General features: G+C 45.0%; 1 protein-coding gene across 2 annotated transcripts; it reads left to right on the forward strand.

Moving 5' to 3' along the window:
- The first annotated feature begins 45,268 nt into the window (after window positions 1–45,268).
- Window positions 45,269–118,797, forward strand: Cracr2a (calcium release activated channel regulator 2A). Of its 2 annotated transcripts, XM_026407272.2 has the most exons (17): window positions 45,269–45,484; window positions 54,890–55,001; window positions 56,006–56,192; window positions 60,705–60,851; window positions 75,192–75,282; window positions 77,819–77,914; window positions 79,744–79,931; window positions 84,992–85,063; window positions 88,683–88,728; window positions 90,864–90,970; window positions 94,116–94,449; window positions 98,482–98,614; window positions 104,363–104,444; window positions 104,517–104,631; window positions 114,659–114,760; window positions 116,990–117,066; window positions 118,532–118,797. In XM_026407272.2, the coding sequence occupies exons 1-17, from the start codon at window positions 45,269–45,271 to the stop codon at window positions 118,617–118,619; spliced, it is 2,193 nt and encodes a 730-aa protein (XP_026263057.2). In that variant the 3' UTR covers window positions 118,620–118,797. The 2 variants fall into 2 exon arrangements, with proteins under 2 accessions (XP_026263057.2, XP_077655360.1); XM_077799234.1 differs by lacking the exon at window positions 114,659–114,760.
- The last annotated feature ends 17,631 nt before the right edge of the window (window positions 118,798–136,428 follow it).

A 136,428-nucleotide genomic window follows, 5' to 3' on the forward strand; every position in this document is an offset into this window, starting at 1 on the left:
GGGTCCTTCTCAGTGCCAGTCTTGAACTGAAGCTCCCCAGAAGGCAGGAATAGAATCCTAATTATCATCTGTGCTTACTGAGTCCCTACTTTATAAGCAAAGGATCCTGCAGGGGATCCAGTTTAAAAAGGGCAAGTATGGTCCCTGCTCTGGCGTGCATAGTCCTCTTGAAGTGATGTTCTTGTCTGCTTGAGCTGCCATAACAAACTGCAAGATTTTTCTCATCATGCTGGAGGCTGGAAGTCTAAGATTATGATGCCAAATTGTTTGGTTTCTGGAGGGCTCTCTCTTTGGCTTATAGACATTCACTTTCTTGCTATGTCCATACATGGTAGGGAGAAAGGGGGTAGGGCTAGGGAGAGCCTACTCACCCCCACTAGCATCTCCTCTTCCTCACCTTCATGACCTCATCTGATCCTAATCACCTCCTAAAGTCCCCATCTACAAATGCCATCACATTGGGAGTTAGTCTCTCAACATATAAATTTGGGGGTGGTGGACACAATTCAACCCATAGTGAGGGATGATCTAAAAAGACAACCAATGATGTTAGCATCTTTATGCAAGTGAGTGAAGCCTATTTCCTGTGGCTTTCCAGAGAGGTGGGATTGGAGCAGGACCTAGATGAATGGGTGGCCTTTGAAAAGGCAGAGAAGAAGCAGAAACTTTCAAGTAGGCCCTGGAAATAAACTGCAAGCTTTGTGGGCAAAGGTATGTTAGTGGACACTGGAAAGGCCTGCTTCCTGGAGGGTCCCCCATAGGGTTTCTGTGTCACCAACTCCTCTGGCCAGATTTCAGTAGAGCTACCCACCAGAGAGCTGCCTTGAGGACTTTTAATTTTGACAACTGGAGGCTGGGAAGGAGCCTGCTGGGGAATGCCACTGGACCTCTAGGGTCAGGGCAATTTCTGGAATGCAGAAGGCTGGGCAGCATTTGTAGCAGGGACAGCCCTTTGCCCCCTATGTATTTTGCTCTAGGTTGGCATGCCCTTCTGGGCACACGAGTGGGTCAGGGAGATCAGGGGGAAGGGGCATAAAGACCCAGGCCAGAGACACAGCTTCTGCTTTAGATAGGTTTTGTTTTCCTGCGGGAAGGAGGAGGTGATGACAAAACTGCCATTCCTATAATCCGGGCAGGAATGAAATTTTAGAAGCTTTCTTCCTGAGGCCAAGTTTTTGAGTAGATGGCATCGCTGCCCTCCCCAGATGAGCACCAGGTGGGATGGGTGAGGTTCTTGGGAGTTTCATATCAGGGGAGGAGTCACGGCCAGAAATTACTATCTGGGCTAGCCCATCAGGATAGCCCACTCGTCAGCATGTGGAACTCAAGATCTTTCTGCTTGTGGTGGCTTTTTGGCTTTTGAGTCTTCTGGGAGCTGGGGTTGACAAGGCATCCTCAATAAAGATCATGACTCATGCTTCTTCAGTGTGGTACCATGGTGCCTGTGTCCTCCCCACAGATTCCCATAGATAGGAGGTCATCCCACCTCTCCTTCATAGTATTTTTGCTTTAATGTGTTCGGTGGGCTAAGGTTTGGGATTTGGGGTTTTGTCTTTTATTCTATATTTTGCTTTTTTTATTGTGATAAAATGTACATAACATAAAATTTACCATTTTGACCCTTCCTAAATGGACAGTTCAGTGGCATTAAGTATATACACATTGTGAATTTTTCCATCATCCCAAACTGATAGGGTTGAGTTTAGTGCTGGCTGTAACAGGCTTCACGGTGAGCCTCTGCTTCGGCTTCCCTCTGCACTCTAGGCCTCGCCATCCCATGTCTTCTCCACTTCGGCAATCTTTCTGCTGCTATTGCTCATTACTTTCTGATTTATTTTATTTTATATTGCTTTGATTCAATCAAATGAGCTCCTGTGAGACTGCCTTTCTAGGGGCTGAGCACTTCGTCACTTTGGTTTTTATTTATTTATTTAATTATTTTTGGTACTGGGGATTGAACCCAGTGGCACTTTACCACTGAACCACGTTCCCAGTCCATTTTATTTTGTATTTTGAGACAGGGTCTTGATAAGGTATTAAAGTTGTCTTGAACTTGGGATGGTCCTGCCACAGCCTCCTGAGTCACTGGGGTGATAGGCAGGTACCATTGTGCCCGGCTGAGCACTTTGTATGGCACTTCATTTGTTTTCCTAAGAGTCCTTTAAGGTAGCTGTTGTCCCTGACTCTTTCCAGATGAAGAAACAGCATTATGAATGTGACAACACTCCCAGAACCATGTAATTTCAGGGCCGGGACTCAATTTGGGCTTTCTGATCTATCGACCTTCATCCACACTGGGGTGTCATTGTAGGGAACCATGCACAACTGCCCCTGTCTGGGAATATTAATTTATACTCCAGAATATTCTAGAATACTCAGGGATTGGCATATGTATCATGTGATCCACGTTCTATTAGGATTCTTAACAGGAGCCTTTAGCCAAAAAGAAATGCTTGAAAATAGCTTAATTATATACCATAGATAAATTGCTAATGCAATTTACCAAACTGCTAAATTAAGTTTTTCCACTAATTACACACGTATTATAAAAGTGTGAGTTTAGCTTTGACCATGTGTCCCTCCCCAGGCGGAGAGCTGGTGAGTCTTCTCCAGCAGGCGGGGGTTGGGCAACCAGCTTTATTCATGTTCTTAATCGTGGCTGACTGTGCTTTTCTGTCCCCTCTTGGTATTTTGCTCTACCTTGATTCTCTGTTTACCCAAGCACAAGCAATTTACTCCCAGGTTGTGGTTGTCCTGGCCACAATACTGCAAGTGTATTTCCTATTTCTCCAAAGTGTTCTTTCTAGCATCCATGCCTTCCATGATGTGTGTTATGGCACATTTCCTTATGTTTTGTCATCACCTTCTCCAGGGGCTGCGCTGGCTCCTGCTCTTTTCTGGTACTCAGATTTCTTGTGTTCCGCTTTGCTTAGGACATAGGGTTCTGACTTGTGGCAGATGTCTTAATTCTGGGAATGAAGCCAGTTGGGGAGGCAGCAAGACACCCAGTGGACTTTCACATGGGCCCTGTGCTTAATAATAAGGTAATGTATCAGGTGCCTTCCATGCACTGGGCGCTTATACTAATGGAGGTCTTTGCATCCCCATTTCATAGATGAGGAGCCAAGGTTCAGAGAGGTTATATCACGTATCTGGATTCACACATCCAGTCCTGATAGAGACACCTACATTCTGAACTCCTCCCCCAGGTAGTTGATCCCCTTGCACCAGACTGGCTCTTTACAGAGGATGGAACGCTAGGATTGAGGGGCCTGCTCCCTAACAGAGCTCTATTAACACACCTGCGAAATTAAGAGCAGGAATCTTCTAGCTCCATCCTGGGTGAACTCTTCCAGGCACAGCACATTCTGAAACACAGGGTAAGAGAGGTCATTAAAAAAAAAAAGCCTAATATAAAACTGCTTTTATAGGAATGCAATTTTAATACATTGAACCACAGCTTGAATCAGAAACAAAGACACACAAAAAGGAACTGATTAGTGAAATGATTGTTAATGAAAAAATGAAAATATTACTAGGCTTCCATTATGTAACCACACTTTACAAATGAAAGATATTTTTTTAACACAGAAGTCCTCTTTATTGGAATTGAAAATAGATGGAAAATGTCTACTTTGTACTGAACAGCAAATAGATTATAACACACACTGTGTCTCTATTTTCTGGCACTGTATTAAGTCAATGTGTTTTGTTGAATGTTAATGCCAAAAAAGCCAAACCAAAATGGAGTAATAGATACTTTTTGAGCACCCACTATGTACTGTGGATGGTACTGGAAGAAAAAGGACACAATGCTTTTTTTGACCAGAAAACCAAGTGCAAAGAGCATATACAACGATTGCACAGACAATCCACCGGGAGAAGTCAACTCAAACAGGAGATGAGAAGTCCAGGTAAATGGGCCTCCTAGGATGGGAGGGTTCAGCAGGTAGGTGGTGGCAAGAAGTCCTGGGAGGAATGTTCCATGCCAGTCTTTTGGCCCATCTTCATAAACAGTATCTGAATATCATTCTGCTTGAAAATTATACTCAGGAAGTCCCAATATGTGCCTTAACCCTACACTATTTCTAAGGCCCATCTCCCACTACTGCTACCTTTTACTGATTCTGTTACAATCAACAAGTGCTTACAGTCCTGTAAGAAGCCAGGATTCCAGGCTTCCCTTCATCTAGACAGGGCTTTGAGTGGGATCCAGCCCAACTGGCCCTACTTTGGTGCACACTCTGAATGGTTTCTAGAATCAGCATGGATTTAGGTGTGTGTTCTATGGACCATGTTCCATTAGGTTGGTGCTGTAAGGCTACCCTGTGGAAATAGAAAGAATCACCCTCTGCTTACACAGTGATCCACCGGGAGAAGTCAACCCAAACAGGAGATGAGAAGTCCAGATGGTAAGCCTTTGAGCAACAGGCATACTACTGTATCCTGTCAGGCCTGCTGCCTGGCTGATTTTCTATCCCATTACAGGGCCACTTACAACCCATCACACATCTTAGGCCTAGTAATGGTGGTCAGTCATGTCGTCCCTGCCGCAGCCTCAATTGCACATTCAACCTGAGCAACCACATGGACTCTGTGCAGCCTATGAAATCTGTGGGGCTGAGCTGTCCCAGAGGTGCTTTAGAAAGAGATGTTAACCATCACTGTGGCAGTCACAGCTGACTGTCTCACACACACCCACTCTATTGCTGATGGCACTTAGCTCATGAACTCCAGGCTGATTGACCTGATTTGTGTTCCTTAGGGTATGTTCTATTTTCTGGACTAAGACATAAATTGAGTGACTAAACCATGCCTCCTGCCCTCCTGCCCTGTCCTAACCTTAATGCAAATGCAATGTGATTCAAGTCCTGATGCAGTTGCCTTAGGACCTGGGTCCACAGAAGCTGGAAGCAGGGGGACAGATGAGTCAGGGGACTCAGGTAGAGGGGCTGTGCTTGCCAGCAGCATCAGGTGCCTGGTGAGAGGAGCACTGTTCAGGCTCAGCTGCACCACTTGCTCTCTGTGGGTCTCAGTTGCCTCTGCTATACAAGCTGCCCTTCATGTCTTAGGGGTGCTATGAAGACGGAATCAGACAGTGACAAGGTAAAAGACCTTAATAAAGACAAAGCCGCTTCACCAGGGGTTGCTTATTTTGTTTTGAAGTCATGTAATTTCCATTCATTCATGTGTGGCCTGTGTAAACCATCTGCTTCTTAGGTCATTAAAATAGATCCATTTAGTGTTAGCTCAGTCTTCAATGGCTTTAGTCAGTAGGGTGAACAGCACAGGGTATTGAGGATAGTCACTGCCCCATAGCTCAGAGCTCTCCAGCCTGCCAATTCAAGACTCTGAGGAAGAAGGGAAAGGGATCTAGGCTGACTGGGACCCTGGACTTTGTTTCCATTCCCAAAACAGCATGGAGAGGGCTGGGGATGTGGCTCAAGTGGTAGCACGCTCGCCTGGCATGCGTGCAGGCCCGGGTTCGATCCTCAGCACCACATACAAAGAAAGATGTGTCTGCTGAAAACTGAAAAATAAATATTAAAAAAGTCTCTCTCTCTCTCTCTCTCTCTCTCTCTCTCTCTCTCTCTCTCGCTAAAAAAAAAACAGCCTGCAAAGTGGAAAAATGAGGCTTTGTCATCTTCAGGAAACAGTAGTCCATGGTGTATCCTGATATTCAGAGCTTCTGTCCTCCCTTTGTAAATATTTGCCAATTGTGTGGAGGGTGGAGGCCACCATGGAGAAGAAAGGGAGGAGGGCAGGTGTCAGGGAGTGCATATTTATGGTCAGACACCGGATTACTTGGTATAGATTCTAGTCAACTCTCATCCACCCAGGGCCTGCCATGTGTAAAGCTCTGCACCACTGGAGAGCATTGTTACTGTTTTCCTCAGCCTAGAGGTGAGGAAACTGAGGCTTATAGTAGCTCACAATTTTCTCAAGGTCTCACAGCTAATAAGTGGAGAATCAGAATTCAAGTCCAGATACTTGGACTTGCAAGAGCCTACTCCCATAACTGGGCTAGTTGTAGCACCTGGTGATGAAGCATCAAATGCATGAAGTGGTTTGTAGTTTCCTCAGCAGCTCCCAGGTTTGTTTTTAAGTCTTTACAGCAAAGCAGTGAGGTCTTAGCAGGGGGTGTGATATACCTAGATATGCATACTAAATGAAATGATGGATCTGGAAACACTTAGTAAATGGGAAAATGCTCTACAAATAGGACGTAATTATTGTCTCTAATTTACAAGTGAGGAACATCAAATCAGAGAGGTTAAGTGGTATGCCCAAGGACACATGAGCAGCTAATGGCAGAGTCAGGACGCCAACCCAGGTCTTAGGAATTCAAGACCAGTGCTTTTTGTTTCCTTGACAACATCAAGGAAAGATTGGTTTGGGTTTTTCTGCTCCCCCCACAAATGGTTGCCAAGTGAAAATTAGGCAGACTCTAAAAAAGAGACTCTGCTAACTTTTCTTATTCACCTTTTATTGCTTTGGCTTTTCTCTCCCTTTTCAGACCTCCATGACACAGAAAGTAAAGTTGTGGATGGAGTTGGCAGGGGCTTCAACATGGGTCTGGGCATGGCAGACCCTGCGAGAGGGGTCATTAGTGTGACACCATCTCCTAGTTGGAAGGAGAGAGAGTTCTGGGGAAGGTTGCAGGGGAGAAGGATGGACAGAGATGCACTGTGGATGGGCCAGAGTGGATTTTATGGCCCCATAAAACAGACCACAAATTATTTGAAAGTATTGAGGTAAACTGGAATCCAGGGTATATCCCTGGGGGTTGTGTGTTCACATGCAGTATTTTTAAATAAATAAATCATAAATATTTTGTTTAAAGATCTTAGGGTCAATACTAGAAAGATGAAAAGAAAATAACCACTGAGCACCAGCTCTGTAGTGCAGATTCATATAAAATATGAATTGTCAAAATTTTATCTTAGAACTATATAGAGGAAGTCATTCTTTGTTGATAACCATATCTTATCTATTTGTTTATTTATTCATTTTCAAAGGGATAAGAAATGAACCTTTATTTTACACATTCAAGATGCAGAATCAATGCTGGGAGCATTTATGTATATTTGCTAATTTATTCCTCACAAAACTTTGCATAAGTAGCACTATTATGTGAATTTTTAAGATGAGGAAATTGAGTCTCTGAGAGATGAAGTAACTTGATTTGAGTTTCCTAGACGGTAAGAGATGGCAGCAAGATATACATCATTACGAGCTACATTATTTCTTCAACAACACACTGAGAAAATCCATTTTTGCTTTCTTTGTTCTTCATCCTTTCTTTGATCTCAGATCTTCTATCTGGGTTCTCTCCCTTCCTGTCTGTAATACATCTTTTATATGAGTATTTGCATGTGGGAAACTCCATTTTTGTTGTCATTGCTGTTGGCGACTAATGTCTTTGTCTCTTTTATTCTTGAAGTGTATGATTCTCAGATGACAGTTACTTTCTTTCGGCATGTTGGAGGTATTTTACTGCTGTCTTTTGGAATGTTCATTGCTAATGAGAAGTAAGCTGCCTAAATGGTAATCACATAAAAGCAATATCTTTTCTCTCTGCTGCCTTAAAATATTGTCTTTGGTGTTCTGCAGCTTCACTGAACTGTGTCTGGACGTGAATTTCTTTTTATTTATTCTTTTGGGGATCCTTGGATGTGGGTACTGGTGTTTTTCATCACTTTTAGAAAATTTATAACTGTGATCTGTTTAAATGGTCTCTCTTTCCTCCTTCTGGGACTCCAGACAGACATATTGTTAGGCTTTATTTTTTTCAGTAAATATATTTCTAATTGACATATAGTAATTGCATATATCTATTGGGTACAGTATGACATTTCAATACATGTAAACAATATGTGATGATCAGATCAGGGTAATTGGCATATCGTTCACCTCAGACATGCATCATTTCTTTGGGGGGAAACATTCAAAATCCTCTTAGCTAGCTATTGAAATGTTCACTTAGTTACTGAAACCTCCCAGTAGGCCCCAGCTCTTAGAGGTGCTACCACCTCCCAAAAGCACCACCCTGACAACCAAGCATTTAACACAGAGGCCTTTTGGGGGACATTTGGGGATCCAAACTATAGCACTAGCCATTTGCATGGACAGACTGTTTTTCATATCTCTTAATCTCTTTCATATTTTTCTGTGTCTTTGTCTTTCTGTGATGCATTTCTATTAATTTATTTTGACCTAGCTTTTAATTCACTGTTTCTTCCTCATACTGTCTGATATGCTAGTAAGTCTATTCAGAGTTTGTTTTTTCAATCTTCTTTTATAAATTTCTAAAAATTTTCTGTCCACTTTTCAAATCTTCCTGGCTATTTCTCATGATTTTTTGTTTCCTGCACATATCTTCAAGTTTATCTTTTATTTCTGTAAACACATTAGGGTCATTTGGATTGTTGGCACCTGGTTATTCTTGATGCGGAATTATCCCTAGCTCAACAATGCTTTCAGAAATATTGATTTTTAAAAATATTTTATACAAGACTCTGAGTGGGATGGCCCATCCAGGTACTTATCTTTCTGTAACGCTGGCAATAGAAGTACAGCATATGTATTTAAAACTGGAAAAATTATGAGAGGGAAATGTAGCCAAATGGAACCTGGCATTTAGGAACCTAGAATTGCTCAAACTGTGCTGAATGCCCTGAAGAGTGCATGGGTTTCTGATGAGAAACCACTCCTGGTGAGGCTTGCCCAGCCGGGGTGGATTCTGCTCAGCACCCACCCCATCAGGACACGATGCCAGAAGTGGCATGGCCAAACAAGAGGAAGAGACGTTCAGGAGGCCTGTTTAGAAGGAAGAATTGTATCTCTAAGGGATGAGAGGTACCTTGGGATAAGACTCAGTGGACCTGTCCTTTGATTGCTGATTTAAACCCTGTCAAAGTCAGTAGCATTTGACCTTGTTCTCTTGGAGTTCAGGGGACATGAGTTCTTTCATCCCAGTGGCCCTGGTGAATATTCAAGAATGAATATGGAGGGAACCACAGAGTCCAATCTGGCCTCAACCCTTTCCTTCTCCCCATTTACCACATCCAATCAGCCACCAGTTCTTGATTTTAACCTCTAGCTCTAGAATCTATTCACCTGCACCCACCTATATGCTGTATCTGCCCCAATCCACAATCCCACCATCTCGGACTAGAATAATTCTCTCACTAGCACCAATGTATCCACTCCCAATCTCTCCCCTCCCAAATTCTCCACACAAATAGTCAAGTCATCTTTTAATAATACAAATCAGAGAAAGTGTCTCCCAACCTTTTAAGTTTTAACTTCAGTGGCTTCCAGTGGCTTTTTGGGATTGAAGTTCCAAATCCCCACCCACAGGGCCCTCTTGTGTTGCCTCGTCTCCTTCCACTCTCTTCCATGTTAGACTTGTTCTGTCTACCCTGGTTTCCTTCCATTGGAAAAAAGCCCTTTCTACCTGAGGCTGTTTACACCTGCAGTTCCTTCTTCCCAACTGCTTCCCTTGCCTTACTCCTACTCACCTGTGGACCCAATTTCAATGTGCTCTCCCCTCTATCGTCTTCCATTAGTCTTGTTGCTCTGTGTTTCCTAGAGCAAGACCTTATATCTCGTCATCAGAGAGATTACCTCTGTTTTGATCCCATAGTTATTTTTTGAAATTTCTGTTCATTTTCTGTCTTCCACACTGGTAAGAATGAGATTCATGTGCATGCTGTTCATCACTATGTCCCCAGCACCAAGCCTGGCACGTGAGAGATTGGTCATCTAGAGAATAAATCTGGGAGTACGTATGGCTTTGGCTTGCATCCTTGCTCCTACTGAGTTCACCCATGACCTCTTTGCCAAGTCCAGTGTTTCTTCTAAATCTTAACAGCTGCAACACTTGAAACTGCTGTCAGTCCTTTGTTTCTTGGACCATTCTCCACTGTTCCTCATCTCCTGACTTTTGAGATGTTATTTTCTTTCTCTTCTTCTCTCTGAGGACTGATTCTCCTCAGATGACTTTCTCTGAGTGTTACCTAAATGTCAGTGTCTTACACAATTCTAGCCTTCTCTTCCCCCATCCCTGTACCCATTCTGTAAGTAGCTGTAATTACGTCTGTGGCATCAACCATCATATTTAAACTAGTGAATGCCAGACCTATGTGTCTATCTTGGATCCCTCACCTCCCCAGCATCGCCTTCTCTCACGCTGCCTCCTAAATACCTTCATCCGGATGTTTCATGGACATCTCAATCTTAACATTTCCCAAGTGGAGCTAGTTCTCTTCCTTGCCAAACTGGTTCTTCCTGCAGTGTTTCCAATCTGGCCAAGTAATTTCACCATCTACCTAACCTTTGAAGCCAGAAGCCATAGAGCCCTCCTAGACATTTCTGCAAGCTCAGTGATCCTTTTCACAATCTGGCCTTGAACTGGTCCCCATTCCTCCTCTCTGCACTGCCTCCACCTTAATGCAGCCCCTGCTATTGTTTGTCTGGATCGTCACATCAGCCTCTTCCTGGATTCCTTCTGTGCTCTTCCCCTTCCAATCCATTACTGGCACTAACGGCAGAGACCCTGTCCCAACAAACAAAGCTCAATCAGGCCACTGTCCAGCTTCATCCCCACCTTTGCCTTAAAGCCCACACAATAAAACCCATTCTCCTTAGGAGGAGAAGCAAGAGCCTCCCAACTGACCCTAGCTTCCCTCTGACTTTTGCCTCCTTTGTACCATTCATACCTTCTGAGTAGGTCAGACCTTCTCATCACATGTTTATGGCTTTCTCAAACATTAGCAGGCCACAGAATTATGAGGAAGGCTTTTTAAAGCATAACATATGGGATCTTATCCTCAGAGGACCTGACTCAGTGGATCTGAGATGAGGCCCAGGATTTGAATTGGTAACAAGTTCCCAGGGGCTGCTGCTACCACTTTTCTGGTGACCACTGTGAGAACTACTGGTGTAAACCAGTAACCATTATAAGCCCTGAGATGTATCACCTTGGCTGAAATCCTGCTTCTGCTACCACTTCCTGTATCACTCAACCTCTTCATACCTCAGTTTGCTTATCCATAAAATGGGGCTAATACTCAGAGCTGCCTCATAGGTTTTGAAGGAGGATTAATTATGTTAATACTTGGAAATCACTTAAAATGTTGCTTGGTGCTTTGTAACCAGGAACTGTTAGCTGCCACTGTTGTTTACTTACTTTTATCATTATTTCTATCCTTGGTTTAGAAGGTCTGTCTTCCTCACTCTCTTTTGCTTGCAAATTTCTGCAAGAACACATCTGTGTTCAGCGGGTCATTGTGCTAGCATTGTCCCAGCCTGGTCTCCCTGGTCCTTTGTGCTCAATGCAGAAAAGTGTGCGTCTGCATAACATTTGCCATCTTGAACTTGTCTATTTACCAAGGGGGTGTCTCGCCCACTGCATATTCCTCAAGTCTTCATTTTTATTGAGCTATAATTGACAAGTGAAATGGTATCAACTTAAAGTGTGCAAATGATGATTCAGTACATGCATATTTTATGAAAGAATTCCTACAATCAAGTTAGTGATCCCATCCACCACCTCATCTAGTTACCATGTGTCATGTATGGCAAGAACCTTGAAGATACTCTCCTGAGCAGATTTTAAGTATACGTGCAGTATGGTTAACCATAGTTGTCGTGCTGTGTGTGAGGTCCCCAGAACTTATTCATCTTGTAACTGAAGTACTCTGCCTTTTTTTTGGTGGGGTGTGGCGTGTGGTACTAGGGATTGAACTCAGGGGCACTCAGTCACTGAGCCACATCCCCAGCCCTATTTTATATTTTATTTAGAGACAGGGTCTCACTGAGTTGCTTAGCACCTCACTTTTGCTGAGGGTGGATTTTAACTTGTGATCCTCCTGCCTCAGCCTCCCAAGCCACTGGAATTATAGGTGTGCACCACTGTGCCTGGCTGATTCTCCACCATTTGACAACCTTCCCTCAGCTACCTGTCCCTCCTCCCAACCCCTGACAATCACCACTTTATTCTTTGTTTCTAAGACTTCAGCTTTTTATATTTCACATGTAAGATGAGACCACACAGTGTTTGTCTTTCTCTGACTTATTTTACTTGGCATAATGCCCTCAAGTTTCAGTCATGTTGTTGCAAATGGCAGTATTTCCTTCTTTTTATGGCTGAATGATACTTCATTATATATTCATTATACACACATATTCCTTACTGCAGTATATACAGTATAATATTATGTATGTGTGTGGGTGGGTATTTCACAATTTCTTTTTTTGTCTATGTTTTTTATTGGTGCTTTATAGTTGTACACAGTGGTGGGATTTCTCGTGTCACATATTCCTACATGCACACAATATAACAATATAATTTGGCCAGTGTCACTCCCCTGCACTTCCCCCCTTCTCCCCTCCTTCTACCTCCTGGTCACTTCCTCTAGTCTACTGATCTCCCTTTGATCTTCATGAGATCCCACCAACCCTCATCATGTTTCTTTTCCTTCGTCCTCTCTAGCTTCCACATATAAGAGAGAACCTATGACCCTTGTCCTTCTGAGTTGACTTACTTCTCTTAACAAAATGTCTCTAGTTCTATTTATTTTACTGCAAATGACATAATTTCATTTTTGTGACTGAATAAAACTCTCTGTGTGTGTGTGTGTGTGTGTATATATATATATATATATATATATATATATATATATATATACCACATTTTTCTTATAGATTCATCCGATGATTGACACCTAGGCTGGTTCCATAGTTTGGATATTGTGAGTTGTACTGTTATAAACATGGACATGCATGTATCACTGTAGCATGATGACTTTGATTCTTCAGGATAAACACTGAGGAGAGGTATAGTCGGATCATATGATGGTTCCATGCCTAGTCTTTTGAGGAGCCTCCATACTGATCTCCTTTAAGTTCATACTAATTTACACTCCCACCTACAGTGTAGAAGTGTTCTTTTTTCTCCACAGCCTCTCCAGAATTTATTATTGTCAAATTTCTTTTTTTGTTCACTGTCCGTGGACAGTGGACTTCAGTCATTACCATGTCTTGGTTGTTTTGAGTAATGCTGCAGTGACATGGCAACACAAAATGTCTTTGAGCTACTGATGTTGTTTCCCTTGGGTATATGCCCAGAAGTAGGATTGCTGGATCATGTGGTAGTTCTATTTTTATTTTTTTAGGAACCTCCCCACTATTTTCAAGGCTTCATTTTTGAATCCCTGGAGCCCAGCAAAGTGTCTGATACCTCAGAGGGGGTAAAAGTGTTTCTTAATTAATAGTATTGACATATGTTGTAGAATATAGTACTATATTGAAAATATGGTAAAATGGGTCTGGAGAAGAAACTGGGCACCCAGGAATGGTAGGGAGAAGAGACGGTGTGTGTGTGACATGAAGTTTGGATATGTTGTAGTCAGATCAGTGGGATTGTGACTCAGGCATATAGTCCATGACCTCAGGGACACCTGAATACACATCACTTAGGAAATCTTAGCTGTAGGTATCAAAAATCTCACTCAATAGGTTTAAATAATGATACTTATGAGAAGTCAGGGTTGTCTAATTCAGTAGTTCAGCAATGCTATCAAAGACCGGTTCTTTCTTTCTGCTCTGTCCTCAGGCTTCCCCCTCATAGTCACAATGTGGCTGCAGAAGTTCCAGACAGTATAACAACCAGCAGAGACAGAGTCAGGAAAGCATTTGCAGGAGCTCCCCCAGCAAGTCTCCTCTCATGTCTCATAATGGGACATCCCAACTTGTTCACTGGCAAGGGGCCTGCTTTTGTTTTGAATGGATGAGACTTCTGGTCTGGGGATAAGCTTACTACCCTGAGTGGTGAACTACATTAGAGTCCTGCTAGAAGGGAGGAAGGGATCAATGAATATTGCTCATCAGGCAGAGTGTCTACCTCAAAGTTCGATGCAGACCACAGGCTGAAAGTTGAGTGTCAAAGTCTTTTCTAGCTGGAGACTCCATAGTGAATTTCTCAAAGTCAAAGCAAAGAACCTTTTCCTCTGTTCTACCGGCAGGTCGTGCTTTGACCACAGCTGCCCTTGGGGAGGCTGGCACAGAGCCACAGCTAGATCCTCAGGCTGCTTGTCAAGGGTGGGGCAGCAGGACATGCCACTCTTCCTCCATGAGCCCAGCCAGGACCTCCACTGGGCACTTGGCACTGCTACGTCTTCCTAAGGAGAGAGATGGAGAAGCAACCCGAGGGAGCCAGACTCCAGAGCCCTGGGACCCAGACAGAGCTCCAGGAAGGTTCAGGCAAGTATTCTGTCTCTTCTCCCCTCAGATGTGTAGATGGACATGAGGTGAGACTGTGGTGAGACTCAGAGGTTGCTAGATGTGGGGTTTGCTGGGAGTAGCCACCTGCAAGAAGACTGAGCCAGACAAACAAATGTTCTGAAAGAGAATGAGGAAAATAATATCTCTTCTAGGGGTCTCTGATTTTTCTGTAGTACTGATCTCCTTTAAGGTCATACTAATTTACACTCCCACCTACAGTGTAGAAGTGTTCTTTTTTCTCCACAGCCTCTCCAGAATTTATTATTGTCAAATTTCTTTTTTTGTTCACTGTCCGTGGACAGTGGACTTCAGTCATTACCATGTCTTGGTTGTTTTGAGTAATGCTGCAGTGACATGGCAACACAAAATGTTTCCTTCTTTCAAAACCCTGTCAACCCTCCAAAGTGAACCCCAACACCACCCGGATCTCCTGTGTTTTGTTGTCAGATTCACTGAGAGCTGCAGAGTAGGCTCATGTCCTTCCAGGGTCTGCCTTTTTAACCAGGAAGAGAGAGCTGTTGAGAAATTGATGGGGAGACTCAGACCAAGGGCAGCAGATAATGAATGTGAATGAGAGTGGGTGTCTGCAGTGTGCAGGAGGCTTAGATTCCATGCCAGGAGCGGTGGTGACAGCTTCTAGAAATTGTCCAACAGCCTGGCATTCTAAAGAATGTCCTGCAGAACTGGGAAACCTGTTCTTCCACACACACATTTCAGGAGCAGTTAAAATGAGATGCAATTGAAGGTTGAACCCGGCTGGAGCACAGTGGGATGTAGTTCAGAGTGACATCTGTGGTATTCACTGGCAGGGCTGGGAAGGGGGGTGTAAGATGATGCTTATTTGTCTATTATGATAAGTGTTGTTACATTTTATGTGTCTTTCTTGAATCTTCAAGAAGACTTTCAATTCCTTTAGGGCAGCAATAGGATATTTTATTTATCTTATATTCTTCACAAGGTCAGTATTAAATTACTGTTTATCAGGTGATTTTTGGATATATTTCTATAAAATGAAACTTGATCATTCAAGGTCCTAGAAACTTGATCATCAAGGTCCTTGATCATTCATTCATTTGGGCAGAGTTGTCATCAATATCTGTTGAGCACATGCTAAGATGGAACACTCTCAGACACTTTTGCCATTTGAGCTGGACCAAGGTTGCTAACTGTTTCCTAGGGCTAACATAACAAAGTTTCACAACTATGTGATTTACAGCAGAAACGTATTGTCCCCCAGTTCTGGAGTCCAAGAGCACTGGGGGACAATACATTTTGCTTCCTCTCCTTGTTCAGGAGGCTTCTTTCCTGCCTCTTCGCAGCTGCTGGTGGTTTGTTGGCCATCCTTAGTGTTCTTTAACTTGCAAGCACATTGCTCTGGACTCTTCCTTCATTATCTCCGTGTGTGTCTCTCTTTGACATCTTATAAGAGCACAGTCTCATTGGATGAAGGGCCCAATCTACTCCAGGATGACCTCTGCTTAACAATTACATCTGTAACAACCCACTTTCCAAACAAAGTCACACTCTGAAATGCCAGGGTAAGCATTAGGTCTTCAAAATATCTTTCCTTGGAGGTCACAATTCAACCCATAACACTGCGTTGCTTGTTCCTAGTGACGAGGCTGAGGACTTGCATAGGTCTAGGAGTGGGTGTGAACAGTGTCCTGTGGTGCTGCCTGGCAGTGTCAGGGAGAAGGGTCAGGAGGAGCACATAACCTCTGTTTCTGGCATTCTCTAGAGAAGTGTGCTGCAGTGGGGTCCAGCTGTGCTCCAGGGGAGGAGCTTCACCTTCCTGTCACTCTCCATATCTTAGATCGAGTGGGGCAGACCGTTGACAGAGGGGAACAAACAGACCATCTGGGTTCCAGGCAGACTTAACTGTTGAGGAACATTGGGAAACTCTACCTGCCCTTCAGCCGGAGGCCTTAGAGCTCCCCAGATTCATGGAAACCTGAATTATTGGGCAGTTTACCCAAAGGGAGGTAGCAGGGCATCCCTTTCCCCTGGGAGCGGGGAGCTACTGGGCTCAGTTAGCTTATTGCCAGGCAATCCAGAGAGAGTCCCAGGTGCCAGATTTTGACAACCTGCTTGTTTCCAAACCTAGTAAAACTTGGACCCTATGTTGCCAACTGGTCTGCCTCTCTAGTTTGGGAGTCCATTGGCAGCCTGTAGATGTGTTTTGTTCACAGTGGCTGCTATGTGCAATGTCTTTATATTATTTTTTGTATAAGCAATACTTTCACAGTGCTTGAAAAATCAAATCACTGTAGAAAGATATTTAGTGAAATATTATCCTTGTCTCCATCTGTCCATTCTGCCCCTGCCCCAGTAACCCCTTTTTATTACTTTCTTATGTATAGGTTCAGGGCTTTTTTTTTTTTTTTTTGCAAATATGAGCCTATTCAAATACATAATATAATCCTTTTCTTTCTTACATAATTTTAGCATACTGTACACATTTTAAACAAAACCTTGTGCTTTTATTTCACTTAACTCATCTTGTTGGTTTTTTATTCCTCTATCAATCTTTCCAGAATTTCCTCATTCTTTCTTACAGAGCCACAGCATCCCATTGTATGGATGCATACAACTTCCTTAAACACAGATTGTTTTCTGTCATTCATTATTACAAATAATTCTGCAATGAATTTGCTTGCCATTTTGTACATGATATTTGAACATGCATAATATTTAAAAATTCTGAGTTATCTTTGAGTTATCAAAAAGCCTCTAAACATAGGTTCAATGACTGTGTGTTGACAGCTGTTTGGGAGGAGTAGCATCTTCCCTTTAGGTAGGACTTGCCTGCTCCCATCTGACATCTTCCCACCACCTCTCACTGTCTCTCGTGAAGCCCAAGGGTTGACTCCCATTTAGTGTCACAATTATGTTGTTTCTCTTACAGAGATTAAGAAGCAAGGGAAATCACTCTTATATTCAAGTTTCTTCAAAGTAGGAAGTGAGAGCCACGGAGTCTGTCTTTTCCAGCCCAGAGGGAAAGGGTGGATTTCCATGTGAATATGATTCTGCTTCATTTGCACCTGACTACTTGGCCCAAGTCAGTTACATGTTTGGACACTTTTGAGTTTGACCTGCCTTGTTAGATTCATGCCATTCCCTCATTGCAAAAGCAGAAGGGTAGGAACTCAGTTTTCTGGTTGCTTTAGCACTGAGCAGGTGCTTGAGATCAGCAATAAACAATGAACGAGACCATGAAAAGCATTGTTGTATTACACTTATGATCTCACCTGAAACCCATGAGGAGGTGGTATTACTATCCTCATTTTACAGATAAGGAAGCATCAGCAGAGTGAAGAACTTTCACCACTACCCTTAACTCATACATGGTAAGACTAGGATTGAAATGCATGCAGTTCTGGCTAAAACTTGGTGTTTAAGCCAATACATCATATTGCCTTTATAAAAAATATAGGTGTGGTTTGTAGTTACCTTTCATACCTTCTAAGTATGTCATCATTAATGTTGTGGTGATAATGGGCATGACTAGGATTAAAGCATCTCTGAAAACAGGTGACCTAGCCACATGACCCAGAGAAAGCATTTTTGTTCTGTCAAGGGTGACAGCTCACCCTTCATGGCCTTTCACATTTTCTCATTTGGATTATCTCTACCACCACCTTTTGCTCTTCAGTCCCCAAACACTTATTGAACAACCTCTGAAGGCACAATGTTGGGTTTGAGAGATAAGATGAATAAGCCATACGCTGGTGCTTGGAGCTTGGTTAGGATAGGACAACAGAAAGCTGCCACCAGGTAAGTGTAGTATTGGAGTGAGGTAGACATGGCAGGCTGGGTCCTGAGTGCAAAAAGACATAAATTTACCATGGAGTAACAAGGTGGGGGTTTCCAGCTGTCTTGGGTCTTCATCATTTTACTTTGCTTGATGAAGGAAGGAAATGAGGGCCCGGAAGTGGAGGTTGTAAGCTAAGGTATTGAGCCATCATTCTGCCCACAGCCCACTGTGACTGTGACAACATGATAATGACTGCAGCTCTGGAGGCTGTGAGCTCTTTGGAGACTGGCCCAGTCAGGGTTGAAAAGTGGGCTGAAGGAAACTGCCTTTCCCTTCTGCTCTCAGCTTTCTCATTCCTGGATATTCATCCAGCCTGTCAAGTGGTGGCCTCACTGTAGGACATTCACCCTCTTCCCCAGAGAAGAAATTCTAAACTCAGCCAACTGGGGTGGAGTGGGACCAGGAGAGCACCATTCACGGGTCACCATATTCCACTGAAAAAATTGCAGCTTAGCAAAAGGATTGGTCAGTCAGGGATTCTTTCATCATGCTTTCCTGGCTTTTTATTGTTTCTGCTTTTTCTTCGACTCTCTCAAGTTTGCATGTAAAACATATGTCATCTCTGTGGTTATCTTAGACTGACTGGGGTTTTGCTTTGTGTTTATTCTTCAACTGATTGTGGTGCAAACCACAGCAGCCAACAGGGAACCTGTCACTTCTCATTCAAATGCTACCTATTGGTCTTAGGGCAAATGGTGTTAGTAGTGACATTATACAAAATAAAGACATTGAAATTCAGTCCCTAGTGATTTCTGGAGCCCTATTGCTTGTGTCTCTGATGGATGAGTAATTAGGAACTAGTTGTTTACAGTTAAAAGGGAGAATTGGGAGTCCTTATGGAATTCAGATGTTTCTAGGCATTTCTAGGTCCATGTGCTTCCTTGTGCTGACAGCTGCATGGTGATAATATCCCCCATACCTTTCTTGACTTAGGAAACTAGTGACAGGAAAGGGAGCAAAAGATACAGCTGACACACCCTCTTGGGCCAGGCAAGGGAATGAGGTTGGCCTTGATCAATTTTCTCGATGAGGTCATTACTGCCCCCTAGAGGGGATTCGCAAATTTTCAGAGTTAAACCAGAAGCTCAGTAATTTAGGAAAGAGAAGTTTAAAAGGAGTAGAGACAAAGTCTTGAAATGTTGAAATGTTGAGATAGCTCTCCTACTTCATGCATTCTGTTTAGGTGGAGCATTCCAAACAGACATTAACCTGAAGAGGGCTCCAGTGTGGTATGTAGTGACTGTGAGAGCAGGAGACCACTGGCAAATTTGTAGCTTGGAGACTTTGTCTAACAGACATGGGACCGAATATGATTAACTTAGCAAAGGTAAATAAAATGTCACAATTTCAATGAACATTGTTATAAAATAGTTTATTCTCATAGTATATGTATGATTAAATTTGCAATAAAATAAGAAATCTCTTGCAAAAATTGAATATTACAATTATTTACAATTAAAGACCATGTTTTGGTGTTTAATATCTCACTTAGAGATCTACCAAACAACTTTTCAAAATTCATCCTCCTTTCTGCACTACCTATACTAAAATAATATTATTTCCAAGGGCTTTAAATTTTTTTCCCTAATGCTAAAGACTGAATTATGCTCAACAATGTGGATGGAATTTCCAGATTGGGGACATATTTGCCATGATACTTTGTCATTGGCCTATCCCATACCACATCATAATAAATTACATTTATATATAAGACTTAGCTTATTAGTTTAGAAGTAATATGCAACTTTTATTGTCTAACAACTTTTATTGTCTATACATTTGTAATTTGATTCACCTTGTTCTCTGTATCTCAGTTAAGGTTATTTTCTTCTTCCTGTTAATATAGACAGGAAAATAGCCTTGCTGTTTTTTATTCTTTCATTTAAAAAAATTCTGTTGCCTTCTTTCATCACTCACCTCTTTTATTCTCTTGTCCTTTTTCTATGGAGTCGCTTCTACTTGTCTTCTGTTAGGTTTAAACGTATCCATGGTAAGCAGATGTGTGCACTGACTACTTCATGGTGTGTTCCAATGCAGTCATGCGTGAGCACTTACATACTGACATATATATTATTATAAATCACATTCCTAGTTGGGGCTAAATAATGCACATGGATCAACTAACTTATCTAGGAACTTAATTTCAGTTGGTAAAGAGGATATTTCCAAACATGTTTTGCTACGGTGGGTCATCAATTAGATTGGTGGAACACTGCTGTTAAATGATCTTTTAAAGTCTTTAACATTCTGTGGAACATTTAAAAAGCAGTAGATTTACACAAAAACTTCTTTTTTAAAAAGTAGATTATAGTCCAAGGTCATAGGTCTGCCTTTCCATTGCTGATTCAGGTAACTGGCCACCATATTCATCCGCTCTCCACCTCTCTCTGACACCAGCAGCATCACCTTAAGGTGGTGGCCTTGTGAGTGTGAGCAAACCATCTGTTTCCCCCACCCGGAAAGGTCTGGTGATAGTGCTGATGTCATCAGGTGGATCTGCTGATGTCTTAGAAGTTAATACCTTCAGCATATCCCTAAATTAAGTCATGTTTCTTTCAGCAAACTTCTCCAGAGGGACCATCTGATCCCATTTTCAGACTACCAAGTTGAAGTAAGAACAGCCAACCCCAAAGCACACACAATGCCAACTGCATTTACTTGATAACCAGCCGGTTGTCTTGGGCAGGCGTCTCGCGGGACACTGATGATGAAGCACAGATCCATGCCCTACTTTCTGCAAACTTATGCAAGGGAAACTTTGCTTAACAATACCCACAAAGGCAGAGTCCTCCTTGGCTCTTCTGGCTGGCTCAGCAGGGGCTAAAAAAGTGCCGGAATGTCTGTACAGGAACTCATAATCACATCACTGGGTTTTGCATGTGCATTTCCCAGGGCCCATTTTGATCAGCCTGCTCAGGAAGGGTCAGTAAAATGAAAGCAGAGAGATCACCCCAAGGATGATATCACCTGAAAGGTAAAGAAGAAGCCATTAAATGTTGCCAGGCAGGAAACATCCAGGGGCTGCCCAGCACTGAACTGTGGGCACAGAGAGGGGCTTGGTTAAATGGACAGGGAAGAGGAAACAGGGCAGCTGCTGATGAAGTTATTCTTAGGTTTTGGTGGTCAGCTTTTGGGGGGATTTGATATTACCCATTGTCCTAGAAGTGAACAAAAAGCATAGGAACTTCTTCTTCTTTTTTTTTTTTTTTTCATTTTCTGGGAATAAACATCTTTAAGAAAGGAGGTCTCCTCTTTCCATGGATACTACCATATGACAGTGTTAGGTGGTGGCTACTGGTTGAGGGAGGTGCTTCAGAATGCTGGGCACAGGCCAGATGGAGTCATTGGTCCCCAAGAGAAGATTTGGGAGCTTCTGGACAGGACGCCCTGGTAGAATTCATTCTGGTCATCCTCCTGCCTCACGAAGCCCCATCACTCATCCTTCCCCAATATATTAGGAAGGCCTGGCATCTTGAACTGAGATGTGGGACTGGGGTTAGGGAGCAGGATAGAGGACTGTTGCTGGTGCTAGGCCTCACTGGGGAATTTAGTTGTCCCCTATGGAGGCCTTAATTTCCCTGCCCCAAGGGCAGAGGACCAGTGAAAATGTCTCAACTGAGCAAGGGAGTATTCTGAATACTGTACAAATAGTGTGTGGAGTACACAAACATATGAATGGTTTCAGAACTTCCACTGCTGACCTCCCCCTGTTTCATAGAAAACCCAAGAGGTTTTTCTAGATAGGTGGAGGGGTAGGTAAATGTGACATTAATGGATCTCCTGAACCATGGAGAGAAAAAGTGGCCTCTGGGTAAAACCAGGCCAGAAACCAGCCATATGCTGTTGACAGACATGGAATGCTACTTCACGCTCACACTCTTGAAAGATGCTGGGAATCTTACTGGGAACAAGACAGATAGGCCCTGGCCCAGAGGGCCCACAGTCTAGTAGAGAAAACAGATATTGACTACTAACACATGGAATTAATTATGATGGCCATAGAAATGTTAAGGAGGAACATGAAGCCCATGAGAATGTACAGTCACAGACCTAGACTGGAGGGTCTTAAAAGTCACCTTGTCCAGCCCAGTACATTTACAGATATGGGAAGGTGAGGAAGTTGACAGGGTATTGCCTAGTCAGTTCTCAAGATGGGTCTAGAAACCACTCTGACACCCGGTTCTGTTTTGATTGGGCCGGGGAATTGGTTTACATTTGTGATCAGGGCCAGCTTTATCAACATTGACTTTCGGTGGATAGGAGAAGGGAGGGTAACTGTTCACAGTTACCTGATGGGAGCTTCTTTCTACAAGTCCTGCATCTTGTAGGTTGGAGCTATTCTAAGTATAAAGGGAGAGTCCCTTTTGATGCCGTTTGTCCCTAGGTGGCCAGCAGAGATACTAGATGTGCTTGAGGCACAGCTAAGGAACTTATGGGCTCTCAGCTGCAGCACTGCCTGCCCAGCTTTCCCTCACTCTGTTCTCTGAATGGTCTAGGTTCCCACAGCCTCTCACTGGCCGGATCTTCTTACTTTTCTCTGTTTGACCCCAGCCTTCACACTGCCTTCAGCCTGACCTGGCCTCTGTAATTACTGTCTGCTGATAGGTAGTTTACTTGACCTTTCTGAGCATCATGTGTAAATGAATGTGGAGAATATCTCACAGGGTTTTAGGTCAGAGCCATTAAAACAGTTATGGCACCTAGCACAGTGCCTGGCACATATTCCCATATTAATGTCCTTGAAGTACATTAGGTAGTGAAATTCATGATGTCTCCTTATTACATACGAATAAAGAAGTAACCTTGTTAGAATTCAATTCATCCAAGATTTTGTTGACCATTTTATGCTAGTTCCTGTGCTGGGCACTGTGGTTCCATAATGGATGAACCATGATCCCTGACTTTGAGTTAAGAATTTAGTAGAACAGACATATTTACAACCAAATATAATGCAGTGTGATAAGTGGCCCGCTAGGAACAGACACAAGGAGCCATGGGAACACGGAGAGTGAAGAGCTAAGTCCCTTGCATGCCATTTGAGGCTGTCCTGCCCTCCCAGGCCTACCTCTCACTCTGTCCTTAGGCCAGTGCTCACATTCCCCCAAATACACGCTGCAGGACTTGGACTTGGACCTCCCCCCCGCTCCCTGTAGCCTGAGGCCATCGCTCACTGTTCCTTTTGCTTGGAATCCTCTTCCTCATCTTTTCACTGCCCAGTTCTTACTAACTACTCTGCCGGCCCATGTGCTTACCCCTAATTCCACAGTCTCCCCTTCACTCCCACTTCCCATGTTTTTATTGGTGCATTATAGTTGTACACAATGGTGGGATTCCTTGTTACATATTCATACATGCACACAATAGAACAATATAATTTGGTCAATATCATTCCCCAGTATTTTCCCCCTCCCTCCCCCTCCTTCTTCCCTGATGCCTTTTCCCTACTTTATTGATCTCCCTTCAGTTTTCATGAGACATCCCCCAGCCACCTCTCTGTTCCTGTTTCCTCTCTAGTTCCCACATGTTTGAGAAAGCATATGACTGTTGACTTTCTGATTTTTGCTATCTTACTTAACATAATGGTCTGAAGTTCCATCCATTTTCCTGCAAATGACACGATTTCATTCTTCCTTATGACTGAATAAAACTCTAAAAAGTATATATATCACATTTTCTTTATTCACTCATCCTTTGACTGGGTTCCGTAGTTGGGCTGTTGTGAATTGTACTGCTATAAACATGGGTATGCATGTATCACTGTAGTATGCTGACTTTAATTCTTTAGGATAAATACCAAGGTATAGCTGGGTCGTATTGTGGTTCCATTTCTATTCTTAACTCTGTAGTCTTAATCCATCACCCAAACCATTGTTCTTTACCATTTGTTCCAATTTTTCGAAACAAAATTTTATTGTAAAAGTAATAAATGTTTATTGTGAAATAAACCCAGAGAATATAGCTAACAGTAAAGAAGAAAATAAATATCACCCTAAGCTGAAAAACAAAGATAACCACTGCTAACACTCTCCCATATTTCCTCCTAGTCTTTTTACAATTGCACATGTGCGCATGTGCATGCGCACACACACCACACACACACACACACACACACACACAAAACACTCCTTATTGTCCTTTCTCATTCTACCTAATTATCAATTAGATAATAATCTCAATTAGATAATGATCTCAATTGTCATTAATCTCAATTAGATAATAATCTCAGACTGTAAGCTACTTGAGAGCAAGGATAATGTGGCCCTTGCTTTTTTATCTGTTATTAAACACAACATCTTGTACCAGGAGTCCCTCTGTCTCTGAGTCAAGACACTGGGTGAATTGGTTTGGCTTTGGAATTCAGCAGATTATTATTTGGAGGAAGCAGATTTGCTGATCCCATACTGGCTGCTTTTGGAGACTCACACACATTCTTTAAGCACCAGCAAGTGCTGGGCAGTCAACTCTCTGCTAGGAGTCTGGAGAAAGGGATCAAAAATTTGTAATGACTCAATAAGTCGCCGAGTCACAGGCAAGTGCTTAAGTGGGATCTGCATCCTACATCAGGCATGTTGAAAAATGGCTCTGCCTCAGTGACACAGTTGATTCTGGCAAATATTTCCTTATCCCCTGATCAGAAGTAGAGCGAACATTTTACCTAGGGCCAGTGGGTGAGATGTTCTTCCCCGAGGAGTCAATTTGGGCTCCAACATATTCTTTGCTTAGACATAAAATTCAAGAGGCTCTTGAGTTAGGATTGGAAATTCTTTTCCAAAAAACTCAATGTGGGGAGTCTGGGACCAAGTCAGTGGGGAATTTACTCAACAGCCACAGGTGAAAGCAGATCAGAGAACTCAAGAAAGAACAATTTGGGGAAATTAATAGAAGAAAATGCTAACACAGCGTCAGAATCCCTTCAAGACATGTGTGGAAACATGAGAGGCTCGTGGTATGCTAAGGAGCTCAGTGTAGGACATTCATCTGTATGGATGGCAACAGAGCTTTAAAAGCAGATATAAGGGAGACAGATCCACTTTCCACCTGAGATGTTTATTTGAATATGGCAGGATGCTTGTTATTTTAGATTTTTTTTTCTTGAAAGGGAGGGTAGTATCAGGCTGTTTCTAGAACTAAATATCTCTTAGGAAATTTCATTATGGGATCAAGGGAAGAGTCTGCAAGGTTTTGACTTCTGATGAAAAACATCAGAAATCAAGTTAAATCAAAGAGAACTCTAAGATAAACAATCACTTATATGTGTGATGCAAAGAAACCTCTGTCAGAGAGCACTTTTTGGAGCAAGAAAGAGAGGAAAGGAGAATTAGGAAGGATGTAGGGTTCAGCCTTTGCGATACCTTCTAGGACGGAGTTTCCTATGGCTCTACATCATTAAAAAGAGATGGACAGAAACTGTGGTTTTTACATGGGATACCAATGAGGACCTAAGAAGCCAAGACCCAAGAAAGCCAGGTGATATACACAAGATTAGATCAAAAAGGGGTAACCTGAGGGAATGTGATTTATTATTTTTTTAATTCTAAATATAGTTTTCTTTCTGTAACTCTATAGTGACTATGGGAGGTAATGGGATTCAGTAGCAAGAGCATAGGTTAAGATGTGTTCAATTTAAATTCTGACTGGGGACAAGTTCTTATTATCTTTACAGCCTGTTTCCTCATCTTTACATAATCAAACCGGCCCAGGAGTTGTCCCCATCTGCTCAAGTGTGACCCCTGGCTTCTTATAAGCTTGTCCCTGGGCCTCACACACTCACTGGATCACCCCTTCATTCAGAAATCATTCCAGGTGCTGGGTTGACAGCAGGGATCTGAACAAGTCTCTGCCTCCCTGGAGCTCACAGTCCCGACCAGCACTGTCAATGGAAAGGCAACCTGAGCCACATGTCCAGCTTTCAGTGTCCTAATAGCCAGATGAAGAAAGTAAAAAAGTGAGTTGAAATCAATCTTAACAACATGCAATTTAACCCACTATACCCAACACATCATCATTTTGGCATGATAATTTTTTATCATTAAAAATGAGTGAGATTTTTACATTCCTTTCTTTAGAACTCAGACTTTGAGACCTGGGATGTATTTTACTCTTGCATAACTGTTTGGACCGGCCCCATGTCAAATGCTCAATAGCCTCATGTGGCTTGTGACTACTGCATTGGACAATGAAATTCTAGGGATGAGGATTCAGGCCCCTGCTATCTATACCAGATGCAGGAAGCGCTTCGCTACAAGCCCTGCTGCTCAAGGGAGAGGCCTGCCTTCCCCACACAGGTGCCCTCTCCTGGGGCCTCAGCCCCACCCTGCTAGAGCTGGCTGATTTCATGCCAAAAGAGGGAGGATTCTATGCCACAGGTTCTGACCTAGGCTGTAGGTGCACTGTGCCTTGTCCTCTATCAGAAACAACAACATAATTAGCACATAGTTAGCACTTAGTATGGACCCCACTGTGCACTCAGCCCATCTTGAGCTGTGAATCTTGTAATCTTCACAGTGACTTTTACAAAGAGGTGCTGTTGTTATCCATGTTTAAGGAGAAAACAGGCTCAGAGAAGTTCAATTACTTGGTGAGGCTCACACAGGTAGTGAGTGAAAGCTTGAACCCAGAGCCATCTAAATCCAAAGTATTTTGTTCTTTTTTAAAATTTCATTAAATTATTTATTTATTCTAATCTGTTATATGTGATGGCAGAATGCAATTCATTTCATATTACACATATAAAGCAACGATTTTTCAAGTCACTGGTTGTATACATTTTCATATCATTCGTGTCTTCATACATGTTCTTAGGGTAATGATGTCTAACTCATTTCACTGTCTTTCCTACCCCCATGCCCCCTCCATTCCCCTCCCTCCCCATTGCCCTATCTAAAGTTCCTCCATTCCTTTCACGTTTCCCCATTTGTTCTTAACAGAGAGAAAACACAGACTTGGGTCCATCCATGGCAACATGGGAACTGAGCCCAAGCTCCTGAGTCTTCATCTAAGGCTCTCAGCGGCCTTTCAAAGGTCTCTGTACCAAGTGGGAATGCTTTGGAGACTAAAGTGCCATTGAGGATGACTGTCACATGGAAGGCTATATATGCGACATGTAGCATCTCCAGACCCAGCCCTCCAACAGCTGTCAGCCAGGATCTATAACAGCTGGCATGTTTTTATTACAATAAGATAGTACAGTCTTTGAAAGTCATATAATAATGTTTGTGTGTTACGAACTAAGACATTAACTCATAAATGATAGGCATAGATTACAAACATCTTTGTAGACTTTGTAGATGAAAGTTGGCTGTCATTCATGGTGTGATAATTATTGTTGTAATTGTTCATTAGATTATGTGCCAGGGAGCTCACATTAGCCCAGATTGCAGAGATAGCTCTGGCAAACTCCAATACCTTGAATTTTCTGTCCCCACTGGGCCCCAGCACCTGGAAGTTTTTGAGGTTTGCTTATAGAAATACTGCAATAAAAACCCAGCGTGTGAGCAAACTAACCAGCCAGGCATCGTCAGCACTAGTTGATTTGCCCAGTACTGTCAAGGGTCCTCATCAGTCTTGGGGTTCTAGCAGCACTCCTGGCAGAGAGACACCTAAAAACCTGTAGACAGGATGGAGGGACCCCAGCCCTCACCACCAACCAAGACCCAAGATGGGAGAGGGGCCAGAAATCCAGCCACCAGACTCAGGAAAGAGAAGCCAAAGACTGTGCTAAGCCTTCCCTGGTCTTGCTGAATGGGGTTACCATGAAGACCATCTGAATCCATTTCAGTCTCTTAGGCCCACTCTGAATCTCACCTCCCTCACAGAAATGGATCCTGACATTTCAGCTGCCTTCTCCCATCCTATCCACCCCAATGTCCTGTAGTATTGAAAGCTGTGTCTCTGCCTTATATTGTTATCGACATACTTTCTGTCTGGTTGTACCCTTTCTTTCCATTCCCAGCCTCCTGTAACCTCTCCCAGAGACCATGATGTGTGGACTTGGGACCTCTCTAATGATCTGGTTGGCAAGCCCCACCAAGTTCCAGAGAGAGCATAAGGGGGCTGTTTCATGATTGCAAGTGTATGCCATGTCTTTAGTTAACTTTTCATTTGGCTTTGCATATCTCTCCATCTAAAATAGACTACCTTTAAGAAATCAGGCAGGCTTTTGGTAATCAGTCTTCATTTTAGAGTATCTGTCTGACCTGTCTTGGTTCAATCAGTGACAATACATGGCTGGACCAAGTGAGGGGGTTGTGCCCCCATCCAAGTCAGCCTCCTTTGATGCTGGTCACTTGCATAATACCTCATAACTTTCTTTTATTGCAGTTACTCCAAGTACCCAGTACAGTGACTGGCAGGTGCTTAGTTCTGTATGAATCAGTTTGGCTTCTGGAGGAGAGGGCATGGTTGGAAGGAGGAAAGTTAGGACCTAGGGTGCTCAGCAGCTTTCTTGGGGCTTCATCTGTGAAGAGAAGTAAGGTCAGCTACAGACGAGCTGTGCAGTAATGGAAAACATAATGGCCTAGGAATCGGGGACCTGCAGATCATTTTCCTGTGCTAAGGTTTATTTTCTATGTGACCTTGAGAAAGTCTTGCAAGTTGAAGGAAATATGTTTGTGAAGTTGCTTCATAAACCTTAAAATGGCATAGTGAAATGTTATTCATCACCCCAAGATCTGCTCCCTGCCTACTAGTTCAAATGTATTTCTTCTTAATTTAGTTAGGGTATACCAATCATTGAAAAATGTTTTTCTCTCCTTATGGCAAACACAATAAATTGTAATAATAAAAAAGTTAGAAGATTCAGAAGAAAATAAAAATAATTTCTTAGGATTACCATCTAGAAATAATACTATTAACATCGTATGTTTGGCCAAAATAGTTTTTTTTTTTCCCTAAATAAGATCCGAGGAGTTGGCAGCTATGGGCAGGACAGGGCAGCAATCTCTTCCTGTCCTACTCCCCTGGCTTTGCTGTGGGCTCCTGCCTGGGAAACAACTAGAGGATGGAGCCTCCCCTCTGTGGCTGCTGCAGCATCCTAGTAGCAATGCCAGTGGGTCAGGGGACTGGAGTGGGTACCCCAGGGGGCTTAAAGAAGGGGTTATCTTCTGCAAGTACATTTCATTATCTGATAGTGTCTGGTGTTTATTGCCTATCTCTCTCCTATGATGTAAGCTCCATGAAGACAACATTTGCTAAACTTGCCTATTACTAATCTTTTGATACCCAAAAGAGGGTCTGCACGTCGTAAATATTCATTGAATAAACAAAAGAACACTCAAGCACTCTGTTACCTCATATAGAATGAGAAGTACTTGAAGAATATTCCTCAGATGGATTGTGTACATGAACTCCACCAAGGCTGTATTCAGTGGTTTTATATATATATATATTTGGTCTGTCAGATCTAGTGTGGGTTGAACTTTGGCCTTAGCATACAATGGGATAGATAATTCTAATGTCCTTTGCAATCACTATTGCTATCTCCAGTCTTTTCAAACATGCCTCTAGATCATGAGGCAAAGTATTCTGCAAAGTTCCTTTCCTAGTTCAGTCTTGAAACCCTCAAATTGCTCTAGTCAAGAAGGTTTGTCTTCTCCTTGAGCCAAAGCCTGTTCCTCCTCTGATGCTGTATTAGACTATTTCTGTTATTATAATACAATACGTGGTGCTGGGTACTTTATAAAGAAAAGAAGTTTATTAAGCTCACCAATTGGAGGCTGAAAGTCCAAACAGCATGCTATTGGCTCTGGCAAGGTTCCCCTGGCTAGGTCACATTAACAGAGATGGCATCATGGAGGGAGAACATGTGAAAATAAGAAATCACACGGCAAGACAGAAACCAGAGAGTGATTTAAGGTCAGGCTCCAGATTTTATAACAACTTGCTCTTGTGAGAACCAACTCAGGGTACCACAAGAATAGATTATTTTTGAAGGCGCTATCCCCAGTGACTTCCCAATAGACTCCACCTCTTAAGGTCCCACCACTTCTCAATATCTCCACACTGGGATCCAAGTTTCCAAAACATGAACCCTTGTGGGACAAACCACAACTAAATCATAGCAATCACTTTTAGCTTGCTCTCTTTGTGGGTCCCTTAGACTTTCTCATAACCCCACTGCATTTCTTTCTTTTGGAAGTGAGTCTGGCCACAATTCTACTCTCTGTCTTCAAAACTTCAGCGGTGCAAACAGCATCTATGGGATTGAATGCAAGAAAAAGAAAACTTGCTGAGAGGTGGTGCTCCTGGGAAGGGGTGATCAGTTTGTCCCTAGTCTACTTACTTCTCCTGCACAAGGCTCTGACCTCATCAGCCTAGACACAGGCTCCAGATTTGGGGTTGCTAAGCAGACTTACCAGTGCTACACCTGAGCCTTCTTATCTTTCTCTTCAAAGCCTGGAAGAGGAAGAGACAAGGCCTTTTTCTTCTGGGACATTGCAACCCTGCTAGGAGGGGTGTCAACCCTGCTAGGAGGGGTGTTTCTCACCAGTTTCCCCCAAATTTCCAGGAAGCCCCTTGCACCGTGGTCCCCAGTGGAAAACAAGATGTGACTCATCTCTTCTGTGTTTCCTAGGTGGAGTTCAAATCACCAGTAGCAAAAGCGCCTTCCAGAAGTGAAGAGATTACCAGTTCTCAGAGAGCAGGGAGCCACAGGTGAGTGAGGAAGGAGAGATAGACAGTCTGCAGCATTTTTGATCTGCCTCCAAAGGCCTCGCAATTCCAGGCCCTACATTCTGCCATTCTTGCTGCTTTAAATAACTGTTGTCCCTCAGCATCAGAAGGGAGTGGTTCTAGGACCCCTGCAGATAGCAAAATCTGCAGATACTCAAGTTGCTTATATAAAAATGGCATTGTATTTTCCTGTAACCTACTCACATCCTCATGTATACGTTAAATCACATCCAGAGAACTTATAATGCCTAAAACAATGCAAATGATATGTAAATAGTGGTTATGCTGTATTATTTAGGGAATAATGGGTTCAGTACAGACACGGTTTTTATTATTTTTAAGGTATTTTTCCGTTCTTGGTTTGTTCGGGCTGCTAAGGCAGAACCTGTGGCTATGCAGGCCACTCTGTTTGTGAGCTCAGACAGTGAGTTCTTAGATTTGAGAACTTGAATTCATCAGACTGAGTGGATGCTGGAACAAATGAAGACCATTGAGGCTGCTGGGTTAGAATGAATGTATTTTGCATGTGAGAAGGGCTTGAATTTGGGGGTACCTGGGGCAGAGTGCTATATGGACTGAATCATAATGGTATCCTCTAAAATGCATACATTGAAACCTAACCCCCAAGTTGGATAGTATTATGAAATGGGGCTTTTGAGAGGCAATTAGGTCATGAGGACTACCTTCATAAATTAGATTTGTACCTTCATAAAAGAGAACTAGGAAAACTCCCAAGTCCCCCTCTACCATGTGAGGACCCTGTGAGGTGTCAGCAGCTGGCCATTTGGAAAAGGTTCTGATGAGAACCATGCTGGCACCTGACCTCAGACTTCCAGCCTCCAGAACTGTGAGAAATACATTTCTGTTGTTTAAAGGCCACCCAAGCTTCCAACATGTGAACCTTCAGGGCACAGCTTAAATGTCATGTCAGCTTAAATGGACTAAGACATTAAGTCTGAGTAGGACTTAGCTCAGACAGACGGCCAGGGAATGCCAGATGAGTAGGCATATGTTTGAAAATGCCAAGGCACCAAAGAGTGGAGGGAAGAGGAAATGATTTGGAGGGAAGAGAATGTGGGAGGGGAGATGGGAGATGGCACTAAGGAGATAGTAGTTGTCCTGTGTGTTTAAGATACATCCTGAAAGTAACAATCAGGTCTGCATTTTAGGTGTTTCATGGGTTTATTTAATGGTTTCCTGGAAATTAGTGTGGTATTATGTATCTTTTAAAATATACATATAAATTGCCTATCTTAGTCTGCTTTGAATTGCTAAAGTAAAATATGCAAGGCTGGTTTCTTTACAAATGAAAGAGGAGAGAGGTTTGGTCACAGATCTGGAGGTCCAAGAGCAGGGTACAAGCATCAGTTTCTGATGAGGGCTTGTGGCTGATAGCATCACATGACAAGAACATGTGGGACCCACAGAGGTCACATGGTGGGAGAGGAAACAAGAGGGAGGGGCCGGGCTCCATTTTTTATTGAAACCTGCTCTTGGGGCAGCTAGTCTACTCTGTGAGACCCAAACCATCCCAAGGGGCCAGTGTTCATCCCTTCACCCCCCACTAGGTCCCACTCCTTGAAGGACCCACCACCTCTCAATGCTGTTGCTTTGGAGACCAAGCTTCTAGCATATGAACCTTTGGGGCACAAGCCACATCCAAATTATAGGGATACCCTGGGGATCAATGATATTCCACTTGGGACTAATAATGCCAATTACTCTGTAGTGCTTATTGTAACAGGTATTTTGGTAGGCTATACACATTATTTTTGTTTAATCCTCACAAAGATTCTGCAAGGTAAGACTTATTATTAGCCCCATGTGACCAATAAAGAAACAAAATTTAAAGAGTCAGGCAAATTAAAATTGAATTCATACTCTATTACTAATTAGCTATTTTTGTAGGAAAGATTTCTTAACTTTCTTAGGCAGCTTCCTAAAGTGATACTATAAAAATTAATAACAACAACAACAACAATAATAATGATGATGATGCAAACTAGATTTAAATTTTAAAACTCCTTTTTTTGGATTATCTACTCATTTGGATTATCTTGACCTTTATTTTTCTTAAATATTCAAGAGTAGCTTCAGATTCAAACATTTAAGTAAATGAGCCATAATTGAATGGTATGGAGAATCATTAGAAAGTGGCTTCATTTGGGGGTACCACTCCAAGAATCATTTGCTCTTGTAGTTTTCATTGTGTGCACACATGGCTCTAATCATGTCCCTCTGATAAGTAAGTTCACCAAAGAAATGAAAGTCTTAAACATGTGTCTTCCTTGGCCCTCCCTGGTTCAGTGCCTTTCACATGGCTGGGCAGAGTATAATAATTCATTTTTCCAGAAGCAGTTGGAACATCCTGCTTACAGAGCTAAGAGTTGAAGGCATAGGGCAGACACAGAAAACACACACACACACATATGTGTGTGTGTGTGTGTGTGTGTGTATGGAGAGCTGGAAAGAAAGATTTGTACCTAAGGGAATCTGTAAGAATATATTCCATATAAAATATCCAAAATGTTCTCATTAATGTGGAGTCAAGAGAGTTGTCTTAGGATGGATTTCCAGACATTGACTCAGAGAGGTGATTTAAGGAGGAAAAGTTCCCATGAGAACTCTGTAAGGGAGGATGAAGAAGTCAGACGGAGTGAGAGCTCAGGCAAAGTTTCAGAAAGTTCCAGCCTTTGTCTTGTCTTATTCTAGAGTGTAAAAAAACAACTCAGACTTTGTCCCCACTGAGGACAGGGGTACTGGGCTTTCATTGTTCCAAGTTGGATAGTATTATGAAATGGGGCTTTTGAGAGGCAATTAGGTCATTGGCTAAGAGCTATTTGGAAGGGTCAAGGAGCTTCTGGGTACTTCTTGCTCTGTCCTTTTGGACAAAGTGGTTTCAATAGCTTAAGGGTCCACCTTCTAAGAGTCGCAGGTGCTGGGAATGAGAAGCAAAACCACACAGACGCAGGGGGAGGATGCACAAATATTTGAGAACATTTGAAAGGAACATCAATAATGTCACCTTGATAATAGGTCTGAGCCTTAACTGTGTTCTGCTACACCACACTGATGTCAATGTCTTGAAAATCCATGACCTTATGTAGCTTGTTCATCCATAAAGCAGGGATTGTGTTACTTTACTTGCTTATATCACAGCACAATTGCAAAAACAAAACAAAGCAAGGCATGGTACATGCTTTGTCAACAAGGATAAGATGTTCAAAGTCAGGTGATGTTACTGGGCCTTTCTCTTCCAGGCCCAGAGCATGTATTAGCACTGGGTCTCTCCGGACTCCTGTCTTGCAGGCATCACCGCTGACAGCCTTTGAAAAGAGCTTGTTCATATTAGGAAGAAAGTGGACACTTTCTTAATGTTGATAAATTTTGCAGCAGTTTCTTTAATATATACCAGCTGCCTTGAAATACATCTAATTAACCACCAGATATCATGCTGTGACTGTGTCTGGCTTTGATGTGCTCATCAGCATCAGTAAGAAGTATTGGAAAGCTAATCATAATGGGACTTAGCTTTTATAAAATGCCTTTTATCTTCAAAGTGGTTTACAACCACTAATTATTAGAGGAATTAGGGTGAACAGCAACCATCTCACGGAGACCTCAAACCATTAGCAAGGGCCTTTAATGTATCTTATAATAGAGCAAGGGAAGTGTGAAGGGGGATGTTTAATAATAGTTATCCAGACCTGGAAGAGTTATTTTATAGAGGTAGGACAGCTGTTCCCTGTCTCCCTGGAGGCCAGAACAAGGAAATTGGACCTAATTTGAGGAGAAAGGATGCTGGGTGGAGCATTGCATAAGCTGCAGAGATGGCCTCTGTCAATGGTGCCTCCACACACCTGCCCCTTCATCCGGGATGGTGGGTCATGTCCATCTTCTTAGTGGCTTGGGCTGGGTAAGGTCACACCACAGAATCCATCCAGCTGGAGAGTCAGTGTTAGACTGAAGGGCCTCTTGATTATAGTTGCTTGGGTTTTTCCTCTTCAGTTACTTAGTTTTGTTAAATGTAACCAGGAGTGGAGGAAGGCAATTTGATTTCAATAATAGTTAATAATAATAATAATAATAATAAGGCTAATACTCACAAGGTACTATGCTGACTCTTCGTCTCACAGATGAAGAAAGTGGGGTTCAGAAAGCTCAGTAAAGCTGTCTGTATGCTCCTGACCCAAGCAGTCTAGCCTTAGAATCTGCATTCTTAACTATCGTAGTAGGGGAGATGTCCAAGAAGAGGTAGTGTTTGTCCAAAGTTTCCCCTTCCTTTACTATAAGTCCAAGAAGTAAATAACAGTTCCACAGAGAACAGGGAGGATCTAATTTCTGGACTGGTTGTTTCCTGTGCTGCATTCTTTAGTCTTGGGCAATGGGGTGAGGAAAGGGGCCCTGTGAAGAAGCAGGTCACCCTCTCCATTCTTCACTGAAGGGATCCTTATCTCTGCCTCATCTCCTGGTCCCATTAAGTATGGGAGAGCACAGGTGTGAATAAGTGGTAGGCCACCTGTGACACCTTAGGGTTTCATTAAAGCACATTTCCCCTGAGTTCTAAGATTGATTTAATAATGGGCCCTGCACTATAAGTTTAAGGCAGAAGAGGCCCAACATAAAAACGTATGGGGTCATGAAGTTATCTAGTATGGCCTTTGGAAACAGTACCAGGGATAGAGATCTTCTCATGATACTCTGTGCAGAAATAAGGTTTCTTTCTTGCTGAGAGCCAACTAATTCCTGGTAGGTTGATATTGGGTCTGGTGGGAATATTGATACCACAGAAATAGACAGATGCTACAAATCACGCCTTTCTCCCACCCCTACTCTGGATAATTGGTTGTTAAATATTTTAATGTCTTTTTCTAATACCAAGTGTGTGTACTATAATTTAATTCAATTCTGATGCCTTCCAGAGTTAGTGCAGACCCCAGAGGATAAGGGCTGAGTTCCATAAGACTGCACCTATGTCACATACTAGTCACAAGTCCCCAGGTTTCTGCACATACTTCTAACTAACCAATTATAAATATAGAGATTCTTATAATTCCCTCTTCACATTCAATAATTTGCTGGAATGGCTTATAGAACTAAGGAAAGTGGTTTACCTATTATTATTGGCTTATTATAAAGGATGCAATTAGGGAACAGCCCATGGATGAGATGCACAGGGCCAGGGAAGGCCCTATGGGGGTGCAACATGGAGCTTCCATGCCTTCTTTGGGTTCCAGGAAGCTCTCCAAATCCATCACTTAGGGACTTAAGTCATTCACCATTAGTGACTGGTCTCAAGCTCCAGGCCATCTCCCTTCCCCAGAGGTGAGGGGACAGTTCCAACCTCTAATCCAATTCTGCAGCTATCCATGGGTCCCACCAAGGGTCATAGCATTAGCTTAAACTCAAGGGTACTTGAAAGGGGCTGGTTATAAATAACCTTAGCATGCAGGAAATTCCAAAGATTTTGGAGCTCTGTGCCAGGAATCAGAAACAAAGATCAAATATGCATTTTTTGTTATACCACTGTCAGCCCTTCCTCTCAATGGTCAGTTAAGAAGTTCATGTGCATTTATTGAGCACTTGTTAAATGCAAGGTACCAAGCTGGGAATTGGTGGGATTTTTGTTCAGTTAAATAATCAAATATCAATTTTGTATTTACTGAAAGGTATTGAGATGGAGCCCCTCTGTCTTCAAGGATGAAATAAGACATATTCTGTACACTTGGAATCTCTAACCAACCTGACAAAGCAGTGTGTCTGAATACCTAATGCATGAAAGGGTCAGTAGGTGCTCAGAGAAATAGAGAGCCCAAGCAGTCCAGACTGGGTGGTCAGGGAAGATTTATGAGAGGAGGTAGACTTGGAATGGGGCCATGAAATTATCTACAGCTAGAGAGGACCTATGGTGTGTTCTTATAAGAGGAGAAGAAATAAAAAGTCTTTCCTTTGTTGAGTCTCCCAAAAAAAACAAATAGAACCCAATTATGCACCTGATCTTTTCTCTTCTCTTTAGTGGTAAGTTTGAGTCCCAGCTCTGCTTAATCATGACCCCGGACAGAACACTTAACCTATTGGATCCTGAGATTCTCATTAATAAGGCAGAAAAAACAGAGGATCAGTCCTGAGAGCCTCACTGTGTGACACTGAGTTAGTTAGGTAACCTCTCCAGGCGTCCATTTCCCCATCTATAAAATGCAGCACTCACTTCACAAGAGGACGGAGCAACTTAAAACATATAAAGAACCTAGAAATTATGCCTGTCACATAGTGAGCCACTGGGAAATGTCATCTCTTGTGATTATTTCTAAAACATTTCCAGAATTGGAAGTGAAATGAAATTGTCAAAGTGAATTTCTTTTTAAACTGCAAAGTGCGATTAGTATTGATATTACTTTGTGCCTTTCATTATTTCATTACCTCCCAAGGAGTCATCTCACTATCAGAATTTTGAACTGAAAAGGATAATTCTGGAAATGCCTTAGACGTAATCATAAGAGCTAACATTTCCCAACTGCTCACTCTGTTCCAGGTCTGGTTTCTAAGTGTTTTATGAGTTTCAAGCTGCTTTAGTCCTTTCATGGAGTGGATGCTGCCTTCTGAATTTTACAGATGGAGAAATTGAGGCCTGGAGAGGTTACCTAACTCACTCAGAGTCACACAGCTAGGAAGTGGTGGAGCCAGGATTTGGACCTAGGACCATTTGGCTCTTAGCACTTTGCTACATGACCTTTAAACAGCTCAAGCAGGGTGGTATTCCTTTTTCCATGGGAGAAAGAAGAGAAATGAAGTTCTCTGAGCTTCCTTTGTCTACCTTTCCTTACCTCACCCTCCATATTATCTCTCCCTAGCAAAAAAAAGTAGGGTTAGGGCCTATTCAATCTGCCATGGAGGTGGCCCAGAGCCTCTCCTTCCTTCATGCCCCTGTAGATGTTGTCAGTGCTCTACTCTTGTCACTGGGGCCTGGCCATGTCAGTGTCCTCTGGCAATTTCCATCTGAAATGTTTGTGACTGCCGGGGGGTTTCTCCAGAGCCATAACATGCAAGAATGCTAGAATGCGGTGGAATTAACCCCACTCAGGAGCAGCCTCACCCAATGGCTGATGGGGGTCAGTGTGTAAATACCTCAGCTCTTTGCTTCGTGGGTTGGATCAGTGATCTGTGTGCTCTGCACCAAATTGCAGAGTTCTCCAGAGGAATGAAGCTCCAATATTCCAGAGCCAGTTGTCTGGTAGCTGACTGGCTGTGGCACCTTTTCGTGACTACCTTCCTTCTTCATTCCACTTCCCACTCCCTGAACAGGATTTCCTGTCCCTTCCAACAAACCATTTCCATTCAAATCTTGGTGACAGGGTCATCCATGTGAAATAGGTTGAATTCCAACTCCTAAAAAGATATGTTGAATTCCCAACCTCTGTTACCTTAGCATACAGCCTTCTTTCAAAATAAGATCACTGAGGTCAGACACAGTGGTGCATTGCCTGTAATCCCAGGCTCAGGAGGCTAAGGCAAGAGGATCACAAGTTCAAAACCAGCCTCAGCAACTTAGCAAGGTCCTAAGCAACTCAGTGAGACCTTATTTCTAAGCAAAATTAAAAAATGGCTGTGGATGTGGCTCAGTGGTTAAGTGCCCCTGAGTTCAATCCCTGGTACCAAAAAAAAAAAAAAAAAAATAGGGTCATTGAAATTGTAGTCAGTCAAGTGAAGGTGAGATCATTAGTATGGGCCTTTAATCCAATATGGCGGGAGTCCTTGTAAGGGGGGATGATGATTTGAATAGAGGCTCATATCACCATCGAGATAGAGATTAGAATGATACTGCTGCAAGCCAGGGGAGGCCAAAAATGGATGACCAGCTCCAAAAGCTAGAAGGAGAAAGGATTTTACCCAGAGTCTCAAATGGAGCATCGCCTGGCTAATACCTTGATTTCCACATCTAGTCTCCAGGAAGATGAGAAAGTGAGTTTCTGTTGTTGAAAGAAACTGCCTTTATGGCTCTTTATGACAGCAGCCCTAGGAAAGGTAAACACCTCTCATTTGAGGCCTTGATTCTTCCTTAACGTTCCTTCCCAGGGAACCTACTACATGCTGAGCATCCTGCTTCCATTTATGTTAGAGCTGTGATGGAAACCCTTTGCTCATCAACTCTCCACCCCACCCCCACCCCCTGGCCCCGTAGTTTGGCAAGACCCCCTGTCTCTGCCTCCCTTCAACATTGCTAGCTCAGAGTCAGTCAATGAGACTGCTGCACATGGAGTGTTTCTCCTACTGGAACTTGAACAATTAAAGAAATCTGAATAGCTCCTGGGGATATTTTTGGCACTTTTGATTTCCTAACAGTCTGTTGCAGGAGGGATTTAAAGGAAATCAGGGTGACTTAGTGATTGCTTTCAAGTTTGCAACAGGTATGATGGGGAGGGAGGTAGTACTATTCTCCATCCCACTGAGCCCAGATTAAGAGGGGAATTCACGTAGAACCCCTAGAAAGGATTTAGGTTGGGTCTATGAACTTTCTGATTGAATAGTTCCTAAGCTGCCAGGATTACTCTGGGTATCTGGGAAGTCTTCCTAAATGTTTAAGGACTGGATAATTTCCATCTGCATATAAAGCCTTTCATGGAACCATTCTGGAGGGGAAAAGAGAAGTCTGGAAACACTCATGGAGGCTGGCAGGTAAAAAGTGGGGGTGGGTAGCTCTGTGGTAGATCATGCGCTAGGCGTGTATGGGGCCCTAGTTTCCATCCCTAGCACCAACACATTTTCTTTTTCCTCTTCCTTTGCGATGGCCTTTCCCCTTTGTCTTTGGAATATGCTCACCTTTCCCTTTTATGTTTGTACTCCCTGCTGGTTTAATGGAAAATCCTTGAGACAAACCCCCCCCCCCCGCCCCCCGGTCTAGCCCGAAGATTAAGGCTTCCTTGGGCTTCATCCAAATGTGAGATGGCTGAGTTCATGACAGAGTTTCCACTTTATTTTGAAATGAAAGTAGATGTTCTTCTGTTGTTTTGTCTCTCGTTGCCCTTGAAAAACCCACAGACACTGGGCAAAGATTTGAAGCCAAGCCAGAGCATACGAGGTCAGAGAAAGGAGGCTGAACTTGCCACAGATAAGTGGCCTTCAGGAGGGACTCTGTCCAGCTTCTTTATTTTTAGGGTTCATGTAGGTCCCCTCAACAAGCAGACTGAAAATTTCCACAGAGAAATTGCTACATTTTCAGTCATTTCCTGATTGCCAGAATTGAATGTAAAAGGAAGAATTTTGGGGATAAATACAATAGGCTGGGTTACATTTTTGAGGCCTGCAGAGATAGAGGAAGCTTCTGACCCAGACTCATTTTTCTTCTTTTGAAAATATACATTTATTGAGCTATTGACATACAATAAACTGCACATATTTCAAATCTAGGCCTTTTTAAAAAAATGATCATATTATAGAAAGGAACTGAAAATTTGCTTTCCCAGTCACTTTATGTACTCTAAAATAAATAGAAATGCATAATTCAAGAATAACTTAAGTAAAAAAAAAAAAGAATAACTGAAGTATTGGATTTTTCAAACTCTAAAAAAGAGACAGCAATTTGTTGAGTTTTGATATGTGTATTTATATATACATGTATATTTATAAAATGCATTTAAAAATAAAAATAAAAATAAAATACATATCTGATAGAGGATTAAACATGATCAGCTCTTCAAGTATGTGGGTTCTGCATCCAATACACTTGCAGATTGAAAGTATTTGGGGAAAATTGCTTCTACCCCAAACACATCCAAATTTTTTTGCTTGTCATTATTCCTTGGACAAATCAGTTACATAACATCTCTACTATACTAGGTATTATAAATAACCTAGAGATGATTTAAAGTATACAAGTTGGGGCATATAGATTATATGCAACTATTTTACCATTTATAAAAAAGAACTTGAGCACCCAGGGTTTTGGTTCTCCTTGGAAGATCCTGGAACCAATCCCTCGTGGATACAGAGGGACTACTGGACGTAACTGTTTTAGTGAGCTTTTTCACTGCTGTGACTAAAAGACCCATCCAGAATAATATTAGAGAAGGAAAAGTTTATTTAGGAGTTCATGGTTTCAGAGGTTTCATTCCATAGAGAGCAGGCTCCATTCCCTGAGACTCAAGGTGAGGCAGAACATCATGGTGGAGAAATGTGGCAGAGGAAAGCAGCTCACATGATGATCAGAAAGGAGAGAGAGAGAGAGAGAGAGAGAGAGAGAGAGAGAGAGAGAGAGAGAGAGAGAGATCTGCACTTTCAAGTATGAATATACCCAAAGCCATGCCCCCAATGACCCACCTCCTCCAGACACATCCACCTGCTTCCAGTTACCACTCAGTTAATACCATCAGGAGATTAATGCACTGATTGTGTTAATCACAACCCAGTCATTTCCTCTCTGAACCCTCTTGCATTGTCTCACAGTGAGCTTTGGGGAGGTACTTCACATCCAAACCATAACACTAACCAACTAAATAAATCCATGAAACTCATAAATTTATATATCATACTCATGAAATTAAGACAGTGAACATATCCACATATGTCCCCAAATTTTCTTTTGCTCTGCTTTTTTCTCCTTTCCATCCCCCTCTCCCTCCCCTATTTTCTTTCTATCATTATAGATCAGTTTCCATTTTTTAGAATTTTAAATATGTATATAGAATCATATAACATGTGCTTGTTTTTCTTTTTTTTTTTTTTCCTGGCTTTTTTTACTCTCACGCTTATTTTGAGATTTATCCATTTTGTTGCTGAGCTCATTCCCTGCAATGCAGAGTAGCTTTCCATCATATGAATAATGTTGGGAGTCTCCCTGAGAACTCCCCAGGCCTTTCAGACATGGCGGCAGGCAAGTTGCCAGTGGGCGGATAACAAGTTGTTTTGAAAATTTTGTAATTGGTCCTCCCATCTTCCGCATTTGTGAACAGTTCATGATCCCCATGAATCTAATGCAAGGTGGACATGCGTGCACTGTAGGTGATGACCTGACCTTTACTATGATTGGCCCCGGGAGCTTCCTGGTTTAAGATAACTGACTCTCACTTTCAATATAAGCTAGCACCAGCTTGCAATAAGGTGCTTCATCTTTGTCACTGCTATCTGTGTGCGTGCATTTTAATCTCCGACGACAAACCTTGGCCTTTCAGATATGCCACACAATTACTTTATCCATTCACCTCTTGGTGAATGTCTGGACTGTTGTTTTGGGCTGTTTTAAATCAAAGTGCTATGAACATTCATGTACAAGTCTTTGTATGTATACATGCTTTTATTATTTTGGCTACATTTATGAATGGGATAGCTGGATCATATAGTGAGAGCTTGACTTTTTATAAAGCTGCCAAAGATTTTCTAAAGGGGTTGTTCCCTTTAAAATCCCCATCAGCCATGTATTAGAATTCCAATTGCTCCACATCTTTGCCAAGAATTGGTCTGGTCAAGTTCTTTTAATGTTGACCGTTTTAATAAGTGGTAGTGGTATTTTATTGTGGCTTTCAGATGCATTTCCCTTGTGACCAATGTCGGTGAACATCTTTTGATGTAGTTAATTGACATCAATGTATCTTATTTAATAAAGTGCCTGTTCAAAAGTTTTGCCCCTTAAAAAATTTTTGAGTTTGTTTTCTTAATGAGTTTTTAAGAGTTTTTTATATATTCTGGGTCAAAATTCTCTCTCAGATAAGTGTTTTATAAATACTTTGTCTATGCTTTGCTTTTCATTCTCTTTAACGAATGTCATTCAAAGTGCAGAGATTTTGGATTTTGTTGAAGTTCAATATATCAGGATTTTATGGATTTGCTATTGCGATGGGGCTAAGATATCATTGCCTAAGCTATGGCCACAAAAGTATTTTCTCATTGAAGTTTCCTATGTTGGTCTTTATATTTAGGTCCATGGTACATTCTGAGTTGATTTTTGTATATAATATAAGGTATAGTTTGAAGTTCTTTTTGAAAATGGGTATCAATTTTTTCTGGTACTATTTGTTGAAAAAAAAACCCTACCCTTTATTCCCTGATTTACTTTTGTGTCTTTGCCTCAAATTATTATAATATATTTATGGATTCTCTGTTTTCTATTCTGTTCTGTATACTTTCTTCCAGGGCTGGGGATTGAACCCAGGGCCTTACACATACTAAACAAGTAGTATACCACTGAGCTACACTTCAGCCTGCACAGAGCTATTTGTGACTATTAATGCCAATGCCACACTGTCTTTATTACAGTAGCTTTATAATAAGCCTTGAAATCAGGTGTGTTCATCTTCCAATTTTGTTCTTTTTCAAAGCGTTTGGCTATTCTCTGTACTTGGCCTTTCTGTGTAAGTCAACTTGTCAATTTCTACAACAACAACAAAAGCCTGTTGGGCTTTTGACTGGGAGTGAGATAAATATATTGAATTTAGGAATAAATAGCTTCTTAATATTGAGTCTTCCAACCAATATGTATGGCATATCTCCCCCCCACCCACTTTTTTTAAAAATCTTTAACTTTTCTCATCAATGGTTGGCAGCTTTCAGTTTAAAATTACTATAACATTTCATATTTTTAATGCTACTGTAAGTGGTATTTCTATTTTAACTTTTTATCGTGGGCATAGGAAAAATGCAATTGATTTTTATGATTAGAGCTGGTGTCCTACCACCTTTTCAATTTCACTTACAGTTCTAGTAACTTTTGTGAACTTCATCAATTGTTTTTACATGAATAATCATGCTACTGAGACTAACTATGATTTACCTTTTCCTTTCCAATATGAATTTCTTCTATTTCTTTTTTTGTCTCCTTGAACTGGCTAGAATCTTCATCACAATGCTGAATAGAAGTGGTAAGAGCAGACCTTCTTGTCTTTTCACGGATGGTAGGGAAGAACGTTGGTTTTTCACCATTAGGGACAATGTTAGCTGGTGGTGTTTTTGATTTGTTTGGGAGATGCCCTTGTTCAGGTTGGGATAGAAAGGTCCTTCCTATTCCTAGTTATTTGAGAGTTTTTGTCAGGAGTGAATTTTGTTAAATACTTTTCTTGCACCTATAAAGATGATCATAAGGTTTTTCCTTCTAAATTTGTTAGCATGGTGAATTGTATTATTGGTTTTCAAATGTTAAACCATCCTTGAATTCCTGGGATAAACCCTGCTTGGTCAGGATATACTACCCTGTCTTTATATATGAAGTTGGATTCAATCTGCTAAAATTTTCTACAGATCTTTTGCATTTATGTTCACAAGGGAAGTTGGCCTGTATTTTTCTTTCCTTGTACTATCTTTTTCCAGCTTTTGTTGTCAGGATAATATTGGCCTTTGTATACTCTTAGAAAGTAGTTCCTACACATCAGTTTTTTGGAAGAGCTTGGGTAGAATTGGTGTAAGTTCTTCTTTAAATATTTGGTAGAATTTTTCAATTTAGCTTTTGGACCTAAAGTTTTCTTATAGGAATATTTTTAACTATCAGTTTAATTTCTTTAATAGGGTCATTTGTCTCTGTTTCTTCTTGAGAGAACTTTGATCTCTGGTGTGTTTTTCAAGGAGTTTCCCATCTTAGCCAAATTACCAATTTTATTGGCATAAAGTTTTTTTTATAATATTCCTTTGTTAGTCTTCGGTTCTATTTTGGATGAACACAGGCTAGAGTATCACCAAGGCCTGGCAAGTGCAGTTCAGCATGAAGCTCCTTGAGGATAGGCTGTACTTTCCCCTACTTGAACTGCAGAGCTCATGATCCTGGCAGAGGTCTGCAGTACTGGGTAAGAGCTCAGCAAGAACCTGTTGATTGTGAGTGATGTTGGAGAGAATGCATGTGAACGAGGGAAGTGCTCCATCCTGATGATGGTGCTGAGAAGTTAGGACAGTGTGAGATTAAGATGGAATACTGTACAAGTTTTATGAGTTTCAATTGAAATCTTAGCTTTTGCATTAACTTGCTGTGTGATGTTGGTCAAGTCATTCAACCTCTCCAATCCTCAGTGTTCTCATATTGGTAAAATGGATTTATTCTGGATTCTAAAAGGGAGTGAATAATATCCATCTCAGAGGGATGTGAAAATTCCATGAAAAAAAAAGGATATATTGAGGCTATGATAAAGTGTGCCTCTAAGAAAACAATAAAGGGCAGCTGGCTTATCAGGATCTGTTTTAATTGTTGTGTGGCTGTTTAAATAAGGAGAAATTGTTTTCAGGCTTCCTCTACCCGTCTCCTTCCAACATGGAAATTCCTGTTTCTCTTCTCTTGCCTCCTCCCCTCCTTTGGACTAGCTGATCTCTTAGCTGTCGATTCTGGCACACTTCTTCTGCATCCTGAGCTTCTGTTAATTAAGAGGCGGTTGCTAAGAGATGTCAGGACACACCAGTGACTGGCTCTGCGCCTCCCTCTCATCCCCTCTGGTTCTTTTCCAGCCCCACTCTGTCCTCATCACACCTGTTTCTCTCACCCATCTTTATACTTAGGTTCGGAAAAGAAAGAGAAGTTGGCCAATCCGTATGGCTACCCCTGGTGAGAGAGTGGTCCGCAGACCCCAGGGACTTGGCGGGGAGCCGGATGGGAGCGGCGCCTGCTTGAGTCCACAGGACCACCTGGAGCGCAGGGAGACCCAGAAGCAGGCGCCAGGCCAGCTGGCCATGCTGAGGAAGTCGCAGGAATTTTTCCAGACCTGTGATGCCGAAGGCAAGGGCTTCATCGCCAGAAGGGACTTGCAGGTAAGAAGGGTCCCAGCTGGGCCAGCCCACCTGGAACACCCAGGAGCCTGGGAATTCTTGTCCTGAGCTAGAACTGCCCCACAGAAGGTGACATCCTTAACAGAAAAGACCTCAATTCGGTTCTGGAAGGTCAGTCCAAACTGTACTGGGACCCGGACCTCCTGCATTCATTCTATTTCTGTCCTTTACCTGAGGTCAGACTGGGGGTCGTTTCCCTTCTCTGATTGAGTAACTCCCCAGGATTGTGAGGAATGATGATAGTAACATAAGAGACTTAAGTAAGACACAGAGAAGAACCTTCTGAGAGTAGAGATAGAAAGGCATGGATCTGTTGTTTTCAACGAAGTCATCTCTGCTGCGTGTGTCCAATGCAGCATGCTGGGAGAGGGCATTTCTGAGCATCATGTCACCTTTGCTCTCAACCTTCTCAAAGCACATCTGGAGGGAGAGCCTGTGGCAGAGCCTAGGGGCACACCATTGCTAGGGTGGGCTCAGCAAACTTCTTATAAAGGTCCAGAGAACGAGTGTTTTCTGTTTTGTAGGTGGGTAGTCTCTCTCACCTTCACCAACTTGGTGGTTACAGCCTGAAGTCATCCACAGACAATGTATAAACAGATAGATGAGCATGCCGAGTTCCCAAAACTCTTTATTTATGGAACTGGAATTCAAATTTTATATAATTTCATGATGTCATCAAATGTTAGTCTTCTTTGGGTCTTTCTTTTTCAGCCATTTAAAAACTATAAAAACTATTCTCATAGACCATAGAAATAGAGGTTACAGCCAGGTTCAGCTCAGGGGTGTAGTTTCCAAGCTCTGGTTTAGTGAGTTTCCACCTTAACTGTCACAATGTCTTCTCACTGTCTTACTGATGATGTCACCCAGTTGGAAGTAAATAAAACAGGCCCCACTCAAGTACTGTGAAAGCAACTCTTAGCCCTCACCTCATCTTTGTGTGCTCTGTTAAAAGCATTTTTGGAAAAGATGTGTGCCTGTGCTGTCAGGAGGAAAATCTATGATGGTCAGGTTTTGTTTAAGTCTAAATTTTCAGAATATAGTAAAATTGGGCAATGAAATATGAACACTCATCAGTATCATGCCATCTCCACTCGTCCCTGGGAGCTACGCAGCAGGAGCTTGTGACCCAGATGAAATAAAGTGTTGGATTCTTCCTCTGCCTGGGCCCACAGGATGGGGTTTGCATGCATTTCCTAGGGTCATCCCACCATTATGCACATCCAGGGAAGAGACCTGGGGAGCAACACCAGCTCTGCACCCCTTTGTTTTCAGCAACTAGCTCCTTAATAAGTTTCTGTTGCTGAAACAGATTCCCCAAGTCCCACTCCACATGGAAGGCCAGATTTGGGGTATTTCAAGGAGCCCTTTGACTAACCTCTACCTAGGAGCTTCATAATTGTCATTCACAGGTCCACAGTAGAAGTGTTTGTTAGGGTGGTTTTAATGGACATGCTTAACTTTTTGGGGGGCGGGGGTGCTGGGGATGGAGCCCAAGGCCTTGCTCACGCTAGGCAGTGCTAGGCAAGTGCCACTGTACTGTCCTGCCAGACCCTGCCTGCCTAGCTCAGCTAGAAAAAAAGAAAAGGAATTCACATGCATTGAGCATCAACTCTGGGCCATGTGTGCTGTTAGCTCAGTACTCTCGGTATCCATTCCCCATTAACTCTCATTGAACCCCTCTCTTTAATGAGAATGGAAGAGACTCAGTGAATTTCAACTGCCAAGTATACATTTATAGATAAATCATTTGTATTCGACTTGGGATGTGATCAGAAACATTAGTCCCAGCTACCTTCCTCTCCACATCCCTCCTGATCCAGGTGGGAGGAAAAGGAGATGGAGGAGCCAAGGAGCCCAGGCTGCTGCACTCAAGCCATTTATTTCTACTATCTACTTAATTCTCAAGGTTTTCCTCCATTTGCGGGCAATGGAGCCTTTGAAGCTTTCAGACTGCCAAAGTGTGATGGAGGGAGAGCAAAGCAGGTCATGGAACCGCCATCCCTCTGGCCACCCAAGGAGGCAGATAGGATGGGAAGACAGACATGAGGAAGAGCAGCCTTCAGCCTTCTCAGAGTTGACCATGGCTGCCTGTGGGAATCCCCCGTCCGTGCTAGTCCTGGCAGATTCTAAGGCATCTTGGCTTGTCACCCCCCACGTAGCTCTCTGGGTGCGACCACTCCCTGGGATGACTCCCATTCCTTGGGCCAGGCCTCCATTGCCTTTTTGCCTTCAATCCCCAGTGCAGCCTCATGGGAAGGGAAAGGAGAGAGCTCACATTTGTCATGGGAGACTGGGCTCAGTGGAGGGGAAAAGTAGTGGTCGCAGGAGCTGGTGAAGAAGCACAGTTGGAAGAAGGTTCTGCAGAGCCTGCAATTGTTTTGAGAAAGGAGAAAGTAAGTTAAGCTCCTCCCTTGATGTGTTTTACCTTTTTTCTCATTCTTAAAAACAAACAAACAAAAAACACCTTTTTTTGCAGATGGCAAGATCAACTTAGCAATTATCCAAAAGGTGGGGAGACTGCCACAGTGGTCCGAGCCCACCAGCAGGTAGCTAGCCCGAAAGGATACTGTATGCACCTAGAACAAAGGAGGAGTCCTGCAGATTTTTCAAATTGAGGCCCCTGAAGGAACTCTGGAGGAAGCAGAGGTGGGTGACGTGGAGAGTAGGAGCACCAGCTGCCCGATGCTTGAGCTCCACGTGGGGACCTTCTGGTATAGGGCTGCAGGTGATGGACACTGACCTGTATGAACAGGGGTATGGGAGTTTAGAGTCCTGTGCCTCACCAGTGGGCCCTCGGTGTCACACCATCCTCCTCAAGGAACCTCTCGGGTTTCATGGAGACTCCTCCAGGCAGAGATGGGGTTATTGCTGCTTTTCAGGGTTGGTGCTGACGCAGTACCTTAGAGAAACAGAGGGTCCCAAGTACCAGTCCTGCCTCAAGGACACTCATGAGAGGTCTGGGGAGGAGCTGAGGGACTCCTCCTCTGCACAGAGGAAGATGGGGAAAGGAGGGGCCAAAGGCTCTCTGAAAAAACCGAGAGCCTCAAAAACCCTATTTCTCTGGCTTTCAGAGGTCTAAAAAGATTATCTACCAACACCAGGTACCCACCTCCCTGTGTTAAGTCAGATTTCTGTCCCTGTGACCAAGATACCTCACAAGAACAGCTCAGAGAAGGGAAAGTTTATTTGGGGCTCCTGGTTTCAGAGATCTCAGTACACAGACAGCTGAGTCCATTGTCCTGGACCCAAGATGAGGCAGAACATGAAAGCCGAATGGCACAGTGGAGGAAATCTTCTCACCTCCTGGGGACCAGGAAGCAGAGAGAGGGAAAGAAGGCCCAGAGGATACACCCTCGGGCATACCCACAATGACTCCCCTTCTCCAGCCATCCTGCACCTGCCTGTAGCTTCCACCCTGTCACTCCATTCAAACTAGAATGGATTGATTAGGTTACAGCTTTCACAATCCAATCAGCTCACCTCTGAATATTCCTGCATAAACTCAGGAGTTTTGAAGGGATACCTCATGTCCAAACCATAACACTGTCTTAGAATTCAGGCTAAGCCAAATGGCTAAGAATCCTTTAGAGGTTGGCAGACTAACCAAATCTGACCCAATACCCTTTTCTATAAGTAAAGTTTTGTTAGAACACAGCTGTGCTCATCCATTTACATGATCCCAAGATAGTGGCCGAGTTGAGTAGTAGTGACAAAGACTGAATGGATGCATTTTATCTAGCTTTTTACACAAGAAGTTAGCTGACTTCTGATTTAAGTTAATTACAGAAGAAGTTAGCTGACTTCTGATTTAGTTTAACTTGAAAACTTTAAAAGATTTTTGTGGTTAATTGACTTGGGTTGTGATCTCAGATTGGAAGCTTACTAGTAATGTGAATTTGTATGTCTCTTAACCCCTCAGGCCATGGTTCCTTAGCTGTGAATTATTAATAGCTACCTTCTAGCATTAGAGGAGAATTAAATGAGCTTATGCATGTAGGGCACTTAGCTGCAACACGGAGACCTGGAGATCCCTCCCTAAATGCACAGTGTGGGTACCACATCTCAGCCTGGTCCCTGGTATTCTCCACACTGTGATGTTTTTAAGTTGTGTTAAAATGTGCATTACATGAAATTTGCCACCATAACCATTTTTAACCAGTTTGATGGCATTAAGTACATTCACATTGTTGGGCAACCATTACTACCATCAATCTCCAGAACTCTTTCCATCTTGCAAAGCAGAAACTCTGTACTGACAAAACAGTAAGTCCCCACTATCCCTCCCCCAGCCCCTGCAATCACTATCTATTCTCTGTCTCCAGGAATTTCTCCACAGTAAGTACTTGTTCTTTATGGAATCATCCGACCTGTGTCCTTCTGCATCTGTTTATTTCACTTAGCCTCTTCAGAGTTCATCCACATTGTAGCCCATGTCAGAATTTCCTTCCTTTATAGGGCTGAATGTCCCACTGTTAAGTATGTACCACTTGAAGTTTAAACATCTGTTAGTCGGCTCTCAGGATGCTTACACCCCTTGGCTGTTTGTGAAAAACACTGCTGTTTTAATCAGCTTTTTAGCTTCTGTGACTAAATAACCCAACAAGAACAATTGTAGAGGAAAAGTTTATTTGAGGACTCACAGCCTCAGAAGTCTCACTCTATAGCTAGCTGGCTCCATTCCTTAGGGCTCAAGGTGAGGCAGGAGACTCACTGTGAAAGAGTATAGCAGAGGGAAGTGGCTCACATGATCTACTCACCAGATACAAATATGTACCCCAAAGACATACCCCCAATGCCCACCTCCTCCAGCCACACCCTACCAATCTTCAGTTACCACATAGGATTAATTCACTGATTGTGTTAAGACTTCACAACCCAATAATTTCTCTTCTGAACCTTCTTGCATCATCTCACACCTGAGCTTTTGGGGGATAAATCACATCCATACCATAATAGCTGCTGTGGCTATGGGTGTCCAAATAGCTCTTCAAGTTCTTGCTTTCAATTCTTTGGGGTTAGGATGCTGGATTATTTGCCAATTCTATTTTTAACTTTTTGAGGAAACATCATCCCATTTTCCACAATGGCTACACCATCCAGTGTGACTTTGGATGTGAGTCATCTGTCCTGCCTCAGAGATAAAAAGGGGCATTTTTGCTAAAAAGGGCACCTTCCAGTCCTGCCCAGTGGCTGCTACTCTTGTTTGTGTCCAGTCTACATGAGTGGCAGTGATTTTGCCTCCCCAGAGGACCTCGGGCAATGTCTGAAAACATGGTTTTGATTGAAATGACTGGAGAAGGAGCTGCTACTGGCATCTAGTAGGTAAAGGATAGGGAGGTGCTGAATAACCTAGAATGCACAGGACACTCCCCCACCTCCTTCCCTTCCACTGGCCCCCACAACAAAGAATTTTCTATTCCCAGATGTCAGGAATGCAGATGTTGGGAAACCTGGGTCTATACCAAGAGGAAAAGTTAATTTGAGGACTCACAGCCTCAGAAGTCTCACTCTATAGCTAGCTGGCTCCATTCCTTAGAGCTCAAGGTGAGGCAGCCCAAACCAAGCACACCAAGGTACAGAGCAGGGTAGAGGTTGATGCTGCCTCCTCCAACCTCCCATCCCCCCTAGGGTGAATGGGAGCTGGGCTATATACCCCAGGGAAGGCAGAACAGAATGCTATGGATGCCCCCAAAGGCAGAAGATCATAAACATGGACCTCTTCTGGCTTTCTCTCTAATGGAAGTTTTGCTTGAGCATGTTTGAAGCTGTGCAACCACATGCTTTAAGCCACATGAGGCATGTTCCTGGGCTGGTGACCAGGAAGGTCCAGGGATCTGGCTGGAGTACGAGGAAAGCCATCATTTTGCCATGGCTCGGGAGAGCTCTCAGTACTGCTGCTGCAGGCTCACTTCCTGTACCAGGTCCTGGAAAGTCTCACTTTGTAAGCCCTTGCTGAGAATCAGCGGCATGGCTAGTCAGGATCTGGAGCACGTGAGGTCTAGACCAACGCCCTGAAGATACGAAGATACCAGGATCTCCTGCCATCGCTCTTAGTCATGCAGTTATTTACTCATTTGTTCAACATATACCCAAATACTTCACATTTGTCAGCATTGGACTAGACCCTGGGGACACAACAGTGAGTAAAAATGAACAAGATCCCTGTTCTCAGCACACCACAGGAGAGGACATTTAGCTAATCGCATCTGTGGGTATACAAAATGCAAACTGAGATAAGACTGTAAACAAGGGAAATGCAGCTCAGGGAGTCTGTATGTCTGCAAAGGTCTTACTGAGGAAGTGACACAGGAGCTGAGAATGAAAAAGGAGTTTCAAGGAGTTTGGGGTTTCAAGGAGTCAGGGAGGCCTCAAGAGCCCCTGGGGCTGTGGGCAGTGCGACCAGGGCAAATACACCTTCCCATTGCTATGTGCAAAATGTGATAAGTGAAACAGAAGACTAGTTCCTGGTGGGCTTGGCCAGAGAGACCTTGAACTTGATGGTGGTGGTGGTGGTGGGTTGGTAGGTGGAAAGGTGTAGAGCAGACACAGAGGTAAGAATTTAGACATTAGAAAACCATTAGACTTTTCCTTAGGCCCTGAATGAGAAATCAGTTCTTTATCCCAGCTCTGGTCTCCACTGCCACTTTCGGAGGATCTCAGAACCTCCAGGGCCTATTGCGCAGTGGAATAAATAATCTTGTTCCCCTCCACCCTACTTATCTCCGTTAAAAATGGAGACAGCACCAGGTGCCCAGGGGACCATACCAGAATAAATTGATTTTACATGGCTCTGCAGGCCCTGAGAAGAAAGATAAATAAGAGGTAATTATGGTTATTAAGACTAAAAGACTTTTCAAGTAAAGCCAACAAAAAAAGGTTAAAGAAACTGCTGTAGTACATCTTACAAAAAAGGCTAAAGAAGCAGTCAGCATTAATTGCCAGGCCAAGAGGAGGAATTACTTGGAAGACAGAGCATAGCTCTCCCCATCTTCACCTACAGTAGAGAGAGGAAGTTGGCCAGGTGTGATATGGCCAGGTGGCGCATGCCTCATATCCCAACAACTTGGAATCTGAGGCAAGAGCGTTGCAAGTTCAAGGCCAGTTTTGGTAGTTGAGCAAGACCCTGTCTCTAAACAATTTTTTAAAAGCTGGGGATGTGACTCAATGGTAATTTGCCCCTGGGTTTAATCCCCAATACCAAAAAAAAAAAAAAAAAAGCCATGTTACAGGCTTTCACACCTGCAGCTCTGTTTTATTGTTCAGATTTGTAATGTAGAGAAGAGGGATTAGGATTAGATAATCTGGGGCATTTGTGGTCCAAGTATTGTTAGATTGAGGAATGTGCCCAAATAAGGTATGGAAGAGTTTCCCTGGTTCATGCTAGCAGGGGACAAGGTATGGGGGGAAGGCATTTGAAGGTCCCACAGACCTCTGGACTTTCTTTCCAGCATATTTCAAGGTCCAGCATAACATGAAATCCCCTATTTTCCATCAGATCCAGCAACCTCAGGCTGAGAAGGGGAGGGAGGAAGGCTTATCCCATGGAAAGGACTGGAATCTGCCTTTGCCAGGAGCTCCAGTGATACCTTTTGTTTCAAGTGGAGCTCATAAACTTCCTGCTTGCAAAATTGACTCCATCTTCACCCCATGTTCCCTTGCTGAGGTTTTTGAGACAGCTGGTTTATAGACTGTGCTAAGCCAGAGATGCTGCTGTATGCTGAGCAGATGCGTTTCTAGTATCTTTACACATCCTCTCATTCTCTTTTCTTTTTTGAAAAACCCATACATATTTAATTCAGTTTTTCAAAATGGGTTTCACATCATTCTCTCTCCCCACTTTGTAATGCATCTTAGTCTCCTGTAAAGCGTGTACCTGTCAAATTAAACTTCATGGCTTATCAGCTAGGAGATTGCTGTAGTATCTCGCCAAGTGTTCTTGCAAGCCATATTACAGGCTTTCACACCTGCAGCTCTGTTTTATTGTTCAGGTGAGTATATACCTTCCTTTCCATAAAGCTCTGTGTTCATTGTCTTCAGCTGTCACTTTCAAGGGAGCAGTTTTGTGCAATTGCCCCTTGGGTGACTGGGAGGAAGAGGGGTAGTTGATCAGCTGAGACATTATGAACTTCCTTGGGGAGTCCTCATTTGGACACAGATTATTAGGGCATGAGAGGACACTGGCTTCAATAAAGCACATTAACCTTGACCTGGGGCTGTTGCCCATCAGGCAGAAGGCCAGAAGGAAACATCAACAGCTCAGACACTTGTTCCTCATGCCATCAAGGGCTACTCAGCCCAGGGGTCATGTCCAGTGTTTTTTATGACCCCTCACACCATCTTGTTCTGTCCCCCTTTAAAGTATAAATACTCTTGGGGGTTGATACCTTAAGCCATTGGTAGTTAATACCAGGAATTAGGGGTCAGCCATAGGGGAGCAGAGTGGAACACACACTAGGGGTAATGAGCATGGGCCACTCAAAGGGAAGAGGAGCTAACCCATCCCCTCAGAGCTGAGAACCAAAGTGTGCATCCAGAAACTTACAAAAGTGGTACTGGGGCACTGGGGCATGAGGGGCCTTCAACATAGAAGGCCTCTGAGAGTGAGTGACCTGCACCTGCTCCCTGGGGAGGCGGCATGGCAGAGAGGTTTGTGTAGAGGGAAAGACCAGGATGGAGAACCTAACTCTGCCATTCACTTACCAGGTGCCTCCAGGCCATGGAGGGTCACTCTCTCTGTGTCTTTGGTCTCCCTCCCTCCCTTACTCCCTCCTTTGCTCCTTTCCCCCCTCCCTCCCCACTTTAATTGAGTGCCTTCTCTCACAGACCACGTGCTGTGTCCTATACTTTACTTTCCTTATCTAATTTAGCTTTATATCACCATGTCATGGAAGTGTCTTCCTACAGATATTTGGTCCTGTACAAATATTAAGAGTGCCAGTTTGGAGCCAGGCACAGTGAGGCATGCCTGTAATCCCAATGGTTCAGGAGGCTGAGGCAGTAAGATCGCAAGTTCAAAGCCAGCCTCAGCAACAGTGAGGCACTAAGCAACCCAGTGAGACCCTATCTCTAAATAAAACACAAATACAGAATAGGGCTGGGGATGTGGCTCAGAGGTCAAGTGCCCCTGAGTTCAATCCCTGGTAGTCCCCCTCCACCATCAAAAATTTGGTAGCTTTATATCACCACAAATTTGGTAGCTTTATACCTGTGGCAGCTGTTCTCCCTGGCATGGGAGGAGGAAGACTGGAAAGCAGTCTGGACACAGCAGCTGTCTCCTGGCTCTTGTAGGACAGTCAGACTCTAGACACTTTAGGCAGAAGGGCCTGCAGTCCTGGTCAGCCCCCAGGACTGTCAAAGATTAACCAGTGCGGTCTGGATTGCTTTCAGAGGCTCCACAAGGAGCTGCCCCTCAGCCTGGAGGAACTGGAAGATGTGTTCGATGCCCTGGATGCTGATGGAAATGGCTTTCTGACCCCGGAGGAGTTCACCACTGGATTTAGTAAGTTTAGATAGGTACTAGGAGTCCCAGGACTCACCCCAGGTGAGTCTGCCTAATGCTACATAAAGTGCATTTCTTTCCCCTCTAGATCTGCAGACCATTCAGTATGGGCTTTCCTATCCTCATCTCAGGGGTGCAGAGCTCAAGGCTGCCAGATTCTAGATGACTGGGGGCCTCTTTCACATGCCCACATCAACTGCTTACACCACTACCCATCCAGTGTCCCTGCCCAGGCCCCTCCCACTGAGAATGGCAAGGGGAATGGAGGGGAGCTCTGGAAAGCTTAGCATAAAGAGGGAGCTGTGATGAGAGTCTCAGCCCCTCTTTTTCTGCCTTGATATACAAAAAAAAAAAAAAAAGTGAAAAGGAAAAGAAATGGGACTACTATATGGATTATTTCAATTTGAGGGTGGCTGAGTCAGATGGATACCAGCCATCAGAGAAATTCCTAGAGCATTTGAATAGACCAGTCCTTCTCAAAATAACCAGCAAGAAGGAGAATTGAGATCCACAAAAAGGATAATGAACCCAGACACATTATCAGATCAGAAAAACCAACCAGCAACATTTCTGTTATATCCAGTGTGAGTGTGCAGAGTGACACACACCTGTGAAGGGGAGCAGGGTTGGGGAGGATGACAGGAATGATGCTCTGGACCATGGGTCTTCAGGCTGCTGGAGGGCAATAGAGGGAAAGAGATTTTTGTTTAAAGTAAAAATCAACAAACAAATGTGTTCTAAACCAGACTGTAGAGGATTGAGAACCACAAAGGAGTCCTCCCACCTGTCAGGCATCTGCCTTTCCCAGGGTCTGGCATCAAGAAGAATCTTATGGAAACACAAGACACAAAGTCTGGGGCGTTATGCCCACAGATCTTTGCTATCAGAGGTTTTCCCTTTTGTTTCTCTCAAATGAACTTCAAATGACTCCTGGCAACAGAGAAAGCCAAGCCCTTCCTGGGTGAGGATTGTCTAATTGAGATGCTTGTCCCCTGTACCCCCAGGTCACTTCTTCTTCAGCCAGAATAATCCAGGTCAGGAGGATGCAGGTGAACAGGTGGCCCAGCTCCAAGAGGAGAAGGTGTACCAGTTCCGAGGGGATGAAGATTTGGGCAACATGGACCAAGATGAAGAAGCTGATCAGTTCCAGAGGTTGATGGACAAACTAGGAGCCCAAAAAGTTTTGGAAGAGTAAGTGGGAATGGTGACCTGGGATGGAGCCCAGCCTAGGAGGAATTTGTTCATCTGCTCCAATAATAATTCGTATTTGCTAAGCCTGCAGTGACAGTCCCCATGGTTGACCAGCGAGGCTCCCTGCTTCTTACATCCTGCCCTTTGACAGTCAGATCTGTCTCTACATTATATTTTTTAAAATTTGGCAAATATTCCTGTTCTCCTTTTCTCCTGCCCTCTCCACTTTTCCCTTCCTGCTGTACATTATCATCACAAATCTTGGGTCTGCCTCATCCTCCAAGGGGTGCTCCCACATCAGAGGTCCAGGCCAGGCCTTAGGGTTCACACTGACTCTTCTCTAATGCTTCCTGTTGACGTCAGCTCACCAGTATTCCTACCTGCAATGGAGCCAACCCTGGGTCTCCAGGTCTACGGTGCACTTCAGCCACTGGCTGGGTGAGGGCCTGGCAAAGGCCTCTCACGGGGAGGCCTCTGCATGCTGTATCCCAGAGCAAATCAAATTTTGTCAGGAAGACCAGGTGGGAAATTAACCAGTTTCATTAGTCCACCATCTGGATCATCATTAGCTCAACTGAAAAAAATTAGAGGGCTGGAACTTCAAATAATACAATACCCTAATTTTTATTTGTATTCTACAAAGTAATTTTGAATGAGGAAACACATGGACTTAAGCCCTGACATTCAAAGTAAAATAAAAATATGATAAAATAAGACACAATATGATAAGATAAAATAATAAAATGTGTGATGCAGCTGAGAGAAACCAAAGAGTGGGCCTGAAGATTATGTAAACACCATGGCCCTTTCCCTGTGGCCTTTATCCCTTCCATTTTTGGCTTCTAGGTCTGGGGTTGGGTGGGTTTCCTGCAGGCTGGGAAAAGCGTAATGATTAGAGCTGGTATTTCCTGAGCTTGGGAAGAAAAGGGACCATGGTAGAAAAGGGAGCAAGAGATAAGGGCCCTGCACATACTATGTAGGCCAGAGCTCTGTGAAATTTTTTGTGAACAGATTGGTGGACTGTGTTGGAGGTGAGAAAGGATGGCTAAGGTGTGCCAGGTGGGAGGGGAACAGCATTGGCCTAGGAGGGAGCCTCCTAGGAAGCCCTGGACAGGAAGTAAAGCTTGACAGCAGCAGCAGGGGCAGGAGCAGCAGCCCAGAAGTGGCTGCCAGGGCCTAGGCCAGTGGAAGATGGAGGGGGCAGGGGGAGTGCAGGGCACAGGTGGTTGTGGGGAAGCTCACTAGTCAAACATCTGATTCAGGTTCCCCTAGGACAAGAGACCAGAGCCCAGAGGCCACAGCCAGGGACCCTGTGAAGCCTCCTCCTGGAGGAGGGGCAGGAGAGCGCAGTGCAGGTGAGCTGAGCCAAGGCCCTGTCATGAAAGAAAGGGGCCTCCCCACCTGCTCTTCACCTCCAGGGCAGCTACTTTCCTAGGGGGACTGTCACGTCAGAACTCACCTGATGTTACTCTGGGGACCTATGCCATAGGTCTGAGCAGAAGTGAGCTAAAATGAGATATTCCAGAGGAGAGAAGGCACTGGGAAAGTTTCAAGAGTAGTCTGTGAAAAATTGGTGCTGACCGCAAAGTCCATCCTCACTGAATTTGAGGGAAGTGCTGCAGCATGACAGAAATGATCGTGACTGGGAGACCCCTGAGAGGAAGTAGAGGAGGCTGTGAAGACTTCAAAGGTATTCAAAAGTTCTGCTTGGATATCCAAAGGCATCATGGTTTCTGTGTTGTCCCGGAAGCAGAGAGATAGATTTATTCATCTCCCAGGACCCTTCTGGTCTGCAGGCCTATCTCCCTCCATAAGGGCAGCCTCAGTGTGTCCAGAGGTGCCCCAATTTCCTTGGCAGTCTGATTGGCCCAGTGATTTGTGGGCTTTGGCTTATTTTTCCTCAAAAGTCAGAAAATATGGTATGGCCATTAAAAAGAATTTCAAAGACCACTGGAAGAGTGGCCAGTGGGTCTGCAAATCTCATTGGCATTTTTAGTCCAGTTGGCTGCTCTCCCAGGCTCCATAGGAACGTGGAAGATGTGAACAGATGACCTAGGCTAGCGAGGTGGACCTTCATTTTATAATGCTTGTACTTCACGAAGGGGTGCCTAATCCATTTAGGCTGCTATTAACAAACACTCATAGATGGGTGCCTTCTGAATAACAGAGGTTGATTTTCTCATAGTTCTGGAGACTAGGGAGTCCAAATCAAGGTGCCAACAGATTTGATATCTGGTAAGATCCCTTTTCCTGGTTCATAGATAGCTGTCTTCTCCCTATGTCCTCCCATAGTGAAAAAGAAAGAAACTCAGGCGCCTTTCATTATTCATGAGGATTCTGCCTACGTGACCTAATCACCTCCACAAAGCCTCACCTTCTAATAACATCACTTAGGGTTGGGATGTCAGCATATGAAATTTGGAGGCTCACAATCATTCATACCCCAGTGGGGTTCAATCTTCCACAAGGATGGAAGGTCATCAGGGTGTCTCTCAGAGACCCTTTGTCTCTGAATCCTTTGTGCCATCTACATTTTGCCTATACAATGAAGTAGACACCCACGACATGGTTTGTATGGAGAAAATGGAATTCTGGGAAGCAGAGAGACTCCTTACCTCCCCTCCTCTTGTCTCCTGGACTCCTTCATATCATCTGGTACAGAGCCAGGTTTGTAATAGATGATAAATATTCAAGCATGAGATTGAATGTGGTATAACTAAGGGTAGTTTGGAACCCTGAAGGTGACACTGAAACCCAGGGCTGGGTTTGGGCAGAAGTTGGATGTATACCAACAGGACAGCACCACCCCATGCCTCTGCCACACACCCCTGTTGGATGGATGAGTGCACGGATAGATGGGTGGGTGGGTGGATGGGTGCATGCATGATGGCTGGCTGGCGGGCTGGCTGGTCTCAGTAAGTAGGCAGATGTTTGGATGGAACGGAAGCAAGAAATAATGGTAGTGAAAAAGCATGGGATGGAGGGAGGAAGGGAGCAGAGAGATGAACAGACACTAACCAGAGGTGGGTTTATTTCTCAGAGGGCCTCTTCTCTGCTGGGTGCAGAGAATTATACCTGTTCCCCAAGAACATTTCTAACATGGCCCAATCGAAATATCACTTCTGAGGAAAGTTTCTAAAACATAGCGCTTGTTACATAGGCCCAAAGGATTTTATTCTTTGTCCTGAAGGGACATAGTCATAGCTGCCCTAGAATCATATTGGTTTTGTAACTCAGTTGGGGGCAAATCAGATTTATGTTTGACTTATTTCAATCATCGGCCATAGATTTTTTTAGTCCAGAGAAGGAGAGCAGGGCCCAGGAATGTGGCTCCTCTCCTCGTCCTCCCTTTGATGATCAGTGTAGCCCCACGAGTCTTTGCTGCTGTGCTGGGTGGGCTCAGGCTCTAGCAGGCCCATTTCTAGAGGGTGCTTCTGTGCCTGTCACTCTGCGTCTCATCTCTCTGACTGCCTCCACGTCTCCCAGCCGTCCACTTGTCTTTCCCTCTGTGCGTCCACATCCTTCAGACTTCTCCTTCCCTTTTATTCGCCTGCCAGTCACTCACATGCCACAGGGCCCCAGAGGGGTGCTGCCTATTCTCTTCCCTTCCCCACAGTGACAACTGCATTCTACCATCCATCAGATGGTATGTCTTTACCTCTCAGTGGTGAAGACCATTCTTCCTGGAAGTGACAAGCTTGTTCCTTTAGCTCCCGAGCAGTTTTCCTCACCTTCACTGGCTCCCAGCCACCTTGCTTCTCCTTGGCATTTTTGCTGTGAGTACATTGCTGCCTGTGCTCACACCTCTAGCCCACTGTGGCAGACACAGAGAGTGGAAGCAGCAGAGCAAGGTAGGAAAGGAGCCCATCGCTGGAGTCATGTCCACCCAGAGCATGTCCCCGACTCCATCGTCTATGACGGTGATCACAGCACACTGCACCTCTCTCTGTTTCCGCATCTATAAATGGGAATGACGGCAGCATCTGCTTCCCAGGCTTCCCATGAGGATAACATGAGCCGATGTGCAAAAGCATCTTGCCTACAGCAAGCACTCAATAAATGTTAGCTACTATCATTCATTTATTTTTAATTGGTGCACTATAGTTGGATATAAAACTGGAATGCATTGTGATATGATCATACTTGCACATAGCGTAATTGTATCAACTTTACTCCCTAGTTGTTTTACTGTTTTATTTTATTTTATTTGAATTTTGGTACTGAAGATTGAACTCAGGGGTGCTTAACCACCGAGCCACAGCCCTAACTCTTTATATTTTTTATTTTGAGCAGGGTCTCGCTTAGTTGTTCGGAGCCTTGCTAAATTGCTGAGGGTGGCTTTGAACTTGCAATCTTCCTGCCTCAGCCTCTGGTGCAGCTCTCTTACTCTCATTTTTATGATGATGGTGGTGATGTCGTCTCCAGCTGTCCACTTCCTTTCTGGGAACCACTTCGTTTCCTGCAGAGCCTCATTTCTCCACTCCCACCTTAACATCCTTCCTTTTCTTGCAGCGAAGACGACGTGAAGCAACTCTGGCTGCATCTGAAGAAGGACGAACCTCACTTGCTGTCCAACTTTGAAGATTTTCTAACCAGAATCATCTCCCAACTCCAAGAAGCCCATGAGGAGAAGATTGAACTGGAATACGCCCTTAGAAGGTGGGTACCCTGTCTCAACCGCTCTCTGTGCTCTCTGTGCCTGTGTGTAGAAACCAGAAACATAAAGAGCACTTTCCGTTTTCCATGGATCCTTGTGTGATGCCTCCTTATCACTGTCTGGGTGGAGTGGGGGTGTCTTCCATCGCATATCTACTTTTAAGCCCTTGCTCCTATTTACTTAGTACTAACCATACACTCTGAGTCTCACAACCCTTTTGAGCTAGGGACCATCTACTGGTATCCACATTTTACAGATGAGGACTTTGAGACACAGAAATGTTCAGTAACATGCCCCAGAATGCAGTTTCTAAGTGATAGAGCCAAATGGCCTATCTGGCATTCTGGGCCCCTCCCAACTCTGAATTGGCCCTCCCTCTGTAGAGGCAGCACATCTATATGGTGGCCTAATGAATTTGCCTCTCCTGACTTCTCCCCTGTCCTCGCTGCTCTCTCTGCCTCCACGGCTTCTCCAGGAGACAGGAGACAGGGGCATGAGGTCTGTCATGAGAACGGACATGTGGTCATGGGCACTGTGTTTATTCAATCACTATAGACGTTCAACACAGTGAGCTCACATTTGGGAAGCATGGGATTGAATGTGGTATAACTAAGGGTGGTTTGTAACCCTGAAGGTGAAGCTGAAACCCAGGGCTGGGTTTGGGCAGAGGTTGGATGTATACCAACAGGACAGCACCACCCCATGCCTCTGCCGCACACCCCTGTCCTGCTCCAGGGGTCTGCTCGTATTCTGTAGGAATCTATCCCCAACAAGTCCACAGCTATGTGACTCTACAGACCACCTGCTCACTGTGCAGATCCCTCCCTACAAAGTTTGCTCCTGTGTGGAGGGATTTGAGAGTCCATGCTGAAATAGCCCTAAAGGAAGCACACCCAATCAAAAAAGAATAGATCACCATAAGCTTCCATCTACCTATCACCCTGAGCCCCAGCTCCTTTTCATCCTGGGCCTTCCCCACGTAACTCCCAAAATAGCTCACTGGGATAGATACAAATCTGGGGGGGAAAGAGTCCACATTCTGGGGGAGTTGAGGCCTGTAGTGCTAAAGGATGCACAATGGCTGGAGGACTGTTAAGAGAATCCTGGGGAGAGGTGGCCAAGGCTCAGAGAAGGGAAGATCTGAGAGAGGCACTTGTATGTAATTTTTACATCATTAAACCATGGTATCAGACAGACTTGAGTGAGAATCTTGGTTCTGCCACTTACTAGCTGTGCAATTTAGGCCAAGTTACTTAACCTCTCTGAATCTCAGTTTCCTTATCTGTCAGATAGGGATGGTCAGAGTTGTGAGCATTAAATGTGATCATATGTGTGAGTATTTGGAACAGTGCTTGCATACAAGTAATTGATGCATGTCAAAAGAATAATTATTGTCTTAAATTAGTATCTTTGTCAGTATTAGAGGATTTGTCTGCCTGAAGCAGGGAGTTTGGGCCTTGATATAATCAGAGGTGAAGTTTAAAGGAGCTTTTATCCTTCTAGACAACATGGTGTCGAGGCTGGCTACACCAAGTGTGGTACATGGACCAGCAGCATTGGGCATCACTTGAAATACCTTAGGGATGCACAGAATGTTGGGCTTCACCCCAGCCACACTGAATCTGCATTGTAACAAGATATCCAGGTGCTTTGTGTGTAGATTTGAGATATGGGGGCGGGGCTGGAAATCAGAAGATCTGAATCAGGGATGGCAAAGCAACCCGCTAGCTCTGTGATCTTGCTCAAGTCTCTTGGCCGCTCTGAGCCTCAGTTTTCTAATCTATAAAGTGAGGGAGCTGGATCAGTTTCTACCCACCTCACCCCATTCCCTCTGACCTGGAGGAGCCACTGCAAAGTCAGGCAGCCCTTCCAGAGGGGGGTACTCTTTGTGTACCTAGAGAGAGCAACTGATTCTGAATGGGTGGGCGATTACCCAGATCGCAGCCTAGAATCTCATTGCAGGCCTCCTCTACTGGCCTGCTCTCCTGCAGAGAGAGACAAATGCCACCGACATGCTGGAGAGCCTCTTAGCCCTGACATCCATCTTCAAGTGGCCTCTGTAAGTGCTTTTGCCCTAATTTAGTAATTGCTTTAAAAGTTCTTGAGATGAAAGTCAAGGCCACTCTTGGCTGTGTGTACAAAACCATCTCAGCCAAAGCTTCCAGTCCCTCCATGCCAGCTACCCCTGCCTGAGGTCAGCTGATCAAGTCCAGCTCTGGCAAGACTGGGGACTCACTAGGGTCTCTGACAGCCTCATTCTGGAGGTATTCTCTGGCACAGAACCAAAGAATTGCAGGTGGTAGTGAGCAGAGCACTGACCTAGGAAGGAGGAGGACCTGGAGCTCTTCCTAAACCACCAGCTTGGTGGCCTCAGGCAACATGCTTTACCTGTCTGTGCATTAATTTCCTTGTTGGCAACATAGGTGAAGGAGATTGGTGTTTTTCAGACTCTTTGAGATGATGACTCACTAGAAGAGATACATTTCACTTTGCAATCCTCATATACTCCTATGTAGTTGTAGCTGAAACCAAAGTTCTATGAAATGTTACTCACCCTTATTACATGTGACACTGAGGTTTTTATATTAGAGTCTTTTTTATTCAATTAAAAAAATAAGGTCTGTCCCTCATTGCTGGTAGACCAGACCATCTCTAAAGTACCAGATGATCTATAACTTCTGCAGCTCAGAATGGTACTAGACCCAGGTGCAGCTGCTCGCTGCTGGAAAGCCAGTACTCTGAGATGAGTGTTGGTGGGAAGGAGATCAGTTTTATTCAAGGTCCAGCATCTTGAACAATGGGGGAGCTATTGCCTCAGAGCCCCTTCTTAGGGAATCCATGGGTCACCAAGGGCTTTTATAAGGAAGGAAAGGAGGATCAGGGGACAAAGGACAAGCAAGCTTCCTGCTGCCCAGGGTCCTGATCATCCAGGGTTTGTGTCTCTTTCTTCCCCCCATCTGACCTCACTACAAGAGACCTTCGCCCCCTGGAACTATTTACAAACATATTGCATTTCTGCAAGCTAAATATTGCATCAATTTATATGTTTTGTTAGTTAATGCACAGAATTCAAGAATAAGGAGGAATGTTGCCCATTTTGGTATTCTCTGAAGGCCCCAGATATTCTGGGCTCTGTACATCTGGAAGAAAGATTGTTTAACATTTGACAGAGATGTCACTCAAGTATAACTTTTCTCTAGAATTTAGAATGCCAGGCAAAGGGAAGGGAGACACCCTGTCTAGGACAACTCCCAAAGGGCCACCACTGTTACAACAAGTCAAACAAGAAACCAGGACATCTCAATGGAGTATAAAATATTTAAATGGGATTCTTTGCAGATAACCCAGGGTGAGGTTAAGTGATTCTGAGACATCTTTTAGAAGGTGAGTTTGATGGTTTGGACTGGTTTGGGGGAGGGACAAGTCCAGGCTTTAGAGAAGGAAGTGGGAGGAAGTGCTGGGAAAGGCCTGATTCAGGATGGGAGTCCAGCGGAGTCCCAGCAACAGCCATCCCAGTGAGCTGTCAGAATGTCTCGCAGGCTCTGCCACAGGTTACCTTTGCTTTTCAGCACAGGTCTGACATTTAACTCCATCTGGAAGGTGCCATAGATGATGGAGATGAGTGTAAGTCATAGCTGCTGTGTGTCCCTCCCAGGGCTGGAGTCAGAGGGGAACGCAATCTGATCCACATGTTATCAGTACTTGGCATTTAATAAGCGCTTATACTGTGCCGGGCTCTGAGGTAGGCAGTTAGAGCCCAGAGTCCTTACCCTTGAAGAGTTCATGATCACACTAACTAGGCAGAGCTTATACCAAATTCTGCACAAAGCTGACCAGAAAGTTCCCACATGGAATCATTAGTGTTGCCCTTGGCGACAAGAGCCTCTGCTGCCTCTCTTTTTGAAACCACACACTTTGTTTTTTCTTCTCATGGGGCACAGAGAAAATGAGACTGACTTCTTGGGAAGTCTGGCCTTCCCCAAGGTATGCAGGAGGTACACTCCCTGACCCCAGATCCCCAGGCTGGGCCATAACCCTCAGGGGTACAGTGTTGCTTCAGTGAGTAAAAGAGTCCACTCCTCCTTACAGTCGCTCTCAGGTCCCAGGAGGAATGGAGATGCTATTGGGGTAATTGTGTTAAGGCTCCAGTAGATTCTTGTGCTTCCATTAAAAGAACCAGATAAAGGCATAGATATAACAGGAACAAACTCTTTATTGGGACCTCTTGCTCAAGCAGGGAGAGACTGACCCAGAGAATGTCAAGCTGGCCAAAGGACAAAGGAGAGAGCTAATTTTATCCAAGTAGAAAGGGTGGAAGGGATAGGCTAGAGTTTTGTTAATTGGGTTTAAGTGCTTTTCAAAAGGTGTTTTTCTTTTCTGGGGCTGAGGGAGTGGGAGTCAAAAATTCTCCTGGTGCCAAAGTTCCATCTCTCATATTGATGCTGCTTCCTGCATCCACATCTTTGCTCTGTGAGAAGGAAGAGTTGCTGTAGCTGTTAGAGAACACATTGGTGGGGAGTGTTGAAAACACAAATCATTTGAGTAACAAGTTAAGTGTCCTGGCGACGTGCTGCTTCCGTGACTCCTCAACAGTGTCATCCTTTAGGTTGGTTGTTCTTGACGGTGTCAGGCTTTAATGACACACCTGGTTTCTGAGACCTTGAAGACTGTTTGAGAGTGAGTAGGTGGGGAAGGTCGTATCTTGCTCTGAATAGCTAACACGCCTGGAGCCAGGGCAGGAGAGCAGGGAAGAGCAGCTCTCACGCCTTTAAGTGCCAAGGAGCCAGGAGTGAAGGCCCAGGAGTGCATCTGCCCTTTTCAGTGGGTAAGCAGTGACTGACAGCCTCATTCCCCCTTCAGAGTTTTTACTCTTAATTGTAAGTGGTGCTGCTTTTATGGGCTTCCTGATGGTCTTGTATGTGTACTTAGGAAAGCTCCTGACAGCAGGTGTCAGAGACCCAACCTCAGAGCGTGCTGACTGGCGCATGGTCAGAAATAACCAGAACTCACCTCACCTTATTACTGGAGATTTTTCACTGCATATTGAAAATAAGAGGAGGAGACAAGTATGAGAACATCTAATCTCCCACCTCCTTGTCTTTTAGGGCAGTGGTTGTGGAAATCTCAGATTTGTGTCAGAATCCAGGTACAGTGTTTGGCTCTGATGCGTGTCCACTTGGAAGTAGCTACAGGCCCGTGGGGTAAGGTAGAGAACAAAGTCTAATGCAAAACTGGGGACTGAAGACTAGTGTCTCCACTAAACTTGGGGACTAAGATCTTTTCCAGCTATTGCAACTGAATTCCCAGTGCAGAAATTCAGAGAACTGTACATTTTAGTATAATGGTTATGGGGAGTTTAGACATAAGGAAGAACTTCCAGCCATCACAATTAGGAAGGTCTTTGTCATGGAAAGCATGATTTACATTTACCTTTTCTGGGAAAAAAAAAAAAGCTTAAAATCTCTAGGGTACATAGAATGCTGCTATGTGGAGCATCAAAAGTTTCAGATCTTTGCCAGAATCACTTAGGGATACTGGGGTCCCACCCCAAGGGGTCCCAATTTACTTGTTCTTCCGTGGGAGTTTAAAGTCTGCATTTTTAAAACATTGAGGTAAGGATAAATTACACTGTGTCTGGGGAGTGCTTTGAGCTCTCTGAAGGAAAGTGCTTTCTAGATCAAAGGCCAGCCACAGGCTGAACTGTCAGCCTTGCTCAGGCTCAATCTTCCGTAGCTTAGTGGCCTGGGGATACCACACTGACTGCCTGTTTCCTGTCATTGGAAGGTCATGCTTGGCCTCAATGAACTTGGCAATAACTCCTGTTCCCTCCTTGGAATCAGTGCTTTATCTGCCCAGTCTTACCTGGTCCAGCTGAATCAGGCCACAGACAGTCTCTTGGAAGCTCAGAGACCCTTAAATTTCAGCCTTTCTCAGCCACTGTCCAGGCACTTTCTATCTAGAGTGATTTCCCTAGGCTCCAGGAGGGTAACAGACAAGGAAGAAATATGTCCTGCAGCCTGACAGGCAGCTGAACTATAATAGCTGGCACCCCAGCCTCTAAGAATTGGTATTCTGTGGTGTGGAGCTCTGGGGATGTGAGAATATTTGCAGGGAGGGATGTCACCATGTCCTTGGTCTTGCCTCCAGATAGAGCAGCCAATTAAGCATCGTAAATACAGCAGATGGCCCTTTTATTCTGTAGGGTTCTCAGACCTGTGCAAGGCCTCACCTGTGTGGCTTTTGTGTATTAGCTTGCTTTGGAATTACCTGAGGACACTTTTATTTTAAAAGGTTGATTCTGAGGCCCTTCCCTGGGGAGTCTAAATCTGCATGTGTCAGGAAGTAGGCCCAGGAATGAGTATCATAGTGACATCTAAGGTGATTCTAATCAGACAGGCTGCAGACCATGCTTCAGGACATACTGCTCTGGCCTGTTCTTCCAGAGGTATCAGCCTGCAGAAGGTACACTCCAGGGTGCTCTTCCAATCTGTCATTTTAGTCCTGTTTATAGGATAAAGATAAAGAGTTCTTGATGAGGACTCTCAATGAGGTGATGACTTAATCCAACACATGCATTTTATGGGCATATTATTATCCAAGGCAGAAGTACACTGTGAACCAGGCCCTGTGAACAAATTGAAGGGTGAGGCCTGTTTGTGCTCTGTGCACACCACGGGCATGATTTGTAAACCTGACTAATGAAAAATGGTTTGCTTTATAGGATGGGAGAAAGCCGCAAAGTTAGTTTATATCAGACAGCAGAATCTAATTAGGAAGAAACCATCCATCTTGAAAATCCAATTGGCAACTTCACAGCCTTTGCAGAATTTTCTACAAACTCTGTGGTTTCCTTTCATTCATCTGCGTGCGTGTGTGTGTGTGTGTGTGTGTGTGTGTGTGTGTGTGTGTGTGTGTGTGATAGAGAGAGAGGGACAGAGAAAAACAGATAAGCGATACAGAGTCATAGATTGCTTTCAGAGGAACGCAAAAATCCTAAAAACAGTATTTCTCTGTTCACTGTCCATAGACTGAAGCTTCCTGAAGAAGGCAGCAGGGGGCAGTGGTGAGGCCGAGTCCCAACTTGCCATTCTCATCCCAAAGCTGGCTGAGGCAGATCTGCTCCCACTTTGTCCTTGAGAGTTCCACAGCCCAGGGTCCTCACTCTGTTCTGTGGCTGGCATGATCTTGCCCCTCTTCATCCCAGGCAGTGCAGTTGGTGCCTTGCTCTGTTCAGGCTCATTCTCCAACTGACAGATTCCAGATGGAATTTGGGACACTGACAATCCTAAATGCAAATGTATGGAGTTGTCAGTTTTATACCTTTGGATTCTTAAGAAAACACTGGGATGCTATGGATGGAATTGTGGAACATGGAATCATGGGACCTGGAGTCAAGACCTGGGTGTTCTTCCTGCTCTGGCCCTTGGTGATTTGATCACTTCACTGTTTGACCCTCCTTCACATGCAAAAAAAAAAAAAAAAAAAGCTGGGGGGTGGGGGGTGTTGGAGATATATGAGCTTTAGAAGCTCACCATCTATGATAGAGAGGAATGGATCCCCCTGACTTTGCATTTGTCTCTTGCCAATCTTTACAAACCAGGAACCACACTGATCAAACAACTGCCCACCCCCAAAGAGACACATGACATTAGAATTACAGCCATCCAAAGCCTGAGGCCACATCTGAAACTCTGCCTTTGGTTCAAGCTCCTGAAATGTGTAGAGAAAGCCACCTCTTCCTTCTGAGATCAAGGTTACCCCATTTATTTAGGAAAGAAAGAATTAATTTTTTCTTGGAATGATATACAGCAGGTGGCCCTTCTATCCTATAGGATTCTCAGACCTGGGAAGGCCTCAACTGCATGGCTCTTTGTATTAGCTTGCTTTGGAATTACCTAGAACCCAGGAGAGGACTGGATAACTTCCTGAGACCTTCTGAACTCCCAACAGATTTTATTTATAAGTGAAGGCAAAGGAGAAAAGAAACAGGAACAAAATATTTTGACCAACTAGTATTCTGTAGCAGGAAGGCCTTGGCCCGTTGCAGGAGCTGGAGCCCTGGTGGTGTTGAGTACTAATAATCCTCAGTGTGCAAAAACACTTTGTGAAAGTTAATTAATTTTCACAGTTCCTGTGGGAGGCTGGCAAGGTGAGCTATTGCTAACTGCATCTCACCTTCCAGTTCTTTGCAAATGATCTTTAAAGGCCTCTCAGAATCTAAGTCTTTTATTTACATTATGGAATCATGATTTCTCCATCCCTATTTCCTTCTCTCGAATTCTCTCCTCAGCTCCCCAGTAACCCCCCTGCCCCCCACACACTCATGGTCAGCCTATAGAGATGAACGTTTACAAGAGCTTGACATTCCCAGGTGACATTTTATCCTCTGAATTGGACCCAGGATTCTGCCCTAGTTTCAGATCTGTCACTCCTTGTGACATCGTCAGTATAAAACTGTTATTCCTTTCTCTCACCTGTTGAAAATCTCTTTTTTTCTGGACTCAGCATTTCTTAACTTTTTCCCTAAGAACCCCACCATCCTCCCTACCATCAGAGCAGGGGGATCTCTCCACTTCCTTCCAGCCAGGTTCTGAGGTCACAAGATTACTGTCAGCCAGAACCCAGGCAAGCACCTGTCTTGATGGTGTGTGACTTCTGCCCATCCCTTCCTTCCCTGTTGCACTGGACTTGGTGTTCCAAGATGCTAGATGTCTGGTGTGCAGGCACCATGACTTAAGTCTGCACTGTCTTATTGAGTGATACTTTAAGGAGGAGTTAATCAACACTTTAGGTGGTGATGTATCAATCTCTTCTTTCCATTTTCAGTCTCCTTGACCTTGGGTTTTCCACACCTGTGTCTTCTGTCTGCTGATGCCACACCACTCCTGCACACATTTCTTCATGTCATGTGTGCCAAGCTAATGCAGGATTCTCTCCAGTTTATATTTTCTCCTTGGGTTGACATCTAAAGGAGTAATAGAGATTTCCAAATGGGGTCAAGAGGCCTTTGAGAATCAGAGAACTTATTTAATTAGAATTTGTTAAGTGCATTTTATTACCTATTGGGCCGGACACTTCCATATTCATTATCTTCCTTAATTTTCACAAATTCTTTCTAAAGCAGATATTATCATCTGAATTTTTAGATATATAGAACCTTGGTTTACTGAGATAATGCATCTTGTCCAAGATCAGAAGGCTTTTAAATGTCAGAACCAGGATTTGAACCCAGGTCTTCTAATTCTGGGTCTAATGAACTCTGAAGCAACTGTGTCAGCAAAGGGTTCTGATCTAAACTGCTATGGAAGGTGCTATAGGAACTATTCAGCCATCATGGGAGAGAAAAAACAAAGGAGGACAGAAATTAGTGCCTATGACTATTGCTAACTCTAGCTGGCTACTTCTCTGCATACTTGACTTTCTCTCTTACTGAGAACACACGTCTCTTTCACTCCCTTTTCTTAATACCTCTTCTGTGTCTCCCCCTCCTCATATGATTCAAAATGACTGGGATCAGATACCAAAGATTGGGATAATTAGACACTGGTGGGTCAGGAGTTGGAGGGAGTATTTGGTGAGAATGGCTAATAGAAGACAGGTTGAGAGTTATGCCAGGCATTATTAATTGATAGCACAGATAGCTGTTCTACAGTTTGTTGTCCTTGTATTATTCGATATTTTCACCAAAGTATAGATAAGGGAAAATAAGGGAGAATGTTTTATAGTAATAAAAAAATCCCATCCAAATAGAAAATGCAACATATATAAATCTTTATGCACCAAATGACATAGAAGCAACATGCATAGGCAGAAACTTTTAGAAAAACAAAGAAAATCTGATGAAAACAAGACTTTGGAAGACTTTAATAAAAATCTCAGATTTGACACATTAGCCAGGCAAAACACTCAGGATATAAAGAATTTAAAACCATCAAAACAGTAAGCTTAAGAAATGAATATAGAATTGCATGCCTTACAAATAGAATTTGTATTTTTCTGACAGAATTTATTAAAAAATTGATTATGTTTTTAGCTACAGAAGAAAAGTCAATAGATTTCAAAGTGTAAATACCTTACCAGAATATTGTCTGACTATGAAACTAGAAACCAATAGTTTGTACATTTTAAAAAACACTCTTCTAAATAATTCTTGGATAAATTAAATTATAAAAACCATACATTACTTAGTGTACATTCTGAGTGTAAGCCAAATTTGCAATATCAAAACTGGGAAGGCCATTGAGCATACTGGATGGCCAGTTGGGATCCACTTATATAATGACAAGCTGTAAAAATGGACAGACACTAGTGAACATGAAATCTAACAGAAATGCATTTGAGACCATCCTCCATGTCCAGAAAGCTAACAGCAGGAGTACACGTGGAGGAGATATGATGCAGCATCACCATCTGTAAAATAAAAACAGTCACATGGGTGTAAGATTTAGAGGTTTTAGTTGACAAATTGGTTAAGCATTCATCAGCTTTGACATGCTACCAATAAAAGTCAATTTGATTTTAGGCTTCATGGGTAGATATGTGCCATCTAGAACAAGAGAGACAATTGCCAGCTCTAATCAGACTCATGCACTGGGCATTCAGTGTGGGTTCCACAGCTCGGCGAAGATGATTAGAGCCCATTCAGAGAAGAGCAAAGGCAATGATGTAGAGACTTTAAAAAAAAAAAAATCTGAGACACAGTTGGAGGAAGTAGTAAGTTTGGCCTGAACCCAAGGCAGCTCCTTGAAGTCTTGATGCTTTTCTCAAACATATGAAGCACTGTTATGCAGAAGAGGGGTAAGGTCATGAGAAGGCAGATTTCTATGATCCAGAATATTCCAAAGACAAAAGGAGTGCATGAAGAGATAGCAAGTTCCCTATTGCTGGAGGTGTTCTTACCAAGTTGGGTAAATACTTGATTGTGGCAAGGATTTTAACACTGGAAAAGAGAGGTGGTTGGACCTTGCAAAACTCCCAACCCTGAAATTATTCAATTCCCCTAGAATACGGTATTCTCTCAATATGGCCCCTGAATTTCTGAGTCTGGTACCCCAAATTGCTAATTAAGCAGAGTCCAACATTAACATTTTTCACACATGAAGGTTTGAGAGTATATGACTGATAGAGATAGTCTGAACCCAAGTGAGACCTGAAGAATTTGGGAATACTGAAAATTAAACATCTGGTAATCAAATGAAGACATTCAACAGGAGTTCAAACAAGGGTTTGGTGAGGGTCAGAAGGATGGGAGCAATCCTCCTGGAGAAGACTACAAAGTCTGTGCTGGTATGCATTAGGCAACATGAGTGGTTTTAGAAATTGTGGTACAAAGATTATCTATGATATATATAAATAAGCAAACATGATGGTTCTCTCTCCTTTGATGCAGGATGTGGCATGCCTGGTTGGAACACTGCATGCCAGGTGTGCAGATCCTTTCAGAGTGTCTCTAACCACTGCTGCTTTCACAGCCCCTGCGGAGCTCCCTGCTGACACAGGCTTGTGCTCTGCAGTTCCAGCTCACATGCAACCTACGTCTCTAATGCATTGCTCTGACAAGAGCTTTTATTGACCAAGCTTTTTCTTCATTTTCTGATTGCCCCTGAGCCTTTCCAAACCCAGCAACCCTGTTATCCTTGAAACTAAGACCTTCTTCCTCTCAGAGAGCACTGTTCCCTTGCCCTCCTCAGCTCATGATAATAATCACAAGAATAAATAACCCTGTAAGTTTATTTAGGATGTGGTGTTTCTGACCAGTGCACATCCACTTTACTGTTTGTCCTGACAATGTCAGGAGGAATGCAGGGCAGGTGCTACCTTCGATGGCAAGAGGTCAGAGCACTAGCCCAAGGTCACGTGGAGGAAATGAGCCAGTTCTAAAATCAGAGATTAGGATCTGGGACTTGTGACTGACCCCTGAGTTGGCTCAGTGACGCAATTGGTTGGAGTAGCACCTTCATGTTCCATGTTCCTGGGACTGACATGTTCTAACTCAGGCTTGTCATGATGTCATTTAAGCCTGCAGAGTTTCCCAGGAGACTGGTATTTCCAAAGGCTTGGTTCCACGTTTGAGTCTGGCTGAGCCCAGGATCACCAATGCCCACATAGAATCCCAAGGTTCCTTGGCTGTATAGAGGCTTTGTGAGCAAGGGCTGGCAGTAGACACCATTTAGAGACTCTATCTGCTTTCCCTCCATTTGTCTATAATGGTTTGTAAAATAATTTAATTCATGACAAGCAAACTGGCATGTGAACATGAAAATCAGAGAGAGTGTCAATTTAATCAAGTGAACCTCCAAGCAAAATTAATAGAAGACTTTTAATGATATCATAGAATTAATGTCCTGCATGGTTATTAGGCATAAATGGTAAACAGTTTACATGAATGTCTGTAATTAGCATTGCTTTAGCAGAGCCAAATCAATTTTTAAGTTGCTCTCATCTCACCTTATTAGTTCTCCAATATTTATATAGTTGAAATCACTAGCTAAAATTTTCCTTAATACCCTTTGCTACCTAGCATCTGAATTTCTTCAAACATGGAAGAGAGTTCCAGGGACCAAAAGAAAATCATCTTGCTTTTCAAAAGTTTCTTCAAACTGTATCTGTTTCTGACTCTAAAATGTTTCTATTCAATAGATGGGCTTTTTCTTCTTACTTTCCCTCCAGGATTTCCTTTTTAATTGTCATGGGTTAGCTGAAGCAAATGTAACAATCTTGAACACCTGTCATTTACCAAGAAGAGGTGTCTTTCTCTTAGCCAAAAGATACTTGTTACATCAGGGATAACAAACACATTCATAAAGACAGGGTCTCAGTTCATGGAGGTCCTGGAGGACGTCCATCTTTGCCGAGCATACCCAAAGGCCATTGAGGTACAATTTCTGAATGTCAAGTCTCTAGTTTTGAGGGTACAGCCAAGAATGGCTACTCAGAGGTTGGTGCTCTGTTTTGAATGACCTTGACTATGGAGACTCACACCAAGGGTTCTGAAGAGCTGGAAGAATGCCAGTCAAAATGGCACCATGTTCATTTCTGAGTCTGTGCATGTGGCGCAAATGTACCCTCTACTGGCAATAAGAGAAGAGGGGACAGAATTGGTCTGTGATAAAGCCTAGGACACAGGGAAGGTCTAGCTCTGGATTAAAGTCCCAAGTGGACAACCATCATTTTTTGTTCAGAAATCTTCCCAGTACTTCTTAGAACTGGGAAGTAGGGCCATTTTCTCAATTATTGAAATCTCTTGGATTGGGGCAGAGTGGGCTTGCCATCATTAGCATTTATAATGGCAGATGACAAACTTTGGGATGTGTCTGTGCATGTGTGTTACACATTCAAATAGGCCTTAAGAGCTATGACGTCAGCCTGTTCATGGAACCAGGAGTTCTCTTGATAGGAGGGGAGAGGTCAGGGAGTAGAGGCCCGAGAGAGGTGTATTACTTCCTGGTCAGAGAAAAGGTATAAAATGTAAGTACTTGGATTTTTTGATGCTTCTTATGATAACTTCTAGTTCAGGTCAAATGGTGATGTTGGGTCCTTCCTGTTTTAATTTGTAAGAGCATTAGAAGGTGAGCCTATTGTTAGGAGAGAAAGGGGAACAAAAAAAAAAAAATCATCCCTGAGGAAGACCTGCAAACCTCATCCCCACAGCTTTGTCTTTTTCTGTAGAAGCAGAGTTCCCAGGCGCCACTCACTTTCTGTCCTGGGGGGCTCTTCAGAGCAGGGAGAGGATGGCAAGAGTGAAAGTAGGCATGAGGACATGGCGTTATCATCACCAGCCTTTAATCCATTATCATACAAGAATTATGGATCTCACAAACTTACACACACAATTTCAGGGAGAGTCTTCTGACAGAGCAGTGTCAGATAGTGCTGATGTAGACAGGTAGAGAAAGCATCGAAACTGGAAATGAGGTAAACCAAGACACTGAACAGGAGAGAAGCCCACACAATGTTAACTTCATACTGTCCCCAAGTACAGGGATCAGCAGAAGGAGCCATGGTGAGTTTGGCAAAGGCTGGGGCCTTGAAATAAGGCAGAATACAGGGAAGATGGGTCCAAGGAAGCTTCACTGAGAAGCATCTGGATCAGCTGGGAGTGGTGCCTGGGAGATGCAAGGAGGAGAGGTCCCATGACATCTACCAGCAGTCAGAGTAGGTCCAGCTGGGCCTTGGTGGTCTGCATACCTGTTAGGTCAGCTGATCCCAAGGGACTGATCCTGCAGCCATGGCTGACCTGATCTGTCAGTCACCCCCACCACCCACAGCTCTTGGAATTATCACTGTGGGATAGGGGATCTCGGAGCAGACCCCATCATACTCTCCTTTTGCCACCTCTGTAGGAAAATCGCTGCTTATGATGAAGAGATCCAGCATCTCTATGAGGAGATGGAACAACAAATCAAAAGCGAGAGGGAGCAGTTTCTCCTGAAAGTGAGTGTCCACTCCCTGGGCTTAGCCAAGTTGACATATTCACCACCTCTGAATGTAAGATTGCAATACTCCTATTGGTAATGCTACTTTCTCCGTTTTATTTTTCCCCAAGGCATTTGTCACCTTTGAACATGAGATATAATGTAGTTGTTTATTTTTATTGACTGTTGTCTATCTCCCTCACGTGTAAACTCCACAAAGCAGGAATCTTTTATCTTTTACTTACTAATATCTCCTCATTTCTTAGGTGATGCTTAGAACATAGTAGGTACTCAACAGATATTTGTTGAATCAATGAATGAATGGGCTGATGGATGGATGGATGGATGGATGGATGGATGGATGGATGGGTGAAGGGATAGATTTCAGGGCATACTTTACCAGCTGAAGTAGCCTGGAGATTGGGTTTGACATTGGCTGGCCCCTAGACCTATGTAGCAGACTCACTCAAATACACCAGCCCATTTTACTCCATGCCCCAACAGGACGACCTTTGGAAATTAGACTGCTCATTCTTTTCCCTTAGACACCTAGAAAATGTAATAGTCAAGGAAAAAACCTCAGATACCATGGGAGAAAATGTGAAGCTCACATCCCTTGTTCCTAGTCTGACACATACTTGGATCTTACCAAGTCCTGCTGTTTATCTTGGGAGGTCAGGACTGGTGAAGCTTTCCCTTACCAAGCTCAGCAAGGTCTTTTTGGAATAAGTTCATTAAAAAAAAAGAAAAGAAAAGCTGAGGGCTGGGGATGCAGGTCAGTGCTAGAGTGCTTGCCTAGCACGCACAAGGCCCTGGGTTTGATCCACCGCACTGAAAAAGAAAAGGAAAAGAAAAGCTGTGGAATAACAGCCTCCACTGCTTCTCAGCACTGAGCCTGGGCTGTTGTCCCAACCCCTTCCCTTGGACCAATTTCTAATTTTATGCTGCTTCAAATTATCCACACCATTACTCCACTTATTATCACAGATGTCATTCAAACTGAGAGAAATTGGAATGCTTCTCAGACAAATACAGCCATGTTCTCCAACCATAGCCCCTGGAGGCTTGTCAATGTGTTTGGACCACCCTGATTTTCTTTTAGAGCTTGGAAACCTCTGGCTGTCCCCAGTTGTTGAATGTGCGTAAGCACTGCTCACACCCTTCCATCAGCAAATCTAAAATAGTCTCTGCAACAGCAACTTCCCCTGGCCCCTGTGATAGAAGAGCCAACTCTTCATCCCAAATGACATGATATATAGAGGGGACAAGCTCTGCAGGCATTTTGCCCCCTCTACCTGGTCCATGCCTACAGGCTGAATGCATGTTTCAGACGCTAATGGTGGGCCTTGGTGAGGAGGCTGGGAGTGGACAGAGGTCAGAGGAAAAATTCAGGAACAAATTAGGACCATTTAGGATCTGGCTATGATGCCATGCCCCTTAGCTGTCCCCTTGTCTCTTCTTGAATCCGAATACCCAGAAACCTCAATTCCCATGAACATGGGAACTCTTAACGATGCCTTTGGTGGTGCTATTAAGCATTTAGATATATGAACTTCTGCCGGGCCATAGAGTGAGGATAGTGATATCACAGTTTATGACATTGTGGACAACCCTCTAACCAGGTTTGGATCCTGGCTCTACACTTTCCAGTGGGTTTAGTCAGAATGAAAGTTAGTTTTTGATCACTTGTACCTCCAACTCCAGACTGAGAGTAGCATGAGCATTTTTGTTTTTACTCCGTGAGCAGAGAAACAATGATCCAGAAGAATGATACAATTTAATCGGGAGATTCAAGGGCTAAAGCCAAGTCTCCTGAGGTCCCACTCAGGGCCCTTCCACTAGACCTGGCTCTGTTGAGAGTGTCAGGCATCCCCACACACTTTCCTCTCTATCCCATAGCCAGCTCCCTTTACACCTGAATCATTAGGCCCTCAGTATCTCTGAGTGGGGGAGTCCAATCTAAGGCTGGAGGGGAGGGGGTTGCTGAGCTCAGAGGCAGAGATATCACAAGCAGCAGGGCCTGGGAGACTCACTCACAATGGAAAATAGTGAGGACTCAGACTCAAGAAGAAGTGTTTGGAGAGTGAGGATAAGGTAAAGTGACCCAGTGGCAGTGCCCCATGTGGAAAAGAATCTCCAAATTGGAAGGGATTTTTGAGACCATCTACCTCCCCCTTCTACCCACAATTTACAGATGAGGAAAGAGAGACCCAGGATTTCAGTGAGACCCCTATTCTTCCTGTCCAGTATTCTACCACTAATTGACACTGGGTCAATTTGGGGGGATGGAGGAAAAGTGGTGGTGCATGGGTATGGGACATGGTCACACTTGGTGACACTTCACATAGTGCCTCACTGAGCTCTTGTGCTTTCTCTGTCTCATGGGTCCTTACCTATAGGGCAGGCAGGTCACCAAAGCCCTGGAATGTGGTGGAAGGGCCTCAAAGTACAAAGGGGCGGGTGGCCTGTCCTGCTGAAGAGTAGTTTCAAGAAGGACAAGTCTACAACCCAGGTGCACTGTGTGCCCCATGCATCCCCTCTACCCTATTTGGCAGGACACGGAGAGGTTCCAGGCCCGCAGTCAGGAGCTGGAAAAGAAGCTAATTGCTAAGGAGCAGGAGCTGGAGAGACTCAACCAGAAGCAGAAAAGGGTATGTTTTGCCAGTGTCCTCAGAGTATCAGGATCTTTCTTCCACCCTTGTCTGTGGCTCTAGCTCACTTTCCCTGCCATTCACTTATGAACTTTTAAATTTAATCCAAGAAGAACCATATGAATGTACAAGGTAGCATTTAAAGTCACAGGGAAAGCTTTGCTGATCCCAGGTAAAGCCTTTCTTCTCCAATGCCAGGTGTTTAATTTGAAAATATCACTAAGAATTCCCAGAGGAAACTACAGACATTTTCATGGAGTCATGCCCAGGGGCCACGAGAATGCCAAAACTTGAACTTATTTGGAAAAGGGCTTCAGACAATTTGCTCCCCTCCAGGATGCCTATGGACATCTCTGGCTTGAAAAGGCTCTTCAAAGTTTGGTGTGCCCCTTCCCTGCCTGCCCACACACCTGGGCAAAGTTCTTTAGGCTCCATAGCCCCCATCACCCTGCAGGATGGATGCAGGCACAGACACTCCTCTCTGACTGCCTGACCCTCCAGGAGGCAGACTAGATGGTGTGCTATTCAGGACAGTGTCATTGTGGCTAGGGACACCTGGCTCACAGCCCCAGGAAGACTGATTGCCTAGGAGAGCCTCAGGCTCAGTGGTCTGCTTTCTAAAGTAAGGGCTTATGGGGGAGAGAGGCTAGGATGCCTCTGGCCTCCTGTTCATTTTGCCTGGTTCTGGAAGGAATCCAGCCCTGGAAAGACCCAGACACTTTGCTTCCCTGCAAATAGAGAGAACTATTTTTAGCAACACATTAAAATAAGCTTAAAGCCACCCCTGCTAAGGCTGGGGACTGTGGCTGCTGCCCAGCTTTGAACTTGGGTTTCGTTCTTTCTGTAGCCAGATGATGTTCACTCCAGGAACTGCTAGTCGCCTTGCCAGTCCCCGTCCACAGCAGCACCTTGCTTCTCCTACTCTTCTGCCTCCGCCACCACAACACATTACATCTTAGCAATTAGATTTATTCCTCAAATGAATGATTGCCACTCGATTTAATTACTGCATGCTTGCCTGATTACACAGGAGCCTCTTGAGTGTTGCACAAAATTCCTTGTTGTTGCTTCCTCCTCCCTTTACTGGCCACATTCATTAAACGGAACTTATTGATATATTCGCCTTGGTTGGCCGATTCCTCTGGTGAGAGGGTTGGAAGTCCTGCAAAGCATCATTCCTAGCTGAGCGAAGCCAAAGTTATCAAAATACAGGATTTTTATTTGCTTTAGGGACCTGAGAAAATGTGGGGTCTATGAGACCAGTTTTAGTTATTCCCTAAGAGTTTCCTAGGTTTCTGGAAAGATTTTTTTTTTTTGACAGAGATTAAAGGAACTGAACTTATTTAGCTGAGAGATAACAATGGAATAAACAGACTTACACTCAGCGTTCATAATTGGGAAGGATGGTTTTATGAAGAGCGCCACTTAACTGTGTCAAGACCAAGGAAAAGAAATTAGCTTAGAGGACAAAGGGATTTAGGTTAGATCTCAAGACTATTCTGACTTTGGGATGAGAGACATACATGGATTACAGAATTTCCTTTGCTAGTGGTCCTTTTGAATGGAGCAGTCCACGCCCCTCGCTGGCATGTTTAGTGGTCCTATGAAGACAGGGGAGAGAAGAGATGTGCTCCAAAAGCTTCTTTCTCAGTGCAGGAGTGCCTGTGTGTCAGTGAACAGCAGAAAATGCTGATTTAAGCTGGGGACCAAGGAGTGGGGGCAGTGATGATCCCTGTCTGCCCACCCAGGAAAGCAAGGAGAGGCCTGGGCAGGTGGCTTGCTGATGATGGTGGCTTGTCACTGCCCTCTGCTTCCACGTTCCTTTCCAGCTGGAAGGCCAGTGCACAGCCCTGCATAACGACAAGCACGAGACCACGGCTGAGAATACCAAGCTAAAGCTTACTAACCAGGAGCTGGCGCGGGAGCTGGAGCGGACCTCCCGGGAGCTCCAGGATGCTCAGCAGCAGCTGGAAATCCTCCAGCAAGAGGCCTGTAAACTGCAGCAGGAGAAGGAGCTGTGAGTACCATTTTGTACCCTCCTGCTGTTCTCCCACCCGCTTGACTGCACGTTATCTCCCCTCTTAGACTCCATACCCTTGAGCTCTTTCTTCCCTGATTCTTCTCCTAACCCCCTTCTAGAATTCAGAGACTGTGAAGCAGTCTGTGCCACGCATTACCTGGGATCCACAAGAAACAGGTAGCCCTCATCTCAGTAAACTGATTACGTGGCTAGAAAGACATGCTATTCCACCCATAAATGTGCAGCATTCTATGCAGATGTCAAGGGAATTGACAGACTTCTGAAGTCAGCAGGTAATTTGATAGGTGTGTGGCAAGTCTCTGAACCGGTCACTGTAGTTCTGCCCATTTTCTCCTAGCAGAGTCCTTCTGTGAGCCCAGTGGGCCCAGTGCAGGGAAGCCCACCTCTCTCAGGTCTTGATTTGCCTATGAACTCCTTTTGGCCTCTGACCATTGGCTCAGTTGGCTAAGCAAAGGCACACCTGAGTGGGAACCAAGGGGTGGGTCTTATGTTAAGCTAAAGGGATTGCTATAAAATCAGTTCTTTATCTTGTCTTAGGCATGTTAGGTGTTCCAAAAAAAAATGTATTTTGAGACCAAGGCAGAGATATCTCACTTGTTTATTTGCCCGCTCATTTATCAACACATTCATTGACTTTTTCATTTGACAGACATTTATTGCAAACTGTTCCATGCTAGGTATCACACAGAACCATTAACATACTCATTTATATTAATAATTTGACATCATCTCATTTGATCTTATAGCATCCTGATGTGGCTGGTACTATTATAAATTCTGATTTACAGATGAGGAAACCAAGGATCAGAGGTTTTCAGTATCAGCCTCAGGATGCTGAGTGTTAGACACACCCTGCTGACACCCCCAGAAAATAATGAGCCAGCCAGAAAATCCTTACACAGGAGTGGGACTGGCCATCATTCACTTACTTATGCCTGCATTCATTCTGCAAAAAGTCATTGTGTGTCTGGTCCTGAATGGTGCCAGTGAACACTGAAAGTCTTATTCCAGAGAAAAGTCCAGTAGTGTTTACTAGTGCCTAATGCTTTGCGTATGTTTACACCCATTATTAAGTGAAAGCCCTCACTCTCTTTGTCTGACCACTGCAAGATTCTGGTGCATAGGCCTAAATCAAATGTGCCTAAATCAATTTTGTTCAACTGTGGAATCCTGTACCATTTAGATAAGGATGCAAGGAAGGAAATGTGTTTGGACTGGAAATTTTACCCTAGTAAGAAGATCTCCAGTTTGAACAAATAGAACACTCCCAAATAGTTGACTTAAAACAAAGCTAAGCCAGGTTGGTCATCCTATCGCCTAGGGAGGCTGAGGCAGGAGGATCTCAAGTTCAAGGACAGCCTCAGCAACTTAACAAGGTTCTAAGCAACTTAGGGAGACACTGTTTCAAAATAAAAAATAAAAAGGGCTGGGGTTGCACCCCTGCATTCAATCCCCAGTATAAAGAAAGTATAAACAAAACCACAGCCAAGGCCTTCCCTTCCAACTCTTGGATGGCCAGTTGAGGAGGGGACCATGTATTTCATTATAAACAAGCAAAATCAGTTCCTCCTCATTGAGAGCAGGTCAACAAGGCATAGGCATTTAACTTTACAAACAGAATTAAGGATTCAGGCTCTTAAAATTCAATCAAGTTCTCAAAGCAACCAGCATCTGAGGGCACAACAAGCATTAGAACAGCAAATGGAAATCAACACCCAGAGCTGCAGCATTGCAGCTCAGCGGGAGATCCAGAGCCTCCCAAGTCTTATCTTAATTAACCAAGCCAGGCACAATCCCTGGAGGTCCAGAATTGAAAGGAGGGAGGGGAAGAGGGTAAGAAGGAAGAGAGATATAGGATCCCACAACCTTCACAACTCCTTTATCAAGAAATATTCTTGTGCAGCTAAAAGCTTTGCTGGGTCCCAGAGAGCAAGTCCCACCCAGGGAGCCCCAGGGAGAAGAGCAGGGGAGCCCCAGATTGTTCTCTGTAGAATGGAATTGCAGACCAGCACCACTGACAGGATCTCAGTGCTCGAACCCACCACCTTCGCTTTATGCAGGAAGAAATTGAGGCTCAGAGAGGGTAGTGGCCACCCGGATTCCACCCGAAGCTAGCTACTGCCAGAAATCAAGGACAGAGGCTAGTTCTTCTGATGTTCCTGCGTCCCCCTGACAAAGTCTTGCTTCCTGATGCTGCTCCAGAGCAGCTGGGAGGGGAGAGGGTGGGGTTCAAGGTAAACAGACTTAGACACTTATCAGCAAGAGTTCTGTACAAGCAAAATTAATTTTCCTGTTCTCCGAAGATGCTCAAGGTAGGAGAACTAGATTTTAAAATGAGATTCAGGAAAGAACTCTCAAGCTGGGAGATAATATAAAGATGAAGGTCAGCTGATAAGCATTTCTCTGTTTATTTTTTAATTAACTTTTATCTTGAGTGGATAGTTTATGACAAGCTCAAAAGCATAAACACCCAAAGAGGTGTATGCTGCCCATCCCCAGGACCAGGGTCTCCTGTCACCCAGAGGTCACCAGACATGGTGGGTCCTCTAGTGGGTCCTTCCAGAGTATGCTCCATTGTGTGTAAACATGTGCATGTACACACACACACACACACACACACACACACACGTGTGTGTGTGTGTGTTTTTCTTTAGGAGATGGTAGCATACCAGGCATTCTGTGCTGCTTAATCTTGCATTTCTCACTTGACAATATATTTTGTAAAGTGTTCCATATCTCTTCTCTTTCCTAAAAACCAAGCCAACAGCAGTTCTCTAAAGGGACCCATAAACCTCCTGCCAATGACTACAACAAAAAATAGCAGGTTCTTTCTCTTTCAGTTTGCATATTACCAAGGACTAGAATTTGTGAACCTCTAGCTTAGAGGTTAAAAAACAGCAAGCCAAATATCCACATGTGATTTTTTCCCCAGAGCCTTTCTTTTTATGTCAATACACAAAAAGTATCTGAATATGTGTGTGGGGGTGCATGCACTTTTATCTAAATAGACATGTGTGCACTGGACAAGGAGATAACACATATATTTGCACAAGTCTTTCCATCCAAATTCTTGGATGGCTGGTTGTGGAAGGACCATGCATTTCACTATAAACAAGCAAAATCATGTATGTCCTTCCCGTGTTTGTGCATCTCCATCCATCCACTGGTGCTGTAGACAGGGCTGGAGAAGGTCCAGAATGCATTGTGATTTAGGAATTGGCTTCTCAAACACTCAGTGAGAACCCAGGCCTTGGATCTCCAGTGGGTGATTTTTCCTCAGTAGGGGAAAAGCTATCTGCTGTAGCTATCCCGGGAGAGAGGCAGGAGCCAGGGCTGGGGTGGGAGAACCATAGAGACAGGCACAGGCAATTGGCAGCTCCCAGGGCACAGAGGGAGGAACAGGCAGATCGGCACACTTCGTGCTAATCAGAGCAAAGTCCTAGACCAGAGTTCGGGGACCCGATTTGGATAATGAGAAATGCATTGTTTTCCCTTAAGTTGAAATTAAATATAGTTGGTAATAAAATGTGAGGAATTTGTGGCTCTGTAGGAGCCAGAGAAGTTTTACTGCTTAATTAGGATTGTCTGAGGTGAACTTGGAATTTGATTCAGTCTGTTATTGTCATAGAGTGACTTCATAATTATTCCATAAAGGAGAAAAAAAAGAGAGAGAGAGAGAACATGATTCCTCTTAAGGAATCCGATTACTGGGTACTTGGCAGGACAGTTCTGTGGACCCAGTAATGACATCAATAGGATGGCAGAGGGGTGACTGCCCTCTCAGCCCAGTGAATACAGGCCAGGCTGCCTGGACTCCTTGCCAAAAGTGGCCCCTTCATCAGGTTGTAGGAGGCTCCTATGCTAACAACTGTGCTGTGCCCTGGGAGTGTGCACTCCAGGCCTTTGCGGTTAGATTGGGGAGTGATTTGAAAATTTCTAAACTGTGGTTCAAAGTACAGCAACATGGTGAAGCAGGTTTCCCGAGGTCAACCAATTCTGCTTTATATTTTTCTTTCTCTTTCCTTTGCCAGTGATGCTGAAGACCTCCCAATTCCTTCCTTCCCTCTTTCCTTCCTCCCTTCCTCTCTTCCACCTTCCCTCCCACCCACCCTCCTTCCTTCTCCTCTTCCTCCCGCTTTCCCCTCCTTACTTCTCCCCTCCCCCTCACCTCATTTCTTCTTCCTGCTTCAATTTATGAACCAGGTCTCCAGGCCAGGCCCTGGGTGAAGCTTGTAGGGCATGGCCTCTGTCTGCCAGTCTGGGTTGTCCTTCGGCCTCTCCTCTCTCTCTCCACCTTTCTTGAGAGTCCTGATATGACTGATAAGCTCACACTGTGATATAAATGAGTGATTGCAATTGATATATTCAATCTTTCTATTATAGCCAGAGACTAAAAAACCCTGTCAAAGAAATGAATGCCCAACAGTGGAAAAATTCCAGAGATCTAGGAACATATTAGGGATTTGAGGGGGAAGGTGGAAGAGGGGAAAGATTTCTTCTAAAGCCCCCCCAAACAAACAAAATCAGCATCTAGTAGGGTGTGTGGGATCATGCAAATTTTGCTCTCACTATCCAAGGTCAGGCTGGAGAAGATTAATTCCCTAGAGTCTAGAGAGGACAGGATGGTCTGAAGCTTGGAACAGTGGAACAGGCACGTGACCTGGAATGAGCAGGTTGGGGGCAGAGGTCTAGATGTAGCTGTCCATGTGACCTGGGAGAGTCATCAAGCTTCTCTGACTGTCCCTGTCTGTTCCACAAGGATGTTCTCATGTTCAGATACAATGTCTGGAGGAGCCCTGAGCTGAGGCCATAAGCACCTGCGTGTTGTACGTGCTCTGCAAGGGAACGTGCTCTCCAAGGGAAGGTCATGTTTCTCCATCTGCTCTGTCCCGAGTGCAGGCTGTGCCTGCTGGTTTCCAGCACGAGGGTTCCCTCCCTCTAACTTCAGCACAGTGCCTCAGATCCTGTCACCCCCTTCCCTCCCTTGATGGCCACTACTCATCATGTTGACCATGCTGTGTCTGCCTCCTCCTCAGGGAAGTGTACCGGGTGACAGAGAGTCTACAGCGGGAGAAGTCTGGACTTCTGAAGCAGCTGGATTTCCTCAGGTGCATGTGGGGCACATCCCAGAAGCCCCAGGTCAGAGGGCCAGTCTGAAAGTTCTTCACTGCCTACGTGCTGAGAGACTGCTCATGCCCCTGGTCTCCAATGTATGGTTTATAACTGAGTACTACACTCTGTGATGAGTCCTTTTGCACACTTTCCCATCACCCTGTACAGTTTGCTCTTCTTTGTGGATAAGCACTGTCTCATTGTTGGGGTCCCTCATTGTACTGTGCATAGTACTTGCTCAAGTAGGATTGGAACTGGATTTATTGAGCAACTACTTTATGCCAGATACATTATCTTTTTCATCTTCAACAAAGCTGTTAGGTAAGTAGGGCAGTTGTTAACCCAGTGCTTCACTGATGAAGAAGTTGATATTAGAGAAATGAAATAATTTATCATAAGAGACATAGCCTCTCACTGATGAGCCAGAATTGAAATCCATGTCTGGATGATTCTTTTTGCTCAGTTGTATTCAGCTTCTGTTTGTGGACTGAGTAAATGAACACAAACAGCACCAAGAAAAGAGTTTCCTCAGATTTCTAAAAAAAATAGCATTCAAATCTGGAATGTGCAAAGAAGAAGAAGAAAAGGAGGAGGAAGAGGAAGAGGAAGAAGAAAGAGAAAGAAAGAAATGAAGGGAGGGAGGGACAGAGGGAGGGAGCAAGGGAGTGGAGGAGGAGAACAAGAAAAACTCATGTGGGGTAAAGATGGAATTTTCAGTTTTGCCTCTGAGGTTTCTATGTCACTGTACCTGCTACCTGCTGGTCCCCTCTTGGACACAGTGATTAATCAGAAGGGCTCTGGGTCCTGATTTTTAAAGAATATGTGCTTTGTGAATCACTGCCCAGATATGTTTTGGTGTTTGGTGTTTTGGCTTTGTCACAACAAGGCTAGGTCCCCAAGTCTGGTATCGATGATGGAGCCAGATGGAAAGGACCCTCCACCTAGTTCAGGCACTCTCCACTCAAAGCCTCAAGTAAGCCTGCATTTACAAGCAGGGAGATGGAGGGGGCTCTTAGGTGGCCAGATTCTCACCCATTTAGAGGAGATCTTATTCTTAGGCAGGCTTTCATGAAAGGAAGAGAACCAGATGTACAAGGACAGGTTTTTTATTTCTTTTTCTTTTTCTATTGCAAAGAAAAAAATAGAAAAAAAAATAATGAAAGGACAGTGCTCTATAAATGCAGAGCAGACCTTTTTCCTATTACAGTGAAATCACCAGGAATCCAGGGGAAAGATAATGCCTGGGGTGGGGAGGGGAGGGCAGTGGGAATGTGGGGGTAGGCCTGGCCATGGGATCTGAACCATGGCTGCAACATGGCATGTGAGGAGGGCTACCAGCCTAACAAGAATGGGAGCAAACAGATGCAAGTTCAGGACAGTGGCCTGGGAGCAGGCACCTTGGAGTTGGATCTGGTTCCAGACACTGCCCCTCATGGTCTTGTGTAACCTTGGGTAGATGACTTAAGCAGCTGGAGCCTTAACTTTCTCCTGCCTAGCTCATGGGTGACTGAAGAATTAGATGATACGTGTGAATGAGAATCCCGACAGGGCAATGGTGTGGATGAAAGCAGATACATATAAAGAACGCAGTGTTTCTTTAAATACTGAAACTTCTGCATGGAGATGGCTACACAAGGCAGGAAACAGCACAGCTTAAGGTGTGGCATCTTAGGTCCCCACGTCTCTATGCAGGAACAAGCCTGCTTATCTGCTGCCTGCACAGAGCGAAGGTCCTTCTGGCACGAGCATTTCACTTGGCCATTCTCAGAGTTTCCAAAATACCCTCCACGCCCCTGCCCCTGACTTGTCCCAAACATCTTGGCTGTACCCACTCATCTGCAGGTAACTGAAAACAACTCTGACATATTCTTAATGTTTTCTGCAAGACCAGGGAAATTGGAGGTCAGGTGTCCTGGCTGCCATTCCTGGGGTCTGCCTAAAGTCTGTTCCTACGGTTTATAGCATGCTCAGCAGAATGCCTTGCCCACAGTAATAACCAATAAATGGCTGCATTAGGGACCTGACCATAACCATGCCTGCCCTTCTCCTTAAAAAATGTGCATTGGTTCAGAGGCCACTGGTCCAGTGAGTCACAGAATCACAGAACTGCAAGGCCAAGGCATTTTGAAGTCACCTGTTCACCCTCCTGACCACTTGCATTAAGAGATGAAATTGCCAACATTAACCTCAAGTGCATCCTTCAGTCACGCTACATCCAGAGTCTACTCACCATCACCCCCACTCCTCTTTCATCAAGCCTCCAGCTCCCCTTTTCACCCTCATGATTAGGCTCCTGGTTCAGAGACAGCCAGAACCATTACACAAGAAAGATCTTGCTCCTATGCTGATCTGTGCCGATGTCTCTGCCTTCTTTGCTGTTGTGGTGGGTGAGCCCCTTGTTCTCCTAGAAGAGACCACCCCACCCTACCCCTGTCCCCAGCCTGTGTTCTAGAATCGATCCTACCTCCTCTCACCTCCTCAAGGACTATTTGTTCTCGTTCTCTTCCATTGTCAGTTCTTTCTCTTTGGGGAAGAGACCTGCAAATAGACTCTAACATTTTGTACTTAATTAACATCTTTTGTCTTCACTTCCCTATCCAGGTACTTTCCATTTCTTCCAATCCTTTATAACTTTCAAAAAAGTCATTTTCCTTTACTGTCTGTATCCTTTTCTTCACATTCTTAACCCTCCACCGTCTTGCTATTGTTCCATTGAAATGGTTCTTATCCTCACTAAAAAATTACTCTGCTCTCAGGGTCCCTCCCTTGCTAAAGCTGTAATCAGACTGTGATGCCCTCTTAGTACTCAAAGTTCTTACAGTGATCCACATGCCACTGTTCATGGGCAGTGCCAGCTCGCCCCACAACACACACATTTTTCTCTGACCTCATCTCTTAACTTCTCTCCCTTTGAGCACTCTATGCTATCCTGTTTCTCACACACACCAGCCACATTTCAACTCAAGGTTTTGCCTTGCTCTGCTCTTCCTGGAATGTTCTCCCCAGGTACCTGCCTAGATCCTCTCCTCCCCTTGAAGTCTCTGCTCAGAGGCTGCCTTACCATCAAGGCCTTTTCTGACCACTCTAGTTAAAATAGCATGCCACTCTCCTCTTTCCACTTGCCCCCTGTATCTTCTCAATAGCAGTTATCCCCTGAGATAGGAACTTGGTGTTTTATTCACCAAATTGAGCATCATACTCAGGTATGTGTCCTTGATAACCATGTATGTTATTCCCATGTATGTGTCCTTGATAACTAGAACAGGGCCTGGAAAGTAGTGGATGTTCAGGAGACATTTGAAGAATGAATGAATGATTCAGAAAGGAGAGGCCCATAACAAGCCCAGAGGGGGAGGCAACCCCTAGTAATGGGGACCTGGCCTGAGCCTGAAGAACAGTGGGGCAAAAAGCCATTTGTCTCGTCCATTTCCTCGAGCTAATTTACATACAAACTCTCCTGTCTTCAGCCACTTTCTTAAGGAAAGACAATGCACGCTCCGGGGGGCCCTCTACAACAGGTCTTCCGCTGCACACAGCTGAGCAGTAAATTGGCTACTATTGGGTTGGCCAATTGCAAACTCCATATTTGAATACCTTTCCCCTTACTATCTACAGGGAAAGGAACAAACACCTTCGGGATGAACAGGATATAAGTTTTCAGGTAATTGGCTGATGCCCCTGGGGGGTGGGAACAGCAGGAAACAAGGGTGGTGGTCCAGAGGCAACCAGATCCATGCCTGGACTGACCCAACGTCATCTAGATATTTGGGATGAGTTTTGTGTTTTGGATGTGGGCAGGTCTATGGCCTAAGATGTTTTGCCAATAATAAAAATGTAAGGTAGACTACTGGGTAAGAGTATGTGAATTTTCCATGAAGTAACACACCCTCCTCTTGGCACAACAATTTGGGTGGGCTACATATTTCTTGGATGCAGAAATGATAGTTCCTTCCATGAAATGGCACAGTTGAAATGTCACTATCACTTTTAAATCAAAATGTTTAGTTTCTTGCTTTCCTTTAAATTTTGCATTTTTACACTGCGATAGAATAAATTAAAAATGCATATATTGCTATTTACATAGTCCATTTTATGTGCCATTTTGCTACTCTGTAGGGGACCCCTCCTCTTCCATATTTGAGCATCATACTCATGTATGTTATTCCCAAATAACATAAAATCCTATATTTGTGTAGAGGTCTTCACTGTAGGTCACATGAAACAAAATCTAATATTTCATGCTCCCCTGCTCATCATTCCCTTTAGAAGTTGCCATTGAATTCTCTAAGGGAAGAAAAGTGGAGCAAGATTGATTGACATGTCCTCCTAATTACAGGATTATGTGTGTGTTCTTGAGAAAGTCATTAACTATCTTGGACCATGACCTACTGTCACATGAGGAAAGAGAATCCCTATCCTTTTGTCTTCCCATGTTCTAGAAGTTTTCAAGAAAAGTCCTTGGAAAGAGAATAATGGGTACTGGACCTTTGGCTAAATAGTAACCTAATTACCATCAGCCTAAGGCAGCTAGATTGCCCTGAACTGGTCCCAACCCAGTTTTTACTGCTAGTCCCTAAGGAACTTTGTAATACCATCATTTCTTTGATATTCCCAACCGGCAGCAAACGTCTCTGCCACCCACCTGTGTGTACTATCAGAGCAAGGCTTAAGCCTACACATGTTTGCTTGATGATGATAATGGTTATAATTGTTTTAGAACTAACACTGATTTTTTTTCAAACTTTCAACCAAATGTCATCGTAATCCCTTGACCTCTCTTCCCTTTACCTGCCAAACTCATTCTGCTCTGAAAAGTGGGTAGAATGAAGAACTCCAGTGGGAGACTGAAGGAAGAGGGATAAAATCCTGTCGATGTGAATAGTAATTAAAGATTCATTTGGCATCCTTAAAGCCATACCTTCAGGGGCCCTGGGAGCTCGCAGCACCTCTTCCCCTCATTAAGGATCATTGGGAATCATGGGATGACTGATTAATGAGAGGTTCTTCCTGTGCTCTAACACCCCCCACCCCAACCAACCCGTCCCCTAGAAGACATCTGTTAGGGAGCCTTGGCAAAGGGGATCATAAGCCTCCACTTCACTCAGGTTCTGTGTTACAGATGTTTGAGCAGTTTACACCCAACCTGCTAATACAAGAGATCTGAAAAATTTTACACTAGCATAGGAGTCATGAACAGCATGATGGACTGGGTTAATTGACCCTCTAGGCTAGTCCTTTTCTCATCATATTGGGGGATTTGGAAAAAAGAGGGATTAGAGTGTGATTTAAAATGCACAGAAATGGGTGGGGAGTGCAGCTCAGTGGTAGGTAGAGCACTTGCCTAGCCATGTGTGAGGTCCTAGTTCTACTCCCAGCACTGAAAAAAGAAGAAGAAGGAGGAGGAGGAGGAGGAGGAGATAAAAGAAATCAAATAATAAAATGCACAGAAGTCTTTTTATACTTTAAAATAATTTTTTTTCTTATGCATTCAACATTTCTCTTCTTTGTCCTCTTGCAAATTATAATGCTTCTGTGTAGAATAACATGGTAGACCCTAAGCTCAAAATTATTTGTTCATTTGTTTAGGACTATTGGAAAGGAGATGGAGGAATTTTGGTGGGGGAGGTTGGAAAAGTGGAAAGGGAGAGAGTGGTAACAGGGAGTCCAGGACACTGCTTGCTTACTCCAGTCTTGTCTGGAGTCTGACCTAGGAGGTGGGAATGGTGTGCCATTTTCTATTCAGACAGTGGGGCAAATCCACAGGCATGGATCTCAGGGCCTTTTGTGTTTCTACAGAAAGAAAAGGCAGCCAAGGCTGACAAGGCTGCGCTCAAGGCAAGCAGGAAGCAGAGATCTGGCTCTGTGATCGGCAAATATATGGACAGCAGAGGGATTCTCAGAAGGTAAGTTGCCATGTACTCCTTCGTCCATTCATTCATCTCCTGCTCTTTGGGAGCCAGTTCTGGGCCTATGCTCAGTGCAGATTGGCTCCTGGTGATATGATCCTGATAGGGAGGCCTGAGGTCAGCTGCATGCACTCTCCTCGATTCTTTGAGGGCACAACACTTCCTCTTGTCACATCCATGCAGAGCAAACCCCTAGGACAGGGCATTGTCTTCTTGCTACCCCTCCCTAGTGTGTGCCTGTGGAGGACTGAATGGTGCTACAGACAACAGAATGAGGAGGGGAGAGGGATTCGAGGAAGAGAGCGATGGAGGGCAGTGCTGTTGTCTGTTGAGCAGAATGGACACACATAGTTTTTCAGTAATACGACTGTGTTGTCTGTAAAAGTTCATTGAAGTCACATGGAGTCTCCACTGGTTGAACTTTTTTTTTTCTAATTTGTTTTTTTAGTTATACATGACAGCAGTTATCTATTTGGATAACTGTGAGTTCTAGTTGAACTCATAGAGAAAAGATTGGGGCTTTGAAGAACATTTCAGGGATTCATATTTAACTAACTCAAAGATAACATGTTTTGTTGCTGTTGGAAAGCACATGATTGAATTTGAGTACCCAAAGGGTTGGCCTATTACTCATTCATAGAGTCAAACCAGTCCCATGCCCCCTCCTCTTTTTGGCATGTGCTGTAAAAACATAGATGGCCACAAAAAGGTAGAAGCACACCTAGATGGCCACAGAGATGCAGGGGGAGTCAGACCCTTCAGGATCAGATCCAGGAAGAAAGTCTATAAACTTGCTCATGTAGAAGACCCTGAAGATTGCAAGCACAAAATAAAAAGATACACAAAGGCAAAGTGACTTTGGGAATGTAAATCAGCTAATCAGTAAAATCTGTGAGTCTGATTCTCATGAATTCCTTCTCTAAATAGCTGAATAATAAGGTACAATTTGGGAACAAAATTTATATAATAGTAGTTGCCCTGTTGGTCCCTCAGTACTGAAAGAATTCATTGATTGACTGATTCTGCAGGTCTTATTGATTATGTACTCCATACCAGACATTCATTTGAATTTTTTAAAGGCTCCAAAGAAATTATATGTGGATCCCATCATTAATATCCATTATTAAATTCTGATTTAGTGAATATTTTTGATTGCCTACTATGTGTATGTTATTGTGCCATGAACTGGATATGCAGGGGTAAGAAAAATAAACCCATCTCTGTTCAATGAACTTTGAGCTGAGTAGAGGAAAGAGACAATAATCCAATAAGCAACAAATTGTGAACTCTAAATTCCAATACAGACCCAGGCAGAAGTAGCTGCTCTCTCTACTGCTGGCAGAGAGCATTTGGTGGCAAAACCAAAAATGAACTTTATCACGCTAAGCTGAAGTTTTATAGAAAGTCAAGAGGACTTAAGAATTTCCCAAATAAAAAGCTTTTTCCAAGAAATGTTACATTTTAGGGCCTAAGTGGCTATTTCTTTTCTGATTGTAAGGCCTCTGAAAAAACTTGCACATTTGCTCACACATGCACACAAATATTCACACTGTGTGTAAATAAGCAGATGAAAATGGACAGGAATTCTAATTTGTTCTGCATCATACAACCAGTTAACAGGCTTGAGAGCATATATAGGAAGCATGTTGGAAAGAAGCCAGTTGGCTTTTACTTAAAAATATGATTTTAGAAGGAAAAGTAAAGGTGTTTGAATTGCTACAGATCACTTATTTTTCTATCGAGAATCCAAACTAATTCATCACTGTTGTGAGCAAACACTGGATATTAATTTATCTTTCAGAATGCATTTTGGTTTTCTTTTCCTTCCCACTGTTTGTTCTTAGGAATAATAAATCTGATAAGCTAGGGGGCAAAGTAAAGATGTTTCTCTATTCTGTATATCCTGTGTCTTTCACTTGCTTTCCTTCTTTGGCTATGTCACCTCATTACTTTATCCCTATTCCATTCTGTTTTCTAGTTCATGTGTGTGTGTGTGTGTGTGTGTGTGTGAGAGAGAGAGAGAGAGAGAGAGAGAGAGAGAGAGAGAGAGAGAGAGATTGATTTGATTTTGGATATAAGATCCTGCCTGACAAATTTCCATCCCTTCTAAGACAATTCTCAGCTTTACTTGTTCACATAGACCTGAAGGAATGTCCATGCTCAGGAGGATCTGTGAGACTTTTGCTCTCAAAACCTTACAAAGGGCAGGTGTGTAGCCCAGGGTAGAGCACTTGCCTAGCATGTGCAAGGCCCCAGATCCAATCCTCAATACTGCAAAACAAATGAACAAACAAACAAAAATACTACTGAAAATATTCTGCCTTACAATGAAAGTGCATTTACTCTTCATTCCAGTGGCCCAGTACCCCTACCTCCTGCTGCTCCTCCTCACCACTAATGTTCAAATGCTTCTAGAAGCAAGCATGCACTTAGGTCCACTTACTCCTGGCTCTGATTTCTAGGGACACAGAAACGGGGAGAGGAAGGAAAGAGATGGACATGCCTTCTGACCCAGGGTCCCTTCTCAAGGGGCAGCTGCCTCTGAGCTGGTGGACACCTGCTGTGTACCCTCACCGAGCTGAGGAGGCTGTGTGAACCTGCCTGTTTTCTGTCCTGTCTCATCTGTGAGGCAAGGGTGGGGCCGAAGTGGGGGGGCCGGAGGAGTGGAAGCGCCTCACCTGATGGCACACAGATCATAACAGCTGGTGCTGGAGCGGAACCTGGCAGCTGATTGTCCATCTGGGTGCTTTATTCTGAGTCTGGCGCGCCTTTCTTCACTACCTTCTCCTTCACAGGCCTCTCCCCACTTGTGAAAATGTGTTTATTTGTGTCACTTTTGCTTTGGTCTCCCTCTGACCCAGCACTCCATGAGGACGGGGCCTGTGTCCGCCCCGTCCTGCCTGGGTCTTAGCACCTGGGCACACTCTCCCCATCCGCAGCCTCAGGCCTGAGTGGGAGTGTGTGGAAGGTACGAGCTAAAAAATGATGGCTCTGTTGTCTTCCTTTCCTTTCTGGAGTGCTCTTCTCCAAAGCAAGGGTGCTCTTCAGCTCTCTGTCACGGAGGTCATCAGGCCGCCCTCAGCCTGGGTATTGTCAGGATTTCTGACATTCTCCCACGTGTCTTTCTCCCCCCTCCCAACAGCCAGTCAGAGGAGGAGGAAGATGTATTCAGCCTGCAGAGAAGGAAGAGCTCCCTGGGCCTGAGTGGATATCCTCTTATAGGAGAAGACTCAGGGGCCGGGGAGACAGGGGCTGGGGGTCCACCCAGCAGGGCCCTCCGCAGAATCATCTCCATTGAGGAGGACCCCCTGCCCCAGCTCCTGGGTGGTGGCTTTGAGCAGCCACTGAGCAAATGTCCAGAGGAGGAGGAAGCCTCTGAACAGGCAGGAGGAAGACAAATCCGGCAGGCCACGCCTTTGGAACTCACCCCCACATCTCCCAGAGGACAACCTGTTGGCAAAGAAGCCCTCTATAAGGTAAGGGCACAGCACGACTCAATTTGTAGACCTCACTCCTATGATCTGTCCCTGGCCTTTGAGCCCAGGAGCCCCGTGGGGCTCGCAGAAGCTCACTTGTAGTAGGTCCTGTGATTCACCACATTTGTGTCTTACAAGTGCCACCTTCCCCTGCTTAGTTGAATGTCATGGGGAGAGACCCAGGGGTCCTGACACATTTCCTTTATAACTGCTATTTGCCTCATTCTCCATCCTTTTCTCTTTCTTCTGATTCAGATCTGAAACATTTATTGAGCACCTACTTAAGCTACACCTTCTGCTGGACTCTTAGCATACAACATCAGATACTTGCAAATGGAAAAGAAAATAAAGCAATAACAATAATCCCATCAGATACGTTCAAAGTTGCACAGTTTGTAACTGCTCTTGAGTTACAATCCCTGCATTAGAAAGTGTGTATACTGCATGGTGGTACACACCTATAATTCCAGCAGCTCAGGAGGTGGAGGCAGGAGGATCGCAAATTCAAAACTAGCCGCAGCCATTTAGCAAGGCCCTAAGCAACTTAGTGAGACCCTGTCTCTAAATAAAAATTTTTAAAGAGCTGAGGAAGTGGCTCAGTGGTTAAGTACCCCCTGAGTTCAAAACCTGGTAACAACAAAAAAGTGTGCATACCATAATTTTTCTCTTGGTTCTTAGGTTTTTAATCAGCTAATCACCATTTATTCTCTAATGTCTGGCCTGCGCATCCCTTCAGTGTGATCCCACCCACCTCCCATTCCCCACCAGGTTGCCTGCTAAATTCCACAGGGAGAAAGGAGACCATGTGAAAAGTCTTCTTCTGGCTTGTGGTAATGATATCCTTTTCCTCCTTTGTGACCTAAACCTCCAAATAAACTGCTCAGGTCCTCATTCTTTGCTTGGCCCTCTGAAACAGCTCCAGAAATGTCATAGCAATGTGCAAGAGGCCATTACCGCTGAACTTCTTGACATTGGTGGCCATTTGGGGTCTGGGATGCATGCCTAAATCTCACTCCTTTGAAGGTCTTATTACAAGGAAAAAGTGGGCAGCTGGGTAGCACCCACTGGTGGAGCCCCTTCCTCCAACATGCCCGTCCACATCTCCGTGCATGCTCAGACCTGCATGTGCTTTTCAGTGGGCACAGTGATGTTTTCAGTGCCTCTGGGTATCCTCCCAAAAGGTGAAGTGTCAAGAGGTCAGTAGGAGACAGGAGTAAAGAAAAAAGCTACACTTGCAAATCTGCTGAGGCATTATCTGATGCGGCCTATCAGAAACGCTTCGGCCCCCTTAACAGATGGGAAAGTAGGAGCCCTAAGGGCTGAGGCCCTGCCCCTCTGCTGGGCTCTTAGCAGAAGGGAGGGTGTGCTTTTAAAGGTCACATTCTCATGTCTGTACTTTCCCTGTGAGTCCATGTTGCCATTTTGCTGGGAATAGAAACTGCGGAGAGGAAACATAATTTGCTAGAAGCCACATGACTGTGTCAAAGAGGGGCTGCTCTTTGGAAGGCTATGTGAGGCAGGCTCTGCTATACAGGACTGGGGAGGCATAAAATGTTACCCAATAGAAATGAAGAGTTTAAAAAATATATCTTTAGAACCAGCACTTCTAGAAATTTTTTTCCAAAGGAAATAACCAAAATTGGGTAAAGATTTAAGTCAAGAATGTGTTATTTAAAATAACACATGGTAGTCAGGATTATACCCAACAACTCAGGAGGCTGAAGCAGGAGGATCACAAGTTCAAGGCCAGCCTCAACAACTTGGTGAGGCCCTAAGCAACTTAGTGAGACCCTGTCTCAAAATTTTAAAAAGTGAGGATGTAGCTCAGTGGTAAAGCACCCCTGGATTCAGTTCCCAGTACCAAATAAACAAACAAACAAATAAATAAATAAAATAGCATATGGCTGAAAAATCACCCAACCATCAATTATACTGTATTAATTTAATGGAATAGTATACAGTTGTTAAAAATCACATTTTTTAAAAAAGCAACTCGAAGAAATACATATAATTTAATAATTATGACAAAAGAATGAAATTAGAGACAGGTGCAGTGTCACATGCCTGTAAGCCATCATCTTTGGAGGCTGAGACATAAGGATCACAAGTTCAAAGCCAGCCTCAGCAACTTATCGAGGCCCTAAGCAACTTAGCAAGAACCTGTCTCAAATTTTAAAAGGGCTGGGGATGAGGCTTAGTGGTTAGGTGGTTCAGTACCCCTGGGTTCAATCCCTGGTACCAAAATATATATATATGACTATGACAAAAGAAGATACAACTATATATCATTCGTGTAAGTATGTATACTTATATTTTATGTAAAAAATATCTCAAATCTCCTTAAATAGGGTAGATGATGAAGGATTATTTTTTCCTTCCTACTTTTCTGTATTTCCTAATTTTAAAAATTAGTACATATTACTTTCATTTTGGGGAGTTCTTTTTTAAAAAGGCATATATGAGGGAAGATGAGCGCACCTCCCACCCCCAGCCGAGGTTTCCTTTGTCTGAGCCTGCAGCCCAGTTCACTGTTACCAGCAGGTGGATTGTCCCTCAGAGGGGACAGCAGGCCCAGTGCCCGAATGTGAGCAGTGGGTCGCTGCTCTTCTGAGGTAGGCCCTGCCTGAAGCTGAACCTCTTTGTGTTTGTTTGTGGGCCTGCAAAAGGAAGCCCTCTTCCCAGGGGAAAGGGATGGAAACCACAGAGTTAAGGGTCAGGCAGTGCCTTGGCCACCAGGACAGCCTCCTCCTTCCTGTGCTCCCCATTCTCCACCTGTGTCTGTGCCTGGGGGTAAACAGATGGGTGTACTACATTTTAATCTCAAACAAATGATAATTAGAGGCACAGGGACAAGATGCTGGCAGAGAACCAGTGCCCTTGTGCTTTGCATGAATAAATAAAGTGGGGCAGGGAGCATTATTTTTGAGTGTGGGTTGTTGTTGTTTCTTTTAACTTTTAGTTTACATTCCTGTAGTTGACCTTGAGTTTCTTCCTAAATTCTGCATGAAATAGATTTCTCCCCCAAAGGTTGCTAGTGGTTTTTCTCTAAAACTCAAGCGCTGCTAATATCCGCTGCTGCTCCTTCATTATAGTATTTGCTCAATGAGAGCAGCTAACTTCCCCCAAAATCCACTTTTAAATCGATTCCAAAGAGCTCCTCCTTTGGCCAGGCAGGGCTGAGCTGGGCTGCAGGCAAGGCTCGGGAGAGCAAGCTGTGCTTTGGAAGGAAGAACCGACCACTCAGCAGAAGGGAACCCGTGCAGGATAGCCACCCACTCTTTATACCACCTCCTATGCACTTGGTGTCCAAGAGCAAATCTGTCCCATTTCTGCCTTTTAATGTCTTAGATTGATAGGCAGGTTGGTTCCCAGCTCTGTCCCTCTGTGGGTCAGGGAGAAGCAGCACTGTTACTGGCTGCGTCTGGGAACATCATGGGACTTCCCAACTTACTGAGTGAAGGCCATCATTACTGGAGGAAGATGTCACCCAGAAGACACAAGAGCCAGGTGCAGGGAGGCAAGAGTGTCCTCCTTCCATCCAGACTTTCAAGGACAGGGCAAATGGGGATATCTCTGTACCTGACTAAAGACTAGGCCTTCTTCTCTCCATCTCTCTTTCCCCTGCAAACGCCCCAGTGTGTTCTTCCCCACACAGAGGCTTCCTGGCTCCTCCGCAGGCCCTGCTCTCTGAACGCTTGGCTCCTCGCTATGCTCTCAGAACTCATGGAGCATTATGCTTTAATAGTTTGTTTCCATGCCTGCCTCCTCCTCTGCACCTCAGCCAGGGCCTTCCTCCTCCTGGGTCACAGCAGGGGGGCTTCCCTTGGTTGGTGGCTATTTCTCTTCCCCTCTACTGATGCCAGAAGGAGCTTCCATGCCACACCTGGGCCCTGACTGCATTCTGGGTCTGAAATGGCAGCCCTGGTGCTATCTTCTGTGGAGCCCAGCAGAGACAGGTGAAGGGTGAGTCCTGGCAGCAGCAGGGGCTAGTGGACGTGCCCAGGAGGTGACCAAACTGTCTGCCCTCAGCAGGAGGAAAGCTCTCCCTCGACCCCAGACCGGCTCTTCAAGATTGTGTTTGTGGGCAACTCAGCGGTGGGGAAGACATCCTTCCTCAGGAGGTTCTGTGAAGAACGTTTCTCCCCAGGCATGGCGGCCACCGTCGGTGAGTTCTGTCCCAGAGAGGAATTAGGAGCCCACAGGAGGGGCCGTGGGACTGGCTGGTAGGGACACTAGTGTCTACTGTGTTCGATGGTGGCCTAGGACACCATCTGGGACATTGCTGGGACATTGCTGGCCACTGAGCTCATTTGCGTGTGATGGAAGCCCTGAATGCTCCATAAACTAGCCCTGGGTTTCTGGGATGAAGGTGGGCAAAGATGGATTTGGGGCCCTTTTATTGTGTGAGCTCCCACCCACCTTGCACAGCTCCTTCCCCCTTGTCAGCAGGACCCAGAATCTTCATGCTCACCCAGGACTGACCAGGGCTTCTCCAGGGACTCACGCCCTGCCACCACACCCCTCTGCCTTTGAGAAGGGACTGGTACTTCCTTGCCTTGCCCCTTCAAGTGCACACAAGTGTGGTGTGTGTGTGTGTGTGTGTGTGTGTGTACACAGATGTGTCACAGTGTTCTGCTTACCAATTGAATTTTACCTGTCCTACATCCCAGTCCTGCTGGGTGACAGCTGGAATTAATTGTGGAAGCTCGTTAGGCTTAGCATTAATGGATGATCATGGCTGGATGTATTCCCACTCTTGGATAATATTTTACTTAAATAGAGGCTATTAATTGCTTCACCCTAAGTTGCACATTGCATTGGAATACGTGGCAAGACCCAAGGGCATATTGACCTTTTAGCTTCCACCAAGTCGAATCACTCAACAAAAGATAAATACATTGAAGGGCTACCATGTACTATTTAACCCAATGGAGAAACCAACTGTACTTAATGTATTTAGATGATCTGAGCATTGACCAAGGACTGTTATGTTCATCATCTCAGTCTGTCTTCCTAACACCCTTAGGACAGGTATTGTTATTAGCACAATAGTAAGATCAGGAGACTGAGGCCCTGAGAGGTTAAGAGGCTTGAACACACTTCTGTCAGTTGGTTAATACTAATCCCTAATCCCCCCAACACACCTTCTATCCCATTCCACAGAGCCCCCAATAACATCGAGTTGTATGCACTGGTACTCTGTGGGTGATGGGGACCCTTCTCTGCCTTGGGAGCAAGGAGAGGTTGGTGCAAGCAGGAGAGGCTGTGGAGGTGCAGTGAGATATCACAAGTCCTGTGTCCTCCTCCAGCTCTGCCACTGACCAACTATGTAACCTTGAGAGGACATGATCCCTCTTTGGGCTTCAGTTTTCTGTCATCTGTAAGCGGAGTGATTATTTCCAGGTGGTGAGGCAGGAATTAATGACCGTGGGGAGGACGCGGCTCCTCTGGAGATCACTCCAGGCAGTGGGCCCAAGTCATGGCTCCAGCACAGATGGGAGGCAGGGGCATGGACAGCCTCAGACCCTTCAAGGCCTGCTGCCACCCCTCCCAGCACTGTGTCTCTCGTGTCAACAAGATCAGGTTCCATTTACATTTTCAACCTGTGGCCCTGAGATGGAAGGCCCTGAAAAAGAGAAAATCAGACTAATTTTCACTTCCCAAGAGACCAATTATGGAAACACAGACAATTTAGGAAGTGGGAAAAAAATCAAAGTTTCCAAATCAGGAATGCCCTTCATCACCCTGCTCAAAACACACTGGGCTGCTGCTCATGTTGGTTTCCCTTTCCCTGTGCCAGTGTCTGTGAGCAGATGTCACACCAGCCATTGCAGTTTTCCTTTAGGGAGATGTAGTAGTCACACATCCCCCTAAGGCCAAAGCAGTCCAACTCTAGAACGGGGCTCTGGACCGTCACCTGTCAAGGGCAGCAGCCACAGCTCCACCCAGTAACAAGGACCGGACTCTTCTTTCACACTCCATCCTCAGAGGGTCTTGTTGATTTCCTGGTCTCCCACACCCTCCTCAAAACATGGTGTACTGGACTCTTGGTTTGTGTGTAAGTGAGTTCTAAAATACAGCACGTGACTCAAGTTATCCTACCTACCCCACCTTAGGAGCCAGCCTATTCCTTCAAGAGCAGCTGCCTGGGCCTGTGAATGTCTTAGAGATATTAAATGATGGGTTTGTAGAATGCTGGCGCTGGAACAAACCCTATAGGTAGTCTGTTCATATCCTGTCCTGTTGTACCAGAGAAAACTGAAGTCCACACTCAGGCCGAATATTAGAAATGAAAGCTCACTAGTACCCAGGACTCCAAGCTGGTTCTCGACCTGCCTGCTTTAAATCACACTCCAGAGCCCAAGGTATTTCTCCTTGAAGCATTTCCTGACAGAATGCCCTTTGTCCTATTTGGCATCAGTCTGATTTCTATCCCACTCCACCTCCTTCCAGAGAAATCCCTGGAGCATCTCCACCTTGGGCTTTTCTCCATGAAAACACGGTGGCACGCCCTACTCCACATCTCTGCTACCCAGTGACAGTATGAGCCTGTCTTCTCCAGAAAGGTTACTGTCACCTTCTGGGGGGTCTGCCTCTAATCCATACCACTTCTACAATGCACTTCCAGTGACAGGGCTCCTGACTTCACCTGTCATGCAGGAACCAATCAGCTTGCAACTGAAGGTCACCTTAGTGTGGTCATTGACTGCTACAGCTGAACTTAAAGATCATGAGCACCCAACTTAGCCCCCCACACACCCTCCATCTCACCTCAGTCAACAGAAGAAGAAAGTGAACCATCCTCAAATGAGGTGAAGTCATGTCACCATGGTCACACTGCTGGGCAATGGCAGGAACACAGAACTCAGGTTCCTTGATACCTGGACCTTTGGAGCTGGTGGTGGTCTTAAAATCAGTTTGATCCAGGGCCTCTGACCCCATGCTCTTAAGTGCTGCCTCTTCTGTTGGACTCTTGTACTCTCCTGCCACAGGTGTGCATGTGCTGTGTCTCCATCCGCACCTCCTCTATTTTCCTTGTATCTTCTGACCATACGCCCAACCCCTGTGGGCTTGTCTGCTTCCTTGGCCTGCCCATCTGAAGCTGCAGAGATGCACATTGCATGTCCCGCAGGGAGTCTTCCCAAGCTCACCACACACAGAACACATTTTCCCAGCACCCCTATGTCTACCCCACTTCCTGTGACACAGAGCTCCCCATCTTCCAACAAAGTACCTAACCGGTGAGGTAGAGCAGGTGTGCTGAGGGCAGCTCCCACCTGCTGACCCTCCTGTGTGTCTTACCAGCAAGCAAAGGCTGTCCTTTGGGGCTTTGGACCCATCAGCTGGTTTATATCTATCCCTGCAGGGGTGTGGGGGTATTGAGCATTGTGGACTTTCTCCTGAGTAGTTATCAGAAAGAGGGCAGCCCCTTCAGTCTCAGCACAGACCAGGGAAGCTCCTCTGCTTTCGCCAAGAAGAAAACTCACCCTTGTCATCCTTTTTTGTTGTTGTTGTTGTTGTTCAGATTTGGGGGGGGGGGTGGTACTGGGGATTGAACCCAGGGGCACTCAACAACTCAGCCACATCCCAAGCCCTTTTTTATATTTTATTTAGAGACAGGGTCTCGCTAAATTGCTTAGGACCTCACTAAATTGCTGAGGCTAGCTTTGAACTTGTGATCCTCCTGCTCAGCCTCCCTAGCTGCTGGGAGTACAGGCATGTGCCACCATGCCTAGATCTGTCCTGGTTTTTATTGGTGCATTATAATTACCAATAATAGTGAGATTTGTTGTTATGTACTTGTACATGCAATGCAGTATAACAATGTAAAATGGTAAATTCTATCCCCCAGTGCCTCTCCTTTCCCTGCTCCCTCTCCCTGGTCCTCTTCCTCTATTCTTCTGGTCTCCCTTCTATTTCATGAGTTACCCCCAACACAACACACACACACACACACACACACACACACATACACATACTTTTGTTTTCCTTTATTCTCTCTAGCTTCCACATGAGTAAAAATCTACAAGTCTTGGCTTTCTAAGTTTCACTTATTTTGTTTAACCTAATGATCTCAAGTTCTGTCCATTTTCTACAGTGACATAATTTCATTCTTCTGAATAAACTCCACTGTGTATAAATACCACATTTTCTTTATCCATTCATCCCTTGACAGACGCCTAGGTTGGATCCATAATTTGGCTCTTGTGAATTGTGCTGCTATAAACATGGGTACACATACATTGCGATAGCATGCTGACTTTAGCTCTTTAGGATAGGATAGTTCTTCAGTTCTGGGTCATATGGTGTTTCCATTCCTAGTTTTCTAAGAGGAACTTCATACTGATTTCCATAGGTCATCTGTTTGATGGGAACACTTGGCGCTGAGCTTTCTGGGTGCAATGAAACACTGGGCATCCTGTGCTTGATGCACTGTTGTCATAGAGCAGTGAGCCTCAGAGCTGGGCTTGCACCTCGCAGCAGCTGCTGGCCAGCTCGGGCAGGGCACAGCTGCTGGGCTGCTGCTCCTCCATCTCTCCATGGTACGTGTGTGTACATGTGCGTATGTACATATGTGTGTGAGCAGAGAGTACCCCCCTCGTGGATGTCACAGGGACAGTGAAGATGGAAACCCAGCCAATGGAAACTCTGGAAATACAAAGCATTCAGCTTTTTTTTTTTTTTCTCAGTGTAGAAAAACCCACTCCTGTCTCACCCTCACCTGTGAAGCAAAGGGCTTCTAGAGTCCCTGCTGGTTCTGACATTCCAGAGGAGGATGACCCTTGCCTCTCCTATACTCACAGCTCCTTCAGTGCCCTGGCCCCTGCTGCCAGTGCATCCAGCAGGGGCTGGATGACATTTTCCATTTCCTGCCTCTGCATTATCTGTCTGGTCTCTTCTGTGGCTCTCTGTCCCAGCTGCTATTGTTCTTCCTTTTCCTGAGCTCTCCAGGGCTAGGACCTCACAGGCCTTTCTGAAGGTGGGAGAGGATCCCTCAAGGTACTTAAGAGGTACTTAAGATCAGGTACTTAAGAGCCGAGACTTTTGGAACATCTTTATGCATTTGTGAACATTCTTAGGTGTGGTTAAAAGAGAGGACTGCCTAGTATTAAAGAGCCTTATTGAGGTCCTTATATCCAAGGGCTGATGTCAGATACAAAATACATATCACTCTCTGAGGTAGAGGACCCCAGGGGGCATCACACCCCTGGAGAGAAGATTGTCAATGGCCCATGATGGATTAGCATTCTAAACTATCTCAAGGGCCAATGTAACCCTTCACTCCTCCTGCCGTGCTTCCTCCCTTCCTTCTTCCTCCTCTTCCCCACACATCTTTGAACCCACTGATGGAAATCTTAAAGTATGACCCAAACTCTCAGGGTGTTTGAATTTTATTAGGGAAACTTTGAAAGGATTTTATCTGAAAGAAGAAAGAGAGAAGAGAAGGGAGGATGGAAGAAAGAAAGGAGGAAAGAAGGGGAGGAGAGGAGGGAGGGAGAGATGGAATAAGTTTGGGGACCTTCTTTCCTCCTCTGTCATTTTTCCCAATGAAGAAGTAAGTTCATGAATACTAACAATTGCCTGTGCATTGACGCGTTGATTTTATGATTATGGTCTGGATCCCCTAAAGACCTTGAAGATTACATTACAATGAGGAGCTTGTAGTTGGAAGAGGTTAAGTGACTGGACCAAGGTTCCACAGCAGAAAGAGCAGAGACAGGACCAGAACTCAGTCCCCTCACCACCCAGTCAGTCCTGTGCTCTAGGCATTTTCCCACACTGCTTCCCAGAAACTACAGGGGCAGGTCATCAGCCCAGACCTGACATGATATCACCCTGGCATCATTTCCTGAGGTGGAAGTGAGGATGCCTCTGGCCCAGGGCAGCCCTGACTGGCCTGTTCCACCCACAGGCATTGATTATCGCGTGAAGACAGTGAATGTGGACGACTCCCAGGTGGCCCTGCAGCTGTGGGACACAGCAGGGCAAGAGAGGTGAGGAGCTGCCTCTGGAGGCCTGGGCTGCCGGGAAGGCCGTGCACCCTGACCCCTGGCCTCCTGTGGCAGGTATCGCTGCATCACCCAGCAGTTCTTCCGGAAGGTGGACGGCGTCATCATCATGTACGATCTCACGGTCAAGCAGTCATTCCTGTCCGTCCGGCAGTGGCTGAGCAGCGTGGAGGTAACGATGGCCACCTCCTAGGGACCCTCCTACTTGCTATTACTTCTTCTTTCTTCCCTGCCCACTCCCTCCTAGCCCTCTGTGCTTTCACATCCCGATTCGGAATTCACCTGCCCAGGAACAAACCATGTCAGGCAATTACTCACCTGGTCATCCAGGTTCCCAGGGCCACACTAGTGAGTCAGAAGCCAACAAGGCAGACACAGTTCCCACTCTCAGGGAGAGAGGGGACACGAGAGAAATACTGATTATACCAGTGCTCCAGTTTGAATATTCCCACCAAAACCCTATTGTGAGTCCAGACAACTGTGCACCAAGTACAGGGACTTACTTAACCCACCTGGTATTAGAAGTGGGACTGTTGGGTTACAAGAGGCCCTAAGGTTGCTGCCCTAATCCATTGGGACTGTGGCTTTATAAGAAGTAGAGAAGAAACCTGAGCAAGGGTGCCTGTCTCACCATGTGTCCCTTGTGGGGCCTTGGGACCTATCAGTGACAAGGACCTCCCAGACATAGGAACTGTGTTCCTTGCATTCTGGATTACCTGATGTTGAGTTTCCCAGCCTTCAGAGCCATAAGCTAGATAAGCTTTATTCTTTACAAATGCCTCAGTCTGTGGTGTTCAGTTACCCAACACAGACACAGAGTGAGACAGCCAGTGATCACGTCCTTACAATTGCTGGGCGCTAGAGTAAGGGGGATTTTTCTGGTGGAGGGGCACAGAAGAAGGTTCCCCTGAGGAATCAGTGTTTAAGTTGAGTCACAGATTAATTCTTCCCGTATTCTTTTTTTAATGAAATTTATTTTTTTATTTGTTCTTTTTAGTTACACATGACTGTATAATGTGTTTTGACATATCATCCATACATGGAGTATAACTTCCATTCTTGTGCTTGTATATGATGTGGATTCACTGGTGGTGTGTTCATATATGAATGTAGGAAAGTTATGTCTGATTCATTCTAGAGTCTTTCTTCCCTCTTTCACCATCTCTCTCCCACCCCCTGAGTCTTTATGGCTCTACGGGGTCCAGCTACACCCTGTCCAAGAGCCACTCCATTCAGTGTTCAGGGGCCTCTGTCACCACCCTTCCCACAGAGGAGCATGATCAATGGCATAAGGGTTCCAAGCTTCCCCCACAGCCAGAGACCTGCTAGGGCTCTGAAGCCACTGTGTTCCTTGCATTCTGGATTACCTGCAAGATCTACCTTCTTGATTCATAGTGGCTATATATTGCCTTGTAAGTGCAAAGCACTTCCTGTTCAATGGCAGGTTCTTCCTATAATTCTTCCAGGCATGTTCTCAAGGCCAAGGGTGGTGTGGATACACACTTATCACTTTCACAAATTACTCAGGTAGCATGTACTAATCACTCCAGTAACAGGATCCATCATTTGTTCGTGCATTTGTCAAAACACCACCAGGTCCTTCTCTACGGACCAAGAATTAAAGCAGTAAATAAAAGAGGCAGAGCTCCTGCCCTCATAAGGGTGTGTTCAGCCTCCTGCTCCAAGCTCATGAGGCCTGAGTAGCCCTGTCACATACTTGTCACTGTGGTAAATCCCATGCTCCCCATCTGAATCCCCTGCCAGACCCTGTGCCTCCTGAAAACTGGAGCTGCATGATTGTAACAGGGTGCTTGGTGTGGGGCCCCAAGTTATTAGGGGAAGAATGAATGGATAGATGCTCTTTTGTCGTAAAGACGTGACAATGGACTTACTGATTTCTTCATCCTTTTTGCACTGAGATCTATTATTTCTCTCTGTTTTTTGTGTGACTTTGAAGGGCTGAGCCACTCTCTTCTACTATTAATCTGCACCCTTCCCATTACCAAGAAAAAAAAGGAACAGAATGGAAGCCAGATTCAAGGGTTTCTCAGAAATTTTCTTAATACAAACCAGTTCTCAAACAATGACTGTGCATAAAACATAAATGAGGAGCCGGGCATGGTGGCACACACCTATAATCCTAGCAGCTCAGGAGGCTGAAGCAGGAGGATTGAGAGTTCAAAGCCAGCCTCAGCAACTTTGTGAGGGCCTAGGCAACTCAGCAAGACCTGTCTCTAAATAAAATATTTTAAAAAGGGCTGGGGATGTGGCTCAGTTGTAAAGCGCCCCTGGGTTCAATCCCTGGTACTCCCCCCAACCCCACAAAAAATATAAACACAAATGAGAAAATGTAAGTTCTGAAATATAGTGGATCATCTATACTCCAAGCTAATAATGGCCTACAGACAATCGATTCCTTTTTCTCCTCTTCTTTCTCTTCATTGTTGTGGGCGGCACCAGGAGAACCATCAGGGGCTATCTAACCCAGCAGTCTTCAGACTTGTGTTCTCAGAGCCCTGGAGTCAGACTGATAATCCCTGGAATGTCAATGGTCACAGTTCTGGTCCCCTCATCTCCCTTTCTCAGTCAGCTCTGCTCAGTTTCTTTTGGCTTTGTATACTTACTGGAAGTCTAGGTATAGTTTTATTAGACAAAAGTGTTTCCCTTTGAAAATCACCAATTTAGGTCAATCTGGTATACCTGTCTCATTCTAGAATGAGACAAAGCCACCTGTTCTTTTTCCAGAGGCATTTAATTCTGCCCTAATATCTATGATCTATACTAGAATGGTCAGAGACAGTCCAGGATTCATAAGAGTGGATGGACACACATTTATGGAACTGTGATCTCTGCCATCATTAAGGGTATAGTTTCTAGGGATCTTGAGAACTGGGATCTAGGGAGAGAAGGAACAGCAGGTTGAATTCAGTGGTGGAGGTAGAGGTGAAGAAATCTCGGAAGGCCATCTTTGCAGCTTGGGGCTCAATCATTGTCCAGATAACTGTGTACTGAGCACAGGGTGTTTAGTGATTCCTTGGTGGGAAGGGGCTGACAGCGCCATCAGCACACTCCTGGTAAGATGCCCCACAGAAGCCTTGGAGCAACCCTGGGCTTCAATGCCAGGATGAGGTGATAAATCCACACTTGGATAACTCAGGATTATCTAACTGTGCCTAATTTGTAGTCAGAGTTTTTCATTTAAAAAATTTTTAGCAGGAAGTATAATTAAACTCTAAACCATGATTCGAACTCCAGATAAACATCAGGATCACCTTTAGACTTTTAAACAATGCTGATCCTAAGAACTTCTTTTCCAAACAGATGATCCAGGGCCTAAAAATTTATATATGTATGTGTATATACATACATACAGTTCCCCTGGTGGTTTTGATTCTCAGTCATCCCAGCCCAAACAAGTGCTTCTCAAACTCCCCTCTACCTGTTAGATTGCAGGCTATGTCAGTAAAACTAGGCTGGGGCTGAGATCTTATATTCCTATAAAAATTCCACGGAAGGACAATGCTGCAAGTCCATGTACGACTCTTTGAGTAAAAATGCTCTGAATCCTTTTCAAAGACATTTGTGACCCCTCACCAATAATTTGCTGAACATAAACTGCGTGCCCAGCATTCACTTGGCATTCCAGAGATTTCCATATGATAGACCAGGAAATGCACTCAGCTCAGTGGCGCAGGGTTTCAGCAGCAAGCACAGGAGGCTGTGTCAAGTGGCAGAGTGTGTGTTGAAGGTGTGGAACTGAGGCATCATAATGCAATTATTCTCCTGATTCTTGAAAAGCTAAGTCATTCTGCCTTGGCAACCAGCAATCAGAGATGTCAGGTGATAGATTAAAACTTGACACCTAATTTGATCTAAGGAGAACTGAAAATAATAAGTACTTTATATTTGTGGAGCACCTTATTTTTCCAAAGAGCTCCAAGCACTTTACTAACTCCCTCGCCTGGGGAAGGAGGATGGAGGGGGAGCGTTAATAACAGTCTTCATGGTTTTCAAGCCTTATTATTAACTGAATGGTGGCCAGCTGTTCACAGTGCCCCTTCCTCCCTCAACCTGAAAAGCAGTACCAGAAAAGAGGCCTTAAATTTCCATACATGCCATAGATGGGCAGCAAGAGTTTGTGTGGGGTAGGAACAGATGCTTCGGGGGAGGCAATGGGAAAGGAAGTTCTTACCATCCTAGCTCAGCCACTTCCTGGCCATGAAACTCTGGTCAGTCATTCAGTGGAGAGTAGATCAATGATCTGAAATGTTCCTACTGACCCCAAATTCTACAGTAGATGGCACTGGACTCTTTTAAGGAGGCCAAGATAGAGTGGGAGTATGTATGAATGAGAGGACCTTTAATCCTTTCTGCTAAAGGGAATCAAAATCCTCATGCAAGAAAATACCTACAGTGTTAGTCTATTTTTCATTACTATGACAAAATACCTGAGGAAAACTACTCATAAAGAAGTTTACTTAGCTCACAGTTCAGAAGGATCAAGGGAATGTCACCTGCACTGACTTAGCTCTGGTGAGGACCCTCTTGGCCACATCACATCATGGCAGATCACATCATGGCAGGAGCAAGTGTGGGAGGAATAAATTATATCACCAAACAGGAAGCCAAAAAGAAGAGGAGGGGTCAGGCATACTGTCTTTATGACAACCTTCTCAGGAGAACTAAGCAAGATCCCATAAGAACTACCTTCATCTTTTCCAAGGACACAGCCTCAATGACCTTATGCCCTCCCACTTGTCCCCACCTCTCAAAGGTCCCACCTCCCAACATCATACTGAGAACCACTACACCTTCCTTTCTGGATGAGGTGGGAGGCTTCTGCCCTCAGGACTGTTCTACCAGTATTCACTCCACCTGGGCAGCTTCCCCTTGCCTTCAGATCCTCTGAGAAGAGGCTAAGCTGGATCCAGCAACACTCTGCCAGTTCTCCAGTGCACCTTGTAGGAAGTCAAAGCAGACAGTCACTCGTGCCAGTTCTGTATTCCCAACCCACCCCCAGCCCTTCTCATCTCCATTGGTAGAGCTAGTCTAACCATCCCAATTTGGAAAAGACATTTCTTAGGCCCTAGGTGCTCCATATTAAGACCCTGGGACAAACTAGACCTCTGAAGACCTTGAGACCTATTTCAGATACAGAAAGTCAACTTGGGCATAGGTCTGTATGAGCTGATATTTCCTCTCAAATCCATATTTTTGATCTCCAATGTCTATAGTCCTAGGATGTTAAACTTCTTGTTTAGATCCCCACACACACACTTTTTTTTTTTTTTTGGTCATTCTGATAGCACTATTTTAACAGTGGTCCACTTTATGCTTTGAATTAGCCCTTGCTGCTCTGATACTGTGACTTGTTTTTAAAATGCACATATTTCTTTCTCTTCTTCTGTCCCTGCTCCTCCCTAATGTCTCCCCCTCCCTAATCTCAGGGGAAACTGTATTACCTTTCTTTTTTTGATATATTTTTTATTTGTTCTAATTATTTATATATGACGGTAGAATGCATTTTGACACATCATATATAAATGGAGTATAACTTCTCATTCTTCTGGTTGTACATGATGTAGAGTTATACAGGTCATGTAATCATATATGTGTAGAGGGTAATAGAGACAGGATTACCTTTCTTCCCCATCCTGGACAGAATTATCTGTCCTTGAGCACACACCCACCACAGGAACAAGTAATTCAGACTTCGTGGGTGGCACCAGAAGGTCTTAGAAATGACTGTCTCCCAAATTAATGAGTGAATTACAACTCCAACAAAGAACACATGGAATGTAGCCTTTGAACCACTTCTTTAAAAGCCTCCTGTTCCTGCTGATGGGCAGAATCACAGCCTCTGGGACAGGAGTCCCTGTGTTTCTCCTTTGCTTGCAAAGCAATAAACCGTCTTTTCCTTTTTCTCAAAACTGTATCCTCATTATTGGATTGGCATCCAGACAAGGACCAACCTTTTGGTAACACTATAGTGTTAGGACTGTAAGTCAAGGAAGTAGAATATGACCGGAATTGGTAAACCAGATAGACCTTTATCTCTGAGTTGGAAGAAAACTTGGGGATTAACACAAACAAAAAACTTGGAGATCAATACATTTTTTAAAATATAGGTGAGAAAAAAATCAAAATCTAAAGAAAGGAAACGACTTGTCCAAAGGCACCCACAGCTTGTCAGTAGCACAGCCAGAACTAGAATCTAGGCCCTGCCACTGCACTGTGCTTCTCTCTGGTCACATGGTCCATGGATGAAATCTGCTGCTGAGAAATAAGTGTTCATTTCTTTTTCAGTCCTTCTTGAGTTCTTCAGCTCCAGGGGCTCTGGCCCACTTCCTTCTCCTTTCCTGGGCTGCGAGCTAAATCTCATTCTCTTGATCTTTGTCCTTGGTGACAATGTATAGCATGGAGCAAAAATAGCAGTTTGATTTTTTTTCCCACGTTCCAAGTTGAGCTTGAAGTGCTGGCAGTTTAAAACGAACTACACAAATAAATCTTGTTTTGACTCATAGTCCAGGGGGGTGGATAAATATGGAAACCCCCAAGATATAATTTTGCAGTCATTTTTTTTTCTTAGCATAACAGCATACTTTAATGTGCTGAGAAATTTTTTTGTTCTGGCTCCAGAGAAATAACAGCACCATCCTAGCTAAGTGCTTTTTCATGCCTCCCAGCAAACAGATATTAACACACACACACACACCCTACAACCACCAAATCCAGCAGCTGCACATCCTGAGCTGAATGCCAATCCTCTGCTCCACGTTGACAGCTCTTATTATTTAAAGTCAGAGATGGGTAATCTTTTGAATTTCAACATATCTGTCTTCCCAAAAACTCAAATTCAGAGAAAGGCAGCTAAAATGATCGAAGGTGTAGAGAGGCTTCTCTGTCAGAAAGTCCTAGAACAGAAACTACCTCTAGAACTCTATTTTATAGATAGAGATTAGACTCAGAGGAGAGGAAGCATCAGACAAGTCACAAATGGCAGAGCCCCAGTCTCCTGAGCGGAGGTTGTGTCTCTCTGGCTGAGGAGGAGCTAAGCTTTCTCATTCTGGCCTGTCATGCCCCTGAGATCTTTACTAGCATCCATAATGATATCAACAACAGAGCTCACGTGGACCTGAAACTTGTTCACCAAAGCCCCATAGGCTTGAAGGAGGTACACTTTGGACCTTGAAAGGGAAGTGTGGGGCTGAAGGCATAGTTCAATGGTGGAGTGCTTGCATAGTATGCATAAAGCTCTGGGTTCTACCCTCAATGACAGTGGGGGGAAAAGGGGTGTTGGGTCATCTAATGGATAATTATGAACCTCATTATACCAAGTGGTAGACAGGTTGAAAACCTAGTTAGGAAAAAGAAAGGTATTATAGACATAGTTCAAGACCTTTGGACTTAAAGTTGAAGAGGGTCATGAGACACCCAGTCCTTCCCTATGCCTCTGGGTCAGAGACTAACCTCGGGCCAACGTGATGAGGACAGATTGCCTGAGATAACACACTCTCTGGCCTTATGTGTGTTCTCATTTATTTTCGCCGTTCTTTAGAGATGGACCGACTTCTCCTCTATCAGTGGCAGGCCATATAGCCACCAGAGGGAAGGAAGTGACTTGTCCAGAGCGCTTGCATAAGAGGAACAATGCAGAGAACAGAAACCACAGCTTCAGCTGGGTGCTGTGCTTCTTTTTCTGTTTCTTCTAAACTCTTATTTTTATATCTAGGAATTGCTTTTTTAAAAAAGAAGAAGGAGGCTGCCCCCTTTTTTCCCACAAGAGACAGCACTGCTGTTCATAATGCATAGGGCCCAGAATTTGGGCTTATGATTTGTGCCCTACATTGTCCCTTTTGGTCATTCAGTCTCCCCTTTGCAAGTGAGGAAACTGCAGCCATCATGCATGCCAAGTAATAACAAAAATGCAGGTTAGAATTCTACCCTGTGATTTTCAGTCTGATGCTCATCTTTTTAGAGAGTTTCCATGTCAAAAAACTCCACAAGCCTTAGTCATTCCTCACACATAAATCTACAAATATATCTTTCTCATGTGCTCTAAACAGCAAGCCTTTTGGCCCAGTTCCCTGTTTCCTCCTCTTTTCTTCCTTTTCAGTGAAAAACTCTTCACATAAGTATGCAGTTTCACGTACAGTTGGAGAATGGGGAGTATTCCCATTAACTAAAACTCTGGCTAATAGGGAGCCATCAAGTCTATATGCCATGAGTGTGTTACTCACTTTCAGATAATTGGAAGATGATACAATCTACTTGACATATCAACAACAGTGCACATAATCAAATTAATTAATTTATTTAGATTCTGGGGATTGAATCCAGGGATGCTTGATCACTAAGCTGTATCCTCAATACTTTTTAAAAATTTTCCGTTCTGAAACAGAGTCACACTAAGTTGCCTAGGCCTTGCTAAGTTGCCGAGGCTGGCCTCCCTTTTGCGATCCTCCCGCCTCAGACTCCCAGATCCCTGGGATTACAGACATGTGCCACCATGCCCAGCTTAATTTATTTTTGATGAATCAGAAGACACTGTAAGATCTTGAAGTGCCTTTGAGTCATCATTGTGCACATTAATTACCATCCTACCAATGGATGCCATTTTTAGAGAGTTCTATTTAGTAAGACACTAAGAGGCAGAGAGTTCATTGGAAGTAAGAATCTAGACAGAAAGGTGAGAGAATTGTGGAGCCATGTACTGAACAGTCCCCACAACTCAGTGACTTCATTGTCGAATGTTCTTCTGGTTTCTGTGAGCCTAATGTTCTCATTTAGTAAATGAGAATGTTTTTTCTTCTACTGCTGAACTGCAATAAAAACAAATCTACAGATTAAGGAAACACTGAGGCTTTAATTTGAAAGGTAATTGCATTTAAACTTAAAATAAGTATGCCTTTCAGATGGACTTTAGACATCTATTTGAAATGCAGCAGTAAAGTAGCTAAAGTATTAGCAAAACTGTAACTGCTTATAAGCTTCTGTTATCCTGTGGCCCCCTGTGTTTAGTAAAACATTTAGCTATGATGAATAACTATTCGTTACAAAATTATGATTAAAAGCCTCTAATTAAATATTTCACAAAGTAAAAATAACGACCTTCTTAAATGTGAACATTACCATATTTCCTCGATGAATAGCTGTAAGTCCTGGGGCCTTTGTTCTCATGCAGTATCCCCTCTCAAGGAAGGGCAGAGACCCCGGGAAGCAGGCCCCTGGCTGATGTGCCACAGTCAGTGCAGGAGTAAATAGAATCAACACCTTGAATGAACCCAAGAAGTGCCACTGAGGGGCGGCTTGGTGGTGCCGTGCCAGCCCTGAGTTCCATCGCCAGCATCAGCTGCTGTAGCCACATGGTTCTTTCTGGTGCAGAACTTTCTTTAGAACCACAGCACCCAGTGACATAGATCTGTAGTGCCCACCTCCAGTTAGGCACACGGCAGTCATTTTCGGAGCTCTATGGGCCCCATACATTGAGTCAGATTTGGATCCAACCCTCAGGGAGTTTAGGTATCAACAAGGTCTCTGGACATAACCACTTTTATTTTTCGGTACCAGGGATGGAACACAGGGGCACTTAATCACTGAGCCACATTCCCAGCCCATTTTTATATTTTATTTAGAGACAGGGTCTCACCGAGTTGCTTAATGCCTCACTAAGTTGTTGAGGCTGGATTTGAACTTGCAATCTTCATGCTTCAGCCTCCTGAGGCATTGGGACTACAGGCGTGCATCAACACATCCGGCTGGACATACCACTTCTAATCAAAGCGGCCTGAAAAACAGACCCAAACCATGTTGATTGATTGCCTTGATCCATTTTGGCTCCTTAGACCAAGTTTGGTCACTTAGGAATGCCCTCGAGATGAGCCCTGGAAAGAACCTGCTGGCCATTCTTGTCAACACTCCCCTTGTCCCTCTGCCTCCCTTCAGCACACCTGGGAGCCCGCAGGCTCTGTTCAGATCCAGGGAGAGTGGTGAAAGGAGAGCAGGCATCACAAAGAGACCAATAGGCAGGTCCGCCTGGTGAACTGAGGCTATCAGACAAGATGGCCCTTCTCTCAGGTTTGGTCACAGTTGTGGCAGCTCTCAAACCACATTGGATCTTTCCAATCAGCACTGAAAGCCTTCCCACCTGGCCTCTCCTATGGATGCTTCTCTCAGCTGAGGGGTTCTCTGTTCTGTAGGAAGCCGTGGGAGACCATGTTCCCATTCTTCTGCTGGGCAATAAACTTGACAACGAGAAGGAGCGAGAAGTCCCCCGAGGCCTCGGAGAGCAGCTTGCCAAGGTAAGAACCAGCATTACCATCTCTCAGACTCCCAGAACCCAAGAGCCTTGGTGGGAACTTCTGGAAGTCCCTTGAGAAGGAAGCAAGATGAATGTCTCGGCATCATGGGAATAACCTGACTCCTACGCATTGAGCATTTTCCATAGAAAGACACGTATCATCAGAAGGAGTTGGCTGAGGACCACTGGGCATGGGCAAATATCCTAAATCCCAATCCTTGGAATGTAGAATCATGAATTACATAACGATAGTGAGGTCACTTATTTCAATCCCCCCTGAGGCTTGAACCCCATCATCTGTGTCACTCCTGGATTACTCTCAAAGATGAAAAATTCTATCTATCTGCAGAGCAGTTTGCTCATGAGTCCTCCTTTCTGTCAAGATGGAGCCTCAAGATTAATTCAGGGCAGGCATTTGAAAGTCCACAATCAGCATCCGCCCCCTGGCCCAAGAATGGGACCAGCAGGGCCTAATGGAAACCAGGCCATGAGGCAGTGCTTGCTTGTTGCTGGGCATCTTTTTGGCCTCCGTTTGGTTTTCATGGAGCTGTGTATCTGGGAGGATACACATGCATACTGGCCTACCCTGAGATTTTACAGTTCTTTGTGCACTTGACCTGAACAGGAAGTTATGAGCCTGGGAAAGGAGTGCAGGGAGTCAGACCCAAGAAGAAAGGATGGAGACCAGGCTGGCAGGTGTCTAGGTGAAGGGTCACCATGTGGTTACATGTCTACAATTCTGAAATCCAAAGCACTCTGAAGATACAAAGTTTCCTTAATGTTTCATCTGGCAGGAAAATCAGACTAGAACTGACATGGGGCTTTACCTCACTTTGAATGAATGAATATTCAAATGTCTCACTGAAGAAATGCTAATTTATTTGATTATAGAGTGCAGTCCCAGATCCCTTGAGGGCATTTTATAATATATAGTATATACATGCATTACCTTTCAAAATTCAAAAAATTCTGATTCCCAAAATATAGCTAGATCTAAAGATTTTGGTTAAGAAACTGTAGACCTATATTATTATTATTCCATTTTCTTTTCTTCTTTTCTCTTTTTGATATGTTAAAAAAAAAGCAGTGAGACAGGAGTTGAGTGATTCATTCAAATTATCACACAACTCATCAGTGGTGGGATTGGCACTTGGAGCTGGAAGGCAAATCATGCCTTCCAATAATAGGTCCTATGCCCTTCTTCTCCCATCCCCACCCCCACCTTTAAAGTCTCTACTCTTTGATAGACTGACCCAGAGTCAGGGTCTGATAGAAGTGTGGACAGGGAGAGATGAGTCTGTGGACACACCATCCCAAACACACCGATCTCCCTGGTGTTGGAAGCTAAGCCGTCTAATTAGTGCTTGGATGGGAGACAGGGAGAGATGAAGCTGGGTGTAGCGGGCAGAGGATGGATCTGAGCCTGGGGAGGGGAATGGGAAAGCTGACTGCAAGCCAACTGCAACCACAGAAGCCTCCTCGCTCAACTTGTCTGGATCCCTACAAGTATGAGCTTCCAAAGAAAGAGCATCTAAAAGCCAGAGCCCAATGCCATCAGCATTATAATGAAGCAAGCACTCTTAGTGCATATGAGAACTGGAGTCTGGTGAGCCTTGGCCAAGGGCCCCCCATGCATGCAGCACAGACTGATGAGGTGATGGACAATTGTCCTGTGCCCAGTGCTGACAGCCTGAGCAGCCAGAATATTAATTTCCTGGTATAGAGGAGAACTCAGACTTGGAGTGCCTCATGATGTCTGCCTAAGGTCCACGGAACACCAGCATCCTGGGCAAAGCATGCTACTGGGAGCTCTGTCATTTACTAAATGTGTGACCTGGGCAAGCCACCTGCCATGGCCTCTCAGCCTCGGTTTCCCTTCCTGGAAAGTGAGAAGCATGGTGCCTGCCCTGGCCTTTGTGCCTCTGCCTGGGCCCCAGGGCTGGTGTGAACATGAAATGAGCACATCCAGTCTTGAGGGTGATTCAAGAAAGTCTAAAGTCCTAAGCAGCACACAGCTTTGTTGTTTTACAATTGTAATGGCTCACCCCAGAGAAACTCGTAGAACTTGCATCAGGCAGGGAGCCTGGGAGCCAGAAACCAACCACATTGGGGTGAAAAGGGGTGTGAAGAGTTGAAGGGTCTGCAGGAGGAGATGAGGGTGGTAGACAGAAGCAGACACCTCTCATAGTTAACTCTTACTCCCCCAATTCTCTCTGTTTTGTGATTCTAGGAAAATAATCTGATCTTCTATGAATGCAGCGCCCATTCTGGTCACAATACCAAGGAGTCCCTGCTCCATCTAGCCAGGTAGGAAGACAGTCAGCAAGTGGAGGAATCTTCTGACCAACCTGTGCCAGGCCTGATGGGGGCCTGTGTTCACCTCCACCCAAACCATACCCCTGGGCCCTCCCTCTGTGTGAGCTCCAGTGCTCTGAGTTCAGGCTGCGGGGACCACCGCCTTTGTGTGGGATTTCAGCCATCAGGTGCAGCCTTCTGAAGCACAGTAATGAAGAGAAAGGAAGCATCCTTGCCTGTCACCCCCATTGCAGTCTTCTTCTGAGTCTTAAAGGCTGCTTTTTTGCAGAGATTCTTTTTTAAATGCAAATGCTTTTGGGAAAGGTCATATTAGTGGTCCCTCAGTACTGGCTAATATCAAAGCAGGGATTAGTTGGTAGCCAGCTGGGAACAAGCCTGGGTTATAATAGGAGTTCCTGGGGTGGAGGGGGAGGAACCAGAGAGAGACAGGGCTGTGATGGAGACTCAGTCAGAGGTACCCACAGTCATGGTACTAAAAGGACCAGTCACATAGAAAGATTTGTTCCTTAAGACCCTGCCTACGCCAAATATTTAGAAAACAAAACCACACTGGGAGCCATTGTCAATATGTAGGCATCCATTCATTCATCTCTCCATCTGGGCATTCATTCCATTCCATCCATCCACCTATCCACCCAATAAATACTTAATAGTGCTCCTGTCACACTCAGCCCTCATGCTGGGGCATTTGAAATATTTGAATTTGAGTAATTAAGAACCCAGAGCACCTCTTCCATGCATTGGAGGTATTATGGATATGGTACGTACTCTGGGGAAAGTTCTAGAATTTCCTCTGCCTCTGACTCCCTGGGTAAGGCTCTCCGAGCTTTGTTGGTAATGTAGGAATATCAATCACCATCTCACAGGTTGTTGTGAGAATCAAAGGAGACAAAGAAGATGAAAGTATTTTGAGAGCATAAAACAGGGATAAGACGCTTACCATTATTTTTAATCCCTCACCTCCTACATTTCATCTGGAGCTGTGGCCACATGGTGCAGCCCTTCTGTAGAGTTAACAACCAATAAACCTATTTTCTGAGCCCCAACAGTGTGCCAATCATGGTGATAGGCTGTGGAGACACAGAGGTAAAGGTCAAAGCTCTGCCTTCAAGCACCTCATGCTTCGGTGAGGGGTATGGCCAAAAGCATTATGACTCTGGGTGATGGGGTTCCAAGAGAAAAGGCTCAGAGTCAAATCAAGTGAGAGTCAAGAGGGACTTTTAGAGAAGGTGTTTTGAAGAATATGTATTGATTAAACCCTTTGGCTTTACAATTAGAGTCACACTCTTGTCCTACCCACAGGAGACTTAAACACGTTGTCTGATTCTCTGGTGAAGTGGGGTGCTCTCTAAATTATTCCAAAGATCTGTATGCTATAAGGGTGCCTAGTCCATGCAGCCAGCCCCCAAACTTAGCAGCTTTTCTGCCACTGACACTGTTTCTTGCCTTCTCCCAGGTTCCTCAAGGAACATGAAGACACAGTAAGGATGGACACCATTCAGGTTGGTCGCCCTGCCAAGAAGAAATCCTGCTGTGGCGGATAGCAGGGACTATTTTCAAGGACCAGTCCCACAGAGCCTAAGATTTCAGGGCTACCCCAATCCTGCAAATGGGCTGCTGTGTGGCACCACCTGGCCAGGCCCGTGCAGAGCTATGTCTTTGTCCTAACTTGCCTCCCCCAAAGGAAGGAGGCACATGTGGTCAGGAATGACATTCTTAGAGCATTGTGGAGTCTATGCTCTGCTTTCTCTGCTAGACCCCAAATGCCTATAAACTTTTATTGTGTTTTGTTTTCCTCCAGCCTGCTTTCCTGGGGGAAAGAAACACAAGGGCTTCTTCCAGAAAAGCCACGATATGCCTTCTCCACCTCCCATCTCCTCCCCTTGTCCTTAGGAGCCTCTGTACTACAGTTGCCATGGCAACCATGCAGGGCAGACTTGCAGCTTCCTGTGGGCCAAAATGGACCACTTGGGCAAGGCCAGGGTGTCTTGTCTTGCTTTGGACCCTATTCTCCAGACGTCAAAGTGATGTTCTTGATGTGAACTTCATGGACTTCAAGGGCCCTGAGTTGCTGAGAGAAGCAAACCAGGAACCTACATTCTAAGCTGCCCCTCCAGCGCCAGCCCAGGGGCTCTGCTCTTTCCCTAATCTCAAACTTTGGAGCCTCTCAGTGGTCACAGTGCCCGCTGGCTCTACCCTCTCGAGCTCTCTGGAGTAGTGTCTCACAAAGAATCCACAGCCTTTCCTGCCACAGCTACCCTCGCCCCCAACCCTGACTCCAGGGTAGGCTGTGGGTGACAAATTCTTGACTGGAGTTAGGGAGTGGGCTTATTTCCTACTTAACTTTGAATAAGAGATGAAAAGAACCAAGGGGAAAACCATCTGCTGCTGAAAAAAGCGACCATTTCTGGAGGGTATGAATAAGGTCTATATAGCTATATAAAAGCCATTTTCTAAATGTTTCTCAAAATAGCTCTTCGAAAAACCGTACATGATGATTAACAGGGTAGATTGGCAGGCCGGCAGTGAGGCCCAACACTAGGTCCATAGTTACCGCCTTCATTATATTTTATTTTCCTTTATTCCAAGGGACTGCATGGCTGTGATGTTGACATTTTGCTGGTGTTTGAGAAGCAAACCGAGTGTAGTTGGTGGCTTTGACACAGGGCACTTGGACTGCAGGAACAATCAGGGCCCCTGTGGGGTTCCTTCGGCTGGGTGGCAGTGTATTCCCAGACGCTAGCCAGGCTCCAGCATCACTGGCTGGCTGTTGGGGTGCCGGCAAGGACATTTTTGCCCTGGGTGGCTGATTAGATAAAAAGGTCACAAAGATCAGTTATAAGTTCAGGGCTGCAGACTCAGGTCCTAGAGGAAAGTGGGTGGAACATAGTCAAGGGGAGCACACTGAGACAGAGGGCAGAAGGTGTCCACAGGCCTCCAGGAAGATGGTTGAAGACACCCCCACACACCAAATGGACGGGGGAGAAGCCACTAACTAGAGTTCCCAAGGATGTTGCTCCAGCCTCCTCCCCAGACCCCAAACACTCAGAACCCCTGTAGGTCTCCGGCAAGTGCCTCTTTGCAGTCTTCTCTCTCACTGCTCCAGCACTTGTAGGGTGAGCCCATAGAGGTGCCAAACAATAACCAAGCCTGAGCTCCTGAAAATGCTCCCTAATCTTAGCAAGCTAGCTTCCTCCCTGGGCCCCCGCCTCTTCTAGAAAATGGAGGGAGGGGCTACTTGATGCTCCAGAGCTTCCTGCTCAGATGCGTACAGTGGCATATTCACTTTCCTTCATCAGTGGCCCCAGACCTCATCTGAAGAACTCACAGGAAACTCCTTTCCTAAGGGAAGGGCGGTGGTGGCAGCCTCATAAGTGGACTTTAGCAGGAAAAGGGGATTGTGGGACACCCAGAGGTGGACCTCAATACCTCTGTGTATGGGGCTGGGCAGTAGAAGGTGGTGAGGGTCATGGAGAGAGAAAACCAGGAGGAGGAGCAGGTTACCCCTGGGGTTCCCTAAGCCCACAGATGCCTTTATTCCAGGTCCCTTGTCCCTTTCCAGGTTACATTTTTCCCATACAGAGGAGGGTGTGAGCACACTGGTGCCAGGCCTTCTGGCATGTGGGGTAACTCCCATGATTCTTCACAGGTCCAGGCAGAGAAGCAGGGGCAGGGACACCTTTGCTGCTCCCTTCTCCAGCCTCACTGTAAAAGAGAAGAGAAGAGGGGGCAGCAGGGGACTCTGTGTAATACTTGTCCCCTGCTCACAACCTCCCCTCCTCCCATTTCTTTTAAGCTATCATGTGGGTCAGAGATACCTACATGGTGTCACCCACTGAGAGACTACTCAGAAGAACCTTCTGGCTCCAACCCCTTTGGTAGTGACCTTGACCTGAACCCAGTTTTCTCATTCACTTGTAGATTGGAGGTTTCAATGTCTACCTCACGGGGATATTTCAAATGCTTAAGGGGGTAATGGAGGTAAGGTCTTTAGCACAGTACCGAGTAGGTCTTAATAAGCCGAGTAGGTCTTAATAAGCCGGGTCAATTTGGGTTGTCAACATTGAGTCGCTACCTAGCCTGTTGCCTTGTTTCAGTTTCAAATTTGGATCCAGCTAACAATTACCAAGCACCTACCCTGAACCGAGCCCTTTTACAAACACTACCTCAGTCAGTGTCTCTGCCCAGCCCATTCCCTAGGTTTTGAGCTCAGAGCTGGCTTTGTCTCATGGCCTTCCTATCCCTTGCTCTTGTTTGTTCTCTGCCTAGCAGAGCCTGATGCATGATTTCAGCCCCAATCTATGGTTCTCTCCCTCTGGAGAGTTTTTTATCTTCATTTCTTCAAATATTCTTTCTACCTCTTTCTCCTTCTCCTTTCCTTCTGGAACTTTTATGTACATAACTGGCACTCTTGATGGTGTCCCTCAGGTTTCTGAGACTCTGTTCTTCCTTTTTCTTTGTGTCCCTCAGAGTGGCTGGCTAATCACAGTTAACCTATTTTCAAGTTCATTTATTCTTCCTTCTACCTAATCAAATAGGAATTTTATGTACATTTTAGTGCATTTTTCATTTCCTTTATTGGATTTTTCAACTCCAGAGTTTCTATTTGGTACCATATCATAATCATTCTGTCTTTATCGATGTTCTCTACTTAGTAAGACATTATTCTCATCCTTTCCTCTCATTCTTTGGACATGTCTTACTTTAGGTGTTTAAACATACTTTAGTTTATATTTAAAATCTCAAACCTTCCCTGGGCACAAATCAAGTTCTACTCACCATTCCCTGCTTCCTTTCTCACATTCTACAAAACACAACTGGGATCTGGTTCCATCACTTAACTCCACTTCTGACCACCTCCCCTAAGTCTCTTCTTTCTTCTGAATTGAAGAAGGGAAGAGGGCCTTGAGACCTGAGAGACCCTCCCTTCTACCTGAGCTTCTAGATGCCCTGCTGCCCTGCTGGAGGCGAGCTGCCCAGGGAGGTGCTCAGTCCCTTGGGGAAGTCAGGGGAGGACAGACATCCTCAGGCAGGACTCCCTGTGCTGACAAGAGCACCCTGCAAAGCTCTGCTCAAAAGCGATGGGTGTGGGAAGATAGCACACCAGATCTGAAGCTTGAAATGAAAAGGCAGTTTACTTCAACATAAATAAAAATTACAGTCCACAAGCATAAAAGTCCCAAGACTTATGTGGTATGTTCCTGCAGGTTGGAATTAAAGCCTCAACTTGGCTTCAGGGGGGGGCTGGCCCGGGAAGTACTGCCACCTCTCCTCCTTTCACCCAAGAATCAGAAAGAGGCTAAACAAATTCAGTCAAAAGCCACAGGTCTTTCTTTATGGGTTATTCCTCCCTCCTTAAAGAGAGGGGTGATTGGCAGGATGCAAGCACTTTCGGAACGTCCAACACCCATTCCTACCTCTGTTGGTGTTTCTATTAATAGACCTATTAGTTATCAGCAATCGCAATAACGAAGAACATCATAACTCCACCTTTCACCCAATTCAGTGGAGCCAATTTAATCAAAGTGCCCTACTTAGGAGAACAGTGCTAGAAATGATGGGGGTTGGGAAACCATATGGTGCTTGGCAGACAACTGAAATCAATGTGGAAACTGAGGAGCACAGGCGAGGCTGTGTCATTTATCACTCTGGGGCCAGGGCTGAGTCAGGTCCAAGCACTGACCCTTGTTCCAAATTGGGACTTCATCAAGGCTTTGGCTAGGATTCAAAAGTGGTACTTGGAGACCCTTGTCATAGCACCAGAGACTTGTCTTCCTACAAATGAGGACTCCTAGGACCAATAATGCCTGTACTATCATAATGAATTATGGCTGGATCTATCTGACCTATAAAAATAAATACTGCTCATAAAAACACTGCACCACTAAGCAAAAATGTCTGAAGAATGCAGAGAGAATGGGATTGCATTCTTTTAAAACTTGAGAACAAGAATTGAAACATGTGGATATGGAACTCAGCAGGATTTGAGAAAGGTAGGGGTGGAAGTGGGATTCACTGAGCAGGTGCAGCACGGCATCAAAGGCAGAGCATTGGGTGTGGTCCAACAACAGGTGCACAGGCTCCTGACCCCTTTGTAACTAGTGGCTAGTTGTGCCACTCTGCAGAATGGTTATGCAGACATGCTGCCTACAAGGCTCTAAAGAGCAAAAGAATGGACTAGGAACTGGATCCAGTTACGTAGGGCAGGAACATTCATCTCTGAACCTCACGTTTGGTCCAGTGTCTAGCAAACTGTGTTTGCCTGACAGGAGTTGAGAGCAGAGCATCATTTCTTTAGAACAAGGTCGCCACCCCACCCCACCCCACCCCCAAAGGCTGGAGCTGCTTCACTGGAACCCCAGGGTCTCCAAAACTGGACAACTGAGTCTCTGTGGCTTGGGCAGACCAATCGAGTTTTGCCTCTCTGGTTCAAATGAGGTGCTGTCTCTGCTTTTTGCAAGAACATCCTGGGGAGCATTCCAGCTGCTGCGATTCAATTACCTTCAATGTGATGCCCATCAAAGCACCCTCTCTCACCCCCCTTCAGTCTCCCCAGCTGCTGCCAGTGGCAATATATTATCTTCAGGCAGCCAATGACTCACTTTAACTTGGATTCCATGCCTCTGTGCATACAAGATGCATCCCTTCCCAGTTCTCTTTCTTCCTGGTGTGGAACCAGCTGTACGTAACCAATCGTGCCTCTCCCAAAAGCTTTCTCTAGCCTCTACAGAATAAGGACCTGCATACAAATTATGCAACCTTGGGCAAAACTTGGAACAGCTGGATGCTCTGAATCCACATCCACATCTGTAAAATAGTACTCTCTGCCTCCCCCGCCCCCCAAGGTAGTGGGAAAGCAAATGAGAAGTCTAGGGAAAGAGCTTAATGGATGGAAAGGCTTTAAACAACATCATCACCTGCTCCCCCACCCAACCCTGCACCCTATGCAAGAGACCAAAGCCCAACAAAGTGGGATAGACAGAATGTTCCCTGTAACTTGGAGAAGCTGCAGTCACCGGTCAAAGAACTTCCCATTTCTCTTTGAAAGGAGAATAAGTAAAATTTGCATTCTTTAAAACTAGACACTTTCATGTAAGTACACTTTGTTTCTTTCTACCATGCTTTTTGGGGGCACCAGGAATGGAACCCAGGGAGCATAACCACTGAGCCATATCCCCAAGTCCCCAAACCCCTATGCCCTGCATTTTAAAAAATTTTGAGATGGGATCTTACTAAGTTGCTTATTAGGGCCTTGCTAAATTCCTGAGGCTGGCTTTGAATTTGTAATCTTCCTGCCTCAGCCTCTCCCAAGTTATTGTGATTATAGGCGTGCACCATCCCACCCGTCTGTACCATGCATTAAAGTTGCATAGGGGGCCAGGGTCACAGAATACAAGGTCTTGCTGGCAAGGTTCTGCGTTTCATTTTTGTATATAGCAGGGCCTGGTACAGAAGAGACACTAGGTGGGTGAATGGATGAGTTTGCTTCCCAGGGCAGACTTTAGATAGTGCCTTCCTAAAGCACCCGCCTTTGTATATGTGGGTTATAAAGCACTTTCACATCAGGGTGGTGGATACTTCTGGAGATGACTGGTGGTGGTGACTCCACATGCAATATTGTGAATGTACTTAATGCCGTTGAATTGCACATTTTGATATAGTTAAAATTGTAGATTTTTATGTTATGTATAGTTTACTACAATAAAAATTAAAAACAAAAAAATGTTCACAAGCTTGTATGTTCCATGAAGAAAAGGAGTGACTCTTTTCTATCCCCAGCAACTGAAACCCTAAGCTGCTCTGGGTTGGTCTTGGGAAACATCAAGGGATGAGGGAGCTAGAAAGCAAGACGAGCGGCGGGTGGGGAGGCCTAGAAGCCCACAGTATAGATTAACAGCCGCTGCAACACCTGAGGGCATCCCCACGGGGACCTCCACCCAGCCCTCCTGGACTCTGCAGAGGGAGCCTCTGTGCTCCTGGTACTTCCGCCCCCCACAGACTTCTCTTTGCGACTTTGCCACCATCATCTGTAGACGGACTCCCTGTTGGTGGGAACTCTGTCCTGCATGCCAACAGGAGCACTAGCCTGGCCTAGAGTAGCTAGTCAGAATGTTTTGAGTGACAACTCAAAAATGATGGAAGTCTTTGGTTGTTCTTGGAATTTTGTTGCATTGACTAGAGCAGGAAATACATTCATGAGCACTCCCATATGTTTTGGTCTTGCACACATTTTCTTTATAATCATTTATGGTAAAGAAGGATTTAAGTAGAAGTGGGAACCTGAGTGCTCCGTTCAAGGAGGAGGACCTGACTTTGGCATTAACCTTGTTCTGAGTGATTCATGGGGTCAGGACTAGAACCAGGGAAGGCCAGTTTATCCCAAAGGAGTTTATCTCAGCACTGTTGAGCATTGGACCAGGCTGCCTGCTAGGAAGTGAGCTCCCTGACACTTGGTTCTTAGGAATGCTGGGAAGAAAGGAGACCCAATGAATGAGAAGGTCCCGGCCTCCACCTAGCCGTTCTGGAGATCTGGAGTGAAGTGAAGGATGTAACCTCTTCCCCCATCGACTGTCTTCTTTCCCTCCCGCTCTCTGTGGTCCCCAGTCATGGAGGGGATGGCACCTGGCCTGAAAGCCTAGCCCAGAGCGCTTCGTGCTCCACAGCTTCCCTGGCGTGGGCAGAGGTGCTGAGTCCTGCCGGAGCCCTGCCAGCTTCTCCATCGTGGCAAGTGAAATTACCAGCTTCACACTGTGGGGCTATTTAAATCAGCTTTTCATGTCTGATGGATTTAAAAATATGCTGGGAGTCCACATCTTACATCCAAGAAACACAAACAAGCAGATGAGGCTGGATTTTCCTTCTTCCACGTGCCCTCCTGCCCTCTGTCCCCTTCCTCCCAAAGCAGTTTCCATTCATGAGGCCCCTCTCCCCCGTCTCCCCACACTGCCCCTTCTCTCAGTGACTTCTCTCAGTGGCTCTGCTCTCTGGGAACCGAGGAGGTTGCTCACTGCAGCGTAAAGGAGGGGTTTCACCCCGGCCACTCCTCATCTGCCCTGTACAGTCTTTGGCACTGAATAGTGTGGGCACAGGAAGCAGGGGACCGACCTACCTTCACCCAGCTCCCTCAGGTCCCAGGTGAGAAAGGAGACTGTGACCCAGGTGGGAGGAGGGACTTGCCCAGAGCGCAAGATCAGTGGGCAACCCATGTGGCTCCCGGCCCAAAGCTCTTGCCACCCACACCAACTCAACCCAGGCCTTCCAAAGTTTCCACTGAGTGCCCAGGAAGGGGGGTGAGTGTCCCCCAAGCCACACAGGTGGAGCATTTTAACCCCACACTCTCTGTATTGCACCAGTGAGAGTTTCACAGTTCTTTGCACAGCAGAGTCCCCATTCTGTCCCCTCATCACAAAGGACAGTGTCCACCGGGAACCTTTCTGGGGCCTTGACCCACTTCCATTGACCTAACCCAATTTCTCTTGCTATAAATTAAGTCACATTTCCTCCAATCCCTAAGCGTCATCTTTTACATTTGATGTGGCACCACAGCACGTCGTCCTCCATCTGTGGCAGGCAGCTGTTCCCTGGCTAGTGCCACTGGCCCTGAACTGTGTACACGGTGACCCCAGCCCGCCCAGCCCAGGCAAGGCTCCTGGCTGTAGTGCTCAACCTCGGGTGCGTGTTCAAATCACCTGGGGAGCTTTCTTTCTTTCTTTTTTTTGCTAGTTTATTTTCATTTCTATTACTTTTAACTGTTTTATTTATTTTATTACTAAAAAAAAAAAAAGCCAATCCTTGCCACCTCTACCCCCCTCCACCAGAGATTCTGACTTAATTAAAAGTTGGAAGAGTTTTATTTTTAATTGTTTAACATTACTATCATTAGCAACAATGCTAGTGAAATGGAATAATAGTGAAAAACTCCTAAATGTGCAAATGATGCTGTGATTTTGGATCTGCTCTTTGATGCCACCGTGTCTTTGCCCAAGCCACTCCCTGTGTCTGGAGGCTTTCAGAGAATTCCAGCAACTTGCCTATGCCATGCAGTGGGTCCATAGTGAAGCACATGGCTTGACAATGTTCCGAGGGTCCCCAGCCCTGCCCAGGCCTCTGACGGCAGATCAACCCTGATTGGTCACAGACAGGAGGAGGAGGTGGGGCTCAGGGTCCTGGACACACATGCTCTGAGGAACCATGCTGGCTACCTGTTCCAATGTCAGCCCTGACACTGTTAGGAAAGTGGATTCTCAGAAAGGGGGCGAGGGCGTGGGAATCACAGGCTGCAAGCCTCAAGCCAAATTCAACTCCATGTCTTCTCCACTACTTGGAGTTCTCCAGGCCATAGTCTCCTCCATGAATGTGAGTAACCAAAGCCAGCTGTGGCATACGGACTGAGAGGGAGTGAGTTTACAAGATACTTCTACCATGCTCTGGGGAATCTTTTCTGTCAGTGAAAACTGGGGGTGGGACAAAGTGAGGCCCGCCCCCACAGCAGGACTAGCAAGCAGCAGAGCTGAGACTTGTCTGGCCCCAGGACCCACGGGTGCAGGGCCATAGGCTCTGCATTTACACATGGCTCACTGCCCTCAGTGTCCCCCCGCTGCCCTTCCCTCCCTTGGCCTCCTCTGAGTCTGGACAACTTCCCAATGGTCTCCCCTCACAAAGTCCTTAGCAGCCACATCTCCAGAGGCCTCCTCCGTAGAAACTCCTTGGGGAGTGACACCTGAAGGAGAATCTCATCAGATGGGCAATTTTAGCTGAGACAAATTAACTCCATGTCTGAATAAGAGTCACCCAGCCCTGGCCAGCCAGCAGCCAGCATCCTTAATTCCCTGTCCTCTCTGTTATTAAAATGATCTTCCAAGAGATAACCCATCTCCATGGAGTCCAGACTAATAAACTGCAGACAAGCCCTGGAGGAGCCCCGCCGCTTGACCCGCCCTCCTGTTTCCTCTAGCTCCCCCTTGGCCAAGCTCCTTGACGCCTTTCTACAACCCTGCCATAAATTTTCATTGCTCTCTCAGACTTCATTTTTACCCCCACACCCCACTCCTTCCCACACCACCCCAACAAAAAGCCCAGCAGCCATTCTACTCCCCTCCACTAAAAAGTTAGTGAGAGAATCTTCTTGGAAAACTCTGAGTCCAGGATTATAAAAATAAAAGCTGTAAAACCAGAAAAATCACAGATATCTCAAATTGGGTGGGGACCTGGAAATTGCTATTACTTTCATTTCATGAATGAGAAAACTGAGGCCCAGAGATGGTGAGTGACTTGCTCAAGGGCACACAGGAGGTTCCCAGTGAGAATTGAAGCAACTGGCAACTGACTAGAATGTCATGGCAATAGACTCTCATCTGTTCATACAGCAAATCTTTAGTGAACACCTGGGCTGGATCAGGGTCTGCAGCTGATACTGAAATACAACATAAATGAGACATCCTGCCTGCCCTCATGGAGGGGAGATGAACACAAAACCTGATGCTGATGCTGATCTGTGTAGGTACAGGTATCACCTAGAGGGCACAGGAGCCAGGCCATGGGCTCAGAAGGGGCTCAGTTCTGCAGCTCCAGGAAGTAGTAAAGCCTTTCAGATTAGCATATATATTATAACACTAATGTTACTAAATAATAGTAATACACAGCTATCACATGCACTGATTCTCACATCAGACTCACTTCTCACTTAATTCTCATCACAGTCCTATGGGGTTGACAATATGATTACCACCAGTTTACCAGAAAGGAAGTGGAGGCAGAGATAAATCATGACTTGTTCGAGGTTACACAGGCTCAAGTGGGGGAATCAGGCTTTGATTCCTCAGTCCTCCAGCTCCACACTCCTAACCACTGTCCCATCCTTCCTTTTATCTCAGGGACCTCTGGGTACTTCATGGAAGATGCCATGGGAAACCTCCTGCCCTTTGGCCAGTTGGTACCTGGTACCCGATTCTGCACTCACTCAACCTCTGGCCCTGAATTGCGTGACCTCAGGTCTCCACAATCCCTGGCCCTGCTGTGAATTCCCACAGCATCTCTTATCCAGGCATCTCCAAGGCCACCTTCAAAATTGTTTCCAGGCAACAGAGGGTCATGTGCCTTCTCTTTGGCCACATGAAACAAGCACTCTGCCCCACTGTGGGGAGAGTTTGGAGCTGTTTCTCCCTCTCTCCCAGGGCTGGCCCAGAGCATCTGTGTGTTGTCATTTGGGGCTCTCATTCCAAGAACAGCGAGAGCCAACAGTTCTAAGCAGCCCCCATGTGCCACTCACCATGCAGGGCGCATCACTGTGCAACTTCATGTTATCTCATTTGACACTCGCAACAACCATAGGAGGAAAGTGTTATTATCATTCCCATTTTGTAAGGAAAGAATTCACAGGGGAGCAGACAAGAGATTCAAGAGTCTCACTGCAGGTCTCACAGTCCGTCTCTGGAAGAGCCAGGCTCCACCTCAGGACTGTGCGTTTCCAAGGCTGGCTGGAGTTCAAGGCATCATCCATGACCATGAAACCGTGCCGCGAGTCTGTGAAGCCGGTGCCTTTGGCTTCGAGCACGATGCTCTATCCAACTGAGCCAACCAACCGTGGCCAGAAAGCAATTGTCATCATAACAGAAACCCATTATGACCCACAGAGCCCCCGAAAGGTGCTTCGAGAATACGTTCTGTGAGTTGAAAGCAAGCCAAGCATGATGCTTCCCTGGAAACAGCTGCCCAGGGCTTGAAGACAGCAGAACAATCCCGAAAGGCAGATCCAGTCTTACACAGACCCTACCCACCGCCTTCTGCCTTCCAGACAATGACATCCTCTGAGCCCAGAGGAGCCTGTCCTTGTCGGAAGAACAGGATGACATGGCACCAGAAAGGATAATGCAAATGATCTCAAAGTCGCACAAATCGGCAGGTGGCAGATTCCCTACTGGCGAACAAGGCAATCCTAAAACGAAGCGATCTTATTCAAGCCATTTTCTAACAACAGCAACCCAGAGAAGCTTCGATCTAATTTCCTCCACACTTGGCCCCTAGAGCTTCTGCCGCCTTTCCATGTACATTTTCTGTGGTTAATTTTCTGAAGTAGACAATGGGTTAAGTCTATTACCAATTTCCAGGGGAAGCTACTGCCAAATTGAGCTCATTAAATGGTGAGCATGTGTGGCATGCAAATCTTGTCCTGTCACTTCCCTGATTAAACTCCTTCAGCGTCTTCTCATAGCTAAGGAAAAAGTGTCCTTGACATGGTTTACAAGGCCCTTGACCGTGGAGCTCAGGCTGCCCTTCACGGCTCTCTTCATGCTGCCCCCGGCCCCTGCCGCCCCCTACTCATGCCTCTTTTCCATTGTTCAGAGCCCTCTGGGCTCTTGTGAGCTGGGCCTTGGTGCATGCTATTTCCACCGGATGCTTCCTGCATCTCCCGCCACCTTCCAGCTCTCCCCACCTCTCCCCATAGTTCCAGTCTCTTGCTTCCTCAGCCTCTGTGCTTCTCTTTTCATGATTTTTATCCCTCATGTTTTGCGCCTGGTTTTCCAGCAGCCAGGAAATCCCAGGAGGGCAGGATGGTGACTGTTCTGTTCACTGGTTTATTCCCCGAGCTTAGCATAGAGTCCGCCATGCACGAGGAGAAATATTTACAAACTGGAGGATGTTGGGAGAGACCGCTCACTCAACGCTCCTGGTTCCAACTGGGACCTTAACAGGAACCACCGTTCTGAATGAAACAGTACCCCGTGCTTATCTGAGAACCTTGCCCTGCATCCAGATGACAGGCAGCAAGTGTATCTCTCCCTCCTTCTTCCAAATAGATCTTCCATGTTTCTCGGTGACGCACTGTTCGCAGGCCGTCTAACTTGTGTGCAGCATAGCTGTGGTATGGATCTTAAATGTCCCCCAAAGGCCCAAATGTTGCAGGCTTGGTCTCGCCAACCTGTCACTACTGGGAGGTTGTGGAACCTTTAGGAGGTGGGGCCTAGTGGGAGAAGGTTAGGTCTTTGGGGGTGTGCCCTCGAAGGAGCTTTTGGATTTTAGCCATTTCCTTTCTCGGTCTTTGCTTCCCAAGTGCCCTAAGGGGAACAGTTTCCTCTGCCCATGCTCCCTGTCATGATATATTGCCTCACCACAGACCCACTAGGCAATAGGGCAAAGTGACCCTCTGAAACTGTGAGCAAAAATATGTTTTCCTTATTAAGTTGCTTATCTCAGGTATCTTGTCACAGTGATGGAAAGCTGACTAACACAAGTACTATTTTCATATCTCTGGGCTTTGTTCTGCCTTTTCTGCACAAATGCTTTCAGGAAGCTCTACCCTTTTCTGGGCAAGAAGAAGGAGCTCCATAGTTCTATTCTTCTAGTGTCTCTGACTCACAAAGCCATATGGGCACATGCCTCCGTCATATTAGTATCACTTTATGACAGTGGAGAATTGGCTGGTTATTTGCTATTAAATGCAGCCAAACAACTCTCAAGTCTTGATGTACAGACCCAGTTCTTAGCCTCGTTCCCACTCTGTTCCCCTTTCCAGTTCTTAGAATCTGTCTCTGAACCACTAACTCTGGCCATCAAAGGGAATAAGTACTTCAAATATACAAACTCAATATGTTATTAACGGAAACTATGTGTGACTAGAGGAATAAGTCTCCTGGGAAAAGCAGCATGTATTGAATCCCCAAGTAAAACAAATGCTTGGGTTGTCTCCCCTTCTTCTCCAGGTAGCACAAAGCAGGCACTAAATCAAAGGCCCTTGTCTCTGCCTCAAGGTCACCAGGAAGTTCCAGTGATTGGAAATGGGTGTGGGGACAGCCAGAAGGTGAGCCCCTGCCCAGCGTACTAGGTGGGACTGTGGCAGAACTGTAATTGATGACTTTTCATACTAAGGACACATTTCTACTGGTGTCAGCTAGTCACTCCCTGCTGGAGGGATTTTAAGACCTCCTCAGGACTTTTAAAGCCTCTAAAGAGCTAATGAAGCAGAACCATAAAGCAGGGCCACCACTGTCCTGGGCTTCAGGCAAATTTCATGTGCTTGTCACTGCAGTGCTGTTCCTAAACTCTGGGCCAGTGCCTGCGGCCCTGGGGCCTGGCCTGGGGCTGCTCTGGTCTCTGACTGCAGCATCTGCTGCCTCTTGGGATCTGCTGAGCCCATGGGACCCAGGCCCTGGCACCCAGCGGTGCTTCCCAGTAACAGAACTGTAATTCAGGGCAGTAATATTATGACGACGTGACTATGACTGGATGTTCCACGGTGCTGTGCAGTTTCCAAACCTGTTTTATGTCTATTTCATTTTGTTCTGAGTCATGTCCTTTTTGGCACATGAACATGTTGAGTCTCCTGGGTGGACAGTGACTTGCCCCAAAGTCGCACCATCCGTCATATGGCTCCAGATCTCATGTTCCGTGGCAGAGCTGTCCAGTGACTGCCGGTCACCTTTGGAATCGGGCAGGAGGGGATTGGGCCAGGTTGAGCCAAAGACCAGCCAGCCAGGAGTTTTCTCGGCCCAGTTTGCTCTGGCTGCCTCTGAGGCTGAGATATTAGCTAATGGTTAATAAAGTCCCTTTGGCACTTCTGTTGTGAGAAATGACCTACTACCAGCAAGAAAAAGGGTCCTAGGCTCACTTGAGTACTAGCATTCACTTAAAATGACAGGTTGGGCCTTCCTGTGGAATTTAGATAGCAGAGAAATTTTTAAGTGTTCCCAGTTTCCAGAGCCTAGATGAAGGAAGAAAGAGTCCTCACCACTTATCCTAGAGGACCTATGGACGGCCCACAGCTGGGAAGGGCCAAGCTGGAGCTGGTTAGGAGGACGGCTATGGGACCCTCTCTCTCAGGATTTAGGTAAGAGCTAGCCCAGCCCACTCAGAGGTTAACACAGTGAGTTCCGTGAAGATGGAGATGGTGTCTGCTGCCTCTGCTGTTTGCTGATGCCCAGTTCCATGCCTGGAACTTATGAATTACCCAGTGGGAGTTTGTTGCGGATCTCCTGATTCTGGGGTGCGTTGTGTCTGAGCTTTTGCTGAATATGGGATGATTAATTCCATGAGACAGGGACCTTGGGGGCTCCAGACCCAGAGCTGAGTACACAGGTTGTAGTTGGGCAAGTCACGAGGAGACCACTCATTCTCAGGGACTTGTTCCTGGAAGTCATAAGGTAACAGGTCAAGGATTGCATACAACACATGACAGTCCAAGTGTCTAAGGCAAGATAGGCTACCCCCGCCCCCCGAGTAGGGCTACACACATAAACAAGGTATCCAGGGAGGGTGCCATTCAAGATCCAAGGCAGGCAGATTATGGGGATCAGGAAACATGTTTGTTTCACAAATAGAGCTCCAGGAATCAGGCTGGGGGCCCTCAGCGGGGAGGGGGATTTGAAAGAACAAGATGTTGCTTGCATTCTATGTGAGGATCTGGTTATGACAAGGAATCAAGGTAGGGCAGGTACCCAGTGATCCCAATATAGAAATGCCATCTTAGTCCATTTTCTGTTGCTATAACAAAATAGCTGAGTCTGAGTAATTTATAAGGAAAGAAGTTTATTTTGGTTCATGGTTCTAGAGGTTGTGAAGTCCAGGAACAAGGTGACAGTGATGGCCTCAAACTATTTCAATTCACAGCAGAAAACAGAAAGGCAAGCAGGTGTGTAGAGAAGAGACAAAATACAAGTGGCAACCTCACTCTACAACAACGTGCTCCCACAATAACTGAACAAGAGCAGGAATGCACTCGTAAGAGAAGGCATGAATCCCTTTACCCCCAGGACCCCAAACCTCCCATCAGGCTCCACCTCCCAACACTGCCACACTGGGAACCAAGCTCAATGTGGGTTTTATTGAAGAGAAACCGTATTCAAAGCACAGCAGATGGACTGAGCTATCTGGCTGCATTCCATGCCACTATGGAGATCTGGGGTCAGGCTGGGCTTCCACATGTGAAGCTGGGTGCAATTCCAAGAAGAGAGGGAGGCTGCAGAGATGGGGAGGAGTAGGGTCCCGTGAAGTCCTCTTTTCTGCCCATGGAGCTTATGGAGTCTCATGTCTCACTGGGGAGACAGCCTGCAAGTGGCGGCTTTTATGAAACCAAAGAAAATGTCGGCATCTCCTGGGGAGCACAGACAGAGGGACTGGAGCCTGGTGGTCCTGCAGAAGCTGTGGGGTTATTGCATGGGAGTCCAGCTAGTGCTGGGATCTGCTGCTGCCCTGTCACCAGCTCCTGCAGCTCACCCTGTTTAGGCAGGTTCCATTCTTGGAGCTTAAGGGCTAGTTAGGGAGAGAGATCACCTCTTCAATGGACTAACGAGCATGCCCACAGCGGCCCAGGTATAACCAACCCAATGCCATCACAATAGAGGCCCCCTGGCTGCAAGCTTGGGAGATGTGAGTGGACACTGGAAGGAAGTTCTCCAGAGGGGAGAGAGCCACTGATGAATTGGGTACAGTCTCAGAAAAAAAAAAAAGGCAATGGATTGGGGACAAAAAAAACAGACTTCACACGTGAATTCATCTTTATAGCATCTCTATTGTCACCCTGGGAGCTCGTTTTATGCACTGACTTCCACTCAGAACAGGCTCTAACAGATATTTTCCACTGAAACAGAGGGAAGTTACAATTCCCAGTGGAGCATCTCCAGGAGCAGGCGGGAGGAGGCAGCTGTGGACTTGCTCTTCCGTGGCTTCCCAGCAGGACTAGGGCAGCTCCAGAAACTAAAGACCCTCACCTTTGAGGACCTGAGAGATGGAGTGGCACCAGGGGTGTCTACAGGCCCCAAATCCTGGAGGTCCTGAAATTGGTCATCCTGTCACCTCCCCTGGGCTCCGACAGTGTGGGATTTGGCCCTGTTGGATGGAGTCCTCCAGGAGGTGGGAGGAGGCTGGGCTGGTTGCAATAGGCAGAATGCAGAGGCCCCGGTTCCTACTCCTACAATGGAAACTCTAATGAGAGAGCCCCACCTTGATCTCCTTCTTCAAGGTCCTTTCTAACATGTGTGCCTTTGTCCCCTTTTAAGTTTCTCTATTTTTTCTTGTGTGATACAGATGAATAGAAAGGATCAGATCATTTTCACTGTAGGTACCATAAACATCTCACTCTCTGGTTCTGTGGCTCAGAAGAACCAACAAGAGGCAGCAAAAGGCATGTGAAACTGGGTTTGAGGTTCTGGCCCAGCTCTGCCACAGACTCTGCTTTTCTCGCTGGGTCTTAATATGCCTCAGCTATAAAATGGGCCATAATGTCTCTGGGCCTAACTCCCAAGCCTTTGGCAGAAGTTGATAAAATACATTGACATCAGAAGGTTCTGGAAGCATCAGGTCCTTTTCCATGGGATTCAGTTATTATTATTTTTTAATATTTTTTAGTTGTAGATGGACACTATATCCTTACTTTATTATTTTCATGTGGTGCTGAGGATGGAACCCAGTGCCTCACACATGCAAGGCAAGCGCTCTACCACTGAGCTACAGCCCATGTCCCAAGATTCAGTTATTATTATGGAAATGCCATAGAGTTTATGGAGGCTTGTGTCTATCTAGTGTAACAGCTTCCAAGGGGTGGCTTTATGAAAATAAAGGGTGAATTCACATGACATCATTTACAAAAAAAAAAAAAGTAAATAGTAGAAAGATCAGCAGAGTAGAAGGAAAGAAAGAGGGGGAGGGATGAGGGGGGGGAGAGGGGAAACACTGGGGACTGAGCTAGAGCAAATTCCATTCCATACCTTTATAATTATGTTCAAATAATCCTGATGTTATGTATAACTAAAAAGAACCAATAAAAGAAGAAGAAAAATAAAGAGAAAATGTTGGCATCTCCTGGGGAGTTCAGAGGTTCTGCAGCCTGGTGGTCCTGGAGAGACTCCAGGGTATATTGCATGGGAGTCGAGCTAGTGCTAGGAGGTGCTGCCTGTCTCCAGCCCCTGCGCTCCACCCTGTCAGCAGATCATCCTGAACAGTTCCTTGACAAGACTTCCCAGCCCCCTCGGCTCTTCCTCCCCAGCACCAGGAATGACTCTCCCAGGGGAAATGACATAGATGAGACCGATGGTCTAGGAAATTAATGAATAACCTAAAAACAAACCAAATCCGAATATTCCCACCCCGCCTGGCAAAGTATGGGAACCGTCCATCTCCTATGGAGATTCTGATCCCACACTCAGACCAAGGCTGGCAGTTTTCCCAACAGGTCTTTAGGCCACACATAGCTCCCAGACTATCGGTAGCTTCCCATTGGGGCACACTCTCAGTCAGCTCCTGTTCCCCCAACCCTGGCCTCCCAGCCCTCTTCTCCCCCGGGGCAGGACCTTGCAGTATGCAAGAAAGATGCTCTCAGACCTGGCTCTGACTTCTGGGCTGCTACTGCTGTGACACTTTCCT

The sequence above is a fragment of the Urocitellus parryii genome, chromosome 5 (genome assembly GCF_045843805.1).
Source record: "Urocitellus parryii isolate mUroPar1 chromosome 5, mUroPar1.hap1, whole genome shotgun sequence".
Classification (NCBI taxonomy): domain Eukaryota; kingdom Metazoa; phylum Chordata; class Mammalia; order Rodentia; family Sciuridae; genus Urocitellus; species Urocitellus parryii.

Bases quoted from the DNA above. Each gene is read 5' to 3' on its own strand.
- Cracr2a (XM_026407272.2), top strand. From the start codon at position 45,269: ATGGCTACCCCTGGTGAGAGAGTGGTCCGCAGACCCCAGGGACTTGGC. The intron at 104,445-104,516 runs GTGAGGAGCTGC...CTCCTGTGGCAG, and splicing joins GACACAGCAGGGCAAGAGAG to GTATCGCTGCATCACCCAGC. The intron at 117,067-118,531 runs GTAGGAAGACAG...GCCTTCTCCCAG, and splicing joins TCCCTGCTCCATCTAGCCAG to GTTCCTCAAGGAACATGAAG.